The 125,066-nt window shown below is 37.0% G+C and overlaps 3 protein-coding genes, 1 non-coding gene and 1 pseudogene across 4 annotated transcripts; 4 read left to right on the top strand and 1 right to left on the bottom strand.

Annotated features, from left to right (window-relative positions):
• Positions 1-6,966: 6,966 nt before the first annotated feature.
• Trnak-cuu (transfer RNA lysine (anticodon CUU)) lies at positions 6,967-7,039 on the top strand. The gene has a single exon. It is a non-coding gene; the product is annotated as a tRNA-Lys (tRNA).
• Positions 7,040-29,894: 22,855 nt separating this feature from the next.
• LOC131901012 (S-phase kinase-associated protein 1-like) lies at positions 29,895-30,827 on the top strand (annotated as a pseudogene).
• Positions 30,828-57,273: 26,446 nt separating this feature from the next.
• Positions 57,274-59,988, bottom strand: LOC131900929 (zinc finger protein 431-like; the record flags this gene model as incomplete). The annotated part of the gene is made up of 3 exons (XM_059252244.1): positions 57,274-58,066; positions 59,620-59,680; positions 59,874-59,988. Coding segments are annotated over 3 exons (969 nt in total), but the record flags the coding sequence as incomplete, so codon positions are not given.
• A 19,646-nt stretch (positions 59,989-79,634) lies between these two features.
• Positions 79,635-86,650, top strand: LOC131901031 (zinc finger protein 431-like; the record flags this gene model as incomplete). The annotated part of the gene is made up of 7 exons (XM_059252349.1): positions 79,635-79,644; positions 83,230-83,349; positions 83,552-83,612; positions 84,760-84,815; positions 85,068-85,392; positions 85,483-86,027; positions 86,112-86,650. Coding segments are annotated over exons 1-7 (1,656 nt in total), but the record flags the coding sequence as incomplete, so codon positions are not given.
• Positions 86,651-107,495: 20,845 nt separating this feature from the next.
• On the top strand, positions 107,496-124,048 carry LOC131900928 (zinc finger protein 431-like; the record flags this gene model as incomplete). Its single annotated transcript, XM_059252243.1, has 4 exons — positions 107,496-107,522; positions 122,251-122,377; positions 122,579-122,639; positions 123,847-124,048. Coding segments are annotated over exons 1-4 (417 nt in total), but the record flags the coding sequence as incomplete, so codon positions are not given.
• Positions 124,049-125,066: the final 1,018 nt, after the last annotated feature.

Below are 125,066 nucleotides of genomic sequence, written 5' to 3'. Positions count from 1 at the left end.
ATACTCATCTCAGAAAAAAATAATTAAAATACTAAGTGCACAAGATTCCATTATTTGATCCCTACTTCAATGCAATGTGCATTTGTGAAACAGGGTATCAAGCCTTCCTCAAAGATAAGCAGAAGTTTGTAGTAGGTACCTCAGATCAATCTATAAAGCAAGACTCTGAATTCTGAACTGTGAATTCTCTGTAGGTGACATTAGGGACTCAATGAGCATACAAGAAGCTCTAATGATGCAGAGTATTTTCATTGCTGAGGTTTCTGTGTGTTCCCTACTCCCTGGAGTATTTTTCTTGTTTGTTTGATTAGAGATAGGACATTTGTATATAGCCCTACAGTCTTGCAATGTGCTATGTAGATCAGTCTGACATCAAATTGACAGGTATCCTTTATCCACTGCCTCTTGTTGGGAGGATTAATGCCATAAGTCACCATACCCTGCCTCAGTGCTGAGTATTTATTATAGCCAATAGTAAGCACAAATACTATATAATTAATAAATCTGTTAAAAAGGATATAGTATATTTTGTTTAGTAGGAAACTGTGGTGAACATATCCATAGAACCACCTGTAAAAAAAAAGATGGCTCTCCATGCTTAAGAAACAGAACATCCCTATGTACTTGTGGTGGAAATGTAAGCTTTACAGAACATTTCCCAGGGTCCTCAATGTGACAAGTTCCACGGAGCTCTTAGTCACAGAATGTTTTCTGTCTCAGAAAAGGCTGCATGACGGCCACATAATTTTAAAGAAATAGTACATTCTAGCTTGCTTGATATGGAAGACTGCTGTATGGGAGATTTCCTTTAGTGAAAACTGTACCAAGTGTCAAATTGCTCTTAGGTGCAACATATTCTTTTTCAGACACAATTTACAGCACAAGTTTATTAATTTTACAATGAATAATGAAATTTGAAAACTTTGTTTTCCTGTTGAACTAACCAATCCTCACTAAATTACTGTTCAGAAATCCTTATAACAATGTCAAATTTCAAATGGGCCTGAACAATAGTCATAGTCTTTTCTCTCATAGAAGCATACCCAAGATAAGGTTTATAGAAGCACTCTGAAAGAAGAAATTTTAAATGCATCCTGATATTGTAGTGAGTGTAATATAACTAGAACTATGGTGAATCTGACAAATATAATTGGACTAGAGTAAGTACAGCAAAGTTTCAATAAAATCACCCATTTTAAAGAGGGATTTAAAACATTATGTTAGTGGAAAACTTGCAAGTGTACAAATTAGGGCATATCCTTCAATTTCTATGCAAACTTCATTCAAGTGATTTATGCAACACTGGAGATAAAAGTTTGTATCAAAATTTAGAAACAGTTTTTGACTCATCTTTTAAATCTTATTGGGTATCCAAGATTCCTTATTGAGGATGAAATATGAGAAATCTGTGAAATACTGTGGTAGATCTTTCACACTGAAGACATTTAAGAGGCTCCACAGTGGAGAGAAACCATGCTACTGCACAGAATGTGTCAAGACCTTTGCCTAGTACTTCACTTTTAAAGATCATCAAAATATCAATCCTGGAGAGAAAACTTATAAAAGAGAAGAATGTGTCAATTACATTATATACTGCTCACATCTTCAAACCCACCACAGAATCCATTGAGGAGAAAAACTCTATATGTGTACAGTATGAGAAATCATTTACCTACTTCTCAACTGTGTGAGATCAACACAGAATTTATACTAGAGAGAAAAAATACAGATATAAAGAATGTTGCAAGTCCAATGCCTTGAGCTCAGAGCTTATATTACTTAAGATTTATGTTGGAACAAAATTTGATACATAATCATTGTTCAACTGTTTACACAAAGAAAATATTCTTTAACATAGAAAGACTTGATTAGAGTACATTAGACAATGTTCATGTCTTATTCAATGTCAGAGAAAATAAAACAAGAAGACATATGTATATGAAATTTAGAAACATTTTACCAAGAAATAAAAGTTATATTCACGAAGCAGTTTCTTGGTAAATAAGCTACAGAGAAAATAAAGTTTTGTACAGAATGATTTAGAAATTATTTTTTAAAATGGTACAAATTAATGTGAAAATTGACTAAAGCAAAAATGATTAAAATATAAGGACTTAAAGCCAGGTAGAACTATTTATAAACATCAATAAGCTAGGATATTTGTGTTTGTGTTACATTCTACATGAAGATTATTTTGTTTATAGTATTTGCAATTTTAACTAAGTGTATATTATAAAAGTTTAACATTAAGTTATCCTCTTGCCTAAATTCCCAATAAATGTATTAATACCTTGTGTTTAATACCTGCTGCCTTGGCATGATAGGTAATCATTTTGTAGTAAAAGATGTAATTAATATCATCTGGTTCATGGATCCTAATACAAAGTAAAATGTGTTTATTTCTTAGTACATTGTTTGACATAAATTCTAACATAGAAATCAGTAAATGTGTTTCTGGAAAACAGAAGAACATTGGAATTTGTGGAGGAATGAAAGAGTTTCTTTTGTGTACAGGGAAACATCCATGTCAGAGGGCACACACTCAGGCCCATGAGAAATTTGTTAAAAAAAAAAAGAAAAACCACTTCAGGCCCAGTAAAACGAGAAAGCTTCCTGTGCTCCATGTGGATATTGATAGTGTTCAGAAAATATTCACCCTAGCCTTCTCCAACAGTGGTTTAAGCCTGAGCAGTGCTCCCCTACAAAGACTGTCACTCCTGATATGATCCAAACCTGCCCCCTTATTCATTTGGATAGAATGACCCATCTACCTGTAGATATTATCCCTAAAACATTTGTCATCTCTTTGTAATGAATAAGCAAAGAATCCTAGTGATGTTGTTTCTCCATCAGAGGGAAAGACCCACCAAATTCCAGTCATTTTGTGTGTCTATTTTTCTGTTCATACATTTTTCTTATGACATTCTCAGCAAACTCACACATTTAATCCCACCACTGGAGAGGCAGAGACAAGCCATTCTCTGTGAGTTTGCATCCTCTATGTTGTATACAGTGAGTTCCAGGACAGCCAAGTTGATGACAGAGAAAATCCCTGTCTTCAAAAACTAAAATAAAAAATAAAGTTAATTATACTACAAAAGTCATTATAATAAACAAGGCCATGGGAGACAATGGGAAAAATCACTGAAGACCTTAGAGAGGCATGGATTTCCCTCATGCTTCTTGGCCACAAACACTTAGGTTTTTCTGTCTGTTGAAATACTTTCATTTGCATCTACTCCACAGATTTTGTTTGTTATTCTCAATGGGAGCATCAATGTTATTTTAATCAGCCATTAGAGAGAAAGAGAATGTGTGGGTCCTTGAGGGTCCTTAAGGCTTCTGAATAACACCTGTGCATAGCCTCCATTTGAAATGGCTAGCTGGCTCTGCTGGGTGCATCAGGTTAATTCAATCACATTCCCACCTCTATACTGAAGCCCTTGAAAATGCTGGTCTGAATGCATTAAAGGAGAACCTTCAGTTTGATCTGCCTCTGAGAGCCGGTAGGATTCTGTATCTTGGCTTTGCTTTAGAATAGGGAATGAGGATTGTGGTCCTTGCCTTCCAGTCTTGGTGTGTGGTAGGAAGCATAGGGTGCTGTTGGGGTTTTGTAATCTGAAATATTATCAGGAAGGTGAAATTTTAAAATAAATTTTCCTGAGAGGATCCACATGGAAGGGAAAAGAGAGATGACATATTCTCAGGTAAGTATATGAATGAGATATGTTGTCTGTTGTTACAGAACTGCTTAATTTGCAGAAGCTCCTAATGTTTAATTTACCTCCTAGTTTTTTGTTGTTGTTGTTGTTTTGTTTTGTTTTTGTTTTTCGAGGGTTTCTCTGTATAGCTTTCCGCCTTTCCTGGAACTCACTTGGTAGACCAGGCTGGCCTCGAATTCACATAGATCCGCTTGCCTCTGCCTCCCGAGTGCTGGGATTAAAGGTGTGTGCCACCACTACCCGGCTCTTACCTCCTAGTTTTGACAAGGCTTTCTTTTTCTTTTTCTCAAGTGTTTTTGAAGGTTAACAGTTTAAATGCATCTGACCCATGTGCGTTTACCCACCTTTCACATTTCTCCCAGTATTTTAATTTTTTTCTAGATAAATTTTCTCAATTAATGCATAATCTAGAATTTTTTGAATTACACAAAAACATGTACACTCACTACTTACTTAGAATGTAATTGTGTCATCTCACTCAGTGAGAAAAGACCTATGTTCCATGATCCTTCCTTACGGGAATCAAATGTTCATTACATAAAAGTTAAAGAAAGAGGAACACACACACACACACACACACACACACACACACACACACAAAACAGGATGGAATTTCTGCTTTACCAAAAATAATGTTTAAAATAGAATTTCTATAAAAGACATACTGTGTCATATACTAAGATAAAGTATTTAAGTTTGATAAAACTCCCAAATGCAATTTGTCAGGCATAATGCAGTGTGAAGTTATCCTAATAAAAGTGTTTTCTTCTTTTTATTCTTCTTTTTTTTTTTTTTTACTAGATTTAAAGAGTCAATTCAGTTGTTTCTCTTTGTCAGCTACAAACCTCCTAGTGAACCTGCAATGCCCTTCAGTTGTGCTGACACCTGCTACCAATCTCTCCCATGGGTGCTGATGCTGATTTTCTTGTCCTGGCTGAGGAGTGTCACACTTGCCTTCATCACTTAGAGTTCACAGTAGGAACAGCTTTGAGGAAGTTTACAGAGGAATATGCAAATTTAATCAGGATTAATGTGGAAACTGGAGTGTCTCTTCAGGTATCATCTTTACTCCCTTGTGACACAGGAGTAAAGTTCCAACACTCTGTATATGCACTGTAACTGTTAAAGGCAGAGATGTTGAAGCAGGCCTAAGTTCTATGCCTTTACATGTGTATAGCTTACTCAAGCCTGCAATGTGCCTTTGATCAAAGTCCATTCAAGATGAGAAACATCCTTTATGAAGGAACAACTTCTAATCTTTGCTAGAGAGATCCACCTTCTAAGAGAAAAGCATTCAAATAAATGAGCTTATGGGGTCATTCAGTGGGAACACAACACACTCAAAAAGAAGTAAGCCATGCCTTTAACTGGCCCTTTCATTTGATACATTGTGGAAATCTATCCACAAAGACAAGGCAGTGCCACTCATGTAGGTCATGTCCACTCCAACTGGGTTTTATACAAGTACATATATATAGTTAAGAATAATTCTAGGATTGGGAGGGGGAGGCTAGAGAGACAGGAAGAAAGAAGAGTAGAATCTTTGATTGATATGTAAAATAAAAAAACTAATAAAAAACAATATTTCTATTGTGGTGGGTTTATATTTGTGCCTAGAGTCATTATCCTTCCACATAGTTTCTGAACTCTCCTACTCTCCCATCACCCATAAGACATGTAAAAATTACAAACCTTAAAAATATATTATGCTATCACTAAGTACTTGTTGATCACAGGGTTGGTTTCAATATCTTTATCTTTTTGTGAAGTACCATTGTAGCTTGAGTTTTTCTGCCTGGCCCACGGTCAGGGCAAATCTCTCTCACCCGCCAGTCCCACAGCTGCTCAGACCCGATCAAGTAAACACAGAGACTTATATTAGTTACAAACTGTATGGCCATGGCAGGCTTCTTGCTAACTGTTCTTATATCTTAAATTAATCCATTTCCATTAATCTATACCTTGCCACATGGCACGTGGCTTACCGGGATCTTCCCATGCGGCTTGTCATGGTGGCAGCTGGCAGTGTCTCCTTCACCCAGCTTCCTGTTCTCTTAATTCTCCTCTCTGTTAGTCCCGCCTATACTTCCTGCCTGGCCACTGACCAATCAGCGATTTATTTATTGACCAATCAACAACACATTTGACATACAGACCATCCCACAGCACTTCCCCTTTTCTTTTCTTAAAAAGGAAGGTTTTAACCTTTACATATCTCCAAAGTCAGCTTGGTATATTTGGGAATTTGGGCGTAGTTTCTCTTACTACTTCCTGCTGGAGGGGGGCGCTGTATCTTATGGGGATACAAAGAAAATTTTAGAATTATGGAATAGTCCATGAGAGTATGTCGTCTGAGCCAGTTGCCTTGAAACCATTTTGGATGTTGGATCATCAGGGCCATGGTGTCATCGGAGACCTTTCAGGGGGTCTTGGCTGGTCAAACCTGATGTATCTTAATCTTGAACAAATCCATAGCCTCTGGCTTTCTGTGGAAACAAAATCAGAGCCTCCTTTCCAAAGCAACATATCCTTACATCCAAATTTTGAAGTCAAGGTACCTTTAAAATATACATTTTGGCATAACTCAACAGCTTTTGTAATCAAATGTTTTTCTTCAGTTACGAATATCAAAGCGAACATAATCCAAATTCTCTGTGTGGTAGCCATCTTTACGTGGCTTATTTTTTTATATTAGCTTGAGCCTATTCCTTTTAAACTGCAGCCTTCTAAGCCTGAAACGGTGCAGTGGCTGCTGGCTCCGCCCACTTCAGCTTCCCAACATGGCGGTGGTCCGCTTTCCACCAGCTCTGGGAGCCGTAACTCTCAGAAATAGTGGGTCTACACTTTTACCAAAGTAGCGTGTAGCCCAGAAACCTCTTTTTTTTGTTTTGTACTAGCAAAGGCTAAATCCACCACACAGTTTAATGTTCTACTTGCAGCGGCCTCATTCCCACCATACTGCAGGTCGAGAGCGCACGCTAGGAACCCACCAGTAGCTCAAACCGGCAGCTGCCGCTTATTTGAGAGAGACAATTAGGAAGCTGTTTTTAGGTCCCTTTTAGAATCTTTTTTCTAAGTTTTTAGGTGGAAACTCTTGCCACCACGTTGGATGCCATTTGTAGCTGGAGAATTTCTCTCCAGCTCCCGCCACCAAGTCCCGCCAGTTCCAGAGCCCACTTATAAAATAAACACACAAACTCTTACATTATTTAAACTGCTTGGCCATTAGCTCAGGCCTCACCCGGCCCGGCTAGCTCAGTCGGTAGAGCACGAGACTCTTAATCTCAGGGTCGTGGGTTCATGCCCCACGTTGGGCGCCATTTGTAGCTTGAATTTTTCTGCCTGGCCCACGGTCAGGGCAAATCTCTCTCACCCGCCAGTCCCACAGCTGCTCAGACCCGATCAAGTAAACACAGAGACTTATATTAGTTACAAACTGTATGGCCATGGCAGGCTTCTTGCTAACTGTTCTTATATCTTAAATTAATCCATTTCCATTAATCTATACCTTGCCACATGGCTCGTGGCTTACCGGGATCTTCCCATGCGGCTTGTCATGGTGGCGGCTGGCAGTGTCTCCTTCACCCAGCTTCCTGTTCTCTCAATTCTCCTCTCTGTTAGTCCCGCCTATACTTCCTGCCTGGCCACTGACCAATCAGTGATTTATTTATTGACCAATCAACAACACATTTGACATACAGACCATCCCACAGCATACCATGCTTCAAACTGCTTCTGGGCAAGAAGCAGTTGAAAACAGCAGGTGACATCTGAAAATCCAGATTTTTTTATTATAAAAGCAGTTTGCAGTCTCCTAAAGGATTTAGTAATATTAGATGTTCACTCAATTGTGGATATGACTGCAGAGCATAAATCACTCCCTTTAGCTCCTATGCACTGATTCACTGATACATTCATAGGAATCTTTAGTTTTAGAAAATATTAGCTTGAGGCTTACATGCCACACTTCAACATCTGCATCTGCTCTGATGGTCTCACTTGCCTATGTCCTGTGTGTGTTCTGTATGAGACCCTGCCTCAGGATATCAGTAATCTCAAACATTTTTTTGCTATTTTAATTAATTAATATCTCCAGCCTGACTAGAGTTTTCCCTCCCTTGCTCCTCACCTTCCAGTGTCTTCCTCAAATCATCCCTCTGCCTATCACCATTCACTCGTCCTTTCTATTCAGAAAAGTGGAGGCATCTCATGTATTTTAGACAACCATGTCTTTCTCTGCAAGAGTTATAGGGAAGGAAATTGCCTCACTTAGCTTCATGCTTTTCTTGCCTGAGAATCAAAAAGCCAAAATCACACAGCACATTTCAGTCTGGATTTCCCCTTTAAGGCTGATTCCATACCTCTCTACCCATCATGTCACCAGCACTTATTTCACACCATTCTTTTTTCACAGCCAATGTACTCAAATAATATATATCAATAAATGACAAGAGAAAGGTTCATATTTAACCAATTTTTCTCTGTGCCATCAAATCATTAATAAGAAAAACAATTTTTTTCTAAACCTGTTGGCTTTCAAGGATGTGCCCATAGATTTCATCCAGGAGGAATTGGGTTGCCTGGACTCTGCTGAGAATTCTTTGCCTGGCAGTGACATGTTGAAGAACTACACCAACCAGGTCTCTACAGGTGAGTTTATATATTTTTTTTTACATTATTAGTAGTTTACCCTGATATTTCTATCAAGTGTTATTAGGAGACATATATATTTTGTATTAATGAGGCTTACATGTCTTTTTCCAAATTGTTGAAAGTTGGTATATAACATACATTGATATATCATACATATAACATATAACTTACCATAAACTCATTCTTGTTTTTTATCAATCCTCCTGCACAATGATATAATTCCTACAATCTCACATTATACATTGTTGCAGCCATTCTATAGCATATCATGCACGGATACCAATTTTCACATGATGTTCCATGCTTGTATTTTTGCTTTGTTGTAATTCAAATGGCACTAAATGTACAGAGAGAGAAAACTGAAAAAAAATCTCAATATTTTAAAGCATTTAACAAGGCATTTACAATGAGGAAATTAAATATGGATCTTTTATTATTTTCCTCTTATTCTGTGTATAGCCTTGTGTTAGGACTCCAACTGTATTGGGTTATATGAATATTGTGACATATGTCTCTTCTAATGCACAGGACATTCTGTGTCAACACAAAAGCTGTTCACCAACCTTGACCAAAGCAAAAAATTTAGGAATGAGGCAATAGACAGACAATGTACATCATATATAGAAGTATGATGAGGCCTTTATCTATTGCCTGAAAGGGAATATTGGAGAACAGTAGATTTCACAGAAAGAGGGGAAACTTCATAGCTAAAGCATTTCAGAATTTCTATATATACTTTCTCTATTGATTTCATGGCAAGAAATGGATCCCTTGTTTCCTCTCCCTTTTCAAGTTGAACTATAGGAAAGATATAGCTGAGATTCAAAATGAAATAACCTGGACACTTTGGGGCTCACAGGGACTGAAGCAACAGAGAACTTGGGTGGGTCTGACCTAAGCCCTCTACACATACATAACAGTTTTATAGCTTATTCATCTAGTGCAATTTATAACAGAGGGAACAGGGGCTGTCTGTGAATCTGTTTCCTACTTTTCCTATCCTTTTCTAATACTGGGTTGCCTTGACCATCCTTAATAAGAGAGGAGGTGTCTAGCCTTACAGTATCTTATTATGCCATGCTTGTCCAAAATACATGATTTGATTACTTTATGTATAACAAAATAAATTTTCATAAGATTAAACAAAATCTATCACATCAAAGTTTTACAAGACAAAAACAACAGAACAAAAGTAATCAAATGATAAGCATATAATCAGAAATCATTGTCCTGCTCATGAATCCCATAAAACCATTAAACTGGAACCTACAATTTATACACAGAAAACTTCTATGTATATACATGTATAGTTCCTATGCTTGTTGCTTCACTCTCTCTGAGTTCATATGAAATTCCCCCATGTTAATTTAGAAGGCCTTGTTTTCTTGATATTTTCCATCCCTGTGACTCTTACACTATTTCCACCTCCTCTTCTGCAGGGTTGCCTGAGCAATGGAGGGGAGGTATTAGATAGAAAGATCTCATTTAGAGATGAGTGTTCAAGATCTCTGACTCACTGTAGACATGTCTGGCAGTATATCTATATACTTTTTAATATATTCTGTAGGAGAATTCTTCCATGATGATATATAAACAACACACTGATCTCTGAGTATTGCAGAATATCATGATGAGTCATTTTATCACTACATTTTTTTAGACAAGTAGTATTTTGTTTTACCCTAATTCCTTGGGCATTTCTAGTATGATGTTTATGGTCACCTAAGAAATGTCAGGAGTGATATCCATCTGGAGAAATGGCCTTAAGTCAAATCAATTATTGGTTGCTTGCTCCATCAAGCTTTGTTCCACCTTTGTCCTACCTTATCTTGCTGGCAGAATACCATTGAAGATAAAGGCTTTTTTGGCTGATTTGGCATATATGTTTCTATCTAAAATAAAGATATTGTTCTTGTAACAAACAAAATAGGGGTTTAAAGCTCTCTGTAGGCACTAGGTCTCTCCATTTTCAGTGATTTGTATAATTATTGTCTCCAGCAATTAACTTTGTTTTCAGTTCAGAGATAAAGGTCTAGAACTGGGAAAATCCTGGTTTGTTTGGGTATACACTTTGGTCCACTTGGCTAACATTCAATTGTATGTAACACAATTTTCATACTGAAATATGTGTTAGATCATAAGAGAGAGACATTTGAGACTCTGATTCCCACATTATTTGGCAATATTTTTTAAAATATCTTTCATATTTTGGGTAGTTCCAATTAAATTTGGTTTCAATACTACCCCTCAAATGCCCATTATTGTTATCAGTCTCTCCCTGTATTCCTGCCTAGAAACCCATCTCTACTCAACCTGCACACGAGTTCCCACCATTCCAGTCTCCAAATTATCTATACTTGTTTATTCTATTCCCTTTTATAAGAAGATATACGTGTTTCATTCCTCCTCTGATTCTACAGATTGTAGCTTTGTTATCATTGTCTTCATGGTTTTATTCACATATAAGTGGACCATGAGTGTGGAGAGTCAACAGCAGAATGTCTGATAAAGATCTGAGTATAAAATTGGGAAATAGGACATGGAGGCATGGAGGGAGAAGTAATGATATGCAACTAGTGTCTTTGTTTCTCTGGTCACGATGGCCTCTGTGTTTGAAGAGAATGACTTCTGGAGTTTCAGGTAGGAACAAAGCAATGAGTTAGGCGATAAAGATTTGGATGGGGAAATCTGTGTGATCCATTTTAGATTGGTGCAGGAAGAAAGAAATGGCTTCAGAAATGTTGTGTTTTCTCCAGATCTGGGGATGAGTCTTGGGGGATAGATTTAGAAGAGCAGAGAAAAAGATGAAGATCAGCAATTTGCCTCTCTGCTTCCCTTCTCAGTTTGGTTCTTGGGTCTTTTTTTTTTCTGCTGGATTTGGAGTATGAGACAATGCAATCAGTTGTAGAAGGAAGGTTCAGGGTTGGTCTGTGGAATCCCTCAGAGATAAGGAAGGCTAAGGCTGCTACAGTTCTGCTACTGAACTGGGGCTGAAACTATTGTATTGGACTTAAAGAGCCATGGTGAGAAGTGAAGTTCTGGAATTAACCTAATGTCTGCCCTGGCAGGAGTGGCCTGTGGGCTTCCAGAGAGTTCCTACCAGATTCGGGTGATAAGATCAAGAAAGGTTGTGAGAATAATGTTAGAATTGGAGGATCTGTTGTCCAATGGAAATGAAATCACAGGCAGCAGGGAAACTGCAGCAGTTCGTTTTATCAGAGCTGAAGATGGGACTGTGGGATTGGATTAAGAGAAGAAAAAGTTGAGGTGAAGTTCTGCTGTACTGGTTGGAGTTGCCTGTGTCCATTTGTCAGTCTTAAATACTGTTTCTTGTCTCTTGTTTTCTATTAATGTGCATGTTATGAATCATTTCTTACCTTCTAATTCCTAAAAATTTCTTCTCATTCAATTATAGCAGATATTTTTGCTTAGTACAGTAGTCAGTATAGGCCCTTATTCTCTTTAGGATTGCACTGTTCCTGGCACTTTTGTTTAGTACCTTCTCCTGTAAAATCAATCAGCCATTAACCTAATGGGCTCTGTTTTACATGAGATATTTATTTTCTTTCTTCACATTTTACTACTCTTGTTTTGTTCTGTCTATTAATTAAGGCTTGCTGTGTGGTAATTCTTTTTTATATTTTTGCCTATTTGTTGTTGTGAATGTTTTCAGTATCTGCAATATCATGACTTTCTGGAGTTTGGCAACTTTTTCTTTCATTATCTTGAGGAAGAGTTCATTATGCAATTGAGGTAAGATTCTTATGTTATATATATATAATATACATAATATATATATAAATATAAAATAAGGTGTATATATATATATATATATATATATATATATATATATATATACCTTATTTAAGGTATTCCACATTCCTATGGTGTATAGCATTACTTGTGTATTTCTTTTCTGTGAAATATTCAAATACATATACATATTTCTGACCTGCATTTCAATTCCTCTACTTATTGTATTTATTTTTGATATTCTATTTGCAAATTTTCTGTCCTGCTTATAAAGCTTTACCTTGACTTTTCTAATTAGTTTCCTGCTCCAAGTTCATTTCAGACTGATTTCTCATCAATAAATCTATACTTTTTAATTAATTAATTAGTGTATTTATTGGTTTTTTGAGAAAGGGTTTCTCTGTGTAGCTTTGTGCCTTTTCTGGAACTCACTTGGTAGCCCAGGCTGGTTTTGAACTCACAGAGATCCACCTGCCTCTGCCTTCTGAGTGCTGGGATTAAAGGCGTGTGCCACCACCATCTGGCTTAATTTATTTTTTAAGACTGGACTGTTTTCATTTAATTTGCCCTTATGTCTCTGTGGTTTCTTACATAACTCAGATGTTTAAGGTTCTCCTCATTGATTTTATTGGGCTGTTTCTTGGTGCCTAATTTAGGCACTTTGACTATTTTAATAATATTTAAGATAGTTCTTATATTTTAGGTATTATGATCATTACTGATTGAGAAATACTCAATCAAGTCTAGTAGACTTGGTGGGGATTAAATTCTACCTTTACCTTGTGTATTCTCTATATGATTTTTCTACTGCTGAGAGGAAACACATTTAACATGGAAATTTGTAAACCTAAGGGTTTCATTGGGCTCAAGATACCATAAGAATAAGACTCCATTATGCCATGGAAGGAAGTCAAGAGGCAGCAGACATTGCCAAAAGAACAGATAACATTCACTTGTCAAGTTTCAAGCAAGCATCAGAAAGGAGACTAAAGATAGTGTGTAGTTCTTACACTTCAATGTCATAACTCAGTTCCACATTTTATGCATTAAGCCTGTACTTTGAGTCAAATACTGTGGCTACATAAAAAAAAAGTTGTCAAGTATCTGACCATTAGGGAGCATTGTTATTCAAACTAGCATGTATAGTAATCATGTTCTTGCAATCAAAATTGGTCCTGTGAACTAATTTGTAATTTCCTTGTTTTTGGTGCACAAAGAAGACTGAACAGACCACAATAAAAATAGAGAAGCTAATTTGTGAAGGTTTGATATAGCAGGGATGGTGAGGTGTCAAGTAGGCACAGGGGCTGGGCAGATTTACAGGATATGCATCCAATTGGGAAAGTAAATGTAGGAGTATTCTGGACAGAGAATGTCAGTCTAGATATGGGCACATAGGGTAGAATAAAGGCTGGAAACTGTAGTTGGTGAGGGAATGTGGATGAGGGGATATTGTGGAATCACCTGTCTGATAATAAGTTAAAAATGTATGTTACCAGACTGTTATCAAAAGTGCTGATGGTTTCCATGAAGGAGAATTGGGAAGTATTCTTTTGTCCCTTTCAAGGGATAGAAGAAAGCCAGGGTCCTTCTTAGTATTTGTAAGAGTTAGCAGGTCTGTTTGTAGTTTTTATATTGATCATATGCTCAGGAAATGATCCAGAGTCAGGTGATCATAAGTTGCTTATGAATTTGTTGTGTGTGGATGAGAGGTTATACTGGCAAACACCTACTGGCTCAATCTTATGTGGAAGAATAATAAAACAGAGTGGATGGCAGACATGATTGAGCAGGTTCTGGTGTATGCCTATAGAAGGGATGAGGGGCATGCTGTCGTTGTGGGAGAAAATGAGTTGGGGTGCAATCAAGGTTGCTCTGTTATCAAAAAGGAAAGAACAGGCTTTCACAAGGAGGAGTAGAGCCCAGAAAAAAAACCTGTGATTTCTTAGATTATAATGGTGTAAGCAGAAAGAATCATAGCAGTAAATTCAACAGACATGTTCCCAATTTGCATGGCAAGTGGGAGAGAGCTTCAAACTTTTCCCCAAAATTGTTGTCTAAGTTTGCCTGTTATATGACTTCATGAAGATCAAACATTCCATGAATTACACTCATTTTACATAAGTACATTTAGTTCCTACAGCCAAACTTAGAAATTTTCCTACTATACAGCCTTGATATGTTCCACAAACTGCTGTCATTTTATACATTATATTCTCATATTGTTTTCAAATTATTTGACAAATCAAGAGTTTGTTTGTTTTAATTTTTCCAGATTTGTCATATTACCAGACTCAGGAGGTTTTTCAACAGAAGTACAAACAAGATTCTTTACAGGAAAAAAGAGCAGGCTTAGTGGAAAATCATGGACTTGCCATGTTACATACAAGGAAGTTCTGGAATTATCATCATGACAACAGAGACTATGAATTATGTTTCAATGAGAATTATGTTTTTGAAAAAGATACCAAAGGTATTAGTTATGAAAAACATCAAGAACCCCTAGTGTGTCCAAAGAGAGTACACTTTGTGACAGTTACAAGTTCAGAACCTAATAATTATATGGAAAAATATTCACTCCAAGCATGGACACCTGGCTATACTCTACATGGATATGTGACAACTTCACAAAGGGACACACAGGGTAATAGTTCAAATTCTTTGCAATACTTTTCAAGTGCTGTGGGAGTAAATGGTATTCCAAAAGTCCCTGAAGAAAGGAATGTTTTAAGCACAGAAAAATATTTAAATCATCAGCAATATGCTATATCCTCTACTCAAAATTTGGTAGAATTTCCTGAACAATTACTTCCCCTATGTGAAAATTTCTACAATTTAGATCAACATAAATATTTTAAGAATAAAATGCGGCATAATACGTACCATAGAGAAAGTACTTGTGAAAATTCCTATATACTTAGTGATGTTAATAATGACCTTGGTAGGTTTTCTTTGCTAAATAATTACCAGAATAGTCAGTTTGAAATACCTTTTAATGGCAAGGACTCATGGACTAACTGTACTGATGACATAATTCCTAGCAATTCTCACATAAATACTTGCTTGACAGTTAATCATTTTGAAAACCATGCACATGAGAAGATTTTTGGTAAATACTCAAAGATTTTGCACCAACATGACCATAGCCAAGAGAATCATTGGACAAACAACCAACAAGACCAAATTCGTTATGAATTCTCAAACTGTACTCAGTATAATGGAACTAGTACTCAAGATATTTATGAGAGACAAACAGGTGATGCATGTATAAAGGTCACAATTGAATCCTCAAGTCTAGAGATGGATAATATAAAGCATACTGGAACAAAAATGTGCCAGGTTAAAGACTGTGATGAATTCTTTGATTTCAATTCAATTATAACTCAAAATGATTCAAGTCACACTGCAGAAGAGAAACCATACAGATGTAATGCTTGTGGAAAGTCCTATAGCAAACTCTCATACCTTCATGTTCATCACAGAATCCATACTAGAGAGAAAACTTATATATGTAATGAATGTGGAAAATGCTTTACTAGTGGCTCATCTTTTGAGGTTCATCAGAGAATCCATATTAGAAAAAAACCTTATAAATCTGATGACTATGAAAAGTCCTTTTTCCAGTCCTCCAATCTTCAATGTCACAAGAGAATCTATCCTGGAGAAAATTCTTATAAATGTGATGAGTGTGGAAAGTGCTTTAGGGATGGCTCATCTCTTTCTGTTCATCAGAGAATCCATATTGGAAAGAAACCTTATGAATGTGATGAATGTGGCAAGTCCTTTGTCCAATCCTCTAAACTTCAACGTCATAGGAGAATCCATACTGGAGAGAAACCTTATAGATGTGATGAATGTGGAAAGTGCTTTAGACATGACTCATCTCTTCATGTTCATCAGAGAATCCATACTGGAGAGAAACATTACAAATGTGATGAATGTGGAAAGTCCTTTGTCCAGTCCTCCAAACTTCAATGTCATAAGAGAATCCATACTGGAGAGAAACCTTATAAATGTGATGAATGTGGAAAGTCCTTTGTCCAGTCCTCCAATCTTCAATATCATAAGAGAATCCATACTGGAGAGAAGGCTTACAAATGTGATGACTGTGGAAAGGGCTTTAGGGATGGCTCATCTCTTCAAGTTCATCAGAGAATCCATACTGGAGAGAAACCTTATAAATGTGATGAATGTGAAAAGTCCTTCGTCAGTCCTCCAATCTTCAATGTCACAAGAGAATCCATACTGGAGAAAAACCATGTAAATGTGATGAGTGTGGAAAGTGCTTTAGGTATGGCTCATCTCTTTCTGTTCATCGGAGAATCCATATTGAAGAGAAACCTTATAAATGTGATGATTGTGGCAAGTCCTTTGTTCAATCCTCTAAACTTCAATGTCATAGGAGAATCCATACTGGAGAGAAACCTTTTAAATGTGATGAATGTGGAAAGTGCTTTAGGCATGTCTCATCTCTTCATGTTCATCAGAGAATCCATACTAGAGGTAAACCACAGAAAAGCTAAAAATGCATCCAGTCTTTTACCCTTTGCTCTTCTGTTAATGATCATTACAGAACTCATATCTGAGTCAAGCCTTACAAATTTAAAGAATGTGAAAATTCATTTACCACATCCTCAACACTTCTTTATCTTTCATAAACCCATACTGGAGAGAAACTTTACAAGTATGAAGAATGTGGAAAATGAAGACACCAAAAAACTCATTAGAAAGAAACTTGAAGAAATTTTATAATAATTATCAACTTTATTTCAGTATCATATATTTATGCAATAACATTTCCTTCTAAATGTGTGGAATAAACAAAATCTTTGATCAATATTCATTTCTTAGACAATATCACAAACATCACTTTAGGAATCCCTACACTTGATGTGAATTTGGAAGTGTTTATTCAGAAGTAGACCTTGTAATTACTAAATGCCTATTGAAAAATTAGCTGTGCACATTGCTTTATGAAAACATTTATTCTCATTATTTACAGTGAGTTCTTGTTTGAAAACACTAAAGCAATGTCAATGTAAAATAGAAGAATTCTTGCTAATAGATGATTAATGACTGCAATACAAAGTCCAAGTAGCTACATAATTATTTTATGCAATTTGTTGAAGATGATATTGACTTACATGTGATATTATTATATTCTATACCACTATTATATTCTCAATATTTTAACTTTGGAAGAGTGTATATTAATGATTGTTTTAACCTCATTTAGATTCCCTGTTTTTGAGTACAAATAAATGTATTATACCTTTTATTTATTTATATTTTTCTTGACAAGTTGAATCTTCATTTAAAAAAATGATGGTATTATGAAGATTAGCTATTCCAGAAATGGCAATGCTAATAAAAACGCATCATTAAAATTAAAACTAGGTCCTATAGAAAACTATAAGAATGCAAATAAACATATGCAAAGAACAATATTATTAGTCCAAAGGAAGGAAATAATGGGATTATTTTAAGTAACTTGTGTCTCTATTTTCACATTGAGATAAGATAATGCTTGATCCCCTTGATTTCTACAATTCTTCTTCCCTCTGTTCTTGCTCATAGGAACTCACAGAGTTTTAACCAGTAACCAGGGAGCCTTCATGTGACCAAAGTCAGCCCTCTACATATATGTAATGTTTGTAGTTTGTCTATTTGTGGAAGTAATAACAGTGGGAGCAGGGTCTGTCCCTAATGCTTTAGTTGGCTCTTTTTTTTTTATTTTTTTTTTTATTTTTATTTTTTTTATTTTATTTTTTTTTTTTTTAGTTGGCTCTTTAGAGCTCATTCCTCTTATTGGATTGCTTTGCCTAACATAATTTCAAGGCGAGGGTCTTAGTATTAGAGTTAATTGATTGGTCATTCCTTGCTGATATGCATTGGAGGCTGCCTCCTTTCTTAACAGAGACAGAGGGTTAGTGGATTGGGGTGTGGAGTGGAATTTGGGAAGGAATTGGAGAAAAGGAGGGAGGGGAAAATGAGGTCAGAATATAAAATAATTAATAAATTATTAAATTTGTAGAAGAGTAACAGTACAAAAACACAGACAAAAAATTTTGTTTGTACATTGACTACTGATGAGACTCAGTGTAGGATAGTCATTCTTAACTTTCCTAATGCCATGACATTTTAATACAGTTCTTCATTTCTTGGTGACCTTAAACTGTAACATTATTTTCATTGCTCTTTAATAAGCACAATTTTGTTCATGTTATAAATTGTAATATACATATCTGATATTGCTGACGGTCTTTCAAGATCCCTGGTAAAGGGTCATTGCACCCACCAAAGGGACCATGACCCACAGGTTGAGAACTGTGGCTGTATGATTTCTATAAACTAATTATGTAGAAAGGTATGCATACAGGCAAAAATAAACAAGATGTAACTTATTCTTCAAATATTGTCAAGTGAAATTCAAGGTAGATACCTGATAACCTAGTATCTTTGAACACTTCTCAAAAATTGGCAAAATGACAACTTAAGTAATCTCTGTACATTCTTTGACAAATGCTAAAATGAGTGTTCTATTAAAGCAAATGTAAATGCTAAATCGCTCTGGGAGCTGAATTCCTTTCATAAACTGTTTTGAGTATAATAATATAAAATAAAAATATCTATATGTCACAGAAAAATCTTCCACACCTTTAAACCTTCACAAATTATTCAGTTCATAGTGTAAGTAATGCAAATGCCAGTGTGATTCAATATAAATATGAGACACAGGATTTTTTCCTACAGAACTTAAACCTGGAATATATCACATATCTTCAACCACAATAATATTTTTTGAAGATTATTGTCACTCTTTGATCATTTAAAAGAATATTGTGGAGTATTATTTGAAAGAATATTTATACTTGATATTTCCTTAATATCATAAAACTTCACTGAATATTTCCTTAATCTTACTCTCTATCTCATATTGTAAAATACATCATGCTGATTTTAGCAATGACTGAGTGTCATATTAGAACTTAGAGGATTCCCAAGAGTAGAAGAAGTTGTGTATGCATTACTAGAAATCAAACCACTCAAAAACTAACAATTGGAGGCATATTCATAACTCAGGTTGTATTTATTCTGTAAGTAAATTTCTATTTTTAAATGTTTTAAGAAGTACATCTAGTGTGTTGTTTTCTTTGCCTATTATCCTTTATTTTGAGGCAAGGTTTGATTGTTGTCAAAATGTAAGTGAATTTTTTTACTATAAATAAGACTTCCACAATTGAAAACATTAACAGAAAATTCAATAAGTAAAAGAAATACTGAGTTATGTTACACAGAAAGATGATTCAAACAGAAAATTAAGTGCATGGGTGCCTTCATATGAGTCTAGGTAGCTGTGCATATACCTATATTATCATATGAAATCACATAAGATCATGAACATTGAAGAAAATCATCTCAAATGAAGAAAAGCTTATTTGAACTCTTGCTTGTGGTATTTCATCACAAGGCTACTTAGCTCAATTTCTGTTGTTACATCTTGATAGAAAATTTAATAGTTTTTAGAGCACATGGACAAAAGGTAACTCACCATGTAGAATCACTGAGATCTATGCCATCTGCATGGATTAAGCCTCTAATTAGCTTCTGAAGTTCTGATCTCATTATTAGTCTCCTCCTACTCACAATTACTCTCAACTGTCATAGAAAAGCAGAAAAGGGTTATGAATCACTTCTCTCAGGTTATACTACTTCCTTGATTTTGGAGACCCTCAATTCTGTCTGTTCTGTTTTATAGTTTTCTATTTTGTCTCCTTCAAGTTTGTCTCTATGTTCATAAATACATGAACATCTTGCTCTGACTATTATTATTTTAAAGGTTTGCCTAGCTTCTTCCAAATATTAAAGGGGTGTTTGAGTAATTACTATGCAACTCATGTAGAAAACAAAGAGAAACTTCGTATGTGTGCTGATTTCTATGTAGTGAATGCCAGTTCCATGGATTGGTCAGTTAATTGTATCATGGTAACTAATGAGAAAAATCAGTGGAGACTTTAGAGGTGAATTCATTGCCTTCATGCTTCTTGGAAACAAGCAACTAGATTTTTTTTTACCCAGTTGAAGAATTACTTTCATCTGAGACTTCTCCACAGACACTGTCTGTTATCCTCCATGGGAGCCTCATTTTGCTTTAATTGTCAAACCCAAAGAAAGAGTGTGAGGATTCTTAATGCTTCTCAATGTCAGCTGGGCTCAGCCTCCCTTTGAAATGTCATCCTGTCCCTGCTAGCTCTAGCAAGTCAATTTAACCATGCTGCCAGGTCTGTACTAAAGTCATTCATGATGCTGGTCAAATAGCCTACCTACCTGAGTGCAAGAAAGTAGAACCTACAATTTTGTCTGCCTCTAGAAGCTCATGTTGTTCTACATCTCTGCTCTGTTATAGTACACAGAATTAGCTTTTTGATCCTTCCCAGTCTCTTATTTTGGTAAAAAGTATATGGGACTCTGTTTACTTTCAAACCCAAAATATTATCAGGAAGGTAAAATTTTGAGATAAAAGTTTTCTGAGAGGATCCAGAGACAAGAGTGAAAGAGATGGCTTTTTCTCAGGTAAATGTATTATGTGTGGAGGTGGGACATGTCTGTTCTCCTACAAAAGCTTCTTTTTCCAGGATCCCAAACCTTTAAATTATCCCTCAGTGTTTACAAGGCTTTCTTTTTCTGTTTTTGAACTGATTGTTAAGAGAAAGTCTTTAGAATTCATGTCTCATAAGTGTGTGCTCCTTTCTACTATGTTGTCACCATTTTATTATTATTTTTATTTTTGTTATTTGTTTTGTTTTTTCGAGACAGGGTTTCTCTGTGTAGCTTTGCTCCTTTTCTGGAACTCACTCTGTAGCCCAGGCTGGCCTCAAAGTCATAGAGATCCACCAAGCTCTGCCTTCTGAGGGCTGAGATTAAAGGTGTGTGCCATGCCATGTGGTTAATTTTTTAGCATAAATTCTATGCATTAATGCATTATGTAACCTTTTGATATAACAAAAACATGCATACACATGTCCTACTGAAAATGGAATTGAGTCATCTCTTATGAATGAGAAAGAAGCCATGTTCCATGATCCTTGTGCCCAGGTATCTATATGCTCAATATAGCCTGTTTCAAGAAAGAGGCACTATGAAAAAGGGTGGCATATCTTTCCGTCAATGTATAATGATTAAAGTAGTAGTATTGCTATGAAAGACATTCGGTGTTATATACTATGATGAGGTGTTTAAATGTAATACAAACTTCCAAAAGGAATTTGTCAGTCATAAGTTGGTGTGAAATTATCTTTTTTTTCAGGTGAGTTTTCTTTTGTTTACTGTTCTGTTTTGTATTCAATCATTTCTCTTTGTAAACTACTAACCTCCTTGTGAACCTGTAATGACCTTCTGTTGTGCTGAGACCAGCTACCAATCTCTTCCCTGGAAGCTGATGCTAATGTTCTTGCCCTGGCTGTGTGCTTTTGTCTTTGCCTTCACCACTTAGAGGTCACTGTTTTCTCCTTAACAGTAATAACAGTTCCAAGGAAATTTACAGAGGAATGTGAAAATTCAATAAGGGTCAAAGTAGAAGGTAATCTTCATCTTTAGGTATGACTTGTACTCCCTCTCTACAGAGTAGTAGATATTGAGAAATGCCTGTCCATGCAATTTGTCTTTTATTTATTTTCCTTCATAAATAACTTGAGAGTATATTTTGACATTAATTCATGAATTGAAAGGTTGCTTTTTATGTAGCAGTTTAATAATGAGACCATATATCAGACTAAAAGTATTAATTACTTCCCTAAGGACCGGAATATACTCAATCAGGGATATGCTCAGTAAATTGTTTCCATCATGAGAATTACTTTCTATCATTGCCCTGAATTTAAGTTTGAAAGTGGATACGCAGCTGGGCGGAGGTGGCACATGCCTTTAATCCCAGCACTCGGGAGGCAGAGCCAGACGGACCTCTCTGATCTCATGAAAATGTCACAACATCGTACCTCTTAATATATAACTTTTAAAACTTGCATATCAATTACTGATAACACAGCAAATTCTTTAGATAAATACTCTTTTCTGGGCCAAATAAAGGACTCAAACCATGATAACAAGGAAAAATTGAATTTTCACCTCAGAATCCATTGACTTTCAAGAACGTGGCCATGAATTTCTCCAAGAGGAATGAGAATGCTTGGACACATCTCAGAGGGATTTGTATAGAGAGGTCATATTTGAGAACTAGAGCAACCTGGTTTCTCTAGGGGAGAATAATTTTTTTCATGATTGCTACTTAGCCCTACCAATGTCTAGCAACTTACATTAGTATTTTGAAAAGTTTCTATCAACAAATTTCAATTGTTTGTACATATTGGTGAGTGTAATATTGACTGAAAATTTTCCTATTTTAAATAGTCTTTTAATTTAGCCTAATACTTCCTTCAATCCAATTTTTTTTGTAGTCAGTCAGTAACAATAATGTGTGAATACAGTTTGACTCCAACAGTTTCATTTTTGTAATGGGGCAATTTAAGGAAAGTTGAATGTATTCAAAATTAACATTAAGGCATATTAAAAGTCTACAATGCCTGTCATATATGTACTAGTAAGACTCCACTTATGAATCTTTCTTTATGTAACTTCATATCCATTGAGTACAATCCTGTGTTAGATCCCAACTCTTTTCCACATCATGTTAAGAAATATTCATATGTCTTTCCTAATTCACAGACTTTTCTGCATCAAAATCAGAGCTACTCATCTGTCTTGAATAGAAAAACAACCCTGGATTGTGAACATAGAGGAAGCAGAAGGTAGAGACTCAGGTAAGTTGGAAGAAAATTGCTTCATTTGTGGAGTACAAAGAAAGAAGCAAATAATAACTTCATTTGGATTAGCCCAGCTCCTCACTAGAAGTGATGCCTGAGAATTTTCATTTAGAACTGTGTACTAGGATCAAGCTCACAGAAAACTTTACATGATTTTCCCTCATTTCTTCAGACTAGTGATTAGATGAAATTTAGAATGCCAATATTAATTTGACAATTTATGTGGTACTTTACTTTGTGTTCCAATAAATGTCTGATATTTTTCTCCAATATGACAGTGATTATAGTGTTTTTCTGTATTTTTTGAAATTTTTTATGGTGTATCTGCATCAGTTTATTGTTATTTCTTTGACCCCCTTGCATGCCATTCCTTTACCACACTAACCTAATGTCCTGATTCCCACATCCCATCTCATTCTCACTATCAAAAAATAACATAAAATACATTAAAAATTGAGGAAGATTTCTGCTGGCCAATGATTTCTGAACACAAGGCTTTGAATATGATTGATATATCCTGATGATACTCAATTGAAAAATCAATTTTCTTATTCCTGGAAGCTTAGTACTGCACATGCTCTTGGGAAAAAGATGTGACTATCGGCCTACTCTCCATTTTACAAGCTGAGATTTTGTCTGTCTTGAGCTTCTATGGGTTTTGGCCTTGCTGTCACACACATGGTGGTTGTATGGCCATTATTCTTAAAATGTTGTAAACTTCTTCCTTAAAGTCATTTACCATTTCTTGTCCTTATGTTCTCTCTGCATCCATTTTTTTTATATGTGCTTGAACCCTCATGTAAGGATTAAGATAAAGGAATCCCAGGTAAGATTAGTTCTCTAAAATTTCCATATTAAGCTTCTCTAGTGAAGGATATGTGACGCACAAATCTAACGGTATAACAATACAGCATTATTTGCTGGCAAATAATTTCAAGTTTGGGTATTGGTTACACCATCATTTAGTAAAGACATTTAAATTGTTTTTAGATATATAGCTGCTTTAACAAGCTTCTAGAGAAGTACAGTTGTCTATGTTTCTTCAAGATTTCTCCTGTGGTCCAGAGAGATTAAAATACTTGTTGCACATCTGATTACCAGAGTTCAATTACCAGGACACAGATAGTAGAAAGAGGTTTCTGAAAACTACCATCCAATCATATGCATTCCCAAATATATAGTCAATAAATATATAAATATATTTTTAAGATTATCAAAAACTGGCCTATAATCATAGTTACTCTTCTTTGTATTTAAAATTTATTTAAATTTTCTGGTATAAAATATATATTCAGAAAATTTGAATCAAGATTCTTATGCTTGGTGCTAAGGTTATTGCTAGTCTCTCTTTCACCTATTGTACTGACTTTCCTTCCTTCAAAACTGAAAAATTGTCCCAAATTTTTGTTTCCCAATTCATAGTGTCCCTCTACCTCAAATCCCTAATCAAAGAATTATAGACACCTATTGAATGCTGTGACAAGGAGAATTACCATCTGCCATGGGTTATCCCTGTTAGTGCTTGTTTAATGCAAACAGTTATCCCTGTTAGTGCTTGTCTAATACAAACTGGTGAGACCTGAAATGATATAATCATTAACAATGATTATATCCATTAAGCTGGACTAACATTCTAGTTATAAATTATGTATGTATACTTGAAAAAAATTTACATAAATATATAACTGTAACAATTATCAACTGGAGGTTATATTATTGATTTGAGTATATGGGAGTAGTTGGAGGAAAAGTGGCAGGGATAATGTTAAAATGAAATTATATAATTGTATTTAAATTAAATTTACACTAAAAAAAGAATTTTTGAATATCACATGTAAACTCTGAATTATGATATTTACTTTGAAATAGAATTCTACATTTCAGTCTACTTTGAACATATAAATTTTATTCAGTAGGCCTTTTATCAATGTGGTGCTTTTGGGGAAACAGAGTTTCTCTGTGTAACTGCCCTGGCTATCCAGGAACTTGCTCTGTAGTCCAGGCTGGCCTGGATCTCATGGAGATTTACCTGCTTCTGCCTTCACAGTTCTGAGATTAAAGCATCTGTCTCCTGAGTGCTGGGACTAAAGGCATGTGTCACTACTGACCAGCTTAATTTTGTGTTTTTGAATAGAAAGATATTAGAGATCTAAGAATATTTGCAAAATACAAATTGTAATGTCCTCTGGCCACCACGCATAATCTGCATTCAAGTCAGTGAGGAATGCTTTGAAAAATGTCAGACTGTGATTCACATTGAAGGGCCATCTGGGATGTTTCTATCAGTTAATTACACTAAGACAGGACATACTGCGGCTAAGATCAAGTTTTGCTTGGCTGACAATTAGTTTTACAGTGGAGAAATCCATCCATCTTAATGTTGCCCAGGGCAACTTTGCTTAATTGACTCAATTGGCATTTTTTATTGCTTGGACATATAATTTACTTTTCTCACCTTTTCTCTTTTTTGAGACAAATTCTGTAATTATGTAACCTTGGTTGACCAGGAACTGAATATGTAGATCAGGATGGCCATATAACCAACCATAGAGAGTCACCCACCTCTGCCTCTGCCTCTGCCTTCCAAATGCTGAGATGAAAGGCCAGTCTTTTATCAATTTAAGATATTCTTAGGCATCTGAAAATTTGAAAGACCTATAGAATTATCAATGTAATTGTGGAGATTTTGAAACTTTCTCTCCTCATGTACATAAAGCTCTGTGGACCTGATAGGCATAGTTTTTTCATGATCATTTTATTCTTTTCTTTTCAATAATTACTCCTTTTGAGTAACTACATATTAACACATTTTAAATCATTAATCATATAAAATCTATATATGATAGTTTTTATTACTATCACTTTATCATTTATCTGTTTGGAAAGGATATTTTGATTTAAATTGATAATGCAATTTCCAAATAAACAGAATATTTTTAATAATGGCTAATAGTTTCATTTTGTATTCTAACAATTATATTTACAGTTGTTGGTTACATTACATGCTTAAAGAAGACCTTTTCAAATTTTACATATTATAAAATATAAGTTCATGAAAAGACCTTCTCCATGTTCATCATGTTTGGATATTAATTCCTTATGGAAGAAGTACTGAGGATTTTTGTGTAATCATTTTGCTACTGACCTCATATTGGTATCATTTTATAAAAAATTTCTATATTATTATTGTCTAATTCTACACAGTTAGATGATAATTGCCTTCCATTTCTTGCAACTCTGTTTTATAATCCAATTCAGGAGTCATTTCCAAAAGAGTGTACCCAGGATACTTACCAAAGAGAAATATAAGAACAGTTTGAAAGCAATAGCCTTGGTAAATTACAGATAAGGAAATTCTATATATGTAGATCTGACAATAAAAAATGTGAGTCATGTGCTGATGGAAGTGATCTTTTTGTAGTACCCATCACTGACATCCCTGACCGTATAGATGAAGAAGTTCCAGCTTCTCTTCACAAAGCTCACTCTGCATCATTTCCATTCAGATCCTACAATTTCTATTCAAATGTTCAAAGTGACTCAAGACACACTGAAGGGAAACAATCAAAATTCAAAGCATGTAGTCAATGTTTCACCCACCCATCAAAATTTGAGGGGAATCCAAGATTCAGTGTTGGACATAATCATAAGAAATTTGGGAGGAGTTACAGGAGATGCTCAGACTTTTTCAAAATTAATGTGTTTCATACTTGAGAAAAAATGTGCAAATGTAAAATATGTGGAAAGTTGTTTTCCACGTTATCAGTACTTGAGGAGCATCATAAAATCCATTTGACAAAAGAATCATACCAATATCCAGAGCATGACAGGTTCTATTCCCATGAATCAAAATATAGAACTCATTGTAAAATCCACACTGAAGACAATGCTTTCAAATGTACAGAGTGTGGCAAGTCATTTGCCCATGGGTTTTCTCTTCATCTTCCTCAGAGAAGTGATTCAGGAGAAAAACCTTTCATATGTGAAGCATGTGGCAAGTCTTTTACTCAGAATTCAACACTTCATATTCATCAGAGGATACATACTGTAGAGAAAACTTACAGATGTAAAGAATGTGGCAAGTCATTTAACAAGGCTCTCAAATATTCAAGTTCATCAGAGAGTCCACACTGGAGATAAACTTTGCAAATGTAATATATGTGACATGTCATTTACTTAGAGCTCAACACTTGAAATTTATAAAAGAATACATACTGGATTGAAACCTGTCAAATGTAAAGACTGTGGAAAGTACTTTATCAGATGCTTAACACTAAAAGTTCATCAAATATTGTACACTGGGGTGAAACCTTACAATTGTAATATATGTGGAAAGTCCTTTATTGTAGGCTCTAACTTTAAAGTGCATCAAAGAATACGCACTGGAGAAAAACCTTACAAATGTAATGTATGTGGAAAGTCCTTTATTTTAGGCTCAAAACTTAAAGTTCCTCAAAGAATACACACTGGAGAAAGACCATACAAATGTTTAGATTGTGGCAAGTCCTTTACTCAGAGCTCAGCACTTAAAATTCATCAAAAAATACACATGGGAAATAAACCTTATAAATGTTCAGATTGTGGTAATTCCTATACTCAGAGGTCAAAACTTCATGTTCATTGAAGAATACACACTAGAGAGAAACCTTACAAATGTTTAGATTGTAGAAAGTACTTTACCAATTGCTCAACACTTAAAGTACATCAAAGAATACACACTGAGGTGAAACCTTACAAATGTAGTGTATGTTGAAAGTCCTTTATCGAAGGCTCAAAACTTAAAGTTCATCAAAGAATACACACTGGAGAAAAACCATACAAATGTTCAAATTATGGCAAGTCCTTTACTCAGAGTTCAAATCTTCATGTACATCAAAGAATACACACTGGAGAAAAACCATACAAATGTTCAGATTGTGGCAAGTCTTTTACTCAGAGCTCAAATCTTCATGTTCATCAAAGAATACACACTGGAGAGAAACCTTATAAATGTTTAGACTGTGGAAAGTACTTCACTCAGAGCTCAAGTTTTCATATGAATCAAAGAATACATTTAGGAGTAAAATCTTAGAGCTGCAAGAAATGTGAAAAGTTCTTTAGACAGATCTCACATCTACAAAGACATCCCAAATCCACACAGGAGGAAATGTGATGTGAAGAATGTGGCAAGTACTTTACCGGGCCTCAATGCTTCAAGTCCACCAAAGAATCCAAAATGGAGAAGAAAGTTAAAAATATACTGATTTTAACAAGTCCTTTGCCCATGATTCACATGTTCAAGGGCACTAAAGACCCATTGAAGGCAGAATCCTTAAAATTGTAATGAATGTGTTATGTATTATGCCCTTTTTCCATGGATCATCTGTGCATAAACTCACTAAAACCATAGATTGGAGGAAGCTTACAAATACAAAGCATGTGGGAAAACCTTATCTTGGTTTTTAAATCTGAATATCATCACATAATTCATATTAGAGAGAACTCATACAATATGAAGAATGTGGCAAGTGTTATGGAGTCCTCGAATATTCAAGCCTAACAGAGTATCACTAATGGGAAGAAACTTAATACATATACAGAAATTTTTTTTTAAAAAAATTCTTTACAAGAAGCTAAAAACTTAGAACACATCAGAAAATTCATGAAAGAAACAAATTCAATTGGTAATTATTACCCCAGTACTCATGCAATAAAATAATTGTCTATAATATGGATAGTGGAAGGAAACCTTTAGCAAACATTCAAACCTTACTCAGTGTCAGATGAGTGACATTAGGAAGCCATATGCTTGGTGTGATTTTAGAAATATTTTACCAATAACTAAAATTTATATTCACAAAATTTCCTTAGGAAACAATCTACATATATAGCAATGATTCAAACAAAATTACACAATCATCATGTATTAAAATGACATAGGATTAATTTGAAAAGATATGAAAGAAACAATAATTTAAAATGTGAAGACTTATGCCAGGATAATTTTATGGATAGCTATGTCAAGTCAAAATCACTGCATAATTTACTCTATATTTTATACAGGATATTGATCTTAGACTGCTACAACTTTTACACTAATATTTTGCTAATACTTGAAATTTTATACAATATAATATAGATTTTTCAAACCCCTAAATATGCCCCAATTTTTTTCTATCAATAAATACAATAAAACTTGTGTTTACTTTCTGCTGCTCTGGAATGTTGGATATTGATTTTATACTAATATTGTATAATTAATATGCCAATTACTGTTTTACAGAAAATGTCCAAAACATGTCATGAAAATACAAAGCAGATTCTTTTAGAAAAAATATAAAATATTCAGTCATCAGAAATATATATGGAGAAAAAAGTAAGGCCTGAGTAGGTCTGTGAGTTAATGTGGGCAGATCTAGCTCAAGGACCAAGACATAGACATACACAAAAAGGCAAAGAAACTTCCCCTCATTACTTGAGGCTTGAAACATTATAAATCCTCTTGTGATCTTATGGAGATGTTAATAGTTAGGGAAAAAAACTCTCCATCATGATTTGCTCTCTTCAGATGTTTAGGCCTCAACAATTCAAGGCTAAAGAGTTAGAAAGTACTGAGATGAGTTGAACATGAGTGTTTGCCTAGCTTTAGGTAGTAACTCTGCCTTTCTATTATCACCACGCAGTAAATCTATTTGTATGTCGGTGTTACTGACACAAAGCTTCTAAGGTGTTGTGGTTTCACCTCAGAGAACACAGATACCTGACCCCAGCTTTTCTTTGGGTCCCAGTGTCATTTCTGTCTGTATTTTCTTCATTCTCACACCGATCTACTTAGACCTGTAAATAGAGACATACTGGACAGGAAACCAATAGACACTAATCTATTCAAACAAAGAGGGAATTATTTGGGTGCTTGTAATGAATTATATTCATAATTTCTCATTAAGAAAGAAATTGCCGTTAGTGGCCTTGTCCTCAGTGTTTCTCTTCTTCTCTGAACGCCGCCCATCTGCCTCTGGCCGGCGGTCTTGAGACCGAGCACCATGCCTTCGATAAAGTTGCAGAGTTCTGATGGAGAGATATTTGAAGTTGATGTAGAAATTGCCAAACAATCTGTGACCATCAAGACCATGCTGGAAGGTTTAGAAATGGATGATGAGGGAGATGGTGATCCTGTTTCTTTACCAAATGTTAATGCAGCAAGTCTAAAAATGGTCATTCAGTGGTGCACTCATCACAAGGATGACCCCCTCCTCCTGAAGATGATGAGAGCAAAGAAAAGCAGACAGATGATATTCCTGTTTGGGACCAAGGATTCCTGAAATTTGACCAAGGAACATTTTTTGAACTTATTTTGGCTGTAAACTAGACATTAAAGGTTTGCTTGATATCACATGCAAGACTGTGGCCAATATGATTTAGGGGAAAACTCCTGAGGAGATTCGTAAAACCTTCAATATCAAAAACGACTTTACTGAAGAGGAAGTGGCCCAGGTACGCAAAGAGAACCAGTGGTGTGAAGAGAAGTGAAGTGCTGTGCCTGACACTGTAACACTAGAAGGGTTGTTCCAAATGCTAGTTGCACTGCTCTGTTTATAATTGTTAATATTAGAGAACAGTAGACAAACGCAGCCCTGTCCTCACTGCATGTTTAGTTCCAGTACAGATCTGACCTATGGCTGAGTTTCTTCTATGAGAAGAAGTTTTTTTCTTTTTTTTTCATTACTCTGAATAAAACTGAACTTTGGGTTCTCTGTGGAAAGTGGCACTTTGGACTTTCCCTCTTTCTGTAAAGCGATTTCTGCCTAATTCATTGTCCAGTTAACTTCAGTGAGCCTTTCAAAGTAGGCATTGTAAGTAAAACAACTTATGAGAAGTATTCTGAACTAGAATTAACAAAACATGATCTTTGCTCATGAGTCAGAAACTGGAACAAGGCAACTTGAAGTTAATGTTGAGAGTCAGGTGGTTAGGTTAGGGTGTCTTCCAGCCTCTCTGTTGCTGGTAAGCTTGTATGCAGCGGGCTCTTTCAATTGGATCTGAGGACTTGCTTTGTCTTTTTTCTCCTTTAATTTTTAATCTTCTCACCTTTGAACATGTTCAGTTTACTACCCAGTTTGGTTTGGGAGGGAGGTTGTAACTAGACAATTTGTTAGCTTTTCAATTTAAAAAGACACTTACTTAAAAAAAAAAAGAAATTGCCTAATTTCTAATGAGAAATTAGAAAGAGCCTGAAATTAGAATTTCTGCAATAAAATTTTAGAGACAGAAATGAACAATAACAGCCATCAGCAAATCCTGTATAGTCTTCGAATCCATGAAAGTAAATATTAAACTTGTCCCTATATACACAAATAATCACAACTACTTTTCAAAACTGGAACAATGACTCATTTAATCCAGAAACTGTTGTTTCTTCAATGCCCGTTCTATAATTTTGCACATGTGAATTTTTCAACTTGAGGAAAGTTTAATTTATTAAAAATGGTGTATTTCATTCATTGGTGAAATACAAATATACATCTAAGATAGAAATTCATGCACATCATTTAACTATGCCACATTATTTGTAACTCTAGGTAAAATTAATCTGGATTCCCTGCTGTGGATATTGCTCTATATAAATAAAATGCTGATTTGCCAGTAGCCAGGCAGGAAGTATATCCGGGACAAGAAGAGAAGAGAATTCTGGGAGGAAGAAGGCTACCTGCCATGATGGGAAGCAGATATAAAGATACCAGTAAGCCACAAGCCATGTGGAAACTTATAGATTAAGAGAAATGGGTTAATTTAAGATATAAGAACAGATAGCATGAACCCTGCCATGGCCATACAGTTTGTAAGCAATATAAGTCTTTGTGTGTTTACTCGGTTGGGTCTGAATGACTGCAGGACTTGTGGGTGAGCAAAATTTGTCCTGACCATGGGCCAGACAGGACGAGAAAAACTATAGGTACAATCCCCTATAATTGGGTTATAATAGTTGATTACTCTAGAAAAGATTTCTTGAAGAAATTTTTACTGAACTAACATGCACAATACTGATGCAGCCATGTCTGATGGGAAGGGCAAAAGTCAGAAAAACATCACAGCTGCCTGAAGAAGATCAAGAAAACCTTAGCAGCATAATGGTTGCCATGCCATTTTTCATTTTGATCTTGATATGTTGCAGATTTCAGGACTTTTAATATTTGTACAATTTGGGGACATTGGATTGCTGGAAAATTTCTTCTGAATGATTTATGCCTTTTCCCAGGATATCTGCTTCTACGCTTCTCCAGTAAAGGCCTGAGCATACTACCCCTTCCCCTTTTAGAGAGATAGGTTTATTTATTTCACTGTCTTCCTTAACCTTGGAGATTTTGACACACACATAGAAGCCAGAGTTCTCTTATGAGGACATGAGATATTCTTAAAACAGCTGTCCCTGTATTTACTCAGGGACAAGATAATCAAACCAAAGTAAACTTACAGAGGTCAACAAGATTCAATGGGCCAGAGGAGCTGGCCATAGATCAGATGGCAAGCCCTTTCAGACAATTACATGGCACATACAGCATTAAAGTGAATTTAGCAAAAATTACCTCTGCTCCACACAGAAATGTGTATAGATGGGCAAAGAATGATGTAAAAAGATGATAATCGAATGAGGTGTCAAGACCTCCCTTTCTGATAAAAGTTAGCTCATGAAGAGCCATTGTGCTGTTTATGACCAAGAAACACAAGAATGCCAGGATTAGACATATAAATAAATTCTATAAAATATAAACATTGTGTTATGCCAGAAATTGAATAAATAACTGAAACAACTTTGCCAAGGGATTTTTTCTTGTGCATTCTGACCATTAACAGTTAATAAATTGCTTGGGACATGGCAAACTGCCTAGGCTGGCAGGCAAATTTAAATTTGGTCTAGAGTCTTTGAAGCCACAAAAGTTACCAACTTGAGAACAGGCTATCATATGCCTGTGGTTTATTAAAAATTTGATTATTGGGTTGAAATTTATTGTAAATGACAACTGTTTATCAATGGTGTCTAAACTTGAGGAAAAATTATTATAAAAGAAAACTCTATTCTATCATGGATTATCAATAACTAAACTTATAAACCCAGTTGTACAAGAGAAAACATTTAAACACATGCCTAACACCAAAAATTATATGATGTATGTTTTGGAAAAATGTGAGTCTATCCCTGATTAATAAATTCTGTATAAATAAGTGAACACTCTGGCTGCTAGTCAGTCAGGCTGCAAGATTCTCTGGGTAATCATCCCTGGCTCATCCTATCCTTACCTTTTCCTTAACTCCTCTCTAAGACCAAGCCACCTTGGGGAAGGCCTCAGGCATAATACTATTCTAAATGGATGTTTTAGTATTACTAGGGCATTTAATGGATAAAAAATAATTTGGCATATTATATGAATGAATCATTTGTAGGTCCTTAATCAATACTATTTCTACAGACAGTATTTCACATATCTCTGCTTCTAATCTTCTATTCAGTATGTGGTTTTATATTTAACTTCAAGAGTATTAAACTAACAATATGTTGTAAAGAGTCAACCTCAGATTAATGTTTTTGCTTATGTGTGTTTATGTGTCTAATGCAGATGTGTAGTCTCATGCTGGCTGACATATTCCTATAATATAAGGAAGTGTTCAACCAAACAAGATAAATTCACTGGAGATGGTCTACTGAATTCCATTGCTCTAAGAAAATTGCAGATGAAATGTCAGCAAATGATGAAAGGCTGATTTGTCTTATGTTTCTCTTATTTCAGTCAGTAATGGTGAGATCATATCGACAAAATGTTATTCATTGCATAGAAACTGTATGAACAAAGTAAGAGACTTGCTACAACTCTGATTAGATCACAAAGGTATCATCAACTGATTAGGACCTTTCTGTGCTTGTAACCTCTCAAAAACGGAACTTCTGAACACAGTTCATAAATGTTCACCTATTTAACAGTTGAGTCTCTGTCAGAAATTCTGGATCCCAACCAAACATTTGGACATGTTAAAGAATTAATGATGTTGGCAATGAGCAAGAAAACCAGTTTCACATCTGTGTGTGGAAATTCTTTTTTCTGTAATTTTAACTTATGCATTTTTAACCAGTTGTTGTGCTCTTCCTTTGGGAAGACTTTTTCCATTCTGGGTAATCCTTGGTTGCCTACAGTGTTTTGTGTAAAGTTGAGGATTGTGGGTTTTTCCTTGCTCTTCTTGGCATGACAATCATTGCTGTGCTTATTCAGATCATGTTTAGGAAGCTATGTTACTGAGAATAAATGACTATAACTTCAACATTACAGGAAAAACAATTTCAGAGCAAAGTCACTGAGCCTCTGGCTCTTAAATCTTTCTGTTACCACTTCCACAATATTTTCTAAGACTTAGGTTCAGTCATTATTTTGCAGATATGTCCATTGTGCCTGTGATCCCCCTCTATGATATTTAATTGGCTGTGGTTTTCTGTAGAGAACTTCATCTTTTGGAAATAGAAATTATTTGTTGATATGTGTACACGACACTGACAAGTAAGTATAAGCCCAAATGTTTATTGATGATCACGGTTTGTACTGGTTCAGATAATTGGTATTTGTAGCTGCTCCTCTAATAACCATGACTTTATCGACATTAAAAAGTTAAATAAGATTCCAGTAGCAAGAGTGGTCTCTCTCTTCTTAAGCAGATATTTAGTTCAATGAAAATGTAGCTTGCTGGGGGATGTCTTTCTGTATGCTGAGAGTATATGTTGTTCCCATTACTTAATAAATGAGCTGCATTGGACTATGGCAAGTCTCCTTAGTTGCAGGCAGGAAATCCAAGGACAGAAACATGTAAGAGAAAAATAGTCTGGAGAGACACCAGCCTGCTGCCCAAGGAAAATCATGCCAACAGACCAGCAAACCGCGGAACACATGGCAAAATATAGATTAATAGAAATGGATTAATTTAAGATATAAGAGCTAGCTAGTGAGTGGGCTGCCATAGACCATACAGTTTGTAAATAATAATGAATATCTATGTGTTTACTTGGGTCCAAACATATCTGGGACCATGTAGAAACCTGAATACATTTGTCATGCAGATTTGGTAGCAAGAATTTCCAAAAAAAGATTTTAAAATGGATCTAAAGACAGCTTCTTAGTTCTCTCTGGCAAGTTGTAGAATATAGACTTGAGCTACAGTATGATGGGTTCATGGCATGTGGGCCAGAGTACAGCATGGTGGATTCCTGCCATGGTACACTGTCATGTCTCCAAGCTGCACAGCCGGCTGCATGATAGATTTAGCTCTTGCTAGTATGGATAAAAATAATTCTGAGTTATATCCTCCTTAATAAAGTCATTGACCCACTGCCTTCCAGAGTCAGCAAAAAGCATGGCTCTAAGAGCTGGCAGTAAAGTATCTGCACTATGTTGGGAATCTGAAATGGGTGAAGTCAGGAGGCAATTTCCCAAAATATTATTTATAAATGTTTTCTTTTATTTAAAAAGGGTTGATTATAAATGCAATCTCTTTCTAGAGAAAAAAACAGGATAGTATAGATATGATATGATGAAAGGGTAGATTATTTAATCTACTTTAAGAGAACAAATTGCTTAAAACATTTTATTTTGCTATAAATTTTAGTTTATTGACACAAATTTAAAGTTAATTTGTTACATTGTGTATATATATATATATATATATATATATATATATATATATATACTCATGCTTAAGGTATTATGTTTTTGCAACTCATTTAAAACTATAATATATAATTAGGAAATACAGATTATTAGTCATCTAGGATAATCAAACTTATAGTCATGTTAGTTAATTAAGTTTTTAGGTATATAAAGATATATGTCAATTAGGTAGATAATTTTCAAACACTTTAAAAACTTACAGAATATGCACCCTTGACAATTCCTGGATCTTCACCAAACTAACCATCAGAAATCCTTGACTCTGTGTCTGTTCTGTAGGAAATCAAAGAACCAGGATAGGCTCATTGCTTCCCAGAAACTCCCACCTCCCGATTTCTACTCCTTGAAGGCCCAGCTCAAGCCTACCTCCTCCAGGAAGCACTGAATCCCCTGCCAAGACTCAATGTGGCTTCCTCTGGAAGATTTACTTCTTGCTGTTTTACACTGGGACCAAAAGCCAGATTTCTTCTTCTTGTCTCTGGTCTCTCTATGCTCTCCATTCTCTTTTTCAAGTAGCTTGCTTCATCTTGCCACCATGTCTATAGGTGAACCATAAAGGCACTGAATAAATGCCCCATAGCCTGCTGGTATCACAAAAACACTGGTAATATCACAGGAGATGACATGGCTCTCCAGGATACCATCAAATACCCAAGTATGGGACTGCTGATGTCATAGTCTTTGCCTACCTGCTAACTACATCACTTCAAATTACCCTTCCCAAGAGCCTCTCCTAATTACAGGCGAAACTTCAGTACCTCTTTTTCCAAAGCCAGAGATCCAGCAAAGCTTCACTACAAATGTTTCTTTGTGAGGTGTTTAGGGCTAACTTTGCAAACATTGCTTAGGAATGGCTTTTCCCCACCTTAATATTCATGCTCATTGAGATAAAAAGGCTGCTGGGAAATTAGGTTATGGTGGGGAGGAAAGATGAATCCCCTGAAGTAAACAAAGACCTGGAAGAAATGTATTACTGTAATTAATGAGTCAATTCCATGTAATTTATATGGTAATCAAAAAAGACTTATTTCTGAGATAACTTAAAGTGAATAGGGGTTGGCTACAAGATCCAGGAGAGATGAGGTACCATCTAGCAGAGGACACTAGCTTGGTCTTCCATCCAGATTCAAGGACAACAAGGTATCCAAAAGGAGTCAAAGACTTATGTACTTCAACTCTGAAGGGGTTCCCTCTCAGCCACGTCCCAGGGGCAGGTCATAGGCAGGTGTAGCTGTTACCTGCTGTCACTCTAGGGGCAGTGTTTTGAGGTCAAAGCCAGAACAGCTACCCACTACAACTCCCCCTTTTGTCTAAATAAGATAATTATAAGCTAATATGGAAGTATTTATAATAGGGATGATTACTAAATATTGTCATGGAGTAATAAGGGGTAATGAACAACATGGGATGAAACTACACCAACAAGAACAACACCAAACAAAAAACACATACAAAAATCCAGAAGAGTCTGGAACATAGGTAAATGGCATGTTGCAGAGGTCCTTCCAAAAGAATGTCCTACCTTGAAGAACCTAAATCTAACACTTAATATGTTCTAACTAAGATACAAGAAGATTGTAATTTTAACTGTTAGTCTCCTGCTGTGGGATGTTCTGTATGGCAAACGTGTTGCTAATTAATCAATAAATAAAACACTGATTGGCCATTGGCTAGGCAGGAAGTGTAGGCGGGACAAGGAGGAGAATAAAGCTGGGAAGTGGAAGGCTGAGTCAGAGAGACACGGCCAGCCGCCATGATGAGAAACAGCCTGTGAAGATGCCGGTAAGCCACGAGCCACGTGGCAAGGTATAGATTTATAGAAATGGATTAATTTAAGCTATAAGAACAGTTAGCAAGAAGCCTGCCACGGCCATACAGTTTGTAACCAATATAAGTCTCTGTGTTTACTTGGTTGGGTCTGAGTGGCTGTGGGACTGGTGGGTGTTAGAGATTTGTCCTGACTGTGGGCCAGGCAGGAAAACTCTAGCTACAGTCTCCAATCCCATTAAAGACCTGAGAAGACATATAATAATACCTGAGAAACAGGACAAGGATGAAAGCAACTTTTGGGAGTCTTGCAAGAGTAAACAGAGACAGCTGGAAGCCTCGACAGTCACCTAGAATTTCTCAGTATTACTGGTGCATTCAAATTGGCTACAGGCCAAGAGTATCTGTCAGACTATTTTTGGAAGCAAGTTTTTTGAAAGAATATCCTACCTTGTCGTGGTAGAGGTCAATAGTCACTTTTCCTTGTGTCCTGCTTGTATCAGAGGGACAGTATTTGTACTGTCAACAGTCAATGCAATGGTATTTTCTTGTCCAACAGACCATTGTTTTGGGGCCAAGAAGAAGACAAACTTTCAACTGGAAATGTCTCAGAAGCCCTTTATTCTCTTTGGATCATATCAGTACTGTCAAGGGGAAATGCTGTGGGATAATGCTTTTGTACACTTGTTTAATAGAATGCTAATATGCCAGTAGCCAGGCAGGAAGTATAGGTAGGATAAGCAGAGAAGAAGAATTCTGGGAGAAGAAAGGCATAGTCAGGAGATGCCAGCCTGCTGTCCAGGGAGCAGTATGTAATGGGACACAGGAAAAGTCACAGAACATGTAGAGACACATAGATTAACAGAAATGGGCTGAGTTTAAGTTAGTGGTACCTTTAATCAATGGATGCCTCTGTGTGTTCACTTGGGTCTGAGCAACTATAGACCTGGTAGGACACATTAAAAATTCAGCTACAAAAGTTCTTGGAATGTTACACTGGGACAGGGGCTCACAACAAAACACATCATCTATTCTCACCTTGGGTTCATTCCATCTGGCTTACATATCATGACACAACCTGTCATCATCTTTGTTCATCACCCTTGTGATGATACAAGACAGAGATACTACAATACCAGAAGATAGGCAAGGTAGTCCATGGAGCAAAGGAAGACCCCACGCCAGATGTCAAAATTGAAGGCTATTGTAGAAGGTTGGAGTTGAAGGACTTGTCAGTTATCTCTCATGGTTTGCTGGGGTTACCTCTGGCTTGCATACACTAAGAGCTAGAACATGAGCCTTGTCTTTTGGCCAAGCTTCCTTGTTCTAATAAGCCTAGGGATTCATATCCAAAGCCAGCACCTGTCTGAATCTATTTTGGGAATTAAGAACAAAAACCTTCTCCTGTAGAATAACTGAAAGACAACTGAGACAAACAAAGGCAGGTACCATAGCAAGTGTCCCAAAGACCAACACGATGGGGGTCTCTGCTCTTGTCATCATGGGTTCATCACTGATATGACTTTTAAAGTTTGACTGGGGGCCAGCCAGGTATCTGAGAAAACCTAATGGACTCCCCTCATCCCAAGCCTCATTCTTCACGTCCCCAATTGTGCCCCTGTGATAACCCAAGCCACCTGTCACTGTGAGAGCCTGCCTGTTGGAAATTTTATTTTATTTTATATTATTTTATTCTTTCTGTGTAAAGGGACTATAACTGTCTCTCAGATGCACATAGAAATCTTGGCAGCCAAACACTTGGCACAACCAGTTCTTGCTTGCTATGCTGTTGGACATATTCAGCACATGTCACTCCCAGAGAGATGAAGGAAGGGAAGCCATAAGTTCATGGACTTTTGTCAGGAGTGAAGTCAAACCAAGAGTCCTGAGTCCCTACCTAATTTATCTTATCACTGGCTAGATTTGAGAGATAGTTTTGCGCAACAAGGAGGTCAAAGCTAGAGGCTTGTGCTTTGTGCAAGAAGCATCCTGGCTGGGGGTGTGGCTCCATTGTGGAAAACTTATCCTGCATGCATGGATAAGGCTAGATAAATGCCAAGAATTACAAGGCAGGAGACAGAAAAGTTAGGGCTGTATAAAAACAAAAGGTATGTACCAGATACATATAATTTAATAAGTGGGCTGAGCTCTTCAAAAAGACTGACACAGGCCACTGACACTTTGCAGAAGAGGCAAAACAGGCAGAGAGTTTTGCAGGGAACATACGGCAATTCTTCCAGGAGTCTCCCACTGAGTCACATGCTGAAAATGCACAAAGAAAACCACATGACTCTAGCATAGGAATATTCAGGTTCTCTAGATTTGCCCCCAAGGGTATCTGCACATTGCCACCCTGCATTATGCCTTTGAGCCATGAAGATCCCAACACAAATTCCATATGCATTCTGGGCTCCTGTTCCTCCTCTGTTAGAATTCATGTGGACCTTGGCTGTAGAGAGCCATGTACGGCCGCATCGCAAAGATGGCACTGGCATCCGGCTTCCGCCTTCCCGATGGCAGGTGCTTCTTATTTGGCTAAGGCTAGGATCTGGCTTGCTCCTGCGCTCCTGGAACTAATCTGGCTTGCTTGCATATGTCTGACCCTATTGGCATTGTCCACATGGCACTACGGGGTTGGTTGCCCAGTGGCTATAAAGGGCGTGCGCTGGCTTTCCCCGGGGTAAGAAGATTGTTCAAGGTTCCTGAATAAACTGCTTGGAGAAGAGCCTGGTGTTGCATCTTCCTTGCTGGTCGAGGCGGACACTGTAGCATAAATCTTAAAAGTTCTTATTAATAAAATCAAACCTGAGGCCAGTTTTTGGGGTCAATGCTGGTAGATCAGAGAGACAGAACAAGCCACAGCTATCTACCTTGCCAATTCCTCAGCTGGTCCTGTTTCCTCAGACTGGAAGCTTCTGAGTCCTAATCCAGAATGAATCTCAGCTGAACTGTGTTGTTCCAAAACCTGAAAGCTTAACCAGCCAAATGCTTAACAAGGCAAATGTTTCTAGTTTCTGGTCCTCACGCCTTATAAACCTTTCTGCTTTCTACCACCACTCCCTGGGATTAAAGGCTGCTTTCTGGGATTAAAGGCATGAGTCATCATGCCTGGCTGTTTCCAATGCGGCCTTGAACTCACAGAGATCCAGAGGGATTTCTGTCTCTGGAATGCTAGGATTAAAGGTGTTAGTGCCACCATTTTCCAGCCTCTGTATCTAGTGGCTGTCTGTTCTCTGACCCCAGATAAGTTTATTAAGGTACACAATATTTTGGGGAACACAATACCACCATAGGATGCGACAATTGGTGGCCCGTATGGGGAACCTTTAAGGCTCAGAACTCTTCTCAGTCAGGGCAGTGCACTGGTAAGTCCCCAGGTAAGGTGAGGATCCACGACAAAAGCGGGAAACATAGAGCCAGGCCAATAGCTGGACGGGAAAATTAAAAGGAAACATAAAGCTGTGACAAAAGTAGATGGAAAAATTAAAAGGAAATGTAGAGCCATGACAAAAGTGGATGGGAAAATTTAGTAGAGCCGCGACAAAAGCGGACAGGAAAATTAAAGAGTGGAGCTGCGACAAAAGTGGATGGGAAAATTAAAATGTAGAGCCGCGACAAAAGCGGATGAGAAAATTAAAGAAAGTGAAAGCAGGTGAAGGCAAAAGTGCTGCTAGTATCATGGGCGCAACTTCTTCACACCCAATTTTTCTGGCTCATAACGAGCTGCTCCTTTCAAAGAAATTAAAGATTAAGAAGAGTAACCCAGAGGTTTGGAGACAGGTTAGAAATGAAATGCAGCTAGCTTGCCCAGTATTCTCAATGCCCAGACTCAACAGAGATACCATGAACCTTTGAATTTTAAGGTCATCAAGTCTCTAGCAGAATCTGTCCAGACTTATGGCATTACAGCCTCATATACTGTTGCTCAAGTGGAGGCTCTGCACAGATTTTGCATGACTCCATCCGATTAAATGAATCTTGCTCGAGCATGTCTCAGCGCAGGGCAGTATTTAGACTGGAAGGCGTTTTTGATAGAATTTGCCAGTGAACAAGCTGTGATTAACAGGGCTGCAGGTGGATGTCAAGCAGCTTGGGATGTAGACATGCTGCTGGGACAAGGCCAATTTGCCAATCAACAAAATGAATATCCACAGCAGGTTTATGACCAGATAAATCAACTAGCAACAAGGGCATGGAAGTCCCTACCTAATAAAGGGGAAGTGAGCGGCAACCTTACTAAGATCCTTCAGGGACCTATGGAACCTTTTTCAGATTTTGTGGCCCGCATGGTCGAGGCTGCAGGCAGAATCTTTGGGGACCCAGATGCCGCGATGCCACATATAAAGCAGTTAGTTTATGAACAATGAATGTACCAAAGAATGCAAGGCTGCGATCACCCCTTATAAGAATAAAGGTCTAGAAGTATGGATGAAAGTGTGCAGAGAATTAGGGGGACCTCTAACGAATGCAAGCCTTGCGGCTGCAGTTATGCAACTTAGTAACAAGAAAGGAGGGAACACTGGGGCATGTTTTCGGTGTGGAAAAATGGGCCATCTCAAACATAGCTGCCCTCAAGGAGAAGGTAACTTCTATAGTTTCATTAAAGAGTATAAATAAGTAGATGTCAATATGTTATATGTGAGTTTGTGAAAAGGTGTAAATGTTGATTGTGAATCTAAGCTTAATGTATGTGGTGAAAGAACCTGAGACACAGAAGGTTAGTATCCCAGTAGACTGCAAAGTAGGCAGTCTGAATGGTTTCAAAAGTTCCAGAAGCTGCTAAGAAGCTAAGAATGGTGGATGCCAGAGTCAGCACAACAAGGCATCTGCAGCTGAGATCTGTGGAAAATAAATGCAACACAGAAAAACCTGAGCTAACAGCGAAAATGGTGCGGTTTAAAATTACTGACTCCGCAGATGGGAGTACAATTAGTGGAGTCTGATTTTAAAGGCCCTTTGAAGCTGGGCACGGTGGGTTTATTGATAGGAAGATCCTCCACCACCATAAGAGGTCTTAAAGTACACCCAGGAGTGATTGATCCTGATTATACTGGGATCGTGAAAATTATGGTTGAGTCTCCAAAAGGAATTACTGCCATTTCACCAGGTGATAGGATTACACAACTAGTTTTATTACCCAGTTTACATGAGTCCTATCCAGCTACTGATCAAAACAGATGAAATAAAGGTTTCGGATCCACGGGGACAGATTTAAAAAAGAGATAGTGTGACAAGGAGGTTGAATAAGCATTGTCAAATAAGGCTGACATTTGGGATGTGAGAGGGTAAAAATGTGCACACAATTTCTAATTTACACTTTCTGCTTTATACTGCAGGGCAAGAATGTGAATTCTTAGCTGCCTGCTTTAGCTGCCTTGTCTGACACTTGTTTCCATGCCTCTTTTAGGGGGTACTTGTACTGCTCTGGAACCAAGCGCCAAATTCAAACCTTTTCTAAGTTCACTTAGATATGGTCTATTATCAAAGCAACAGAAAAACAATGGTACAAATCTATGAAAATTTACACCAGAATTCATTATTTTATGTATTTGAAGAGAAGTATGAAATTTAAAAGGGTTACATTATCATTTAAATTTATAGGTCTTTTGTCCATATTTTTTTTTAGAGCTGAGGATCGAAACCAGGGACTTGTGCCTGCTAGGCAAGCGCTCTACCACTGAGCTGAATTCCCAATCCCTCTTTTGTCCATATTATTTGACAGGTGTAAACAAAATCAAAAGAGATATTATAATGCTTGAATATATTATTGATACATTTTAACTTTTTTCCAAAATAATTAATCTTGTGTAATTGAATGTAAGTATGTTGGATGAATCATACCAATTCATATATATTCAGATTTCCTTTGATATGAGTTCTTTTCAGATCCTCAAAGTCTAATGTTATATTCAAAGGCTTTAAGAGACCAATTACACACTAAAAGTTTTATAGTTACAAGGTTGTTCTGTGTTGTGACTAGGCATTTCCACATTGATTATATTAATAGGGATTCTCTCCAGTATGTGTTCTTTTATGTACTTGAAGATGACTGGACTGTGCAAAGGTTTTACCACATTGTTTACATTCATAGGGTTTCTCTCCAGTATGTGTGCTTTCATGCCTTTGAAGAGTATTGTTTTGAGCAAAGGCTTTACCACACTGATTACATTCATACGTTTTCTCTCCAGTATGTGTCCTTTCATGCAATCGAAGAACACTATGACAAGCAAAGGCCTTCCCAAACTGATGACATTCATAGGGGTTCTCTCCAGTATGTGTTCTTTTATGTACTTGAAGATGACTGGACTGTACAAAAGCTTTACCACACTGTTAACATTCATAGGGTTTTTCTCCTGTATGTTTCCTTTCATGCAATTGAAGAGCACTGTGTCGTGCAAAGGCTTTACCACACTGATTACATTCATAGTGTTTCTCTTTGGTATGTGTTCCTTTATGTACTTGAAGATGACTGGGCTGTGTAAAGGTTTTATCACATTGATTATACTCATAGGGTTTCTCTCCTGGATGTGTTATTCTATGCATTTGAAGAACTTTCCAATGAGCAAAATCTTTTGCACATTGATTATATCCATAAGGTTTTTTAACAGTATGTGTAGTTTCACACTTTTGAAGATGATTGTGTTGTGTAAATGTTTTACCACATTGACGATATTCATTGGATTTCTCTCCAGTATGTTTTTTCATGCCTTTGAGGAAGACTACATGCAAAGGCTTTACCACTCTCAGTATATTCATGTGATTTCTCTCTAGTATGACTTCTTTCATGCCTGCAAGAATAATTGAAAAATTTAAAATCTTTACCACATTCATTACATTGTTGAGTCTTTATATCTGCATGAATTAATTTTACAATTGGTCTAAATATATACAGAACTGAGATCTTAACATTTTAGCATGTTGTTTACACTCAGGTTGTTCCCCTGCATTAAGGATGGCTTTGCATATTTGAACATGCCTGTCATGGTAAGAGCCTTTATGACCTGGCTCATGTTTATGGCATCATTTTTCTCTGAGATTTTTCACATATTTGAAGAGAACTGGGAGAATTTGGACATTTACCTCACTTATTCCATTGATAAATTTTCCTATACTGTGAGTCATGCTACATGTTCAAATTTAACCAGGACAAACAGCAGCATGTACAGAGACGGTCCTAGTACCCATAGGGCTTTTCTGTGGTGTATTTGTGGATCTATTCTTAATGAACCTGGAAAACCAATTGTTTGTAAACTTGAATCACGTTCAACAAGTTTACTCAACATGGGACAACTACATAACTTCTATGTTCTGAAATTGAGAGATGGACATTGTTTCTTCCCATATCCTTATGTTCATAGAACTGGTGTCCAGAGTAACATATGATATAACTATTAAAGAAAGAATAAAAACAGGAACATTTCCACATTTCATTTACAGTTGGACTTTCTGTTCCTCATCAATATGTGGTGTAGGGAATAATGTTTCTCTACAATGACTCCCCCCTCCCCTTAACTCTTGACTCTATCTACCCATCTAACTTAAATTAGAAAAGACATAACACCTATATAAGTAAATATTCTATGGACTATTTGCTTATTACAAGGTTGTATATATATTTTTATCACATATTCAATGAGTATATCTTTTGTAATATGAAAACTATGAAACTAAATGGATTGTCAGTTGTACAGCATAGCTTTGATGAAGCTATTATTCAAATGGTGATTTCTGCTAACACATTGTTTTTTTCTTCCTTCTTAAAAGAATGACTTGCAAACATAATTCACTTACCTACCATTGAGGTACATGTGTTTATGAGCATTTAATTATCATAGATGCACTTTAAACTGTGATTATTTACACTGTTTCATTTCACTAAAGCTTCCAGATATATATATATATATATATATATATATATATCTACAGGCCCATTTCTATCAGCTTTTACATTAAAATTACCTTCCATGTTTTTGAGAACTTTGACAATGTTCTTCAACTTCAAGATCACCTCAATTGTAGCCTAAAATATAGGACAAGAAAAATGTATGAAATATTACAGGACACTGAAAAATTTACATTACTATCTACAGTGATCCTTAGAACCAAATCTGATTTATTCATTTCATTCTTCCTCATTCTCAATCAGAATTCCAGAAGAGCATCAATAACCAAGAAACAGTTGTCTTCTTATTTAAAATGTGAAGGAAAATTTATAGTATTACCTATAGCTATGAGGTTCTTATAGGTCTCCACCATCACTTCTTTGTAAAGATTCTTCTGTGAAGAATCCATCAATGCCCACTCTTCCTGAGTAATGTCGATATGCACATCATTATAGGTCACTGCATTCTAAAATATGTCATACATAAATATGTCATCCATGTGAATAAAACAAAAGGCATGATACATCATTGTAAATGCATGCTTCTTTGACAAATAGCCACATAATTCTGGTGACTGCTACACATATTCTATAACTCAGATATTACTGTGAAATCATCAAGTTACTTCACAAAGAAACTGAATAGGAGATTTACATCTATTATTTCTGAATGCTTTGAATTGAATATCATCTTGCAAGAGAAATGTCTATTAACAGAGATAGAGAAACAAGCAAACACTTCAACAGTACTGAGCACACATTAGAGAAATTACATGAACCATTATTAACTACAAAGAAGATTTGTAAGCTGGGTTTAATGGCTCATGCCTTTAATCCCAGAACTTAGAAGGTAGAGGAAGGTTTGTGTGCTTCTGAGTTCAAAGTTAGCCTAGTCTATTTAGTCAGTTATAGGACAGCAAGAAGTAAATATTAAAGACCCATCTGCACTATAAACTTCCAACAAATAAACAAAAGATAAGATAAACTCAGAGATTGGTTTACTGAAGTTCCTACAAAGAGTTAAGCATTCACTCTAGTTCTGTATTCATCTTCCAGAAATTTGAATTACTCCAGTTTAAACTGTACTTTAATAAATCTTACTAGAAGGAACTGTGCATTTAAGCAGTTACAAATAGAAAGATGATAATATTAGAAATATCAATTTTGTTCATAAATAATCAACATAGGGAAGAATAAAAGGCTCAGAAGTTAAGAGCTCTTACTGTTCTTGTATATAGAGGGGTTCAATTGCCTGTACTTATAAGGGGAATCACACAACTATTCATTATTCCAAGCTTGTGGGTTCGAAGACTCTCTTGGGTCTATTGTGAGGACCAGGCATTCATGTGGTGGATATCCATTTATACAGAAAAACAAATCATATTCATTAATAAACATCAAAACAAATACAACAAGCAAGAAGAATGCCACACACTTGTAATCTAATGACTCAGAAGGCCCAGGCACTATTACTGTCATGAATACTGCATCCTAGAAGTGAATGATATCTTCTGCAAATTTCAACATTCAAGATGGTGGGTAAAGCTCAGCAAAACAACATATGCTTGACATGTACAAAAACATATACTCTAGGCCTATCACACATAATATGTATAAAAAAATCCTTGAATGTTGGCCAATCTTTAATCTCAGTATGTGGTGAAAGAGTCAAGTGAATCTCTGATTTGGAGGCCAACCTGATCTACAGAGCTACATTTAGAATAGTCAGGGCTACTCAGACAAAGTTTGTCTTCAGGAACAAAAATAAAAACTACAGAATTAAAAAAAAAATCAGGGTAGCAAAAATGGCTTAGCATTCAATATCAGTTCCTTCAGTTGTATCTGATCTGATTTAGTGACACTATATATACTGGTGGTGAAGTCATGACAGCACAAGAAGGAAGCTGCGTGATTCATTTCAACCACAACTTACTAGAAACAGAAAAGGAAATGGGTTGAGGCTATCACAACCACCAATGAGATATTTCATCCAGAGAGATTCCTCATACTAAAGGTTCCAATGGCAACCCAAAGAAAGTCACCAAGAAGAGACACATGTTTACATTCCTCATCCTATCTGGGAACTTTTCATTCAGTTGATTAGATACTGACCCAGGTCACTATAGCCTCAGGGTCATCCATGAAAAAAAAGAGCATTTAGTCACTTCAATGATGCTCAGTCTGCAAAAGCCCCTACACTGTTCAAATACCCAAAATCTCTTTCAACACTCATGACCAATTATTGACTGTGTCATTTTATAAAAACAAAGAACATGTTAAATCTTTCACACACACAAAGGGCACAGAAAACCCATTCTCCTTTCAAAGAAGAATTGGGACATAGTGAGAAAAGACAAAGGGAAGACTGAAACCCAGCAGGACAACAATCAAATCTAGTTCTGTGTCAGACACATGCTTCACTTTCAAAGGGCTTAGATTTCTATGTCCCCACAACTTCCCATTCATCTCTCTCTTTGCAGCTAGTTCTCCATGAAAGATGTCTTGTAGCTTAAGTATCAAACCTCTTATGGTCTCAAAATACAACCAAGATGATAGAAGTCCTTAAAAAGAAAATGAATATGTCTCAAGTAAATTTATGAAAGCACAAATTAAAGTATTGTAGTAAACAAACAACTTAAATAAAGCCAATAAAAAATAAACAAATAGCTGAAGGAAACAAATAAAATTGTTTAAGACCTCAAATGGAAATAGAAACAGTAAAGAAAACAGAAACTGAGGCTATTCCAGAAATGAAAAATATAGGACTAAAAATAGGAAATACAGAGGCAAGTTTCACCAATAAAATAGAGAAATGAAAGAAAGAATATCAGGCACTAAGGGTACAAGAGAAGAAATGGACACATCAGTCAAAGAAAATGTTCAATATAAAACTTTCTTGACACAAAACAACCAGGTAATCTGGGACGTCATGTTTCAGGGACTATGTGGGTCCAGCTCCTCAATAGTCTCATCCCAGGGTCCAGGAAGAATCTATAGCCAGTGGGTAACTTAATCATTGATGACAGGAAATGAATCTATGTAAACAAAACTTTTTATTCCATACATTTTATTCTTCTGAGTCAATTTTTGTCTGTACTGCTTCTATTCTGCTCTCTCATCTAGCATCTTTCTGGACTGATTTATATCTATATTTATGTGCTGTCATCTCTAAGTTCTATCTTAATTCTCTCATCTTACTTCTGCCCCATTCAGGTTCTCATTCACCTAGTTCTTTTCTATATTAGCTCCTTTCCCATCTTGTTCATCTTGTTCTTCCCCAATTGGTTCTTCCTCACCTTCCATCTTATTCCTCTATTATTCCCTTCTAGCTCTTCAATCTAGTTCTTTCACATTTCAGTTCATTCCTCTCCAGTTCTTAAACATCTAGTTCTTCTATTCTCTTTTCTCTTCTCTGTCTCATCCCACTCTGGAAATAAAACTGTCCTTTTATCCCTTTGACCCTTATCTCTCCAAGATATCTCTGCTCCTGCTGTTTATGACAAGTGTGCTCAGACATTAAACAACTTGGCTTGGCAACTTCCATGACAGCTAGATGTCCCTTAAGTAGGAAACCTTCAGTTCTGAGTTAATTGTGAAGGGTGGAGCTAAAACTAGAGATAAGACTTCAGGAAGGAGAAAGTTAAACTTAATCAGCACATCCACCTGGTCTCCTCAAACAGATATTCTGGATGCTTAAATCAGTTCTTAGAAAGCACAAAGCTATCTCTGATAAAACGCTTTTGTGCTTCTGGGGATGGTCCTGGCTGGATTCTGCTAATGATGATAATGACAGAGGACCTAAAATTCAGGATGCTGGCTAAATTGCTGCACAGAAAGTTATCTAAATATTCCTTTAGTAGAGAGAAAATTGTACCTAATGAACAGTGAAAAAACTACAAGAGCACATGATAAATTCATAGCAGGAAACAGCTAATAATAAAAGACAATATTAACAAGACTCCTTGAGCCTCAGCCTGATCTTGTTCCAGCTATTAGCCTGCCATAATCAGCTGAAATCCTACCTCATATATTTTGAAGGCTTGCAGCAATTATGCCAAGATCAAACCTACGAATGACAAAAAGAGGAAAGAGATAAAACCCAGCTCCAATGTCCTCTAAATACTTTTAATAAAATTGTCTAATAATTTTTTCCTAATTTAAAGGAGGTATTGATGAAGGTATAAAGAAGCATGCAAAACACCAAATAGATTGGGTCAGAAGAAAAAGTTCACTTGTCACATAATGTAACCAAATCACTAATCATACAGAACAAAGAAAAAAGTATTAAAAGCTGAAAAAAAAACCAAAAAAACCCAAGTAGCCTATAAAGGAAGACCTATGAGAATTACACCTCCCTTGTCAGTGGAGATTCTAAAATTCCTAAGGCCTTGGACACATGTAATGCAGGCTCTAAGTAACCACAGATGCCATCCCAGATTACTATATCTAGAAAATTTTCAATCATCATAATGGAGAAAATAAGATATTTCATAATAAAGTCAAATTTAAACAATATCTTTGTACAAATCCAGCCTTACAGTAGGTTTTTAGAATACCCAACCTAAGCAAGATAACTACACACATGAAAACATAGTAAATAAATAAGGTTACATAAGCAAAATCAAAAGAAGAGAAACACACAACATTAACACAAACACAAACTAACATACTCTCATACACATACCATCATCATCATAAATAACAAGAACAAAAACAACCAATTAAAAGGTATAAATAATAATTATTTCTGATATCTCTCAATATCAAACTGCTCAGTTCCTCAGTGAAGACACAGACTAACAGTATAGATTCACAAACAATCCATCCTTCCACTGCATAAAATAAATACTTCAACATCAAAGATGGAGATTACCAAAAGATAAAGGCTGGGAAAAAACATATTTAAAGAAATTGAAACTAAAGAGCAGGCTAGTGTACCCATTTATTATGTACCAAAATAGACTTCACACAAAAATTCATCAAAAGCAGTGTGGATGAGTACTCCTTTGCCATCAAATGACATTTCAACTATAAATATCTATGCCCCAAATGCAAGATGACCCACTTTTGTTAAATAAATACTTCTACAGATTAAATGACACATTGACTCTCACACAGTGTTTGATGGTGGTAGACTACAATACCCCACCCTGACCAATGGACAGATCATCCAGACAAAAACCAAATGGAGAAATATTGGAGCGTATGGATTTTATAAACCAAATGAATCTTACATACTACAGAACATTCTACCGAAAGAAAAAGAATACACCTTCTTCTCAGTACCACATGGAATTTCTCCATAGTTGATGAAACATTTGGACATAATTCAAGTCTCAACAGATGCAAGAAAATTAAAATAACTCCTTGCATCTTATCAGACTACGATGGATTACAGATGGATTAAAAAATTATAGAGAAAGCTTAAAAACTTATAAAAACTGAACAACACTCTACTGAAGAAAATGGGTCAAGACAGAAATAAAGAAAGAAATTAAAAAGTTTATAGAATTCAATAAAAATAATTACACAAGCTATCCAAATTTACAGGACACAATGAAATTGATAATATGAGGAAACTGTATAGAACTGAGTTTCTCCATAAAAAAAAAGAAAAATACTTCACACTAGCAACTTAACAGCACACATGAAAGTACAAGAACAAAAAGAATAAGTATACCCAAGAAGAGTAGACATGAAGAAAGTATCAAATAAGTGTTAAAATTAACGATAGAGAAAGAAAGAAAAATACAAGGAATCAATGAAACACAGATTTTGTTGTTTGAGGAACTCAATAAGGTGGACAGACACTTATCCAAACTACCTAAGAGAAAATTAATCCTAATTAATAAAATCAAAAGTGAAAGGGGGCCCATAACAGCAGACAATGGGGAAAGCCAGGGACTAGTTCAAGGGCTGCAAATGATTGGGGCAGGTGACACTCCTTGAAGAACTCTTTCAGCTCCACAGATATTTGAGATAAACAAGACAAGAGTTGGGTTGATGCAAAGGGCCTGTGAGCTTGTGCAGCCCCACCTTGTTGCCTCTCTGGGCCAAGCCAACAGATCACCTACTAAACACATCCTCTCCCTTAGGATGGAAATTCCTCCAGTCCTCTCCTCACAAGCACAGTAATCTCCAGATGTAACCCCAGGCAAGTCCCTTTCAGACACACTCATAGAACATGCTCTAAGACATTCCCCCTCTCTGGAAATGCCCTTCCAGACATTATTTTTAGCCTGATGTAGAGGAACTGGAACTCCTATGAGGACTTCAGTTTTAAAGGAAGAGGCAGAAGCTGGGGGATGGTGGCACTTGCCTTTAATTCCAGCACCCAGGAGGCTGAGGCAGGTGGATATCTGTGAGTTCAAAGCCTGCCTGGTGTAGAGAGAGTGAGATCCAGGAAAGACACAAAGCTACACAGAGAAACTCTGTCTCAAAAAAAGACAGAATGGAGAGTGTGTGGCCGCTAAACTGGAGAGCTGCTCTAAGATCAAGGCCTGTGCAGACAGAAGGACAGCCCATTTACTGCATCCATAGGCTGTGGAAGAGGAGAACTGGACCTCCAGTGCAGGAATAATACAGGAGCTAGGAACCCAAAGCCAAATCTGAGAAAGTAGACAGACCCCGAGCCCTTCAAAGAGATCTCAGGTGAAGGAGAAAACATGGCCAGTACACACACTAACTTAGAAGGTTTGGGTGGACCTAATGAGACCTTCTCCCTACACCAAATACTACAGGAAAGTAATGACTGTTGAGGGGGGGAATTTTTTTCCCCAAGGATAATTCTCCTAGTTGGTTATCCAAAAAAAAGTGGTCTGCCATGAAATCATATAAATAGAAGAAATACCAAATGGACTCAGTAGCTAATATATATTTATGTGCATATATATATAATATATATATATATATAATATATATATGCAATAGTAATAGCTTAGATTTGCATTCTGAAAAAGACACATGAGGATCATGAGTTCAAATGAATCCTTGAATTATTACTGACATCCATGCCAGGATGAATAATAAACAACAAAATCTCAAAGGCATATATGAAAAACAAAACCTGGAACAAAAACCCATCACCCCTTCATAAACACCCTTGCTTGAAAAGTATGACCACACACTGCCTGATATTTAAATAAACAATGGACTACTTAGGTGATGGGGATCCCATTCTATACATCGTGGCAGAAAATACCTGTCACTAACTAAAAACACAATAGAAGATAAACAAAAGCCACAGAAGGACTATAAAAACTACAAAATAAACTTCACTAAATAGATTTGCCATACATAGAAGAAACGTTATTGTCTACCTTAAATGTTTGAAAATAGAAACCATAATGAAGTGATCTTCACCATCAATCTTGAGTGAATGTAATAAGTAATTTACTTCCTTCAAGGGTACAATGAAAAATAAATGAAATGCGATTTTTTTCTCTTGAAGCTGAAGACAACTATGATGTCTAAAGTCTTTACCAAATTGTTTACTTGCATAGGGTTTTTCCTTTGTATGAGTTTCTTCCCATTTCCAGACTTCAAAACTATATAAATAGGCTTTAAAATACTTACAGCACTAGAAACATGTCTGGGCAGTTAAGAAATGTTCATTCCCTGGACCAAGGTCTGATTTTTGACAACTTTTTATAATTCCTGCTACAAGATCCAAGAGTTTAACATCTCAGGATCCAGCATGCACATTCATATATCCCCACAGACACACAGTGACATCACATAATTACAATTAAAACAAATTTTTAAACAACCAAATTTGATGAAGGTTTTTCTTCTGTAAGCATTAATTTCTATAACAAGTGTTGAGGCTTTTAATGGCTTACATACAGAGTTTTTCTTCACCATAAATTGGTTCATGTAACAAAAAATAACCATTTAAGCATAAAGTTTGGAAAATCAATCCTAGTAAGATGGTGATTTCATTTGGGAATATATAGGAGATGCTGCCCTGCTGGAAGAAATATCTCACTAGGGGTAGGCTGTTAGAATTCACATCCACACACCATTTCCAGTTCCCTCTCTGCTTCATACTAAATCTTAAGGATGTGAGTTCTTAGCTTCCTATTTTAGCTGCCACGTCTGAAACTTGTTGCCATGCCACTTTCATGGTAATTCTCTATCACTCTGGAATGAAGGGCCATATTAAATTCACTTATAAACTGACCTAGACATTATATCACAACAGAAAAGTAACTAATACAAACCCACAAAGTTTTATACCTGAATTACTCATTTTTATGCAATTTAAGTATAAAGTCTAACAGGGTTACATTATCATTTAAATTTATACTTTAAGTGTTAAAGCTCTGAAGAGAAAGGTTTATTGACTTTCAGAATCAGGTTATACTGACAGCTGTGAAGGAAAGGTATCCTGGATACCTACAGCTGTGAGAAAAAAAGTTCCCTGACAATTGGGAAGTCAGGCTATATATACATAAAGCTGTATTCCAATGGGGAATGGTCTCCCTACAGGATTTAATAATTTTGCTTTTCTCCAAAAAAAGCCATTGCAGCTGGACTCTGCTCTATTCTGCTGAGAGTTTCCCAGTGGAGATGTCCATGGTTGCCCTGTTCCACTCCCCTAAGGGAGTTTCTCAGCAGACCTGTCAAATGCTTCTCTGCTCTGCTTTACTAGAGAGTTTCCCAGGGGAGATGTTCATTTCTTTTCAGCTCCAGCCCAAATTGTTACTTCTCGACTTCACTCAAGTAAAGGGGAAAACTGCTGCAGAAATGTAGCATTCACTGATGAAAAGGTTGTTACATCTGCTCTGGTCCTTTAAGAGAACTTGCCAGCAGAGGTATCTGTTGCATCTATGCTCCAATCTAGTAGTGAGTTTCTGATCTGCTCCAGTGAAAGGTGTTCACACAGAACTCATTCAATCAATTTACTTTGAAAGGAGGAATCCAGAAGTGTGTCTGCCTCTGTAAGGGTGGAAAAAGAGAGCTGCCAACTGAAAAAAGCACAGGGCTTATACAAAGCTTCTTAGAGGCAGAGTTTTTCTCTGGGGAGGATTTTCAAGGTAGGAATTAGTCAGATTTCAGTACCTGAGCTTGTACAAGCTCAGAGATTGGCTGGATATTGTACTCAGGGATTGGGTGATTTTGAGCTCAGAGATTGGTTGGCTTTGTGCTCAGTTGGTCAAGGGTAGAGTGTGTTTCATTGGCTCTGGTTTCAGGTCCCTATTCACCATGTAGGCCGGGTTTCAGAGTCAGGAATTTTTTTTTTTTCTTTTCACTAGCTCTTGATTTAGGGTGTTCCTTTGACTCTGTTTTCAGAATCATTGTGTGTTTCTTTGGCTCCAGTTTCAGGACCAAAGTGTGTGTCTTTCACTAGCTCTGGTTTCAGGGTCTAGGTGTGTTTCTTGGTTGACCCTTTACTATACACATAGGGCTTCGTAAATTCATAAATTCATTGTTTCCATCAGTTTGCTCTTGTAAATAATATAAAAGTGGCCATGATAATGCTTGAACAGATTGTTGACACTGTCAGTTTTTCCCTAGAATACTCTTATAAAATTGATAAGAGGGTTGGCTAAAGATTTTGTCAAATACTTTATAATAAGCCCTTGGTAACTCTTTCAGGTGTTGCTGGGTACCAATGGCTCCCTCAGGGGAGGGAGTAAGAAAACGTGGTGTCAGCAACACAGACAACATGGATTGGTTGAAGGCAAACAGCAGAATTGATTATTCAATGATGGGGAAGGCCTTATATACCCTCCTCCCAGCACTCAGACTGTGTCCCAATCTGGTGACATTATCAGGAATTCTAACAGTGTCTGTTGCTAGGCCCTCATGCAGATGCAGCATAATCAGGTACCCTGACAGCACCAGTTGCTAGGCTCTCAGGCAGACTCCCAGTGGTCTCATAAGGAAGTACACTATGTTGTAGCTTGAGTTTTCCTGCCTGGCCCACAATCAGGACAAATCTCTATTACCTGCCAGTCCCACAGCCTCAGACCCGACCAAGTAAACACAGAGACTTATATTGGTTACAAACTGTATGGCCGTGGCAGGCTTCTTGCTAACTGTTCTTATAGCTTAAATTAATCCATTTCCATTAATCTATACCTTGCCACATGGCTCGTGGCTTACCGGTATCTTCTCATGCTGTTTGTCATCATGGCGCCTGGCAGTGTCTCTCTGACTCAGCCTTCCACTTCCCAGCTTTATTCTTCTTCTTGTCCCGCCTACACTTCCTGCCTAGCCAATGGCCAATCAGTGTTTTATTTATCGACCAATTACCAACACATTTGCCACACAGAACTTCCCACAGCACTTCCCCCCCCCCTTTTTTTTCAAAAAGGAAGGTTTTAACCTTAACAAAGTAAAATTACATATAATTTGGGAATTTGGGCGTAGCTTCTCTTACCACTTCCTGCTGGAGGGGGGCGCTGTATCTTATGGGGATACAAACAAAATTTTAGAATTATGGAATAGTCCATGAGGGTGTATTGTCTGAGTCAGTTGCTTCAAATCGTTCTGGATGTTGGATCATCTGGGCCATGGTGTCATCGGAGACCTTTCAGAGGGTCTTGGCTGGTCAAACCTGATGTATCTTAATCTTGAACAAATCCATAGCCGCTGGCTTTCTATGGAAACAAAAGAGACTCTTTTCCAAAGCAACATATCCTTACATCCAAATTTTGAAGTCAAGGTATCTTTAAAATATACATTTTGGCATAACTCAACAGCTTTTACAATCAAATGTTTTTCTGCAGTTAAAAATCCCAAAGACAACACAATCCAGATTCTCTGTGTAATATCCATTTTTACGTGGCTTATTTTTTATACTACCTTTACTGTCTCTTTAAAGACTTTATTTTTAAAAACTATTTCTTTATATAACTGTATACATCACCTTTTTTGTCTCTTTCAAGCCTACGTATATTTTACACACATTGTAAACTATTACATCTGAATCTGTCTTATTGTGAATCTCTTGCCTTAAACTGCAGCAGCTGTGGCTGCTGGCTCCGCCCACCTCAGCTTCCCAACATGGCTACGTTTAGCACCAGCTCTGGGAGCTATCGTGGGTCTATGCTTTTAGCCAAGCAGCGTGTAGCCCAGAAGCCTTTTTTTTTGTGCTAGCAAAGTCTAAACCCACCATGCAGCTTAATGTGCCACTTGCAGAGGCCTCATTCCCACCAGTGCAGGTTGAGCGCACACACTAGGAACTCACAAGTAGCTCAAACTGGCAGCTGCTGCTCATTTGAGAGAGACAATTAGGAAGCTGCCACTCATTTGAGAGAGACAATTAGGAAGCTGGTTCTAGCTCCGTTTTAGAATCTTTTTTCTCAGTTTTTAGGTGGAAACTCTTGCCCCACGTTGGGCGCCATCTGTAGCTTGAGTTTTCCTGCCTGGCCCACAATCAGGACAAATCTCTATCACCTGCCAGTCCCACAGCCTCAGACCCGACCAAGTAAACACAGAGACTTATATTGGTTACAAACTGTATGGCCGTGGCAGGCTTCTTGCTAACTGTTCTTATAGCTTAAATTAATCCATTTCCATTAATCTATACCTTGCCACATGGCTCGTGGCTTACCGGTATCTTCTCATGCTGTTTCTCATCATGGCGCCTGGCAGTGTCTCTCTGACTCAGCCTTCCACTTCCCAGCTTTATTCTTCTTCTTGTCCCGCCTACACTTCCTGCCTAGCCAATGGCCAATCAGTGTTTTATTTATCGACTAATTAGCAACACATTTGCCATACAGAACTTCCCACAGCACTATGTGCATGCCTTGGCAACTGCTTTGAGCCAATTTCCTCAACACTATTGGCCTGTTCTACTACATTCAGGTAGTCAAAGACTATTGTAATATGCAAAGGATTTAAGTGATTGTTTAGACACAAAGTTTTACTCACATGTAAAACACAAACCGTAACCACTCTGACTACATTTATGGGATTTCTCTGCAATATGATATTTTCTCATGATTTTGAAGATTCCTGATACTTTCAAAGGCTTTACCAGACTAATTACATTCATATGGTTTCTCTCCAGTATGTTTTCTTCGATGCATTTGAAGATAAATATTAAGTGTAAAGGCTTTTCCACATTGATTACATTCATATGGCTTCTCTCCAGTATGTGTTCTTCTATGCATTTGAAGACAACCATGACGTGCAAAGGCTTTTCCACATTGATTACATTTATATGGTTTCACTCCAGTATGTGTTCTTTTATGCATTTGAAGAGTACTGTGTTGTGCAAAGGCCTTACCACACTCATTACATTCATACGGTTTCTCTCCAGTATGTGTTCTTCTATGAATTTTTAGATTACTAGGTCCGGCAAAGGCTTTACCACACTGATTACATTCATAAGGTTTCTCTCCAGTATGTGTTCTTTGATGCTTCTGAAGATTACTGTGACATATAAAGGCTCTACTACACTGACTACATTGAAAGGGTTTCTCTCCAGTATGTGTTCTTTTATGCCTTTGAAGAGTATTGTGTTGTGCAAAGGCCTTACCACACTCATTACATTCATAGGGTTTCTCTCCAGTATGTGTTCTTTTATGCCTTTGAAGAGTACCCTGTTGTGCAAAGGCCTTACCACACTGATTACATTCATACGGTTTCTCTCCAGTGTGTGTTCTTCTATGCATTTGAAGATGATGGTGTTGTGCAAAGGCTTTACCACACTGATTACATTCATATGGTTTCTCTCCAGTATGAGTTCTTTTATGTATTTGAAGATGACTGTGACATTCAAAGGCTTTACCACATTGACTACATTCATAGGATTTCTTTCCAGTATGAGTTCTTTTATGTATTGGAAGAGTAATGTGATGAGCATGGGCTTTGGAACACTGGTTACATTCATAGGGTTTCACTCCAGTATGTATTGTTTCATGCATTTGAAGATGATTGTAACATACAAAGCCTTTACCGCATTGATTACATACAAAAGATTTCACTCCAGTGTGTGATCTTTTATGCTTTTGAAGGTTATTTTGACATGCAATAATTTCACCACATCGAGAATACACAGAAGACTTCTCTGTAATTTGGCTTCTTTCATTCCTGCAAGGATAATTAGTACATGTAAAAGCTTTAGACCATTCAACACACTGTTGACTCCTTATATGTTTGAATTAAGTTTACAATTTGGTCCAACTGTAAACAGAACTTAAATTTTTATCACTGTCTTAAATCTCATGTAATATTTACACAGTCTGTTACTCATAGGTCTTTCCTGTCACATGAGTTTATTGATTTATTAACAAAAAAAGCTAGAAAACTAATTACTTTTATACTTGAATCAAACTTAACAAGTATATTCAATGTGGAGACTGCTACAAACCTTCTAATTGTTCTGACGAGAGAGGTATGTTATGTCTTTTTCATCCTTATTCTCATATGGCTTGTATTCAGAGTGACATATGTTATACCTAGTAATAGAAGAATAACTAATAAAAAAGGTTTTACATTGAATACACAGTTTGCCTTTCTGTCCTCATAGACTTGTGGTATAGGAATTAAGGATTCTCTATAACAATTAACCCTTGCCGGGCAGTGGTGGCAGTGGTGGCACATACCTTTAATTCCAGCACTTGAGAGGCAGAGACAGGTGGATCTCTGTGAGTTCAAGGCAAGCCTGGGCTACAGAGTGAGTTCCAGGAAAGGCACAAAGCTACACAGAGAAACCCTGTCTCAAAAAACCAAAAAAACAAAAACAAAACAAACAAACAAAAAAATTACCTTTTGAATCTTGATTCTAACAACCCTGCTTACTAAACTTAGCACTATCACAACAAGTATAATATCTTTACTATGGACTATTTGCTTATTAGAAGATTTTGAAGATATACTTATCAACACTTCAACATGTAGAAATTATGTAATATGAGTGGTATGAAATAAATGGACTGAAATTTCTATATCAAAGCCCTTATGGTGCTATGATTCAAATGGTGATATCTGTTAAGGCATTGTTTCCTTGTCTTTTTTATTTAAAAAGAATGCCTTGCAAATGCAATTCAATTACCTGAAATTGATTTATATGATTTCGTGAGAATTTAATAATCATCAATGTACTTTAAACAGTGCTTATTTACACTGTTGCTTTTGTTTACAACTTTCTGTGTTTGCCAGGTGGTGTTGACATATGCCTTTAATCCTAGCACTTGGAAGGCAGAAGCAGGTGTATCTCTGTGAGTTCAAGGCTAGCCTGTTCTACAGAGTGAGTTCCAGAATAGGCTCCAAAACTACACAGAAAAACCCTGTCTCAAAATAATAAAAAAATAAAAAATCTTCCAGGACACAATCTAATTTCTTCTGAGGCACACTTGTATCAGCTTGCTCAAGGAAATCACCTTTCACGTTGTCTAGAACTTTGACAATGTTCTTCAATATTATGGTCTTCCCACTTGTATCCTGAAATATAATACCAGAAAAGATTTATTATTGATAACTGTGCAAAATTTAAGTTCCTATCTTCAGTGTACCTTACAACCATGCATGATTTATTCACCTCATTCTTCTTTCTCAATCAAATTACAGAAGAGCACCCAAAACCAAAGAACAATTGTCCCTTTATTTTAAAGTGTGAAAAAAAATGCTGTCTTACCTATAATACTGAGATTCCTGTAGATCTCCAACATCACATCTTTGTACAGATTCTTCTGGGAAGAATTCAGCAAAGTCCATTCTTCCCAAGTGAAGTCAACATGCACATCATTATAGGTCACTGCATTCTAAAATATCCATGCATGCATACAATGGAAAGTATGATACTGAAAACATTGTAAATGTATACTTATTTGACAGTATATTCATATAATTCTTGTGCTCCTTAGTCTTACTCCACAACATAGGCACTATAATGTAATCAAGGCACTTTAGAAAAAAACTGAATAAGAGATTCACCTTTTTCATTTCTGTACCTTTGGAAGAGATATCACGTTGCAAGATAAATGCCTGTTAACAAACACAGAGACAAGTAAACAGATAAACAATACAGAGTACACATGAGAGAAATTGTGTGAATAATTACTAACTCCAAAAAAGAAAAATAAGATGGACAAACTGGGTGTGTTGGCTCACCCCTTTAACCCTAGTTGTATCTGCTTCTGAACTGAATATAAGCTTAGTCTATGCAATTAGGTCCAGGACAGCCAGAAGTACATATTAAGTAAGACCCTGTCTCCCATATAAAAAAATCAATCAAATAAAAAAGAAGATAGAAAGAATTCAGAGGCTTTTACTGAAGTTCCTACAAAGAGTTATACATTCACTCCAGTTCTGTATTCACCTTCCAGAAATCTGAAGTGCCCCCAATTCAAACTACCATCAATAAGTGCCCCGGCCAGCGGGGTATCAACGGGGGCGACCCACCTGTGGGAGAGAATGAGAGGGATGGGGGAGACACGAGAGAACGACAGCAAGACAGTGTGTTCTGATCAAGCTGCAAATTTTATTCTCCTCAGCAAGGCTTATATAGCATGGGAGGGGGAGGGAAGGAGGGAAGGGGTGCACGATGTGCAGTACGTGCAGGTGAAGGGGGATGTGCAGGTGAAGGGCTACGTGCAAGTCGTGCAAGTCGTGAGGCTGCTAGGTGGTAAGGTCACTGGTCAGGGCCCATTGTTCTGTTGCTATGCTACCTGACCTGCCTGACCTGTTCCTTATCTTTGGTTTAGGGTAGGGGCTTGTTCTCTGACTTAGCTAGTAATTTTCCATGGTCCATGTTTGGTCCCTGACATATCCCCCTTCTATACGTATAGTAAAACAAAGAAAGGAGGCCCAAATGTTTTTGCCATGACGGGAGAGGGGTGACAGAGGCTCTATCCCTGATAAGTTCCATTATTGACTGTCGGTCCATGCAGGCATCCCCACATGCCCCGAAAGAAGCTGGAACAATGCAGTTTTTACAGGGGGCGGGTTTGAATTCGGGAGGAAAGGGTATAGGGTCTGCATAACCGCCATGCAATAGAGCATGTCATCCAAGGCACCCAGGATGGTGGAGCACTTTAGTCTCCCTGCCTTCTGCAGTCCCAGCTGCACCCTCAATCCCCTATGCAGTGGGCTCCAGCTCCCAGGCACAGGTGCATCCTCCCCTGAGCAGAGGGGCCTGTGCTGATATGGAGTCTTTATCTGGTTCATCGAGACCACGATCATGGAGATCGAGGCGATGGTAATGAACCTGAATTTGTTTTGCCTGAAGTTCGGCCAGCTGACCGCGCACAAATTGAGTTAGTCGAGACAAGGCCCAAGGTCCGAATGTCAAGACAAGAATGAAGCCAACCAAAGGTCCCAGAACGGACGGCAGGAGGGTGGTTAGCCAGGGAGATGCAGAGAACCAATTTTGGAACCAGCCTAGCTCTTGATCTCTTTCTTTTCTGCGCTTCTCTAAGCCTTCCCAGACCTTGGCCATGCTATCCCTTGCTACTCCTGTGTGATCAGTATAAAAGCAGCACTCTTCCCTAAGAGCAGCACACAGACTGCAGCATACCTCCTTGCTGTAAAAAGAGGAAGTTGAACCCTTGTCGGTTTTGGAGGACCACCTCTGAAAGGGAGGTGAGGGAGGATTCAAGGGAGGAAATGCCTCGCTCAAGCTGCCCTATATCCTCATCTATGGAAATTCTAAGCTCTGAATAATGTTGATTACATTAAATCAGGGAAGCTATACCAGTGCTGGCTCCTGCAGCCCCGACCCCCAGGAGGACAGCCAGAGTGACTGCATTCACAGGTTGGGGCATCCTACGCTTTCCTCCCTTCAATAAAGTTTGCAATTGTGGGCAGTCTGACCCCACCCCAGAGAAGAAAAAGAAAATTTGTAAGTGGGAGATATAAACTGTAGTCAGGTTGTACTCCTCCCAGTTCATCTTGGCTTGTGGGCATTGGCAAATGTTGATCGCACGCCATCACCGCCGGTGTGATCTCCTGAAGCTTATGAGAACCTTCTTAATAGACAAAATCTTAGACATGTTAGCAATATAACAGTGGTGAACTTTTTCAGAGCAAAATTATGAGTCCTTGGAGCCTCAACAAAACATCAGGATAGCCAGAGAATGAAATCTGAAATGTGTCATTTATATATCTCTCAAGTCTCATATATATTTTGACAAAAATTAATAAAATATATTTAGAACAGAATTATTAGTTCTAATCATATATCTATAAGTTTTGATGAACAGTTCATCAAAAGGATCTGGAATTGTATCAATTTATTCATATTCAAGGCTCAATATTTAAGAATCTAGAGGTAAATAACAGCCTGTATTTAGACTGGCAGCTTTAGAGCGCCTTTGTCCTGCAGCTGCCAATATATGGTGTGACCAGGCAATCCAGGATTCATAAAGGCGGTCAATGTCCTATAAAGACATGTATCCTTCTCCTGACATTATGAAAACATCAGGACCTTTTTAAATACCAGTGAGGAGATCATAGAGGCTTAGGTGTAACTTTGTGACTTGGCCTGGTGGTGATGAGGAATGCCTGTAGTGGGAGATATGAAAAATTAAGCACCAATTCTTAAGAGCTCTTGAAGTATATGTAAGGCTGTTGTCTATATATGAGCTCAAGGCATTCCTAAAATTAAAAAAAAGTGAAAGAAATGGTGTATTATTTTTTATTTCATAACCATAAATCGTAAGGACGTAAGCCTCGTGGGTAAGCTTCCACAGGGAGAATTTATAATTGTTGAACAGACATATGAAAAGGTGTCAGTATATCCTGTAGAGCTAGTTGCCATTCTATAGACTCACAAGTTTCATAGTTTGATATAAATATAATATCATCTGTACAATAAATGTACTGTAAGGTAGATGTATATATATATACATGTACATATACATATAGGTTGGGGGACTGTGAGGAAGCTATAACTGACAGTTAGTTTTGATAGTTAATCTGTATATATAATGAGGAACTTTGCTCAATGAATGAGTCCTGGAAAAACAGAACTCACATTTCCTGCTCTGTATGTCGGCTTTGGCCTCCATCATGGTAGGGTGAGTAGGCAGGTTAAAAATATTTGAAATATTTGAAATTTAAAAATATTGACAATCTTTAGGTTGAGGAGGTATGGTCAAGAAGCAATCTTGTATATCTATAACTATTTTGCTGTGAGACTTTCCTTGGCTTTAATTTTATTTAATTTTTTAAGGACCTGTAACAGTCTATAAGCCTGATTTTCCTAAATAAAAAGATATTGGAGTGATGTAAGGGCTGGTAGAGGACTTTATATGTCCAATATTTAAGTTTTTCCTCCACCAGACAGGTAGCAATTATAATTTTCTCAGCATTTAAAAGCCATTGTTTGATCCAGATAGGAGCATTAGATTTTCCTGACCTTCTGGCTACATTATTAGCTTGACCTAGGCCTGTAAGAGACGAAGAAGTAATAGTCATCTTAAGTACTTGCCCAATCTTTTCCTGAAATATAAGAAACATCCATGCTTATGTCTAGCAAGCCAATTATCTTCTTTCCCTGTATTTTAAGTGTTTAGTTGGTTTAGAATATTTAATTTCCTGAACCCAGAAGGCCATATCACTAGAATCCACACCAGCAGCTCCCTTAGGCACTGCCCTGTATGAATCTGAATTGTACAATGATCTTAACCTCTCCAGTAAAGTCAGAATCGCATATCCTTAGGGCAACCTTGTACAGCCGAGGAGCTATGGCCTATAATTAGCCCCAGTGTCCCTTCCGAGGAGGTCCATAGACTTTGTATTAAGGTACATAAGTTTATTTTTAAAGCCTATATATCTATTTCAGACCTCAATAAAAACCTTATCCATAGATCTAACTTAGGCATACATCCTCAATATCTTTAGGTTACTTATTGAGATTTATGTATTTCTCTATCCCAATTACTTGTGTTACATATATAACAAACTATTTCTTAATGTTTTTAAACATTCTTTATATCTAATCCTTTATATCCTATAAAAACTTTATATCTGAAAGCATTTTTGTATTTAATTTATCAGGAGATATAGGTGATTGATTACTGAGAGCAGCCAATGTGGTGAATTCCTTTAAACAAAGGAACAGTTAAAGTTTATTTTGAAATCTGTTTGGCAAGCTACCTTTTCTATGAATTTGGATAGCAAGGCAAATTATCTTTTAGGCCTGGTAAATGGGAATATAATCTAAATGATCTCAATGCATAGTTTGGACAAAATCCTGGCAATAAGGGATATGGCAGTTTTGTCCAAAGCTTAAACATTTTAAATGCTAGGGTGCTAAGTAATGAATTGATTATATGAAACTTAGCATACTTAGCATGTATATAAATATGATTTTGCATACATTAGAAGATTTGATCATTTATGATGATTAACCCTTAATTTGTATCCTAATAATTATCTCTAATAGCTTATAGCTTAAGTACAACTTACCTTAACAGTTTACAGTTTAGGTCAGCCAATCAATCAACAAGTTTTATTTCTTAATTATCTTTAATTAAAGTAAACTTATTCTTAACAATTTATAAGTTAGTTGTCTTTATAAACTTAGAACTTAGGTTTTATACCTGTCAGGTTTAGCCTTAAAAATATTAAGTTTGTACTGAAGTTATTTTAATACAGAAACAGGAACTCTTATTCAAAAATATAATATATGAGGAGAGTAACATATTAATAGATCCTTTAAGGAGTATCATGAAATGAGATAAGCACAGTAAAACAGTAAAACAAAGGAGGACTATTTTTTTTTGTAGCAGCTGCACCCAGTCTGCATCAAGCCAGATAGCCAAAGGGAATGGCAAGGTGAGGAGAAGGGTGGAGACGACTCAAGGGCCCAAGTGAGCTGAGATGCAGATAGTAGATAGTTAGGTTCAGAGGGAAGAAGGCAGATGTTTAGGATTCCAACCTCCAAACATCTACAGGGGTCTGATGAATCCATACAGGTCGTAGCAGGGCGTCCCCTAAGCAGGACCTGTTTTTTCGATGAGTTAACTGAAGTTCTTGTATTTGGCCAAGATTTTTGTAAATTACCAAGAACTTAAAAGTCAACCCAGAAAGAGGAAAGAGAGAGAAATAAGACATTTTTTTAGGAGAGCTGGGAGTTGCCATTAGTTTTTAAACCGGCTCTGGCTGTGGCGCTTGCATTGTTATTTAAATGATGGCTTCTGGAGTGAGCTCCTAGTTAGCAATTTGGAAGTTTAGGCTCAAGTTGGTCCTTAGATCCATTTAGTTTGAGCACAAAAAAAAATAACCTGTTTGTAGGCTGCTACGGAGAACGTAGTGAACTTCATTAACTCTAGTTTACACTCTCAGGAGGTCTGGTAGTGTGATAATATTGTGTTACCTCCTTGTAAGACCCTGAATGAAGTAACTGCAGGTTTCTCTCTAAAAGGGAGGGGTTAGAATCTCTGCCGCTTATCATAGTCGGACGGTAAATGAATTTTACAAGGTTGGCACCTTTTAGGGATCTCTAAAATCTTTTTTTTTTTTTTAATAAACCTTTAGGATATCATTAACATCAACCATCTCTTCTGAGGTCTTTTTTTTACGAACCCTTATCCCTCATGTCTTGAGGGCCTCTTTAAAGCCCTTAAGGAAAAAGGTAATGGGAAGAACTTCCCCATCCCATGGTTAAGCCTAAGTTTAGACTAACCTCGTCCTTCCCGCTCTCCTCCGGATCGTCAAGAAGGGGCGTCGAGTCGGGCGGTCTCAACGGACGATCACCAAAAATCTCCACCAGACGTCTGGGCTTTCCCGGAGAAGGACGTTCAACTCCCGACGAGGCGAGGGTCGAGCCACCACGTTGGGCGCCAGTTGCCCCAGCCAGCAGGGTATCAACGGGGGCGACCCACCTGTGGGAGAGAATGAGAGGGACGGGGGAGACACGAGAGACCGACAGCAAGACAGTGTGTTCTGATCAAGCTGCAAATTTTATTCTCCTCAGCAAGGCTTATATAGCATGGGAGGGGGAGGGAAGGAGGGAAGGGGTGCACGACGACGTGCAGTATGTGCAGATGAAGGGGGACGTGCAGGTGAAGGGCTACGTGCAAGTCGTGCAAGTCGTGAGGCTGCTAGGTGGTAAGGTCACTGGTCAGGGCCCATTGTTCTGTTGCTATGCTACCTGACCTGCCTGACCTGTTCCTTATCTTTGGTTTAGGGTAGGGGCTTGTTCTCTGACTTAGCTAGTACTTTTCCATGGTCCATGTTTGGTCTCTGACATGTTAGTCTCATGGCTGTGGTATCACTGTAGAGAATTCCATTCTTTCATTTTTCTACTTCTTTTAAAAAAATATTTATACAGGTGTTTTGCCTGTATATGTCTGTGGAAAATACTTACAGAGGCCATAAGAAGTCTGGAGATGTCTCTCTAGAGTTATAGCAGAGGTTAACTACCACATTGATTCTGGGAATGGAACATGGGTCCTCTGTAAAAAACCCAGTACTCGTAAATGCTGAGCCCTCTATCAAGTCCCTCTTTTTATTTAAAATTTATTTCTATAAATTGTTAATTAAAAATATTACATCACATTACCATCTTATCTCATCATTTCATGCCTTCCCAAATCCCTTCCAACTTCTTCTTGTTAAGTATGGGTAAATAAGTTTGCTGAATATATGAATACCACCTGCTGCCTCCATTTTTTCTGGTTGTATATATATTGATAATGGGCTGACCACATTGTATGAGATAAACAGTCAGGGAACTCATCCCTGCCTGAGGTTAATTCTCTCAAATGGAGGAAAATTCCATTTTAAATCATCATCAGACGGACTATGATGCCTTGGACAGAAAACCTAATCAAGAACATAAAACTTAGTGTGGAAAAATACCTTAGCAGCTAAGGGCACTGAAAATTTTTTCAGAGCATCCAAGTTCCAATTCCAGTTCACATAAAAGCACACTACTATCTGTAATTCCAGCATCAGGGCTTCTGACACCATCTCCTAGCCTCCCTAGCCAGGATAAGAGGAGACTAGACCATGAAAATCATTTTTAAAGCTGTGTGTGGTAGTGCATTATTTTAGTACCAGCACTTCAGACACAGAGGCAGGAAGATCACTGTGAGTCATAAATGCTGGGCTACATAGTCTACACACACACACACACACACACACACACACACACACACATACATACACAGAGGAAAAGAACAAAACTGAATAACATACAAGAATAGGAACATTGAAGAATTGGGGCAATACAGTATCTATTAAAGTCATTTCAGGTCTCTGCCACTGGGGCCCATAGAATCATTTTCAAAAATAAATATGGCCAAGCATATGAGAACAAGCCAATAATACCACCAACTGGGAAAAAAGTGAATATTTCATAGTAGGCCACCACCTTACCATGAAACCTGAACTGTCCTTCATGACCTGGGTGTTATTGCACCCACCTAGTCATAAAAAAAGACATGCTGCCCAAATGTTTTTTGTTGCAATGCCTTCTGCTCCCAAGCATGCACCTCCTGCCTCATGGGGTGTGTTCCCTACGATTGATTGACTGAGGAAGAGAAGACTAGGGCTTGGTTTACTGATAGTTCTGTACATCATGCAGGCACCACCCAGAAGTGGACAGCTATAGCATTTCAACTCCATTCTGGGACAAGCCTGAAAGATACTGGTGATGGGGAAATCTTCACTGTAGGTAGAAGTTCAGGCAGTACACAGGGTCATACAGTTTGTTTGAAAGGAGACATGGCCTAATGTGTAACTATTCATTGACTGATGGGCCATAGTCAATGGACTGGCTGGGTGATCAGGGACTTGGAAAGAGCAAGGTTGAAAAAAGAAAGACATGTGAGGAAGAAGTATGTGCATAGATCTTTACACACGGCAAAGGATGTGAAGATACTTGCATCCCATGTAAATGTTCACCAAAAGGTGACTTCAGCTGAGAAGGAGTTTAATAATCAAATAAATAGGACGACTTTCTGTGGACAGTCAGTCTCTCTCCTCAGCCATTCCTGTCAATGCCCAATGGGCCCATGACCAAAGTGGCCATGATGGCACAAATGGGAACTATGCATGGGCTCAACAACATGGTCTTCCACTCACCGAGGCTGTCCTGGGTACACCTTCTGCTGAGTGCCAGATCATCCAACAACAGTACATCAAAGATCAACACTGAGCCCCATATACTGCACCATTCCCTGGGGTGACCAGTCAGCAACCTAGTGGCAGGTTGAGTACATAGGACCACTTCCTCTGTAGAAAGGACAACTCTTTGTCCTTACTGGAGTAGAAACTTATTCTGATTATGGATTTACCTTTCCTACATGTAATGCTTCACAAAATACCATCAATGGATTTACAGAATGTCTTAACCACCAACATGTTATTTCAGAGTCCTGTTTCAGACCAAGGAACTCACTATACTCCCAGAGAAGCACTACAGTGGGCCCATACTCATGGAATCCACTGGTTTTACCTTATTCCCCAGCATCCTAAAGAAGCTGGCCAGATAGAAAGATGGAGGGGACTTTGGTTTGTTGAAGATACTGTTACAGCACCAATTAGGTGGCAGCATCTTGAGGGCTGGAGCAAGGTTCTCCAGAAGGCAGTGTATGCTCTGAATCAGCATCCAATATATGGTACATTTTCTCCTATAGCCAGGATCCTTGTGTCCAGTAATCAAGGGTTGGTAAAGGAGATAGTTCCACACACTATTGCCGCTAGTGACTGACAAGAACAGTTTTGCTGCCTGTTTCTGTAACACCAAATATTACTGCCCTAGAAGTTTTTGTTCAGAAGGCATTGTGATCCTGCCAGGAGGCCCAACAAACTTTCCATTGAGCTGGAAACTCAGACTGACCCCTGGTTATTTTGAGATTCAAATGCCCTTAAAACAACAGAATGAGAAAGGAATAACATCTTCAGGATGGGTAATATATCCAGATTACCATAGAGAAATTGGACTGTCTCTCTACAATGAAGAAAAGAAGGATTATGTCTGTAGTACAAGAGATCCTTTGGGGCATCTCTTGGTGCTACTGTGCCCTGTGATTAAAGGCATTGGGAAACTACAACAATCTAATCCAGGAAGGATGACAAAGGGCACAGATCCATCAGGAATGAAGATAGAGGTCACTCATCCAGAGAAAGAACCAGAAGTGCTGAAGTGCTTGCAGAGGGTGGAAGAAATTCAGAATGGGTGCTAGAGGAAGATAGTTCTAAATACCATCTATGTTCATGTGACCAGCTGCAGAAATTAGGATTATAACTAAATGAGTGTTTGTGTTGTATTTTGTTAATAATGCCTTTGTACAGAAAATTGTATGTTCTTTTAGCATACTTGTAATATGTTGCAACATCAATTAAGAGAATATCATGGCCAGGTGGTGGTGGTACATGCCTTTGATCCCAGTACTTGGGAGGCAGAGTCAGGTGGAGCTCAATGAGTTTGAGGCTCTACAGAGTGAGATCCAGGACAGGCACAAAAACTATACAGAGACAAACCCTGTCTCAAAAAACCACAAAAGAACAAACCAACCAACCAACCAACCAACCAACCAACCAAACAAACAAACAGAGACCAGGAAGGAGCCAGTTTCTGATACAAACACATAAGGGTCCTTGTATTATTAGGGTTGAGTCTGGTGCTTTCACACTCCTGCTGAAGGGAGATGTGGCAGCAGCAGCGAGCCCAGAGGTTTCCTAGGGGAAAATCAAAATCTGGGAATTACATGCTTTGGCAACTTGGGATTGGGTAGAAGGGATAGGGGGAAAGGTGATTTTTTGAAACTATTGGTCCAGATTTTGAGCATGAAAACACATTTGAAACCATTGGGTTGGACTTTTTGGTGGGGAACCACAACTTGCTGAGCAGGATTATCTGGGCTACTTAGTAGGATTTTCTAGATAGCTTCAAGGGCCATAAATCACAGACAGAATGTCTACAGAAGCAAATTGCCCTGTATCTGCTCAAATTGTCATGGCACATTCCTGAGATCCTTCCTGGAACTGAGTACAGCAGGTAGTCTTAGGTGGTGGCCTTTTCCTAAGATGGAGTCTGTACTGCCTTCACAGTTATCAGATGTAAGTTTGAGATACTAGAGAATTGTCCACAAGGGTCATTGCTACTATGCTAAATATATAATGCATTTCTGACTTTATGTGGGACAGTTGTGTTATGTTTAGGCATAATTATGACCTGGTTATTGTTTTTCATTTGGAAACTAATCATGACATAAGGAGATATGATTGTGTCAAGTTGATAAGTTGTGGAATGTGATAACTATTCTTGGTTGTCAACTCAATTGACTATATCTGCAATGAACTATGATTCAGAAACACAGGGCACAATTGTGATCTGGACCTTGAGGCAAGAAGACAACAGTGTGTTTGACCCAGATCCTGAGGCTAGATGACACACACATTTAGTCCTGAATTTGAGGCTGGAAGACACATCTTTAATCTGGATCACACCTTTTGCTGGACAGACAAAAAAAGAAAGATATGTGTTAATTCTTTGTCTGTTTTACCTCACCTTGACAGCACATCCATTCTTTAACTGGCATTGAAACCTACTTCCTTAGGAGTCTAGCAAAAAAAAAATACTGAGATACCTAGACTCATGCGATTGAACAGCTACTAGATTTATCAACTTTTCATTCATACTTTGCAATTTTTGAGCTCTAGCTTGTAAGGTATTCCAATTAATCCCCATATGAATATCTACATGTGCATGTATGTACATATATATGTATACATATATATGCCCACAGAGATATTGATAGAATGATACATGGATAAATAGGCAGGTAGAGAGAAAGAGATACACAGAGAGAGATAGAGAGACAGAGAGATTCATTCCATAAGTTCTGTTACTCTGGAGAACACTGACTAATATAATGTGGTTCCAAGTCAATTCAATTTCTAAACTTTTAAGTTCTAATTTTCAATTTATATTCCACACATCTGAAATACTCTTAGCAAATACTTCAGTACCAGGTCATATACATTTGCAGAAAATACATTTAATATTGTATAAAGCTAAAGAACATGGAAACAGTGAAACATCAGGTTGGATGTTATTTCTGATGAAAAATTTATGAAATAATAATAGCCCTTAGGTACATGGCAAGATTAGGTTATTTGTTTGGATCAAGTTGATAGGTACTTGTTACTTAGTGGAATGCTACCTATTAATTCAATCTAGTATTCTTTAATCTATTAAATTTAAATATTAAATAAATTGATGATTAACAGGGGAATACAAATATCAATGTTCCAATTACCAAGGAAGGAGAAAGTAAACTCAAGTTCTAAAGCCACCATTTAGAATTGTAGTTAATGGATTGAATGATAGTGCTGGGAAGATGGCTCAGTGGTTAAAGAACACTGACTACTCTTTTAGAATATCTGGATTTAATTCTTAGCACCCTCATGGTAGATCACAACTGTCAGTAAGTAGCTCCAGGTCTAGGGCTTCAGACACCCTCACACAGACATCTGGCAATACTTTTCTATTCTTATGTAATGTTTGGAATTTCAGGTATTTTCCATGAGTTGCTGGTCTGTCTTTCGGTGGATCCTTGAATGGTGTCAGTTTGTGGATCCAGTTGTTGTCTACCAGTGCCTGGTTCCTTAATCCTTTCATGGCAGCAGTGTAGTCAAGCTCTTTTAGGCCCCCTACACCCTTCACTAATATCTTTTAGGATTTCCAAAAATGGGGTAGAAATGCTGCTACTGTCTATTTCTGGGTTGTACCTGCATAATGTACCGGACCATCAACTGACCCAGGTCTTCTCTTCCTCTGTCACCCAATCACAGTGAATACCCCATGAGTCTATAGGTGCTTGCTTGACAGCAGCATTATAACAGGAATAGAGACCATAGGCATTTGGGCAAATTCTTCATGTAGCTTTCTTGTGCCTTCAAGACCTGCTTGGGCCCAAACATCTCCTTTTGTGGGCTTAAATCTCTCTTTAGTTGTAAATGTTCTGGGTGTCCTTCCATATGAATGGCAGGAAATCACTCCACCCCACACAGAATAGTGAGCTGCACAAGCTAGCTAGCCCCATTGTGTCCAGGAGAATGAAGAGGAAGTGCCTATGGAGAGCAGGAAGATCACATAGTTGGCAATTGGAGCCAGGGGCAAGTGCTATTGAAATGCAAATCTCTGCTCATTCAGAAAAGGTCTGGGCTTAGGGTGGAAAGCAGGATAAGGAATGTTTGTGCTGTGTCTTTAATCATAGTGTAACCATATGGGCGATGCTCTAGTCAGTCAGTCCCCACTAGACAATTAGGCTCTCCAGGCTACCTGCCAGTCAGAAGTTTTGCAGGGTCCTTCCAGCTACCAGCCTCAGTATTGGCTTTGAAGAGAATCTGTCTCCATTAGTTTTGTTTGCTGTGCAGCTCGAGTGTTGCTGCAGGGAACTGAGCAGAGAGCATGGCCAAGCTGGAAAATCACAACATGGTGAGTGAGGGGCTGCCATCCCCAGACTCAAAGGAGTGCTCATTTGAGTCATGGGAGTCAGTGTGTTGGGTGCTCTTCTTGCTGGGTGGGAGCAAGTGTTCAGATATAGAGTTCAGCTTATTCTTTCCTCGTCATGCATTGTCCAGCATGGTCCCACTCATCCTGCATGCTCCAGTGTAGATATTTGTTTTCCTGCATGGTTCTGCATAGTCTTTGCAAATCTTGAGGCTGGCTGGCTGCCTCTGAATAAATTCACTCTGCTGGCTGCAACTGTGAAGAGCATTGGGAGCAGGACTGTGCTTTGAAATGTCCTTGTTGACATAAATGTGAAATGCTGGCACCACACATGTATTGTTTCTATGGAACACAGATTTCCAAAGTCAAATAGGCCTGGTTTCTCCCTTATCTTCCAGAAATTCTACACTTTGAACATTTAACATGAAGATTTAGAATCCAACTGGAATTAATTTTAGGAGCTTGTAAACAGTGTTTCCTGTGTAAACTTGCACTCCCATGCGAAACTGTGATGTAGAAGAGTAGAATTGATAGTAATCGAATTATGGTACATTGTCTTTACAGTTCTTAGGATACATTAAGTCACAAAGTAGAATTTAGGTAACAGAGGGCTGCATCACAAATACCCTAAAGATAAGTAGTATGCTAACCATGCTGGTTAGACCTTAGTGTGATAAGATGTAAATTTTGTTCCCCAAGAATAACCAGCTACATTCCATAACATGGGAGACAATTCTGGTTTACAACAGGTAGAAAAGCCCATCCTTCCATTAAATAATTGTCCTCTAACATGCTGCTCAAGAGAGCATTACAGGGACAAAACCAACATTAAGTCTTGGTATGACATGGAGATATATTAATTCTAGAACAGACGCATTTCCAGTCTTTTTGAAAAGCAGTTTTAAGTCAAGGTCTCCTACATTGGTTGATGTGGAATGGAACCCTGTCTGTAGCCCCACAGAGCATTGTCTTTATTATCTCCTGACTCATCACTCCATGTTTTGGTTTACATGTCTGCACAATCTCAGAGTTCTAAAATTACCAGTTTGAGTCACATAGTGAATTTTCCATTGCACAACAGGGAAAGGAAATGTGTGTGGAAAATGGCTTCTTCCTTCAGACCAGAAGAGGAAGAAGAGTGGAATTGGCTTGCAGACAAGGGTGGGGCCTGCAGACAGGGGAATGGGACACCGTGTACACAGAGGGGGCATTAGACTAGACAATAGCTTGATCACAGACTGAAATTGAGTGCAATAAGCTGCACGGTCTCCATTACAAAGAAGGACTGATGGGGTGTGGTGAGTGACTTTCTCTGTAATTTCCCTGCATGTATTAATTCCTTCCATGTGAATGAAGACAGACACTATTGGCTGGTGTACAGTTTATGGAGGATAGCTTGAACTACTAAGTATTCAGTTTCCAATTAGCGAACTCTCCTATGCAGATATGTTCAATCCTGGTTGACACAGTTAAGTCAGCTAAGAGGATTGAAATATTGGCCATTTTCTGTTAGCTTACAGCAGTCAGTGGCTAACATTTTTTTTTTTTTTGGTTTTTCGAGACAGGGTTTCTCTGTGTAGCTTTGCGCCTTTCCTGGAACTCACTTGGTAGCCCAGGCTGGCCTCGAATTCACAGAGATCCACCTGGCTCTGCCTCCCAAGTGCTGGGATTAAAGGCGTGCGCCACCACTGCCCGGCCAGTGGCTAACATTTTACATGGGACAAAGTCATACAGTCTCATATTAATGATATTCACTCTACCATGGAGGTGCCTACTCCATTTAAAGTTAGTATAGCTACATAAGCTTTCAATTGTTTTTTATCATTTTAAAACTCTAATTATTGGTATTATTTTTTAATGTTCATTTTCTTTTAATGCATTACTAATAGTTTTTTTTATTTTTGTTTGTTTCCCAGTTTAAGAGTTTTATTCAAGTTTTTAACTGCTGTTTGTTTATGAATTTATTTATGTCCGTATATAGCAGTGCTTCTCAACTTTGGAGGTCATGGCTCCCTTTGGGAGATCAAATGACCCTATCACAGGACTGACCAAAGATTGTCAGGAAATGCAAATATGTATATTATAATTCATAACAGGAAGAAAAATATAGTTATGAAGAAGCAGTGAAAATAATTTTATAGTTTGGGTGTCACCACATCATGAGAAACTGTATTAAAGAGTCACAGCATTAGGAAGGTTGTGAACCATTGGTTCAGGTCCTGTAGCTCAGGCTTGCCTCACATTATATAATTGAGAATTTCTTTGATCACCTAATCCTGTCTCTGTCTCCCAGTAGTGGAAAGATAGTCCTGCAACTCCCTTCAGGTTGGACCTTGACTGATCAGTGAAAGGAAAAATAAACCAGTGAATGAGTATCCTCCAACTTTTCTAGATTTTATTGTGAATTTACAAATGTAGTGTGATTGTGTAAGAATTGAGTTCACTGACCAGCTTTGAATCAGGTATAGTAAGAGCAGAAAGAGGGATGAGGAAGAAAGAGGGTGAAAACTCTCCTGCTGTGATAGTAGTTGACCTTAGCAGTGAGTAGTGAGGTAAGCAATGTTACAGGAGCAATAAATGTTCTGACTTGCCATTTCTTTGATCCACAGACCAGGCAATCAAGAACATGGATAAAGAACTGAATGTTTGTGAAATCAAATTACAGTAGTTACACCAGTTGAACCTAAGTAGTAGAACTGGATAAAAATGGTGTGTCCTTGCCTAACATGCCTGTGTTTTCCAGGTTTAAGAAGTATACCCCAAGAGAAATGGTGTGAGCAGTACTTGTTGTGCTCTAATACAAATCCCTAATCACTGGAGCACATGGCCATAAAGTCTGTTTCAACTTTTTATTTGGGATAATATTTACATTATCACTATCTCTTCTGTGCCTCCAACCCCTCCTATAGACCCTTCATTGTGTTCTAATCCATTGCCTCTTTATGTTTAACAAGTTACTGTTTGAATGTGACCTGTGTTTGGTTGCAGGTCTTCCTAGCTATGAAGTAAAAGTTTGTCTGCACTGGACATTGAATGTGTAATGGAATGTGCACACATATGGTCTCTTGCCTGGGAAGAGGAACAGGAAATGCTCTGGGAGATTGGAGGAATTTACTAAACAACCAAATTCCCTGCCTGGTTAGTGTCCTGTCCAACCATAGTGTGGAAGGAACTACCTGGAAGGATTTTTCTCTCTGAGTCCTTTGATCTTTTCTCATCCAGTAGGGAAACTGTTAATGTCCTGTGGCCTAGCTGAGTTGTCCTAGCTAATGAGGGACTCCAGGGAGGGTTAGCAATCAGGAGCATCAGCAGAAGGTAGCTTCCTCATTCTTCAAAGGATTCTCCTCTGCTTCCGCTATAAGGAACTGTAAGGAAGTCCACAAGCCATGCCATGGTGAGAGTAGTATGTTCAGAGCAGGTCTGCTGAGCTGTCATTTCTGCTGGGACTTGGATGGACCATGAGCCAGACTGTGGTTCTGTTCATCCATGTAGTGATCTGAGCAGTATTCCTTGTCCTCTGAGCCTCTCTGTGTATGGATTTCCTGAGTACGGGGAGACTCTGAAGGAGAATATGATGCTTGAAATATCCCTGTATAGTTGCACACACAGGCAAGACTTTGGTGTGTAGTAGGAAGACTACACTTTCTTGTTTGTCTTATAAATTTTACAAATAATTTAGAAACTGGTTTTAAAGATGGTGATGTGGATCATCTTTCAGCAATACGTGATTTCAATGCTTCTAACTTTCTGCTACCACCAGCCACAATGGTGTGATATGGTGAAGTTTGGTTCTAGGGGACAAAGGGAATAGCTGATCTGCAGAGATTTCTCAGGTGTGCATGGTGTCGGGTGGGTAGAAAGGACAGAGTCCACATTTTGTGCCATAATCTATGTGACAGGAAGCATTCATAACTAATAAGAAGTCTCTCAGCCATAATTTGGGAACTGATTGGTTGCTCAAAAAAAAAACCAAAACTGCTACCTGCCCTCATTTACTCTGTCTTAAATTAGTTCTTTATCTTTTGCTATTATTATTGCATATATATATTTATATGTCTATGCACATAAATAAATATGAAATACTGAGTCCATTTGGTGTTTCTTCTCTTTATATGATTTCATGGCAGACCAATGTTTTTGGATAACCAACTAGGAGAATCATCCTTGGGAAAAAACAATTTTCCCCCTTAACAGTCATTAGTTTCCTGTAGTATTTGGTCTAGGGAGAAGGTCTCATTAGATCCACCCAAACATTCTAAGTTAGTTTGTGTATTGGCCATGTTTTCTCCTTCACCTGAGATCTTGCAGGGCTCAGGGTTGGTCTACCTTGCCAGATTTGGCTTTGGATTCTTAGCTCCTGTATTATTCCTGTTCTGGAGGTCCAGTTCTCCTCTTCCACAACCTATGGATGCAGTGGATGGGCTGTCATTCTATCTTCACTGGCCTTGATCTTAGAGCAGCTCTCCAGTTTAGCTGCCATGCACTCTACATTCTGCCTTTTTTTTTCCAAGACAGTATTTCTGTGTAGCTTTGTGTCTTTCCTGGATCTCACTCTCCAGACCAGACAGGCTTTGAACTCATAGAGATCCACTTGCCTCAGCCTCCTGAGTGCTGGGATTAAAGGTGAGCACCACCACCACATAGCTTCTGCCTCTTTCTTCAAAACTGAAGTCAGATAGGAGTCCCAGGTCCTCTGCATCAGGATAAAAATAATGTCTGGAAGAACATTCCAGAGATGGGGAATGTCTTAGAGCATGTTCTATGAGTGTGTCTGAAAGGGACTTGTCTGGGGGTACATCTAGAGATTGCTGTGCTTGTGAGGAGAGGACTGGAGGAATTTCTATCCTCAGGGAGAGGATGTGTTTAGTAGGTGACCCACAGGCTTGGCCCAGAGAGGCAACAAGGTGGGGCTTCACAAGCTCACAGGCCCTGTGCATCATCTGAGCTCTTGTCTTGCCTATCTCAAATATCTGTGGAGTTCTTCAAGGAGTGTCACCTGTTCTGATCATTTGCAGCCCTTGAACTAGTCCCTGGCTTTCTCCATTGTCTATTGTTATGGGCCCCCTTTCATTTTTGATTTTATTAATTAGGACTAATTTTCTCTTAGGTAGTTTGGATAAGTGTCTGTCTTATTGATTTCCTCAAAGAACCAATTCCATGTTTCATTGAATCCTTGTATTTTTTCTTTCTTTCTTTTTGGTTAACTTTAACCCTCATTTGATACTTTCTTCATGTCTACTCCCCTTGGGTATACTTATTCTTTTTGTTCTTGTACTTTCATGTGTGCTGTTAAGTTGCTAGTAGTGAAGTGTTTTTCTTTTTTTATGGAGAAACTCAGTTCTATACAGTTTCCTCATATTATCACTTTCATTGTGTCCTCTGACTTTGGATAGCTTGTGAAATTATTTTCATTGAATTCTATAAACACTTTAAATTCCTCCTTTATTTCTGTCTTGACCCATTTTCTTCAGTAGAATGTTGTTCAGTTTTCATTAGTTTTTTAAGATTTCTGGTTATTTTTTTTAATCCAGCTATAATCCATGGTGGTCTGATAGGATGCAAGGAGCTATTTTTATTTTAATCTGTTGAGACATGAATTATGTCCAAATGTGTCATCAACTATGGAGAAAATTCCATGTGGTGCCGAGAAGAAGGTGTATTCTATTTCTTTGGGTGGAATGTTCTGTAGTATGTAAGATTCATGTGGTTTATAAAATCCATAAGCTCCAATATTTCTCCATTTGGTTATTGTCTGGATGACCTGTCCATTGTTGAGAGTGTGGTATTACAGTCTACCACTATCAAACACTGTGTGAGAGTTAATGTGTCATGTAATCTGTGGAAGTATTTCTTTTAGAAATGTGGGTGGCCTTGTGTTTGGGGCATAGATATTAATAGTTGAAATGTCAGATTAGTGGAGTTTACCTTTGATGACTAAGGAGTATTCATCTACATTGCTTTGGATTAATTTTTGTTTGAAGTCTATTTTGGCAGATAATAAAATAGCTACACAAGCCTGCTGTTTAGTTTCAATTGCTTTAAATACATTTTTTTTCCAGCTTTCACATTTTGGTAATCTCTATCCTTGATGTTGAAGTGTTTCATTTATGCAGTGGAAGGATGTAATGTTTTAGAATCTGTATTGTTAATCTGTGTCTTCATTGGGGAACTGAGACATTTGATATTGAGAGATATCAGGAACAATTATTATTTATATCTTTTAATTTGTTGTTGTTGTTGTTCATGGTGATGATGGTATGTGTATCAGAGTATGTTGTTTTGTGTTTGGGTTAATGTTGTGTGTTTCCCTTTTTTTGGTTTTGCTGATGTGATATTACTTATTTGCTGTCTTTTAGTGTGTGCAGTTAGCTTCCTTGGGTTAGATATTTTCTTCTGAAAACCTCCTGTAAAGTTGGACTTCTACCTAGACATTGTTTAAATTTCACTTTATTATGAAATATCTTATGTTCTCTATTTATGGTGATTGAAAATTTTCTGGATATAGTAATCTGGGATGGCATCTGTGGTTACTTAGAGACTGCATTGCTTGTGTCCAAGCACTTATGGCTTGTAGAATCACTGTTAAGAAGTGAGCTGTAATTCTCATAGGTCTGAATTTGTAGGTTACTTGATTTTATACTTTGTAGCTTTTAATATTTTTCTTTGTTTTGTAAGATTAGTGATTTGGTTATTGTGTGACAAGGAGACTTTCTATTCTGGCCCAATCTATTTGGTGTTTTGTATGCTTCTTTGTACCTTCATCAACACCTCCTTTAAATTAAAAAAAATATCAGACTATTTTATTAAAAATATTTAGTGGGCACGCCTTTAATCCCAGCACTCGGGAAGCAGAGCCAGGTGGATCTCTGTGAGTACGAGGCCAGCCTGGGCTACCAAGTGAGTCCCAGGAAAGGCGCAAAGCTACACAGAGAAACCTTGTCTCAAAAAAACCAAAAAAAAAAAAACCAAAAAAAATAATATTTAATGGACATTGGTGCTGGGTTTTATCTATTTCTTCTATTTTTGTCATTCATAGGTTTGGTCTTTGCATAATTGCTGAAAGCCATAGAATATATGAAGTAGGATTTCAGCTGATTATGACAAGCTAATACCTGGAAGAAGCCAAAAGCCTTCCAGAGATCAAGTTGAGACTCAAGGAGTCTTGTTAATATTGTCATTTTATTATTAGCTGTTTCCTGCTATGAATTTCTCATGTGCTCTTGTAGCTTTTCCATCATTCATTGGGCACACTTTCCCTTATACTAAAGGTATATTTAGATAACTTTCTGTGCACAAACTTAGCCAGGATCCCTAATTTCAGGCCCTTCTGTCATTATTATCTTTAGCAGCCAGGACCATCCCCAGAAGGACAAAAGTGTCTTATCAGAGATAGCTCTGTACTCTCTAGAAAGAGACTTAAGCATCTAGAATACCTGTTTTAGGAGATCTGGTACATGCTCTAATTAAATTTACCTTTCTCATTTCTAAAGTCTTATCCTTAGTTTTAGATTCACCCTTAACAATTAACTCAGAACTAAAAGATTCCTACTTAAGGTACATCTAGCCATGATGGAATTTGCCTAGCCAAATGTCTAATGTCTGAGCACACTTGCTAGAAACCAGAGGTGCAGAGATATCTTGGAGAAATAAGGGTCAAAGGAATAAAAAGGAACTTTTATTTTCAGAGTTGGATGGGCAGAGAAGAAAAAAGAGGGTAGAAGAACTAGATTGTTAAGAACTGGAGAGGAATGTACTAAAATGGAAAGAACAAGATTGAAGGGCTAGAAGAGAGTACTAGAGTACCAAGATGGAGGATGCCAGATAAGGAAGAACAAGATGAGAAGGAAGGAGATGGGAGAGGAACTAATGAGGAAAAGAACTTGATGGATGAGAATCTACATGGGGCAGAACTAAGATAGGAGAATTAAGATAGAACTCAGAGGTGACAGAAGACAAATGTAGATATAAAGCTGGCAAGAAGGATGCGAGGTAAGAGAGCAGAATAGAAACAAAAAATTGACTCAGAAGAATAAAATGTATGGAATAAAAAAAATTATGTAGATTCATTTCCTGTCATCAAAGAATAAATTACTGATTGGTTATAGATTCTTCCTGGACCTTGGGATGGGCCTGTTAAGGAGTTGGATCCACATAGTCTCTGAAACATGATGTCCCAGATTACCTGGTCATTTTGTGTCAAGAAATTTTTATATTAAACATTTTGTTTGACTGATATGTCCCTTTCTTCTATTTTGTCCCTAGTGCCTGAGATTCTTTCTTCCATCTCTCTATTTTATTTGTGAAACTTGCCTCTGTACTTCCTGGTTTTAGTCCTAAATTTTTCATTTGTGGAATATTCTCAGTTTCTGATTTCTTTATTGTTTCTATTTCCATTTGAGGTCTTAAACAGTTTTATTTGTCTCCTTCAACTATTTTTTTTGTTTTATTTTGGCTCTATATAAATTATTTATTTGTTTACTCCAATAGTTTGTTTGTTTGTGCTTTCATAAATTTATTTAAGAGATTTATTTATTTTCTTCTTAAGAACCTCTTTGGTGGTATTGTGTTCCCCAAAATATTGTGCACCCTAATAAACTTATCTGGGGTCAGAGACAGAAGGCTAGAAAATGGTGGCACTCACACCTTTAATCCTAGCATTCCAGAGACAGAAATCCCTCTGCATCTCTGTAAGTTCAAGGCCACATTGGAAACAGCCAGGCATGGTGACACACACTTTTAATCCTAGAAAGCGAGCCTTTGATCCCAGGGAGTGGTGGTAGAAAGTAGAAAAGTTTATAAGGTGTGAGGACCAGAAACTAGAAGCATTTGGCCTCGTTAAGCATTTGACTGGTTAAGCTTTTAGGTTTTGAGCAGCACAGTTCAGCTGAGACCCATTCTAGATGAGGACTCAGAAGCCTCCAGTCTGAGGAAACAAGACTAGCTGAGGATCCGGTGAGGTGAGGTGGCTCTGGCTTATTCTGGTTCTCTGATCTTCCAGTTCACCCCAATACCTGGCTCAGGTTTGATTTTATTAATAAGAACTTCTAAGATTCATGCTACAGACCTCTATCATCTGGGTTGTATTTTGAGATCATAAGATGTTGAGATAATTAAGCTGTGAGATATCGTTCATGGAGAACTTGCTGCATATATGGAGTAGAAGTAACCAAAGAGAGAGATGAATGGGAAGTTGTGGGGACAGAGAAATCTAAGCCCTTTGAAAATGAAGCCCCATGTGTCTGACACAGAACTACTAGATTTGATTGTTGTCATGCTGGGTTTCAGTCTTCCCTTTGTCTTCCTTCACTTTTGTCTCATTTCCTCTTTGGAATGAGAATTGGTTTTCTGTGGCATTTGTATGTTAGAAAGATTTAACATATTCTTTGATCTTATAAAATGACAGAGTCAAGAATTAGTCTTGAGTGTCAAAAGAGATTTTGGATATTTGAACAGTGTAGGGGCTGTTGCAGACTATGAGCATCATTGAAATGACTAAATGCATTTTTTTATGGATGACCCTGAGCCTGTAGTGACCTGCATCAGGAGCTAATCAACTGAATGAAAAACTCCCAGTTAGGAGTCTTGTCCTTCTGAGTCATTAGATTACAAAGTGTGTGGTATTCTTCTTGCTTCTTGTGTTTGTTTTGATGTTTATTAATTAATATGATTTTTTCTGTATAAATGGATATAAATGTATGTCTGGTCCACACAGTAGTCAAAAAAGAGTCTTAGAAACCACAAGCTTGGAATAATGAACAGTTATGTGATTCCCCCATATAAGTACTGGCCATTGAGCCTCTCTATACACAAGACCAGTAAGAGCTCTTAACTTTTGAGCCGTCTGTTCTTCCCTGTGTTGATTATTTATGACTAACATTGATATTTCTAAAGTTATCATCTTTCAAATTGTAACTGTTTAAATGCATGGTTTCTTTTAGTAAGATTTATTAAAGTATAGTTTAAATTGGAGCAATTCTGATTTCTGAAAAATAAATACAGAACTAGAGTGAATGCCTAACTCTTTGTAGGAATTTCAGTAAAACAATCTCCGAGTTCATCTTAAATTTTTGTTTGTTTGATGGAATTTTACAGAGCAGATGGGTTCTTAATATTTATTTCTTCCTGTCCTATTACTGATTACATAGACTGGCTAACTTTCAACTCTGAAGCACATATACCTGCCTCTACCCTTCTAAGTTCTGGAATTAAATACATGAGCCATTACACCCAACTTACAAATCTTCTTTGTAGTTAGTAATTGTTCATACAATTTCTCTGATGTATGCTCAGTACTGTTAAAATATTTGCTTGTCACTCTATCTCTGTTAATAGGCATTTCTCTTGCAAGGTGATATTCAATTCAAAGCATTCAGAAATAATAGATGTAAATCTCCTATTCAGTTTCTTTGTGAAGTAACTTGATGATTTCACTGTAATGTCTGAGTTATAGAATATGTGTAGCAGTCACCAGAATTATGTGGCTATTTGTCAAAGAAGCACACATTTACAATGATGAATCATGCCTTTTGTTTTATTCATATGGATGACATATTTATGTATGGCATATTTTAGAATGCAGTGACTTATAATGATGTGCATGTCGACATCACTCAGGAAGAGTGGGCATTGATGGATCCTTCACAGAAGAATCTCTACAAAGATGTGATGGAGGAGACCTATATGAACCTCACAGCTATAGGTAATACTATAAATTTTCCTTCACATTTTAAATAAGGGGACAACTGTTTCTTGGTTATTGATGCTCTTCTGCAATTCTGATTGAGAATGAGGAAGAATGAAATGAATAAATCAGATTTGGTTCTAAGGATCACTGCAGATAATAATGTAAATTTTTCAGCTTCCTGTAATATTTCATACATTTTTCTTGTCCTATATTTTAGGCTACAATTGGGATGATCTTGAAGTTGAAGAACATTGTCAAAGTTCTCAAAAACATGGAAGGTAATTTTCATGTAAAAGCTGATAGAGATGGGCCTGTAGATATATTTAATTTATCTGGAAGCTTTAGTGAAATGAAGCAGTGTAAATAATCAGTTTAAAGTGCATCAATGATAATTAAGTGCTCATAAACACATGTACCTCAATGGTAGGTAAGTGAATTATGTTTGCAAGTCATTCTTTTAAGAAGGAAGAAAAAAAACAATGCCTTAGCAGAAATTACCATTTCAGTAATAGCTTCATCAAAGCTATGCTGTACAATTGACAGTCCATTTAGTTTCATAGTTTTCATATTACAAAAGACATACTCATTGAATATGTGATATGAGTATATATACAACCTTGTAATAAGCAAATAGTCCATAGAATATTTACTCACATAGGTGTTTTGCCTTTCTAATTTTAGTTAGATGGGTAGATAGAGTCAAGAGTTAAGGGGAGGGGGGAGTTGTTGTAGAGAAACATTATTCCCTACACCACATATTGATGAGGAACAGAAAGTCCAACTGTAAATGAAATGTGGAAATATTCTTGTTTTTATTCCTTCTTTAATAGTTATATCATATGTCACTCTGGATACCAGTTCTATGAACATAAGGATATGGGAAGAAACAATGTCCATCTCTCAATTTCAGAACATAGAAGATATGTAGTAGTCCCATGTTGAGTAAACTTGTTGAATGTGATTCAAGTTTACAAACAATTGGTTTTCCAGTTCATTCAGAATAGATCAACAAATATACCACAGAAAAGGCCTATGGGAACTAGGACTGTCTGTGTACATGTTTCTGTTTGTCCTGGTTAACTTTGGACATGTAGTATGACTCACAGTATAGGAAAATTTATCAATGGAATAAGTGAATGTCCAAATTCTCCCAGTTCTCTTCAAATATATGAAAATCCTCAGAGAAAAATGATGCCATAAATATGAGCCAGGTAATAAAGGCTCCTACCATCACAGGCACGTTCAAATATGCAAGGTCATCCTTAATGCAGGGGAAAAACATGAGTGTAAACAACGTGTTAAAACCTTAATATCTCAGTTCTCTTTATATTTAGACCAAATTGTAAAATTAATTTATACAGATATATAGACTCAACAAAGTAATGAATGTGGTAAAGCTTTTAAATGTTTCAATTATTCTTGCAGGCATGAAAGGCCTCATACTACAGAGAAATCCTATGAATATATTCAGTGTGGTAAAGGCCTTGTATGTCATAGTCATCCTCAAAGAAATGAAGAAACACATACTGGAGAGAAATCATATGAATATAATCAATGCAGTAAAACCTTTTCACAACACAGTCATCTTCAAAGGCACGAAACTACACATATGGTTAAAAAACCTTATAGATGTAATCAATGTGGCAAAACCTTTGCTCAATGGAAAGTTCTTCAGTTGAATAGAAGAACACATACAGGTGAGAAACATTATGAATATAATCAATGTGGTAAAGCCTTTGCACAGCCCAGTCATCGTCAAGGACATAAAAGAACACATACTGGAGAAAAACTCTATGAAAGTAATCAGTGTGGTAAAGCCTTTGCTCGACACATTGCTCTTCAATTGCATGAAACAACACATACTGGAGAGAAACACTATGAATGTAAAGAATGTAGTAAAGCCTTTGAACAGCTCAGTCATCTTCAAGAACATAAAAGAGCACATACTGGAGAGAAACCCTATGAATGTAATCAGTGTGGTAAAGCCTTTGCTCATAACAGTGCCCTTCAATTGCATGAAAAAACACATACTAGAGAGAAACCCTATGAATGTAATCAGTGTGGCAGAGCTTTTGCTCAACACATTACTCTTCAAAGGCATGAAAGAACACATACTGGAGAGAAACCCTATGAATGTATTAGGTGTAGGTGCGGTAAAGCCTTTGCACGGCCCAGTCATCTTAAAGTACATAAAAGAACACATACTGGAGAGAAACCCTATCAATGTATTCAGTGTGGTAAAGCCTTTGCACAGCCCAGTCATCTTCAAGTACATAAAAGAACACATACTGGAGAGAAACCCTATCAATGTAATCGTTGTGGTAAAGCCTTTGCACAGCTCAGTCATCTTCATGGACATAAAAGAACACATACTGGAGAGAAACCCTATGAATGTATTCAGTGCGGTAAAGCCTTTGTATGGCCCAGTCATCTTAAAGTACATAAAAGAAAACATACTGGAGAGAATCTCTATGAATGTATTCAGTGCGGTAAAGCCTTTGTATGGCCCAGTCATCTTAAAGTACATAAAAGAACACATACTGGAGAGAAACCCTATCAATGTAATCGTTGTGGTAAAGCCTTTGCACAGCTCAGTCATCTTCATGGACATAAAAGAACACATACTGGAGAGAAACCCTATGAATGTATTCAGTGTGGTAAAGCCTTTGTATGGCCCAGTCATCTTAAAGTACATAAAAGAAAACATACTGGAGAGAATCTCTATGAATGTATTCAGTGCGGTAAAGCCTTTGTATGGCCCAGTCATCTTAAAGTACATAAAAGAACACATACTGGAGAGAAACCCTATCAATGTAATCGTTGTGGTAAAGCCTTTGCACAGCTCAGTCATCTTCATGGACATAAAAGAACACATACTGGAGAGAAACCCTATGAATGTATTCAGTGCGGTAAAGCCTTTGTATGGCCCAGTCATCTTAAAGTACATAAAAGAAAACATACTGGAGAGAATCTCTATGAATGTATTCAGTGCGGTAAAGCCTTTGTATGGCCCAGTCATCTTAAAGTACATAAAAGAACACATACTGGAGAGAAACCCTATCAATGTATTCAGTGCGGTAAAGCCTTTGCACGGTGCAGTCATCTTCAAGTACATAAAAGAACACATACTGGAGAGAAACCCTATGAATGTAATCAATGTGGTAAAGCCTTTGCACAGCACAGTCATCTTCATAGACATAAAAGAACACATACTGCAATAAAACCCTATGAATGTATTCAGTGTTGTAAAGCCTTTGCTTATCACTCTCATCTTCAAAGACATGAAAGAACACATACTGGAGAAAAACCCTATGAATGTAATCAAGTGTTGTAAAGCCTTTGCTCACAACTCTCATCTTCAAAGGCATGAAAGAACACATATTGGAGTGAAACCATACAACTGTAATCAGTGTGGTAAAGCCTTTTCTCATCTAAGTGCTCTTCAATTTCATGAAAGAAAACATGATTGAGAAAAACCTTATGAATGTAAACAGTGTGATAAAGCCTTTGACAGCCCAGCCATCTTCATGTACATTAAAGAACATATACTGGAGAGTAACCCCATGAATATAATCAATGTGTTAATACCTACTCACAACACAAAACAACCCTATAACTGTAAATCTTTTAGTGTGTAACTTGTCTCTTCTGTGAATATCACTCTGTATAAATAAAATGCTGATTCGCCAGTAGCCAGGAAAGAAGTATAGGTGGAACAAGGCAAGAAGAGAATTCTGGAAGTGGAGGCTGAGGCAGAAAGGCACTATCAGCTACCGTGAGGAGAAGCAACATGTTAAGATAAGGGTAATTCACAGCCATGGGGCAATTTATAGATTAATAGAAATAGGTTATTTTAAGATATAAGAACAGTTAACAAGAAGCTTGGTACGGCCATACAATTTGTAAGCAATATAAGCGTCTGTGTGTTTATTTTATAAGTGGGCTGGGTGACTGCCAGGGCTTGGTGGGACCCGGAGAGGAAACCCTAGCTACAGGTCTCTTAAAGCCTTTGACTATAACAGTAGACTTTGAGGATCTGAAAAAAAAAAACTCATACCAAAGGAAATCTGAATATATATGAATTATTATGTTCATCAGCCAACATACATTCAATTACACAAAATTAATTATTTTGGAAAAAAATCTAAAATGTGTCAATAATCTGTTCAATTATTGTAACATCTCTTTTTATTTTCTTTACACATGTCAACTAATATGGACAAAAGGCCTATAAATTTAAATGATAAAGTAACCCTTTTAGATTTCATACTTCTTTTCAAATACATGAGATAATGAATTCTGTTGTAAACTTTGATAGATGTGTATTATTGCCTTTTTTGTGGCTTTGATAATAGATCATATCTAAGTCACCTCAGAAAAAGGTTTTATTTGGACCTTGGTTTCAAGGCAATACATTAACCCCATAAAAGTGTCATGGAAACAAGTGTCAGACATGGCAGCTAAAGCATGCAGCTAAGAATTCACATTCTTGTACTACAGCATGAACTAGAATGTATAAATTGAAAATGGTATGCAGATGTGAACTCTCAGGCCAATCCCCAGGGACAGATTTCTTCCAGCAGGGCACCATTTCTTAAATCTTCCCAAATGATATCACAGATGGAAAATGATTGATTTCTCTGACTTCAAGCTTCCAGTCTTGCTTTCTGTTACATGGGCCAAATCATGGTGGAGAAAAACTCTGTAATCATTGAAATGCCTCAAAACCCACGGTACTGGAATTATAATAGAAAAACATTCATGATTGAAAGTTAGTTTAAATATTTGTTTTTATTTAATTAAGCAACATCTATATGTCTTTCTATGGGTATATGTGTGTACATTCTGGTTCCCAGGAAGGTTAGTCCCTGGAGCTTCTTGTAGCAGGAATTACTGGAAGTGATCGAAAACCAGACCTTGGTTCATGGAATGAACATGTTTTAAAGGCTTGGCTCTGTCTCTATCCCTGTCAGTATTTTTAAGAATTATATATTATCTTGATATCAGAAAACAGATAGGTCCTCATACAAAAGAAAACCCTATTTATGTAAACAACTTGGTTAAGACTTTAGACATTACAGTTGTTTTCAGTTTTAAGGAAAAAAACTTGTTTTAAGTCTTTTTCATTGTAGATTGAAGTAAGTAAATTAGTAATAGCAGTGAGATTTATTTTGTGGGGTCTATTTTTGTCCAACTTCATATGGTGATCAACATAACATTACAGACTTGCACAAGAAAGACATTTCTAACACAGCTGTCTCCTTGATGCTGAAATAAAATTAGTTGTAATATTAAATCAGTAAAATACCATCCTTTCAGATTGTAAACATATTTTCCTTGAAAGATAATCTGAAGTAGGAGAAATTGAATGATAAATCCTATTTGCAAATGCAAATGATACATTGCTATCTTTTTTTTCCCCTTTTATTGCATGTGAATGTATTTAGGTTATTCTGAGGACCAAACATTTGTTCATAGCAGTTTCTCAGATCAACAAATGAACGTGAGAGAATATCTTGAATGTCAGTTATCAGTCATGAATATATATGAATTCATGATCTTTATGTGTCAGTCTCCTGAGTACAAGTCAAAGGGTACATGATTTACTTCCAATAATTTTTATTTTCTCAAAATATTTTAACAATGTTAATGTTAAAATAATTAATAGAGAATATAAAAACATTAAATACTTATGTGTGTATCCAAAGAAACATTTTCATCTCTTTGGAAGAGATTTAATAATTTAAGTTAATGAGTAATCAACTGAATATTTTACAAAAGAACTTGATGTACTGTGTATGTGTAAATATTATTTAAGGTTCCATGCATCTTTATGTCCTCAACATTTATCCATTTGGCATAATATCTTGAAGTACTTCCTTCAAAGAAAATTATAGAGGTGCCAGATAATGTAATAGCAGTGACATTTACTTAAAAAAAATCTGGGGTCTGTGTATGTGTGTGTATGTGTGTGTGTGTGTGTGTGTGTGTGTGTGTGTGTGTGTGTGTGATGTGACTATGGGTTTTTAGGCCATGACAGAAATGTGAAGAATAGAAGACAACATTGAGGGGTCTACTTTTGTCCATCTTCATATGGTGATCAAGATGAGGTCACAACCTTGTACAAGACAGACATTTCTAACAGAGCTGTCTTATTGATGCTGAAATGAGATTAGCTGAATATTAAAACAGTAAAATATTGGTTTTTTTCTGATCGAAAACCTTTTCTTTTAAAGATAATGGAAAATAGGAGACATTGACTAATAAATACACTTTGTGAATAAAAATGATATAATCACATTTCTTTTTGTCTTTTTCTTGCATGTTGAATGAGTTAGTTTATTCTTAGGACCAAACATTTTTTCATAACACTTTATCCAAACAACAAATGAATTTCAGAGAGTAGTTTCTGTGAGTAAAGTGGTTGCTGCTAAGCCTGATGTCCTGAGTTCATACTCTAGGAACCCATATCACTTCTTCAACTCTTTCTCTGATTTCTACATTTCTAGTGTGGCATACAGACACTCACATGCCAGCACCTACATAAATAATTTCAAAACACAAATAGGTACCATTGAGATAACTGGCAACCAAGTGATTCCCTGGCTTCTTTCTTTGGAACTCACATAGGATGAATAGATAGCAGACACATAAGTTGTCCTCTCACTGCTACATACACATCAGAGCAAAGAATAGCATCAGTACATTCTGGATTTCATTTTTCAGGATGCCTTTCTCTGAGCATCAATACATCCTGGACTCCATCTCCCAGGATAGATTTCTCTACAACATCACTACATAAGGACTTCATTTCCAGTATGCCTTTCTCTAGAGCATCAGTACATTCTGGACTTCATTTCCCAGGATGCCTTTCTCTGCTGTGGGATGTTCTGTATGGCAAATGTGTTGCTAATTAGTCAATAAATAAAACACTGATTGGCCATTGGCTAGGCAGGAAGTGTAGGTGGAACAAGGAGGAGAATAAAGCTGGGAAGTGGAAGGCTGAGTCAGAGAGACACTGCCAGCCGCCATGATGAAAAACAGCATGTGAAGATGCCGGTAAGCCACGAGCCATGTGGCAAGGTATAGATTAATAGAAATGGATTAATTTAAGCTGTAAGAGCAGTTAGCAAGAAGCCTGCCACGGCCATACAGTTTGTAACCAATATAAGTCTCTGTGTTTACTTGGTTGGGTCTGAGGCTGTGGGACTGGCAGGTGAGAGAGATTTGCCCTGACTGTGGGCCAGGCAAGAAAACTCTAGCTACAAATGGCATCCAATGTGGTGGCAAGAGTTTCCACCTAAAACCTGAGGAAAAAAAGCTTCTAAAACGGAGCTAAAAACAGTTCCTAATTGTCTCTCTCAAATGAGCAGCAGCTGCCGGTTTAAGCTACTGGTGGGTTACTAGCGTGTGCGCTCGACCTGCAGTTTGGCAGAAATGAGGCCTCTGCAAGTGGCACATTAAGCTGCATGGTGGATTTACCTTTGCTAGTACAAAACAAAAAAAAAGAGGTTTCTGGGCTACACGCTGCTTGAATAAAAGCATAGACGACGATAGCTCCCAGAGCTAGTGGTAAAGTACCAAGGCCATGTTGGGAAGCTGAGTTGGGTGGAGCCAACAGCCACAGCTGCTGCAATTTAAAGCAATAGATTCACAATAAGACAGATTCAGATGTAATAGTTTACAATGTGTGTAAAAATGTACATAGGCTTGAAAGAGAAAGAAAAAGGAATATATACAGTTATATAAAGACATAAATAGTTTTTAAAAATAAAGTCTTTAAAGAGAAAGTAAAGGTAGTATAAAAATAAGCCACGTAAAAATGAATATTACACAGAGAATCTGGATTGTGTTGTCTTTGGGATTTTTAACTGCAGAAAAACATTTGATTGTAAAAGCTGTTGAGTTATGCCAAAATGTATATTTTAAAGGTACCTTGACTTCAAAATTTGGATATAACGATATATTGCTTTGGAAAGGAGACTCTGCTTTTGTTCCTACAGAAAGCCAGAGGCTATGGATTTGTTCAAGATTAAGATACATCAGGTTTGACCAGCCAAGACCCCCTGAAAGGTCTCCGATGACACCATGGACCAGATGATCCAACATCCAGAATGATTTCAAGGCAACTGGCTCAGACGATACAGCCTCACGGACTACTCCATGATCCTAAAATTTTCTTTATGTCCCCATAAGATACAGCGCCCCCCTCCAGCAGAAAGTAGTAAGAGAAGCTACGCCCAAATTCCCAAATTATGTGTAATTATACTTTGTTAAGGTTAAAACCTTCCTTTTTGAAAAAAAAAAGGGGGCGGGGGAAGTGCTGTGGGATGTTCTGTGTGGCAAATGTGTTGCTAATTAGTCAATAAATAAAACACTGATTGGCCACTGGCTAGGCAGGAAGTGTAGGCAGAACAAGGAGGAGAATAAAGCTGGGAAGTGGAAGGCTGAGTCAGAGAGACACTGCCAGCCGCCATGATGACAAACAGCATGTGAAGAGGCTGGTAAGCCACAAGCCATGTGGCAAGGTATAAATGAATAGAAATGGATTAATTTAAGCTGTAAGAACAGTTAGCAAGAAGCCTGCCATGGCCATAAAGTTTGTAACCAATATAAGTCTCTGTGTTTACTTGGTTGGGTCTGAGGCTGTGGGACTGACAGGTGAGAGAGATTTGCCCTGACCGTGGGCCAGGCAAGAAAACTCTAGCTACATTTCTCTCTACAGCATCAGTACATTGTGAACTTTATTTCTCAGAAAGCCTTTCTCTATATCATCACTACATGCTGGACTCTATTTTGCAGGCTGCTTTTCTCTATTGCATGAGTCCATTCTGGACTTCATTTCCCAGGAAGCTTGTCTAGAGAATCACTACATTTCAGACTTCATTTCCCAGGATGCCTTTTCTCTATAGCATTAGTGCATTTTGAACTTCATTACCAAGATTCCTTTCTCTAGAGAATCACCATTTGAACTTCATTTCCCAGCATTTCTATCTCTACAGCTTCACTTCAAGTGGGATTACATTTTTCAGGATGACATTCTCTACAACATCACTATATGTGGACTTCATTTCCCAGGATATTTTTCTCTATAGCATCAGTACATTCTGGACTTCATTTCTCAGGATGCCTTTCACTCCAGCATCACTAAATTCTAGACTCCATTTCCCAGGATCCCTTTCTCTACAGCATCAGTACATTCTGGACTTCATTTCCCATGATGATTTTCTCTACAATATCACTACATTTCAGACTTCGTTTCCCAGGGATGACTTTCTCTATAGCATCACTAGGTTTGGTATTTTTTCCCGAGGAGGACTTTTTCTGCTACACCATGATGTTCTGACTTCATTTCTGAGAAGGCCTTTCTCCATAGCACCATGATATTGTGAATTTCATTTCCAAGGATACCTGTTTCTATAGTATCACTATGATGGACTTCATTTCCCAGGATACCTTTCTCCACAGCACCATGACATTTTGGACTCCAATTCCCAGGTATCCTGTGTCCCCAGGAGTTTCCCCTTTTCTTCAGCAGGTGTCCAGGCCCCTCAACAGGTGTAGGGCCTCAGCAGGTGACCCTGACCTTCTGTAGGGTTGTTGTGCCTCAGCAGTGTTAGGGTGGTGCTCGAGGTCAGGGGGCTAGGGTTAGGATTAAGGTTTATGGTTTTTTAGGGTTAGGATAATTCAGGGTTATGGGTTTTTATTTTTACTGTCCTGGGTGTAGGGTCCATATGTTAGGTTAGTTTTAAGTGTTAGGGTTAGATTTCAGGTCAGGGGTTATGGTCAGTGTGTTTTGGTTAGGGTTCAAGATTATGGGTTTCTAGGGTTAGGGTTAGGGGAATTTGTGATTATGGTTTTGGTTAGGGTTAGGATTAGTGTTTGGATTTAGGGTTAGTTGTTAGATTTAGGGTTAGTGCTTAGATTTAGGGTTATGGTAGATAAGTGTCCAGTTGAACACAAGTTTGAAATCTCTGCATTCAGTGCTTTAAATATGTGAGCCTTATCATTGTTTTTGTTTTTTGTTGTTGTTGCTATATTTTGAAACAGGAATTCTCCATGTAGTTTTGGTGCTTATCTTGGATCTCTCTCTGTAGACCAAGCTAGCCTTGAACTCACAGATATCTGCCTGGCTTTGCCTACCAAATGCTGGGAATAAAGGTGTGTGCCACCACTGCCTGGTAAATAATTACAAAGGCAATACACACTATGCTTGTATATAACACCAGAAAACATTGCACACAGTTACTAGTTCATGAGGCTTTATTTGTTGGACATGATTTCAAGTTTGGGTATTTTATACTCCATTGTAAAGAAATGACAATTAAATAGTTTTTACACATCTATGCATTTTGACAAACTTCTACAGTAGTATGGTTTCCTATGTTTCCTCAAAAGATTTCTCATGTCCAGAAAGTTAAAGATGCTTCACTTCAAGTCTGATGACCAAAGTTCAGTCACTAGGACACAGACAGTGAAATGAGGTTTCTGAAAACTACCATCTAACCATATGTACCCACATACATATAGTTAATAAATATATTTCTAAGATTATCAAGGAAAGGACTATAATCTTTGTTACTCCTCTTTGAATTTGCTATTCTACAATACTCTATCATTACTTTTATGACTTAATACTGTTTTAATTTCTCCATCTTTTTAATAGTGATGTTTTTAATTATCCAGTCTATGGAAAAAAACTCTACATCCCCAGTGGCCCCATACTAGCTACCTAAACTCCATATAAAAACCAAAATCTTTAAAGCTAGCATCCACAAATTTAAGAAAATATGTAGTATTTGTCTACCTGGATTAAGTCACTTAGGATAATTCTTTTCAGTTCCATCCATTTACATACAATATGTATAATAGCAAAAACAAATGAATTAATTTTTTAGCATATAACTTAACAAAGGTAAACCAAATGAAATAAATAATTTATCATGTCACATGTTCTGAAGTTGAACAGAAGGAACAATAAAAATAATTCAAGGTAGGAAATAAGATGGGTTCAAAACAGAATCCCACCAGAACATTAGAGAAAAACTAACACCAACACATTGCAAATTATAAAACAAAATGGAACAGTTCCATTTTAAGAACACTTGAAAATAATTATCTACTAGGATCAAGGTGGCTTCATCCAAGAGATGATAATGGGAATCAAAATAAGAAAATCAATACATGTAATATATTATTGGAGCAGACTATAAAAAAGTAACCAAATGATCCCTTTATTAAATGCAGAAAAGGCTTCTGACAAAACACAATATCTCTTCATTATAAAAATTCAATAGTAGGAGGATCATATCTGCATATAATAGATTGTGTTTATTGTAAGTATTTACCAACATAATCATTCTAAATAAAGAAAACTCAAAACAGTTCTTACATAATTGGCAACATAAAGGATACTTACACATTCCATACCTGTTCCACATTCTGCTTAAAGTCCTAAGTTTCAGTATAAGATAATATGAAGTTCAAGGTGGTACAGAGAGGAAAGAAAAAAGTCATAGTATCGTTTTACACATAATATTTATTCTACAAAAAAAAATCAAGATTCTTATGTGTGGTTCTAAGGTTATTGCTTGTCTCTCTTTCACCATTGTACTGAGTTTACTTCCATCATAACTGAAAAACTCTCTGGAATTTTTGTTTCCCAATTCATAGTGTCCCACTATCTCAAATCCCTTACTAAAGAATTATAGACACTTAATGAATGCTCTGACAAGGACCATCTTCCATAGTTATACTATTATTGCTTATCTAATGCAAAGTGGTGAGTCCTGAAATGATATAATCATGAACTAGACTAACATTCTGAAGTTTTATATAATTTGTTCATATATTTGAAAAAATACATATAAATACATAAGTGTAACAATTATCAAATGGAGGTTACATAATTGATTTGGTGATATGAGAAGAGTTGGAGGGAAAGTGACTGAGATAAGCTTGAAATGACATATTTATATTTACATTAAATTTACATTTAAAAATAATTTGTAAATTCACATGTAAACTTCTGATATCTTTCTTTGAAATAGAATACTACATTTCAGTCTACTTTGAAAATATAAATTTTATTCAGTAGGCCATTTATCAATTTGTTGTTTTTCAGGGGACAGAGTTTCTCTGTGTAATTGCCCTGGCTGTCCTAGATCTTTCTCTGTAGTCCAAGCTGGCCTTGAACTCACAGATATTAGCCTGCCTCTGCCTCCTGAGTTCTGAGAATAAAGACTCTGTGTCCTGAGTACTGGGACTAAAGGCATGTACCACCACCACTCAGCTTGATTTTTTTGTTTTTGAATCCAAACATATTAGATCCCTTTGGAAAAAAGAGATTGTAACGCACTCTGGCCACTATTCATATTCTGCATTCAAGTCAGTTAAGAACACTTTAAGAAAAAGCCAGACTGTGATTCACATTGATGGGCCAACTGGGATGGTTCTATCAGTTAGTTATGTTAGGACAGGATATATTGAGGCCAAGATTAACATTTGCCTTGCTGACAATTAGCTTTACAGTGGAGAAACACATCCATTTTTTTGTCACCCTGGTCCAGTTTTGCTGAGTTATATTTTGGTACTCTTTTTTTCCCTGGACATATAATTTACTTTTCTCACTGCTTTCTTTTTTTTTATGACAGAATCTGTAACCATGTAGCCCTGATTAGCTTGGAAATGAATATGTAGATCAGGCTGGCCTCATACCCACAGAGATGCACCTGCCACTGCCTTCCAAATGTTGAGATGAAAGGCCAGTCTTTTATCAATTTGAGATATCCTAGGTATCTGAAGAAATGAAAGGCCTAAAGAATTATTAATGGGATTGTGGACATTTTTGAAACATTCTCTAAACAGGGGGATAAGGATATTTGCTTTTCATGATCATTTTATTTTTTTCTTTTTAATAATGACTCTTCTTCAAAAACTACATATTAACATGTATTAATAATCATTAATCATAGAAAATTGATATATGCTATTTTTCATTTTAATAATTTTAACATTTATCTGTTTGGAAAATATTTTTTTTTCAGAGAGAGTTTCTCTGTGTAATTGTGGTGCCTGTCCTGGATCTTACTCTTTAGGCCAGGCTGGCCTTCAACTCACAAAGATCTGCCTGACTCTGCCTCCAAAGTGCTAGGTTTAAAGTCATGCACCACAACCACTACCTGGTTGGAAGGGATATTTTGTTCTAAATTGGTAATGCATTTCCAAGTGGACAGGATATTTTTAATAATGGCTAAGAGTTTCATTTCATATTTTAACAATTATGTTTACAATTGATGCTTAAATGACATTCTTAAAGAGGACCCTTTAAAATATTACATATTATGAAATACAAGTTCATGATATGGACTTCTCCATGTCCATCATGTTTGGACATTAATTCCTTATGGAAGAAATGCTGAAGATTTATGATACATCTTTTTGCTACTTTCCACATATTGGTATCATTTTATGAAAAAGCTTCTATAATATTTTTGTCTAATTCTACAGTTAGATAATAATTGCCTTTTATTTCTTCTAGCTCTGTTTTGTTATTTCATTAAGGAGTTGTTTCCAAAAGAGTATACTCAGGATACTTGCCAAAGAGAAATATCTGAACAGTTTGGATGTAATAGCCTTGGTGAATTACTCATAAGGAAGTTCTGGGCATGTAGATCTGACAATGAGGACCCTGAATCATGTGCTGATGGAAATGATCTTCATCCAGCACCCATCACTGACATTCCTGACAGAATAGATGAAGGAGTTCCAGCTTCTCCTCAAAAAGGTAACTCTGTGTCATTTCCATTCAGATCCTGCCATTTCCTGTCAAATATTCAAAATGACTCAAGCCACACTAGAGGGAAACAACCAAAATCCAAAGCATGTAGACAGTATTTCACTGACCCTTCAAAATTTGAGAGGAATCCAAGATTCAGTGTTGGACAAAAATGTAAGAAATTTGGGAGGAGTTACAGGGGAAGTTCAGACCTCCTTAGAATTAATGTGGTTCATACTGGAGAAAAATTGTACAAATGTAAAATGTGTGGAAAGTTGTTTTCTATATTATCAATACTTAAGGAGCATTATAAAATCCATATGACAAAAAAATCATACAAATATGCAGAGCATGACATGTTCCTCTTACATGCACCAAAATATAGAGGTCATTGTAAAATTCACACTGAAGAGAAGGCTTTCAAATGTACTGAGTATGGCAAGTCCTTTGCTAGTGGGTTTTCTCTTCATCTTCCTCAGAGAACCAATACTTGAGAAAAACTTTTTATATGTGAAGCATGTGGCAAGTATTTTCCTCAGAGTTCAACACTTCATATTCATCAGAGGATCCATACAGGAGAGAAATTATACAAATGTAAAGAATGTGGCAAGTCATTTAACATGGCCTCAAATTTCCAAGTTCATCAGAGAATACCCAGTGGAGATAAACATTACAAGTGTAATATATGTGATAAGTCATTTACTCGAAGTTTAACATTTCAAGTTCATAAAAGAATACAAACTGGAGAGAAACTTAACAAATGTAAGGTATGTGGAAAGGCCTTTACTCGTAGCTCAACACTTAAAGTTCATCAAAGAATACACACTGGAGAAAAAACCTTAGAAATGTAATGTATGTGGAAAAGCCTTTACTCACAGTACAACACTAAAAGTTCATCAAAGAATACACAATGGAGAAAAACCTTACAAATGTTCAGATTGTGACAAGTCTTTTAAAAGAGCTCAGGTCTTCAAGTTCATAAAAGAATACACACTGGAGAAAAACCTTACAGATGTAAAGAATGTGGCAAGTCATTTAAAAATGCATCAAATTTTCAAGCTCACCAGAATATCCACACTGGAGATAAACCTTACAAATGTAATGTATGTAGAAAATCTTTATTTTAGGAGGAAAACTTAAAGGTCATCAAAGAATACACACTGGAGAAAAACCTTACAAATGTTCAGATTGTGAAAAGTCATTCACTGATACCTCAACACTGGTGGTTCATAAAAGAATTCACACTGGAGAAAAACCTAACAAATGTAATGTATGTGGAAAGGCCTTTACTCAGAGCACAACACTAAAAGTTCATCAAAGAATACATACTGGAGAGAAACCTTACAGATATCATGTATGTGGAAAATCCTTCACTTAAGCTCAAAAATTAAAGTTCATCAAAGAATACACAGTGGAGAGAAACCTTACAAATTTAATGTATGTGAAAAAACCTTTACTCAGAGCGCAACGCTAAATGTTCATCAAAGAATACATACTGGAGAGAAACCTTACAAATGTGAAGAATGTGGAAAGTCCTTTAGGCAGATCTCAATTCTACAAAGACATCACAATATCCACAAAGGAGAGAAAATTTACAAATGAAAAGAATGTGACAAATCTTTTACCAGGGACTGAACACTTCAAGTTTATCAAAGAATCCATAATGGAGAAAAAAGCTACAAATATACAGATTGTGGCTGGTCTTTTGCCCATGATTCAAGTGTTCAAGGCCTTAACAGCCCATTGAATGCAGAATCCTTAAAATTGTAATGAATGTGTTATGTGTTATGTCTTTTTCTCATGGATAATTTCTGCAAAAACTCACTAAAACCATACATTAGAGAAAGCTTACAAATATAAAGCATGTGGGAAAACCTTATCTGGGTTCTTAAATCTTGAAGATTATCACATAATCCATACTAGAGGGAACCTATACAATATTAAGAATGTGGCAAGTGTTATGGAGTCCTCAGGTATTCTTGCCTAACAGAGCATAATTATCAGGAAGAAACTTAACAAATGTACAGAATTAAAAATAATTTTTTTTACAGGAAGTTCAAAATTTAGAGCATGTCTGAAAATTCATGAAAGAAACAAACTCAATTGGTAATTATTGCCCCAGTACTCATACAATAAAAGCATTCTTTATAATGTGAGTAGTGAAAGGTAACTTTAGCAAATGTTCTAACCTTAATACATGTCAGATGAGTGACATCAGAAAGCCCTATGCATGGTCTGATTTTATAAACATTTTACCAAGAAATAAAATTTATGTTCACAAAAATATTTGGAAAACAATCTACATATATAGCAATGTATCAAACTGAATTACATAATAATCATGTTATAAAATGATATAGGATTAATTTGACAACAGAAAAAACATAATAATTAAAAATGTGAAGTCTTATGCCAGGATCATTTTATGAATAACTATATCAAGTCAAATTCACTAGATAATTTTCTGTATATTTTATGGTTCAGGATATCGATCTGAGACTGCTGTAACTTTTTTACAAATATTTTTGTGTGGCTAATATTTGAGATTTTATATAATATAATATATTGTTTTGAACCCTAAATTAGTCCCCAATGTTTCTCAGTTATCAATAAATATAATAAAACTTGTGTTCAATTTCTGATGCTTTGGGATGTTGGGTATTCATTTTTACACTGATGTGTAGTTAATTCCAGTTACCGCATTACAGAAAATGTTCAAAAAACATGTCATGAAAATATAAAGCAAATTGTTTTAGGAAAAGTATAACAGATTTAATCATTGGAAGTATATATGGAGCTCACAATAGAGCTCAGTTGGTTTGTGAGTGAACTAGAGCTGTTTACATAAGCAGAACTAAATCAAGGATCATAGATATAGACACACACACACAAAGGCAAACAAACTTTCCCTCATCACATAAGGCTTGGAACACTACAAATCCTCCTGTGATCTCATGAGGATGATAATAGCTGGGGCAAAAACTCTCCACCATAATTTGATTTTTTTCAGATATTTAGGCCTAAACAATTCAAGGCTAAAGAGACTGTAAGGAATGAGAGGAGTGAAGCATGAGTATGTGCATGGCTTCAGATATTAACCCTGCCTTTCTATTATCACCATGCAGTAAATCTTTAACTCTATTTGAATGTAGGTATTACTGACAAAAAGCTTCTAAGGTATTGTTGTTTCACCTGAGAGAGCACAGATCACCTAATCCCAGTTTTTCTTTGGGTCCCAGTGTCATATCTCCCTGTATTATCTTCCTTATCACACAAGGCCACTTAGATCTATCACTGGGGACATACTGGACAGGAAAGCTATAGAGAAATTGTCTCTATTTAAATGGAGAAGCAATTATTTGAGCATTTGCAAAGAATCATATTCATAATTTCTCATTAAGAAAGAAAATTACCTAATTATTAAGGACTAATGAGCCTGAGATTAGAATTTCTGTAATAAAATTTTATAGACAGAAATGAACAATAACAACTGTCTGCAAATTCTACCTATTCTTAGAATACATGGAAGTAAATACTATATTAGTCCCCATATAAGCAAATAACTTGAAACTAGTTTTCAAAACTGGAAAGATAACTTATTTAAAGCAGAAATTATTTCTTCAATGCCTGATCGATCTCACAGTTTTGTTCATGTACATGTGAATTTTTCAACTTGAGGAAAATTTATTTTAACAAACATAGTGTATTACGTTCATTAATGTAATACGAAATGTACATCTAAGATAGAAAATTATCCACACTATTTAACTATTCCCCATTACTTTACCCCTAGAAAAAAATTATTTAGATCTTTTATACCTGAGTCATAATGGTTGATTTCACTAGAAAAGACTTCTTGAAAAAATTTTTACTGAACTAACATGCACAATACTGATGCAGCCATATCAGATGGGTAGGGCAAAAGTCAGAAAGCCTTCACAGCTGTTTGAAGAAGATCTAGAAAACCTGAGCACTATAATGGCTGCCATGATATTTTTTGGTTTTGAGCTCTATGTGTTGCTTACTTTGGGACTTCTAATGTTTGTACAATTTGGGTATATTGGATTGCTGGAAAATTTCTTATGCATGATTTATGCCTTCTCCTAAGATTTCTGCTTCTAAGCTTTCACAGTAAAGTCCTGAGCACATTATACCTTTGAATTTTAGGGAGAGAGCTTTACCTAGTTCACTGTCCTACTTATACCTTGGAGATTGTGACACATATATAGAAGCCAGAAATCTCTTTATGAGGACATGCAATATTCTTAAAACATTCTTAAAACATACTCAAGAACAACATAATCAAACCAAAGTAAACATAAAGGTCCACAAGATTCGGTGGGCTGAGGAGTTGGCCACAGATCAGATTGCAAGCCCCTTTGCACTGTACACTCAGGCAATTACATGGCACATGAAGCAATATAGTAAAAATTATGAAAAGTTATTCTGTCCCACACAGAAACTCATATTTGTGGGCAAAGACTGATGTGAAAAAATGATAAAAGGATGAGGTATCACAACCTCCTTTTCTTAGAAAAGTTAGCTCATGAAGAGCCATTGTACTGTCTATGACCAAGGAAGGAAAGAAGTCAGGATTAGACATAAAAAAAAATTCTATAAGGATACAAAATATTTATTTTGAATATTTAAAAATATAAAATGTTTATTGGCTTATGCCAGAAATTGAATAATGACTGCAGCAACTTTGGCTGGGGGAATTTTCTTGGGCACTCTGACTATGAAGAGTTAATAATACACTGCTGGTAATATGGAAATTTTCCCAGCCAGGCTTGGAAATTTCATATTGGTCTAGAGTCCTTAAAGCCATAAAAGCTACCAGCCTGAGAGCAGACTGTCATATGCCTCTAGATTTGTATAAACTGGGTTATAGAGTTGATGAGGAAAATTGATTGTAAAAGATAATGGTTTATCAATAATGACTAAACATCAGGAAAAATGTTTGTGAAAGGTAACATTGTTTTGTTATGTTTCATCAATTTTGACAAAACTTTTTATTTTATTTTTTTATTTTTTGGTTTTTCGAGACAGGGTTTCTCTGTTTTGCTTTGCGCCTTTCCTGGAACTCACTTGGTAGCCCAGGGTGGCCTCGAACTCACAGAGATCTGCCTGGCTCTGCCTCCCGAGTGCTGGGATTAAAGGCATGCGCCACCACTGCCCGGCAATTTTGACAAAACTTTTAACCCCAGATGTTCAAGAGAAAATAGTTAAACTCATGTCCAAAAACATGATTTGATCTATGTTTTGGACCAATATGAATCTATTCTTGCCTACTGAATTCTATATAAACAAAGAATCACTCTGGTTGTGAGTCAGCCAGGCTGCAAGATTCTCTGGGTGATTATTCTTGTCTCAACCTAGCCATACCTACTCCTTTCCTCCTCTCTAAGACCTGGCCATAACCAGGGTAGATTGGTGGAAAAAAATTATTCTAAATGGCTATTGTAGTATAACAGAGGTATTGAATTTAACAAAAAAAAATATGCTATATTGTGAATGCATTATTTGTAGGACATTATTCAATATTAAACTACTACATACACAATATTTCCCATAACTCTGCTTCTAATCTCCTACTATTCATTATGTGTTTCTATCTATAAGTTCAAGTGCATTAAGCTAAATATAGGTTGTATAGAGTCAACCTCAGATTAGTGTTTCTACTTATGTGTGTGTATGTGTACATATGTCCATGTGTGATCTCACACCTGCTGATATAGTTACATAATGTAAGGAAATATTCAACCAAGCAACATTAAGTCACTGAAGATGGTCTGCTAAGTTCATTTTCTCTAAGAAAATTGCAGATGAAATATCAGCAAATGGATGAAAGGCTGATTTTGCCCCATGTTTCTCTTATTATTTGCCCCATGTAATTGTGAGAACATATATACAAAATGCTACTCATCTCATTGAAACTGTATGGTCTAAGTGAGACATATGCTACAATTCTGATTAGATCACAAAGGTATCATCTTCTGGATAAGGCCTTCCTTTGCTTATAACCTCCCAACAGTGGAACTTCTGAACACAGTGCACAAATGTTCAACTACTTAACATTTGAGTCTCTGTCAGAAATTCTGTATTCCAACCAAACAATTGGTAATGTTAACCAAATGATAATATCTGAAATGAGCAAGAAAACCTGTTTTGCTACTCTACATCGAAATTCTTTTTTCCATAATTTAATTGATGCATTAGTTAAGCAATCACTGTGAGGTTTTTTGGAGGAAGTTCCTTTTTTCTATTCTGAGCAATCCTTATTTTCTTATAGTATTTTTGTAAAGTTGAAGTGTCATGGGCTTTTCCTTGCCCTTCTCTGCACATCAATTGGTGCTGTATTTATTCAGATCATGTTTAGGCAGCTGTTTCTAAGACTAAATGAATATAAATCTGACATAAAAGAGATACAATCCACAGGAAATTCACTGAGCATCTGGCAAATAAATATTTCTTTTACAACTTTTATAATATTCTCTAAGACATGGGTACAGTCGTTGTTTTATAGATATGTCCATTGTGCCTAGAATCCACCACTATCATATTTAATTGGCTGTGGTTTTCTGTAGAGGACTTCATATGTTGTCAATAAAAAATTTATTTGATAAATTTTGTAGACTAAACTGACATGTAAGGATAAGCCCAAATGTTTTTTGATTATTAGCAACTGTAGTGGTTCAGAAAATTGATATTAGTAGAGACTACTCTAATAACCATGATTTCATTGACACTGAATAGATAGATAGGCTTCCAATACAAAGAGTGGTTTCTCTCTTTTTAAGCAGATATTAAGGCCAATTAAAATATAGTTTGCTGGGGAAAGTCTTCCTGTGCACTGTGAATATGTGTTGTTCCCATTGGTTAAAGAATAAGCTGATTTGGCCTTTGGCAAGTCAGCTTAGAGTCAAGCAGGAAATATAAGGTGGGAGATGGGAAAGAGAAAGATGGAGTCTGGAGAGATGCCAGCATGCCCCCCAAGGAACAACATGCCAGCAGATTGGTAAGCCCTGGAACATGTGGCAAAATATAGAAAAATAGAATTGAATTAATTTAAGATATACGAGCTACCTTATGTTGGAGAGGATGTGGAGCAAAGGGAACACTCCTCCACTGTTGGTGAGAATGCAAACTTGTACAGCCACTCTGGAAATCAGTATGGTGGTTTCTCAGAAAATTGGGAATAAGTCTCCTCAAGACCCAGTTATACCACTCTTGGGCATATACCCAAGGAATGCTCAATCTTACCACAAGGACACATGCTCAACTATGTTCATATCACCATTATTCATAATAGCAAGAACCTGGAAACAACCTAGATGCTCCCCAGCTGAAGAATAAATAAAGAAAATATGACACATATACACAATGTTATAAAACAATGATATCATGAAATTTGCAGGCAAATGGATGGATCTGGAAAATATCATCTTGAGTGAGGTATCCCAGACTCAGAAGGACAAACGTAGAATTTACTCACTCATAAGTGGATACTAAATGTGAGGGAAGGGATGGCCAGACTGCAACACACAACTCCAGAGAGGCTAGCTAACAGGAAAAGACTCTAGGAGGGACACATGGATGACCCTGCAAAGGAGAAGTGGATTAGAGCTACATAGTAGATTGGGTGGGGGGGAGTGGTATAGGGCAAGGAGTGGGGGATTAGAACATGAGGAGATGGGAGGGTCAAGCTGGAACAGGGCCAGAGTGGGAGGGCAGGGAGGAAGATACCATGATAAGTGAGGACATCATGGGAATAGGAAGAGGCAGGGTGCTGGGGAGGCTCTCAGGAATACAAAAGGTTGACCCCACCTTCGTCTGTTGGCAATGGTCTAGAGGGTTCCTAGACTTGTCTACTCTGGTGACCAGCCTAGCAAATAACCTAGCTGTCATCATACAGCCTTTATCCAGTGACTGATGGAGGCAGATACAGAGATGCACGGCCAGGCACCAGGCTGAGCTCTGGGAATCCAATTGATGAGAGAGAGGAGGGATTCTGCAGACAAGGGAAGTCAAAATCATGATGGGAGGATGTGCAGAGATGACTGGCAAAACTAGTAGAAACCCATGAACTATGGCTGTTGACTGTGGAGCCATCATGGGACCTGACTAGGCCCTCTGGATATGGAAGATGGTTATTTTGCTTGAACTGTTTGGGGTCACCCAGGCAAGGGGATCAGGATCTGTCCCTGGTCTATAGGCAGGCTTCTAGAATCTGGTGCCTGTGGTGTGACGTCTTGCACAGCCTTTGTGCCATGGGAAGGGGCTGGGACAGTCCTAGGCTCAGTTTGCTGGGCTCTGCTGATTCCCCATGGGAGACCTCAACTTGGGGAATGTGGGGACGCAGGGTGGCTTGGGAAAGATGGCTTGGGGTGGGAGGAGGTAGGAAGGAGGGTCTGTGAATAGTAGGTGGAGTGAGTAGAAAATTTCTTAATGAAGAAAAATGAAAAAAAATGGCCTAGGGAGATAGTTTAACAGTTAAAAGCAGCACCAGGTGTTGTTACATAGGAAACAGGTTAGACCTAACCATCTCCTGTAAATTTCTCCTGGCCTCTACAAGTACTCTGCACAGACACCTGGAGGCAAACATCCATATATATAAATTAAAATAAAGCTTTAAAATGAAATTCTCTGCAACGATGTCACAGCCCTGAGACAGACAGCAGGCAAGGCTAATTAAAATGATCTCCTTCCTGTTGCGCTCAGGTCACAAGACCTCCAACCAAGACCACCACAGAGCCATTATCCAATCAAAGCACACAGAGGTTTTCAATAACAAAACAAGCAAGCTTGGTCCACACCCTACATCTGACACAGTGAGCCAGAGCACTCACTTTAAGGGGTTTATATAAGAAAGGTTTACTTGCACCTTGGTATTGGACAATGAGGCTAGGGGTAAGGTAGTTCTTTAAAGTTACTGGCTGAACTATAAGCATGAGGTTACTGATGTCTAGCAGGTTTCAGGGTGTCTATAGAGACCTAATTTTTTACTACCTATGTTCTGCTTTTGTTAAACCCAAGATATACACACTGAGATTTATTGTTGCAGTCCTACTCTCCTCTGAGTTCAACTTCTGGTCAATTGAACCCATTACTGCCTATATCTTGTTTTGTAAAGTCCAGGATACTTAGATTTATTGTCCCAGCCTTAAAAGTTCAACTTCTGGTAACTTCTATAACTGCTGGTCAGCAAATACCTTTGGAAGAGGGGGAGAGGAACCGTCTCTCAAGATGGCTACTGATTTTTCCCTTTTTCTTCCCACCTTGAATGCTTATAAGATATTCTATGAAATCCACTTTCTACATAAATGGAGAGATTCATTCTATGCGTCCTGATCATGTAGAGAAGCTTTAATAGTACAGTTGTGGCTTTTTTTTTCACCTGTCTATGGAGAAAGGTGTGCTAGCTAACAATGGTGCTCGTAAATGCATTCTATCTGGCTCCATTACTCTCTCAGTATTAAACTTTCCATGGAGATTACTCTTTATAATTATTTAATTTGCCAAAATTTTGCTCTCAATTTCAGGAATAAAACTCCTTAAGCAATGGAACCATCATCCAGGTTTCTGATGGGAGAAAGACCTATTATCATGTTTGTGATCTTGTTTCTGCTTTTCTTTGCTGTTTGTCTGCAGTCCCTGTGACAACCAGGTAAAAAGTACCTTCTGTTCACCTGATGTCAGTGTGAAGTCACACAAATAACACTCTCTTTGTGTGTCTTTAAATAACTTTTTTTTGTTTGTTTTGTTTTTCGAGACAGGGTTTCTCTGTGTAGCTGCGCCTTTCCTGGAACTCACTTTGTAGACCAGGCTGGCCTCGAAACTCACAGAGATCCAGCTGCCTCTGCTGCCTCCCAAGTGCTGGGATTAAAGGAGTGTGCCACCACTGCCCGGCTAAATATCTTTTTAGTTATTAATATTTTGGGCACCCTTCTACCTATGTGGCAGAGAATTACTCCACCCCACATAGTATAGGGGGCTGGACAAGCTAGCTATCCACATTGTGTCCAGGAGGAGGAAGACAAAGTGCCTGTGTAGAGCAGGAACAGAGGAGGTCTGCTTTACAGCTTGGGGCAAGTGCTATTGAAATGCATATTTCTGCTGATCTAGAGAAAGTCTTTGTCTGGGGTGGGAGGTAGGGACATGAACCATTGTGCTCTGTTTTTAAGCACACTGTAACCCTATGGGATGTGCTCTTGTCACTCAGGTCTCACTAGCCAATCAGGTCCTCCAGGTGACATGCCAGTCAAAAGTGGTGCAGGGTTCTTCCTGCTGCCATAGGTTTCAGACTTGGCTTTCAAGGGGAGCTGGTCCTATTGGCTTTGTGTGCTGTGCTGTGAGCCCTGCTGCAAAGAGTTGAGCAAAGAGCATGGCTGACCTAGGAAACCCTGACAAGGTGAGTGAGTTGCTTCTGTCTCCAGATAGGTTGAAGCAGATGGTGAGGTGTAGAATCCACAGTGGTCTGCCCTCCCAGGACCTGGGTGGGAACCTGCCTGTAGAATCTCAGTCCTCTGAGGTCCCAGTGGTACCTGAAACTCCCTAGATCCAGGGGCAGGCCTCTGAATCACTGCTCTATGGGCAGTATCTGCTCACAGACCTGGAAGTAGGGAGCTGTGCTTAAAAACATCTTTGAAGCTGGGTGGTGGTGGTGCATGAGCCAGGTGGTGGTGGCAGAAGCCTTTAATCCCAGCATTTTGGAGGCAGGGCCAGGTGAATCTCTTTGATTTTGGTCTACATGGTCTACAGAGTGAAATTCAGGACAGGCACCAAAACTACACAGAGAAACCCTTTTTCCAAAACCAAAAAAAAAAAAATCTTTGGACTTCAACATGCTTTCGGTGAACCCATGGAAAGCAGGATGCCAAACTTAGAGAATACCTTCTATTAAAATATAGAGGTTTAGTGTTTTGCATTTAATTTTTACATGTAAGATCCTCCAATTCCTTCCATTCTGGGCCTTGACTGGTCAATAAGAAGAAAAAACAAACTAGTTAATGAGCGACCCATAATCTCTCTTGCTTTTAGTGGAGAGTTATAAATGAAGAGGGACCTGTGCAAGAATTGAGTTTATTGATAAACTTTGAAGCTGGTGGAGTCACAGTGCAGAAAGGCAGAGGCAGGTTGGAGGTTGTCAGACTTCCAACTTCAAGAGTACTTGAGAATAGCTATGTGAAATTAGGTAATCAATTTTAGATGTTCCATGAATGTCCTGATTGGCCATTTCTTGGGGTCCACAGAAAAGGGCAATCAAGAATCTGGATAAAAGACTGACCTTGTCATGAAAACAAATTGCTATATTTACAGTAGTTCAATCAAAATATATGTAGGTAAAATGTGGCCATGCCTAATGGGACTGTTATTTTTCAGGTTTTAGATATACACCCAGAGCTAAAGGTTTGAGAAATCTTTCATGTGCTCTAACACAAATCCCTAGACTCTGGAGCACATGGCCATCATACCTGTTTCAACTTTTTTTTTTTTTGGTTTTTTGAGACAGGGTTTCTCTGTGTAGCTTTGCGCCTTTCCTGAATCTCACTTTGTAGTCCAGGATGGCCTCAAAATCACAAAAATCAGAGCCATAGCAAGAGATAGCCTCCTTTTGCAAAGAGTGGCCTAGAGCATGGAGCTTCTGCCTTTGTAAGAAATATCAGTAGCTTGAGGGTTAAAATCAATTGTTCAAGGGTCACTTTGAGTTAATTTTGTGGTAGTTGTGAAGTCTGCGCTTATTTACTTTCTATACACATAGAATCATAGGTCACAGGGTAACATTGTTCAAGATCACATTTTTCCTGGTTAATTTACCTTTGGTCTCTGATTTATTGTTGACTATATTTTTCTGCCTTTGTTTTTTGCTTTTCTCTCTATCCTCTTCATTTTTTTACAAATATTACACTCATTCTTGATCACTGCAGCTTAGTAGTAAGTATAGAAATCATATTATGTCAACCTGTGTACAATTTTTTCATAATTCCAGTTATCACTTTGAGTGTTTTCACTGTGAAAGTAGCTTTGTAACCAGTTATCCTGTTGTAAATGGTTGAACTTTGTTATTGGACTGTGTTCATTTTATGCTGTAAATTTACCATAAGCAAAAACTTCATCTTGATGCATCATGTTCACAAGGATCATTTATTTGCTTCTGTATTTATTTAGGTTGTTGTTTATATGTGAAAGACTTTGGGTTTACTGGATAAAACATGTTATGATTTTGGCAGTTGGCTCAACACATATTCTTTTTAGAATGACCTGAGTTCTGATACCAACACTCAAGTTGAGAAGCTCATAATTATCTACTATTCCAGATCCTGTATATGTATGGAAAACATTCTTTCTCATGCACAAACATATGCAAACATTGGAAAAAACCTTGTTTTCGAAATACTTATAACTTATAAGCAATTAGAGCAAAACAAGTTGTTTTAGGTGTATACTGATACATTCAAAATCTGTTTTTTATTTTGTTTTAAAAAGTTTTTATGTCTTCTCTTTGATTCAGACTTATAGGCAATCATCAGTCATAGGGGCAAATGGTGTCTAAGTGTTCCTAACAGACTTCCTTTTCTTTATAATAAAAGAATGAGATCCTTTTAGAAGTCAAACGATTTTCTATAAAATTAAAATATCAAAAACCTTGAAGTGAATTTCTTCAATTTTGGTTGCACACCCTCCTCACACAACACACTTTCTATTATTGGCAAAAGAAAGAATTATTGTACAGAATGTGTGCTGGTCAGTGATTTCTTGTAGAATGATTTTGATTAGAATTTTTTTATTCTTGTTTAAGGGACCATGATATATTTGTAGGTTTCTTTTTACTATTCCTTTTTTAATGTGGTGCCATTGATGTTGTTAGTTTTATTATCATTTAATTATATTGTTGTTCCTCTGGAAAATTATGGACCTTCAATAATTTTGTATTCTGAATATTTCTTGTTATGAGTTCATTGTTTATTTGATGGTTTGTGAATTTTTTGTGGAGATACAGTTTTAGTTTTCTCTTCTTGATCTTAGAGGCTTATCTCTTCCCATTTCCAGGCATATTTGTGGTTTCTGGTTGTTGCTATCTTTAGGTTTCTGTTTTTGATGCTTAAGTGATTAATATAATTAATACATTGGCTTTGGATCTTTAAAACCCCCTCATATATTATTGTCTTTTTCCCTCTAATTAGCCTCAGCTGTAAGCATAACATTGCCTAGAGTCATATGGGGGTACATCAGTTGAGAGTGTACCTAGACCAAAATATCTGGTTGCTAAATCTGAGCGAGATTGAGTTGATTTTGATTGATGTGGGAAGGCTCTTCCACGGAGTTGGTAATATCTCTAAGAAAGTGGGCCTGGGCTGGATAAGAGAGCTAGCTTAGGATGAGACAGTGACAGAGCAAGAGAGAAAGCCAGGAAGCAATGCTTCCTTACATTTTCCCTTCATTTATTAGCTTGATTTTTATCCTAAGCTGCCACAAGGAGGAAATGTGACCTAGAGGTATTAACAAAACAAAACAACAACAAAAAACAAAACAAACAAACCTATTAATTATCTGAATTGCTTCTGGTTAGAGAATTTAATCACACCAACAAAGAAGAAAGTTGAAATTAAAAAAAAAAAAGGAACCTAAAATGTGATTTTCTGACTGCAAAGGAGTTAAAATTGTTAGGTCTGTCCTTCCCATCTTGAATAGAATTATTTTGTTGTTTTGTTTTCCAGCCCAGGGAGGCCAGTTATTCATGACATCTTTCCTCCCAGCTTCTGATTGCTGGGGTAATATATCATGTGATTCTATTAATAAAAGTTTAGTGTTAAATCAGAAGGTCTGAGTTTACTGTTTCTTGTAGGGTTAGAAAGGACAGTGGTTCAGCCAATAGAGCTATATAAGAGAGTCCACAGAGACTGAGGGCATTTGTTCACATCCATTGTTCCATTCACACAATGAGGGAATAATATGGGGAATTTAAAAACAAATACTCAACAAGTTTAGGATAATGATAACCAAGTTTTACTGCTTGTCAGGTTTGTAAGAAAAGCTTACTCCATCTTACTCAACACCATCTGATTTACTCTGACTCACACAATTTAAGAGATGGATCCTAGAAAATAGAATTTTAAATAAGAATTATTTAATGTTGGTATTTGCAATTTACAGCCCTAGAAAGTTTCAGAGAAGTAGAAACTCTCAAGTTAGTGTAATGAGGAATCTTCACACTAGGTGATTACTTTCTAGTACATGTATTCTATATATTTTAAAGTTTAAGGACTTCCCCATCACCTGTCTATACTAATGGATGGTATTATAATTTGTATATCTAGAGTTGCCAACTTTGTTCTGTGACAAAGCTATCTATCTAATGTTTAGCACTAGAGATGTTTCTAATTGGTGTTAACAGCTTCATAGATCAGTGGCTATAGGGAATTTGGGTAATTGTAGCGACTATTGCTTTAGATAAAATAATATTAATCACTAAAATCTTCCCATTCATGAAATTCACCTAAGATGGTTCAGTAGTAAACCTGAGTTAGTTCTTGTTTGTTCAAAAAGCAATCACACAAGACAGTATATTTGCACTGACTTTAGGTGCCAGCAATTATTTTATAAAGTTTATTTACATGTATTAGTGAGATCTTGAGATGACTCATAAGTCAAAGCACATTGCTATACAAGTGCAATAAGCTTGTTCCTGGGAACTCATGATAGAGAGAACCAAGTCCTCAAAGTTGTTCATGGGCCACTGTATATGAGTTCTAGCATGTATGTGCACTACACATCAAACAGATACCCACATTACACACACCTCTCTTTCACACACATACACACATATACGTAAATAAATGTACAATATCCATATAAACATGCACACCACACAAAAATAAACACACTCAAATATGAACTATACATACAAACACAAAAACACACATACACACAAATACGTGCACAAACATAAAGACACACAAATATAAACAGAGACAAAGATCACATAAACCATACACACCACACAAACACATATACACAAGCACGTGCACAAATACACACACTTCACACAAAGAGACATACACAGACAAATATACACACATACACCCACAAAGAAAATTTTAAAACAGTGTTAGTATTTAAAGAACAATTCAGATATGTGTTGAATAAATTTGCACAGAACTGGATGTTTTTCTTTGGTTTATTATTTTTTATTTGTATGACATAACAGCATGTTCTGACAAGGACTTACCTTATAAAAGTAGTCATTCCTGGTAGCCATAACATAAATATTTGTCAAGTGTGATACTTTGAATACTTTGGCTACTATGAGGAGAAGTTGCATAAAGTAATTTTGCATTTAATATTAGTGGTTTAGAAGAATGATTTTGAATCTTTATCAGTACCATATAAGGCAGTAACTGTATATGATGGAAGCAGATGCAGAGATCCATAGCTAAGCAATGGATTGAGCTTTTGGAGTCCAGTCAAAGAGAGGGAGGGGGCTTGGTCCTGATTCAGCTTGATATTCCAGACATTGTCAAATCTGCATTAGAGACCTTGCCCTCTCTGAGGAGTGGATGGGATGGGGTGGGTGAAGGTGGGGTGAGCAGGTTGAGAGGAGGAACAGGGAACTGTGGTTGGTATGTAAGATGAAAAATACTTTTAAATGTTAAAAATAAATCAATCCTAAAAAAATGGCTGTTACTCTCGGAGACACTGAAATTTTAAAGACTTTTGAAGCTTAAGTAATAAAGTATTTTATATTTTGATCTAATAAAAATAGACTTTGTTCAGATTTGGTTTCATTTCTGACACATTCTGTTTCTGTAGCCCTAGCTGTTTTGGAATTTTCATATAGACCAGGCTGGCCTTGGACTTAAACACAGATCCTCCTGCCTCTGACTCACAAGTGCTGTGAATAAAAGCTTATACCAGCATGTCTGGCCTTCATTTAGGTTCTTTGAAAGAGTCTCAATATGTTTCCTTGATAGTTCTGGCATTTCTGAGCAGAGCAGGCTGGCTTCAAGCTCAGAGATCTGCTTGCCTTGAACTCCAGAGTCCTGAGATTAAAGTCTATGCTGCCACATCTGGCTGAGATAGTCTTTATATGTCCAATAAATATCAATGTAGGTTGTACTTTGAAAAAGCAGAATAAATCAAGGGGGGTAAAAATTTTGGGCCAGACATACTTATTTTGTGACCTGTTCTTTAGTTGGCTGAGGTGGCTTTTAATTCCATACTCATGAGAGGATGGCCTTTTCTTGTAGCAGTTAGCCCCACACAAGTCACTGCCCAGCTTATGATTTAAACATGTAAACTGTGACAATGTTGCTCCTTTTTTCATACTGCACAGGTTTCGGTTCAGAGTTAAAGAATAATTTTGTTTTACATTCACATCTGCTTGATTTCTGTTTGTTGTTTGTCCTTTGCGGTCCATGTCTTCACAAATTAGTTCTAAATCATGATTATTACCCAGCTTTTCTTTTAAAAATCTTATTTGCTCTTAGAATTATGATCTTTTGCATATCTTCGACTTATTATTCCAGACAATTTCATCTTGGAGTGAAACCCAGGCAGGGCTCATGCTAGGCATTGCTCTACCACTGAGCTGCTTTCTTCCTTAGAAATACTTGTGTGATGTTTGAACATTTTTTTGGTATGATCTCAGTAAATAGACAAAGCTCTTTGCTTAGTAAATCTTTTGTATGAGATTTTACTTCCTCTACGTTTCTTATAGTAGAAAATTTTGCTATTAGATGACTTCATTTCTCAGTTTTTAAGGCTTTTTGTTTCATATATCTTGTCTTTGAACAAAGACTCATGTTTTTCTTGTGGATAATATTGAGACTGTGTAAGGAATTGTCTTTCATTTTGTGACAAAGCCTAAAAAAATTGTAGCTAAATTATATTTAGCTTGTTTTTAAAATATAAATAATGAATTAATCAATATATCTGAGCTAGTTTTGTTGGGTAACTTTCCTGGAATTCATCAATACAGATCATGCTAGTCTCATTCTTGGGGTAATCCTACTACCTTCTAAGAACTGGGATTACAGGTGTGTGTCCAATAAACTATCATTTATATTCCAGTTACTTTCTCCCCTCATAAATGTCTAATTAAATGATTGTGTATTGCAGCAAATTTGAAATCAGCTAACAAATGTAGCTCTTGCTTACAAGTAGATAATCATTGGGCTAGATTTTTTTTATTCTTCAGTCGGAAGTTAGTTAGGATTTTTGAGTTCAGATTACTTAAATTCAGGACACATTTTCAGTGCTATGGTAGTATGGAGACATTATGTATATTTAAGAGATGCTATTATTACTTTTCTATAACAGAAACAATGTCCCAGAAGGATCCAGACAAATACAAATTAAGGAGTAAAGTTTTCCCACACTGCCAGAGTATGTTCTTCTAGGCCACTGAGAACAGTTTATGTTCCTTGTAGGGGAACTCAGTGCCTTGCTTTGTCACAGAGATAAACCTGTTTATCCAGTGTGGCTTTTAGGACCAGTTTGGGGTTTTCTAGAAGATAGTAGTTGTAATTTAAGGTTTCCCATGTTTGTACTTTGCCTACATGTATGTCTGTGTACCACTTGTATTTCTGGTACCTATCAAAGCCAGAAGTGGATGTAAGATTCCCTACAACTGGAATAAAAGATGAATATGAGCTTCCATGTCTATGCTAGAAATCAACCCCAGGTCCCCAATAAATGTCATCAATGGTTTTACTTGCTAAGCCTTTGCTACATCCCCTCAGTTTTTGCCCCTGTTATAGGAAATCTGTTTGATCTTGTCTCTGTTAGACTTTATTGCTATTGTGTATTTAGTTGAGGTTTTTTTTTTTTTTTTTTTTTTTTGCAACAGGCTCTCAGGTAGCCCAGACTGACCTTGAACTCCTTTGAATTCTTGAACTTATGATCCTTCTTCCATGTTTCAAGAAGTGCTGAGATGACAAGTGTGCACCACTACCACAGCTTTTATGGGTCACAGCATCTCCTCTGACTCCACCTTTTTTCTTGTTCTATCTCTCTTGCATTACCCACTTTATTCTGGTCTGCCTTGTCATAGGCCATAGCAGCTTCTTTATTAACCAATGGAAGCAACACATATTCACAGAATACAGCTGTGTATGTCCCACTTTATGACTTGGTGGGTTGGATAACCTCCAGCTGACACTGGGCAGTTCAGGTCATATGGTAAAGGGGTGGCCCACAGTCAAATGTTCAGTTTCTCCCAGTGACTGAAAATAATGGGAAGTGCTCTCATGCTTGACCATATTTATTTTTGAAAATGATTCTATGGTCACCAGTGACAGACACTTCAAATGACTTTAAGAGGTATTGTGTTGTTCTAATTCTCCAAAGCTCCTTTTCTTGTATGTAATTCAGTTTTCTCTCTCTCTCTCTCTCTCTCTCTCTCTCTGTGTGTGTGTGTGTGTGTGTGTGTGTGTGTGTGTGTGTGTGTGTGTGTAGACTGTGGCACAGGCTTTAAAACTCACAATGATCTTTCTGCCTTTGTGCCCAGTTTGCTGGCAGTAAAAGAATGCACTACCACTCACAGCTTGAAAAATAATTTTTATGGTCAAAGTCTCCTCTTCTTATGGTGGACAGGGAAGTGAGGAGATGGTGTCAGGACTCCTGACACTGGAGTTAGAAAATTAGTGAGTCTCTGTATGTACTGGAAATGGAAGCTGGAAGCACTGAAAGAATCTTCAGTGCTCTTAACTGGTAAGGTATTTTCCAACCTAAGTTTTCTGTTATTGATTATGTTTCCTGTCAGGGTCAGATACCAGATGCTGATTAAAAATCGAGTTCTCCTGAGAGAATTAACCTCAGACAAAAAATGGGCTCCCTAATTCTTTAGCCAATACAACATGGTCAGCCCATTATCCATATACATAAAACCAACTAATATGGATGCAGCAGATTGTATTAATGTATTTCAGCATACTTAATCACCCACACTTAAAAAGGGAGAATTTGGAAAGGATTTGAGAAGGGATGGAATGAAGAGATAAAAGAGGAAAATGATGTAATATCTCTTACTTAAAAAATTATGAAAATAAATTTTAAATAAAAAAGAGCTAGATTGACAGCTAAGCAATTAAGAGCACATGGGTGTTTTTATAGAGGACCCAGGTTCCATTCCCAGAACCCACATGGTAGCTAACCATTTGTTATAACTCTAGTCCCAGGCTTTCTTCTGGCCTCGGTAGGCACAGCACACAGACACATACAGACAAAGCACTGTATAAAAATTTAAAAAAAATATAAAAAGGGAAGAATGCAATTATTTACAATGATGTCATGGCCCTGAGCCAGAAAACTAGCCAGTGTTTGTTCAAATGAACTCCAGCTGGTCTTGCATGGAAACAGCGGTGACCTTCTGCTAATCCAGCCTGCTCAGAAGGAAAAGTAGTTTTGTTCTGAGGTTAACATTTAACATTTCTCTATTCTATTGGTGAGCTTTGCCTCTGTAATTCTTCTTTGTAATCCTAAGTATTTCATTTCTGGAATTCCCTCAGTTTCTGTTTTTTTTTTTTTATTTCCATTTTCAGGTCTTAAACAGTTGTATTTGTTTCCTTTAACAATCTGTTTGTTTTTTCTTGGCTTTATTTAAGAGGTTTATTGTTTTACTCCAATTGTTTGCATTTTCCTAGCTTTCTTAGAGGAGTTTATTGATTTCCTCCCATTGTTTGTTTGTTTGTAATTTCATGAATTTATGTGAAGTATTTATTCATCTTGTAAGGGGCTCCATCATCACTATATATTTGGTTTCAAGTTTTTTTTCCCTTGCATTTCAATTATTTTTGAGTATTTAGGGCCTGCTGTGGTAGGACACCTGGTTTCTGGTGGTGACATAGTGCCCTGTCTTTTATTACGTTCCTCTGCTAGGCATCTGGGTTTAGGGTGATAATAGGTCTAGGTGCTGGTTTATAACATCATCTTTGTTGGATGGGGGTTTTGTTCTGCAGTTGTATTTGTTCTCTGGAGTTTCAGAGTGTATGTTGAATGAGTGTTGCCTTTTTCCTGGCCTTCTTGGCTGGTGTGTTCAAGGGAGAATGTTAGTTGTGTTAGGGACTGGGAAAAGAGGAATGCAGGGGAGATGATCTTCCGAGGCACTGGAGGCATGGAGAGCGAAGAGAGTAAGCTGCCTCTGATGTTCTACTCCACTGATAGGAGCAACTTTTTACATCAGCTGTGGGGTAAGAGACAATGTGGTAGATCTGCAGACATCCTAACTGGTCTTCCAGAATATGAGTAAGTGACCAGAGGGTGTCTGCCCCAGTTGGGTGATGGGACTCAGATATGAGGTGAGTAGGGAAGGGTAGGTGGGAATGGTCTTTGGAATCCACAAGAGACATGAAAAGGGAGAGGAGAAGCTGCAGCTGGAGTTCTGTTTCAGCCCTCATGGCAACCCTTGAGTATTGGAACCCTGACATTGGGGAAGGTCTGTGCATAGTCTTCCTGGTCCCATAACCAACATCTTAATACTGATTCATTAGGTTCCCAGGGATCATTTATTTACTTATTTAGGCTTCTGTTGTGGCTAATCTTTGAAAGACATTTAGTTTATTGGAAAAAAAAGTAGTATTTGGGCTGCAAATGCCAGTTAGCAAGTATTCTTTTTGGGGGAGTTCAGATGTGAGCACCCAAGTTTGGAGGCTTATAATCAACTGCTATTCCAGATCCAGGGGATCTGACATGCTATTTGTTCTGTCACCTAAACACACATGGAAAATATTCTTTCACATACATACAAATATACACATACAATGGGTCTAGTCTTGTTTTCAAAAGCTCTTATGACTTACAAAGCAATTAGAGAAATTGAGTTGCTTTAAGTCTATAATAAAATCATACAATATCTTTAAAAAATTATTGTCTTTCATTTATTTAAAAAATAATTCATTTCCTCACTCTGATACAGGTTTACATCTAATCTTCAATCGCAGGAAACAAAACTATTTCTAAGTTTTCTAACAGACATCCTTTTTTATCAAAGGAGAATGAAATTGTATTAGTAGCCAAAACTATTTTCCATAATGTAGAAATAACAGGATTCAAGTAAGTGATTCCAATTTTGGTAGAACAGTCTCCTCACCTAACCCATTTTCTATTATTTGAGAAGGAGAGAACTGGAGTGCACAGGGTGAGGAGTAGTCAGTGATTTCTTCTATTTTGATTTTCATTAGAAACTTATAATTCTTTTTCAAGGGACAATGTTATGTTTGAAGGTCTGTCTTTTTCTGTCATTTTGTCCCCTTTTATCAGTGGTACCATCTGTATAGTGTGAGTTTTTATTAGTTATGAAATAGTTATGTTGTTTCTCTGGCAAATGATGGAACTTAAATTATTTTTATTTTATGGAAAATTGCTATATTATGTTAGGAGTTCATTAGGTTTTGATTTGAAGACTTTCTGTGGAGAAACTATTTTAGTTTTTTTCTTCTTGATCTTGTATTTCTTCATTTCTTGGTGTATCTGTATTACTATTTGTTATCATCATTATTTTTTTTCTCTTTAGGTTTTTGATGTAGAGGAATCATTGGGTTTGGTTTGTAAAGTCTCATATATTATTGTCTCTATTTACTAGTTACTTTCAAATGTCAACATTTCTGAGCTCACAGTCACCTTTGGGAACATCTGTTGAAGATGTGACCCATCAGAGTAGCTAGTTGCTAAGTTTTTGACAGATTTTGTTGATTGATGATGGAGAGGTGATATCCCTTCCACTGAGTGTGCAATATCCCTAAGTAAGTTGACCTGCACTAGATAAGACAGCAAGCTTCACATAAAAGACAATGACTATGTTAGAGAGAAAGCCTGGAAACAACAATACCTCATGGTTTTTGCCTTCAGTTGCTGGATTGAATATCTATCCTAAACACTGACAATGATGGATTGTGATCTGCCAGAATGAGCCAAATAAGCACATTTGTCACCTAAGGTACTTTTGTGTAGAGAATTGATTCAGAGCAAGAAAAAAGCAAGTTATAACAGAATGTGGTAAACCCAAAGTGATTCTGTTGTTCAAAGGTGGTGGGACTGGTGACTTTTGGGGGAATGTTGAACATATCAAAATTTAGATGGCAAAGGACATAGAAAGCTGCATTATGAGCTCAATTGGTTATTCTTGTAGTACTTAGAATAAAATACTGTTGAAAGTATTGCAAACAATGTAGGTAGAGGTCAAAGGATTTCAGTGGGAATTAAAATAGAGGTCATTTATGTGATATTTTGGACCCTAACTTTTCTTATTTTCCCATGCCCTCAAGAAATTGATTGAGTAAGGAAGAATTAAAAAAAATAATGGGGGCTGGAGAGATGGCTCATAGGTTAAGAGCACTGTCTGCTCTTCCAGAGGTCCTGAGTTCATTTCCCAGCAACCACATGGTTAATCATAACCATCTATAATGAGATCTGATGCCCCTTTCTGGCATATGGCAAACTTGCAGAAAGAACACTGCTTACATAATAAAAAAATAAATCTTTAAAAAAATAATGGGGCTTATTTCTTAGATGGAATATTAACTTTCTTGGATAGCTATTACTTATGGCTCATTCAGTACAACATTATAAAAATCAAGAAGTGGACATAAATAAATGAAAAGACTATTGATTGTAGAGAAAAAGAGCACTATGAATTTGCAGAAGGTAGTCAAATGCTGAACAGAGTCTGGAATGTTCAGGGAGATTATCACCATTAAAAAGAAGGCTCTTATTCTACATCAGAAGCCTAGCAAAGTGTCCCAAAGGTGAGAATCCATTCCTATATGCCCTCAGTTAATGGAGGGATTAGGTAAAGTGATTGCCATTCCGAGGAAGAAACTTTATTCAAAGCCTGCTGCAACTCTGGTCCAAGCATGGCAGAGGCCATCACAACTTAGAAACCAAATTTGAGGGAATCATTGATGTTGAACTTGTTCTGGAGACAAGAATGATATAAAATTTAAGATTATACATTGTTAGTCTGCATTTTCAGTTCAGCTCTGTTGTAGGAATCTGTGTTTGATATGGTAAGTGCTCCAATGAGAGGACTGTCTGAGTTCATTATATGACACTATGAGGATGAAGCCTGAGTAGTAGTTTGAGACCATAAGATGTTGAGATAATTAAGCTATGAAATATCTTACTAGAGAGCTAGCTACATATAGGGAATGGAGGTAACCATAGAGAAAGATGTATGAGAAGTTGTGGAGAGAGAGAGCCATCTAAGCCCTTTGAAAATGAAGCCTCATGTCTCTAAAACAGAGCTAGCTACCATATTCAATGGTTGCCCTGCTGGGTTTCAGTCTTCCTTTGGTCCAATCTTTCCTCACTGTGTTTTAGTTCCTTTCCTTTGGGATGGTAATGGATTTTCTGTGCCTTTCATATGTTGGAAATATTTAAATTGTTTTCTGATTTTATAATATGCCAGAGTAAAGAATTTGTCTTGAGTGTCAACAGAAACTTTGGACATTTCAACAGTAAAGGGGTTGTTGCAGACTGTGAGAATCATTGAAGTGACTAAATGCATTTTCTTTATGGAAGACACTTGAGCCTATAGTGACCTGGGTGAGAATCTAGTTAATTGAATAAAAAGCTCACAGATGGATGAGGTATTTGCACATGTGTCTCTCCTTGATGACTTTCTTTGGGGTACTTGTGGAACCTCTCATGATAAAATATCTCATTGGGACTGGTGATATGTGCTTCTATAGCCTCGACCCATTTCCTTTCCTATGTTTCTACTATGTTGTGGTTGAAATGAATGAGCCAGCTTCCTTCCTGTGCTGCCATGACTTCACCACCAGTATAGATAGTATTATCAAATCACATAAAATACAATTGATGGAATTGGTATTCAATGCTAAGCCACTTTGCTAGCCTGAATTTTTTTTAAATTTTGTTGTTCCTATTTTTGTTTCTGAAGAAAAGCTTTGACTGAGTAGCCCTGAGTCTCCTAAAAGTAGCTCTGTAAACCAAGTTGGCCTCCAACTCAGAGATTCACCTGACTCTTGCTCCCACATGCTGAGATTAAAGGTTGTTCAACATTTCAGGTTTTTAAATATATATTATTGGGTGATCGTCCTAGAGTATATGTTTTTGTACATGTCAAGCATTTGTTGTTTTGCTGAGCTTTACCCCCCAGTTTCAATTTTGCAATTCAGCAGAAGATACTATTCTCTTTCTAGATGTAGTGTCTGGGACTTCTGAGTCATTGGATTACAATTGTGTGACATTCTTCTTGCTTTTTTGTGTTTGTTTTGATTTTTTTAATGAATATGATTCTTTTGCCTATATACATGGATGTGCACCACATGTACACCGACCTGTCCTCACAGTAGTCCAATGAGGGTCTAAGAACCAACAATCTTCGAATAATGAACAGTTGTTTGATTTCCCCATATAAGCTTTGACAATTGAGCCTGTCTGTATACAAGACCAGTAAGAAATCTTTTACTTATGAGCCATCTCTCATTCCCTGTGTTGATTATTTATGATCATCATTGCTATTTCTAATGTTATCTTCTTTCTATTTGTAACTGTTTAAATGCACAGTTCCTTTAAGTAGGAATTATTAATGTACAGTTTAAACTGGAGCAATTCAGAGTTCTAGAAAATGAATAGAGAACTGGAGTGAATGCCAAACTCTTTGTAGGATCTTCAGTAAAAAAAATCTCTGAGTTCATCGTATCTTTTTTGTTTGTTTGAATGGAAGATTCAGTGCAGATGCAGTTAGCATAGACTAGGCTAACTTTCACCTCAGAAGCACATATACCTGTTTCTATCTTCTTAGTTCTGGGATTAAAGGGGTGAGTCAACATACTCAGCTTACAAATCTTCTCTGTAGTTAATAATTGTTTATATAATTTCTCTGATGGGTGCTCAGTACTGTTGAAGTGTTTGCTTGTCTCTCTATCTCTGTTAATAGGCATTTCTCTTGCAAGGTGGTATCCTTTTCAGAGCATTCAGAAATAATAGAGGTCAACCTCCTATTCAGTTTATTTGTGAAGTAATTTGATTTCATTGTAATGTCTGAGTTATAGAATTTGTGTAGCTATAAGCAGAATTATGTGGCTATATTCTCAAAGAAGCACACATTTACAATGTTGTATCATTCTTTTTGTTTTATACATATGGTTGGCATATTTATGTATGACATATTTTAGAATGCAGTGACCTATAATGAGGTGCATGTCGACATCACTCAGGAAGAATGGGCATTGATGGATCCTTCACAGAAGAATCTCTACAAAGATGTGATGCTGGAGACCTATATGAACCTCACAGCTATAGGTAATACTATAAATTTACCTCCACATTTTAAATAAAGGGACAACAGTTTCTTAGTTATTGATGCTCTTCTGCAACTCTGTTTGAGAATGAGGAAAAACAAGGTGAATAAATCAGATTTGGTTATAAGGATCTCTGAAGGTAGTAATGTAAAATTTTCAGTATCCTGTCGTATTTCATATATTTTCTTGTCCTATGTTTTAGGCTACAACTGGGAAAATCTTGAAGTTGAAGAACATTGTCAAAGTTCTCAAAAACATGGAAGGTAATTTTCTTGTAAAGGCTCATAGAAATGGGCCTCTGGATATACATAATTTATATGGATGTTTTAATTAAATGAAACAGTGTAAATAATTACAGCTTAAAATGCATTGATGATCACTAAATGCTCATAAAGACACATGGCAGGTAAGTGAATTGTGTTTGCAAGTGATTCTTTTAAGAAGGAAGACAAAAATGCCTATGACAAATCACCATTTGAATAATAGCATCATCAAAACTATGCTGTACAAATGGCAATCCATTTAGTTTCAAAGTATTTCATATTACAAAAGATATACTCATTGAATATGTGATAAGAATATATACACAACCTTGTAATAAGCAAATAGTCCATAGTATAGTTACTCATATAGTGGTTCTGTCTTTGCTAATTTTAGTTAAATAGGTAGTTAGAGTCAAGAGTAAAGTGGTGGTTGTTGTAGAGAAACATTATTCCCTATACCACATGTTGATGAGGAACAGAAAGTCCAACTGTAAATGAAATGTGGAAATATTCTTGGTGTTATTCTTTCTTTAATAGTTATATTATATGTCACTTTGAATACCAGCCATAAAAACATAAGGACATGGAAGAAGCAATGTACATCTCTCAATCTCAGAACACCTACAAGACATGTAGTAATCCAATGTTGAGTAAACTTGTTGAATGTGATTCAAGTTTACAAACAATTGGTTTTCCAGCTTCATTGAGAATATACCATCAGAAAGGCCCAAAGAGTTCTAGGACTCTGTAAATGCTTCTGTTTGTCCTGGTTCACATTGAAAATGTAGCATGACTCACAATATAGGTAACTTTATCAATGGAACAAGGGGCATAAATGTCCAAATTCTCCCAGTTCTCTTCAAACATGTTAAAAACCACAGAGAACAATGATGCCACAAATATTAGCCAGGTAATAAAGGCTCTTACCATCAAGGCATATTCAAATATGCAAAGTCATCCTTAATGCAGGGAAACAACAAGACTCTAAACAACATGTTACAACCTTAAGATCTCAGTTCTCTTTATACTTAGACCAAATTGTAAAATTAATTCATGAAGATATAAATACTCAACAATGTAATGAATGAAGTAAAGCTTTTAAATGTTTCAATTATTCTTGCAGGCATGAAAGAAGTCATACTACAGAGAAATCATATGAATATATTGAGTATGGTAAATCCTTTGAATATCATAGTCATCCTCAAAGGCATGAAAAAACACATACTGGAGAGAAACCCTATGAATATAATCATTATGGTAAAGCCTTTGCACACCCCACTCATCTTCAAGTACATAAAAGAACACATACTGGAGAGAAACCCTATGAATGTAATCAATGTGGTAAAGCCTTTACACAGCCATATAATCTTCAAGTACACAAAAGAATACATACAGGAGAGAAACCCTATAAATGTAATCAGTGTGGTAAAGCCTTTGCTCAACACAGTGCTCTTTATTTGCATGCAAGAACACATACTAGAGAGAAACCCTATAAATGTAAACAATGTGGTAAAGCTTTTGTATATTCTAGTCATCTTCAAGTACATAAAAGAACACATACTGGAGAGAAATCCTTTGAATGTAAACAATGTGGTAAAGCTTTTGTACATTCCAGTCATCTTCAAGTACATAAAAGAACACATACGGGAGAGAAACCCTATGAATGTAATCAGTGTGGTAAAGCCTTTACACAGCCATGTAATCTTCAAGTACACAAAAGAACACATACAGGAGAGAAACCCTATAAATGTAATCAGTGTGGTAAAGCCTTTGCTCAACACAGTGCTCTTCAACAGCATGAAAGAACACATACTGGAGAGAAACCGTATAAATGTAATCAGTGTGATAAAGCCTTTGCTCGACAGAGTGATCTTCAAAGGCATAAAAGAACACATACTGGAGAGAAACCCTATGAATGTAATCAATGTGGTAAAGCCTTTACACAGTCATATAATCTTCAAGTACACAAAAGAACACATACAGGAGAGAAACCCTATAAATGTAATCAGTGTGGTAAAGCCTTTGCTTGTCACTCTCATCATCAAAGGCATGAAAGAATACATACTGGAGACAAATACTATGAATGTAAACAATGTGGTAAAACCTTTGCACAGCCTAGTTATCTTCATGTACATAAAAGAACACTTACTGGAGAGTAACCCTATGAATGTAATCAGTGTGGTAAAGCCTTTGTTTGTCACAATGCTCTTTAATTGCATGAAAGTACACATGGGATAAAAACCCTATGAATGTAAACAATGTGTTAAAGCCCTTGTATGTAATAGTGAACTTCAAAGGCATACAAAAACACGTATTGGAGAGAAACCCTATGAATGTAATCAGTGGGAAAAAGCCTTTGCACAACACTGTCATCTTCAAAGGCATGAAATTACACCTATTGGAAAGAAACCCTATGAATGTAATCAG

Source organism: Peromyscus eremicus, unplaced genomic scaffold (assembly GCF_949786415.1).
Source record: "Peromyscus eremicus unplaced genomic scaffold, PerEre_H2_v1 PerEre#2#chrX_unloc_1, whole genome shotgun sequence".
Lineage (NCBI taxonomy): Eukaryota > Metazoa > Chordata > Mammalia > Rodentia > Cricetidae > Peromyscus > Peromyscus eremicus.
This window is presented reverse-complemented; position numbering and strand designations above follow the sequence as displayed.